General features: G+C 36.5%; 2 protein-coding genes and 1 non-coding gene across 5 annotated transcripts; 1 reads left to right on the forward strand and 2 right to left on the reverse strand.

Annotated features, from left to right (window-relative positions):
* Positions 1-25,821: 25,821 nt before the first annotated feature.
* On the reverse strand, positions 25,822-31,647 carry LOC108192540 (uncharacterized). Its single transcript, XR_010284702.1, has 5 exons — positions 31,452-31,647; positions 30,839-31,297; positions 30,511-30,763; positions 29,404-30,422; positions 25,822-27,464 (listed from the first exon to the last, which is right to left on the reverse strand). It is a non-coding gene; the product is annotated as an uncharacterized LOC108192540 (transcript).
* Positions 31,648-49,204: 17,557 nt separating this feature from the next.
* Positions 49,205-51,267, forward strand: LOC108225575 (high affinity nitrate transporter 2.4). The gene is made up of 3 exons (XM_017400473.2): positions 49,205-50,098; positions 50,192-50,307; positions 50,388-51,267. Exons 1-3 carry the CDS (start codon positions 49,298-49,300, stop codon positions 51,052-51,054), a joined length of 1,584 nt encoding a protein of 527 aa, XP_017255962.1. The 5' UTR covers positions 49,205-49,297; the 3' UTR covers positions 51,055-51,267.
* A 486-nt stretch (positions 51,268-51,753) lies between these two features.
* LOC108192782 (ABC transporter G family member 3) lies at positions 51,754-66,126 on the reverse strand. Of its 3 annotated transcripts, none has more exons than XM_064079412.1 (12): positions 66,012-66,126; positions 65,106-65,642; positions 64,934-65,013; positions 62,074-62,360; positions 58,883-59,054; positions 58,504-58,617; positions 58,080-58,208; positions 57,229-57,420; positions 56,296-56,382; positions 53,486-53,758; positions 53,110-53,217; positions 51,754-52,086 (listed from the first exon to the last, which is right to left on the reverse strand). In XM_064079412.1, the coding sequence occupies exons 2-12, from the start codon at positions 65,575-65,577 to the stop codon at positions 51,832-51,834; spliced, it is 2,169 nt and encodes a 722-aa protein (XP_063935482.1). In that variant the 5' UTR covers positions 65,578-65,642; positions 66,012-66,126; the 3' UTR covers positions 51,754-51,831. The 3 variants fall into 3 exon arrangements, with proteins under 3 accessions (XP_063935482.1, XP_063935481.1, XP_063935483.1); XM_064079411.1 differs by lacking the exon at positions 66,012-66,126 and adding an exon at positions 65,842-65,998; XM_064079413.1 differs by lacking the exon at positions 66,012-66,126 and adding an exon at positions 65,731-65,963 and having other exon boundaries at positions 65,106-65,638.
* Between the last annotated feature and the right edge of the window lie 78,053 nt (positions 66,127-144,179).

A 144,179-nucleotide genomic window follows, 5' to 3' on the forward strand; every position in this document is an offset into this window, starting at 1 on the left:
CTTAAATAATATAAAAAAGCAAAGAGTATCTTCTCGTAGGGCCTTAAAATAGTTAAAACTCACGCAGCGTCATATTAATTTATTCAATTATTTCCATTGTTTTGTGATAAGTTATTCGTGGCATCCTGATTATGGAATTGTAAGTCAACTTGGCTAAATGATATCCTACTCTGTATCTCAAATATTCAGAGGCTCCTTTGGTCGAGGCTATATTTTGAATTTATTTATAATAAATGTTTCATATTTATAGGTGATAAGTTATTTATGAGTGAAAAATTGTTTTTATTTTATATATTTTAAATTTTATTTGATAAATTTGAAATTTATGGAGTTACAAAATTAATATAATAATAGATATTCTAATATGGTCATTTACTTTTCTGACAAATTTCAAAAAAAAATTAAGTCAATGAAAAAAGATATGATTTTCGACTTCTTAGATTCTGACTTATAAGCTAAAAATTGATTCATAAATTATTTATACAAACACTACAAACAAACTGATTCTAACTTATACGTCTAAGCTTTCTTTCTTTAGCTCAAACTGCAATGGGTTATTATATATTTTTTATAGTTTAAAATCTAAATCAAAATACTAACTAAATAAAAATTTGTTTCGATTCAAAAAATTTTCCTTAAAAGACTGAATAATGCAAAATATACATTATTATAATCAATTATAAAAGATTATTGTCGTTGATGGAGAAATTTCATAATCAATTACGGTAAGGTTTGTAATCATACACCACCCCCTTTGAGGTATATGATTTTCTATTCTTATTGTCTTTTCATTTTCATTTATAAATTATTTAAAAAATTACTAAAAAAAAGTGAGATGAAAATGCTTTTTTTTAAATTAACATTAAAATTTATTTAACTTTTATAAATTAAAACAAATTTTGATATAACTTTTAAGTCAATTCATTTAAAAAATAATAATGTTTTTAAATCAAAAATAATATGAATTCATAAAAATAAAAATATATTATATTATTATAAACATGGATATGAAATTATATAGAATTTGGAAAAATCAAATATAAAAATAAATCAATTTCGAATCAAAATCAAGTAAGTAATACGAGTGGAAATTAGAGTCTGTCAGTCTTAATACGAGATTTCAAGATCATTTCAAAGAAATTATGTGATACTTTTCCATCCCGTTTTTTTTTTGAAAGGCAAGAATCATTGATATATAAATAATATTTGGGTACAAGAACCTATTAGTATCATAAACACTAGATATGAATGAGCCCAAGCAGATAATCTACCAATAAGCACACATCCACCAAAAAGACCTTCTCCTCTTTCTTCCTTGGAAATCCACTACAACCCCCAAAACACAATATTGTATACTTAATCATGAAAAATCTCCAACTACAACCCTATTAACCATTACCGAAGCTATGCATGCACGCCTTTCATTTCCAACTTAATCCTGAATTTCTACTACCTCGACTGGTTCTCCATCGGCATTCGCCATGGCAGCTTCACCTTGAACTGGCTCCTAAATCTGCTCTTGAACCTCGACCTCATCCATTTCCACCTCTTTGAGCTCGTCAGCATCATGAACAGCCCCCAACCTTATATCCTCCTCGTTTACTGCCATGAACGGGGTTCAGCTGGCCCTATACCCATGTCATTGTTCCATATCTCAAAAATTCTCCCAAACGGCTGTGCTATAACAACCATTACCTTAAGTTTCTTCACATGATCAGCCAAGTAAGCTACTAACTCGTTTACGTTTCTGTCACACAAATTAACTTCCACCTGAAAGTTGGGGTCAGCTCGACGCTGGTTGAGTTGCTGAACAATGTAGGAGTGATCAGGATGAACTCCCTCCAGAAGAATTCCTCCATTCCCAATAGGATTCTTCATGGTCAGTTTCAAGAGTGAAATTGTGCCAGTCTTTGACGTAAGCTCGTTTGTATCCCTCCAGCATAGCATAATATTCATTAATTCTGCGATTTTGGATCTCTAAAGACCCCGACAACAAGATCCTACCCTTAATGTTTCTCATTGCTAACCCAATACCAGTGACATTGCCGTCAGGCAATGTAGTAGCAAAGAAGCATCCGTGAGCGTTGATTTTCACAGAGCCCCTCCTGGGCATTCTCCACTTGGGATCAGCATCAACCATATCGACTTCGGCCATTTTTTGATGTTGCTTAACTGGAACTAAGAGAGGTTTAGGGAGTGCTAAGTGACTATTTGATTTTACTGATAGTAACTAATAGTGACAGCTGAGCTATATTTATAGCTGAACTTTGGGGTAAAATGAGTAAACTAGAGCCGACTCATCGCCTTCTGTACAGCCCATGGACTATTCGAGTGTGCGAGTATGGGCCTTGATACAGTCCAATGCTTTAGCTTTTGGACTGAACTCAACAATTGCTAATAGTAGCAGTTTTTGCTCCCTTTTTAGCCAGCTGATCTGCCACATAGTTTAAGTCACTATGAACAAACTTGACTCCCAGCTTTAATTTGTCAAGAATTTCCTTAATGTCGATGTCCTCCTCGAGAGAACTCGAAGTAATTATTTCTAAAACCTTGTAAACTAGCTCCATACAGTCTGAAAAATTGTAATTGCATGATTCTTCCAGGAAGAGTTGGCAAAAGACTGTACCAAATGACTAAAGGCATGCCATTCGACTTTTCGAATGCAGTTTTAGCATGGGAAGGCCCATAAAAGGAGAATATAATCGAATCTATATTGTTATAGATAATTCCTCCAATGCCAGCTTGCTTGTTGTTCCTTTTTTGCTTGCATAATCCATCTATGAAAGCCATTAACCCTGATGTATTCTCTTTAAGTTCTTTAAATTGAACCCTCTCTGAGCTGGTTATGGCTCCCATTGGATTTGCGATCCACCAAGATGCTGCTATTTTGTGTATAAGATGGAAAGCCAAGCACCATTCCTTGGCCTGCTGTTTTATTATAGCTACCATTGCATGGATGTTGGTCCTGTCATTCTGAAAGACCATTTTATTTCAGCCAGCCACAGAATCCATAAAACTGTACTTACAACTGATTTCCAGACTATTTTTGCTTGAGCTACCTCACATTCTATCAACAGATGGCTAGTTGTTTCCAACCCTATTGTGCATAAAGGGCAAAGGAAATTCTCCTCGTCTATGATATTTCTGCTCACCAGAAAAGATTTTGTAGGGAGGATATTCGGATGCACTTTCCACAAAAAAATCTTTAACTTATGAGGGATTCTCAGTTTCCAGATAAATTCCCAGTTTACAATGCAAGTTGAAGAACTCATTAGATTGGTAGTAGTCTTAACTGAATAATTTGAGCTGTTAAGAGCTCAAACTAATGAATCTTTGCTTGAAGAGAGAGTAATGTTCTGTAGAATGATATCAACCCTCATGACATCGTCCATCTCCCAGGAGAGACCTAGACCAATTGCTGGAATTTAATAACCCTTGTCCTTCTAACCTTGCTTCCAAGCCACTAAATACATTTAGCCCTTTGAGATTTGAAAATTTATATATTCTTTTGAAGATGTCCTTCAAAGGATCACTATCTAACCACTTATCCTCCCAGAACAGCACCGTCTTGCCATCTTGCAGTTTCCAGCTAAAATTGTTCTGGGAAACCTTGCCCATTAGGATATGATGGGCTGATACCTTTTTGAATGCTTTCAAACTCTCAGATGTAGACTTTGCAAAATGGACATCACCTAAACTAACATTATCTGAAAAGTTGTATTTTCTTCTTATCCAAACACTCCAGGATCGATGTCTCTCCTTTTCCCATTTAAAGTATCATTTACCTAATAAGGCCAAATTTTTAGCTCTTATAGGCACCAGGCCAAGTCCCCTTGGTTTTTTGGTCGATAAACTTTCTCCCAAGAGATTAGGTGAAGCTTATTAACCTTTTGCGTTTCTGATCTCACATCCCCCCATAGGAAGTCTCTTCTCATTTTCTCGAGCTTTTTTGTCACTGAAGTTGGAATGTAGTGCAGATTCATCCAATAAATAGGCAAGTTGTCCATCACTCATTTGATGAGGGTAAGTCTACCAGCTTGGTGACTCTGCTTTCGACTTTGCTAGCCTGAGGTTCACTTTCTTGATCATAGGCTCCCAAAAGGATACTTTTCTGGATGAAATCCTATGGGAAGTCCTAGATATTTCATTAGCCAGGATACTATATTGCATCCCATGATGTCTGCACATTCCTTTAATGTACCATCAGCTGAGCTTGAAAAAAATAATTCACTCTTGTTGTAATTTATTTTAAGGCCTGAGAGTATTTGAAAATATTGAAGGACCCTTTTCACACTTTTGATCGACTCAATTGTGCCATCTAAGAAAATTATTATGTCATCTGCAAATTGCAGATGTGTGATGTCCATAACACTCTTGTCCAGAGAGAAACACTTGAATACGCCTTCATCATAAGCTTTATTTAGCATAATATTCAAGACTTCTCCCACTAAGTTGAAGAGCATGAGAAATATGAGGTCACCTTTCCTGAGACCCTTTTCTGGGGAGAATTCTTTGGTGGGAGTACCATTGACTAGCACTGAGATTCTTGTTGACTCTAATAAAGCTTTTATCCATTTGACCCATTTCTGATCAAATTTCATCGCCAACATCACTTTATATAAGAAACACCAGTTAACCGAGTTAAAAGACTTTTCAAAATCCATCTTTAGGATTATACCTTGGTTTCTTCCTACCTTAATAGAATGTGCAACCTCTTTTGCTATGATAATGCCCTCTGAGGCCTGTCTGCCCTTAATGAAACTATTCTGAACATCTCCTATCAAGTCCTCCATATGATTTGCTAATCTTGTTGCGAAGATTTTCATCAGTATCTTCATTGAAGAGTTGATGAGGCTAATGTGGCGCCCTCCAAACCCGGGTCAGAAGTTTGGGGTCCACAACATAATATAAACCTGTAATTAACATAATATAAGCAATGACCCTTAAACATCCACGGATCGCAACAGGTTAAAGTATAAAACAAGCCACAACATAACTTAATTATTACAAACCCAAATCCCAAATATAAACTTAAATCTTACAAAGTATCGTTCTTACAAAGCTTACACGTCACGAGTGTCCCATTACTCAAACTAGTTTATATATATATAGCCAAGTGCTGCTGATAGCTCCCTCCGTCACTCAGCCTGGAATCCTGGCCTTACCACTAGTCTGAGGGTCATCATTACCAACCTTCTCTGCCTTCACTGGAAAGAACATAAAGTATCGCAAGAGTGAGCTAACTAGCTTAGCAAGTATAACAATAATAATTTAAATATGAACGATAAGCCGATGATAACCAGTGTTTAATAAGATCAAATCAAGGTATCAACTTCATTCTAGGATATCAGTTGGAATTGGATATTTAATTTTATTTTTTTAAAAAAAAGGTTAGGCTGCTGATCAGTCAGACACTAACCCCGAGCAGGCCCCGCCATGCTCTATCACTGGATCCAAGGCACACATTGGCCTAATGTGACCACTCATCTGGTCTGACCACTCATTTGGTCCAAGTTTAGAAAACTATCCAATTCTATCACAAATCAAGATGATCAACAATATTATTCAATAAAATAGAAACACCAACATCATAAATAAACTTTGAAGCAGAAGAAGAATGTTATTCAAAGTATCTCAAATGTATTTCAAAGAAGGAATGGGGAATAACTTCAGGGTTTATCAAAGAATTAGGTATCGCATAATTGGATGGCAAAGCATATCAAAGGTTATTGTTTATATGAAGAAGGGTTCTAGGTTCACAAAAGGATCCAAGTATAAATGAATGCCTTTAAGATCAAAGAAACTTGGGTTTATGGAAGGAAACAAACAACTGTAAGGTATATGTCATAACAGACGTTATTTGGTGTTGATCAACTGGTTAAGGTCTGAAGGATATGTAATTGATAAACTGGTTGAGGTATCGAGGGTATGTCAGTGAAATGAAATGAGGTTCAAATGGTAATCATTTAGAAGTTTCAAGAATTGAAGGTTTACAATTGAAATAGGTTTCATAGCAAGTATCAAAGAATCTGGTCAAAGGCTCAAGAATCAATAAAGTAAACAATCCATGCTATGGTTCAAAGAATCTGGTTGAAGGTTCAAGAATCAACAGGGTAAGCAATCCATGCCATGATTCAACGGATCACAAGGCTTAAACAAAAAGCTTACTAAATAAACACAACAGGTACAACATATATTCGAAGGAAAGTCTCAAGGAACTTGCCTTATATTGATGATCTCACGTTTTACTGCACTTGCTCGATATACTATTCTATTGCCACTTGCTTTCCTTTTCTACGTCTTGCTTCCTCTGCTAATCACAATAATTATCTATCAATATGTGATTTCATACTATTCTCATCATCACACACTCAAAACGAGCTTCAATCTACCCTTCGTTTTACCCAAATCCGATTTACGGATTGAAAGATATGTCCAAAACAATCATATAATATTCACATACACACGTAACACATAAATCAGATAGCACATAACACATATCACATAAAGTATTCAATAAAATTTATCTTTCAAAGAAGGTTTGAAGTCAAAAGGAGTTTTCTGGCATTTAATATGGATTTTTAAACATTTTTCGGAATTAAAACAGATAAGAGAATCATTTTATAAATCAATAATCAAATTTGCATACTCGAAATCAAGTCTGAAATCATTTGAAATCAATTAACGAGCGTCAAACATATTTTAGAAAAATATTTCAAAGCTCGAAACTATTTTTCGGAATTTTTAAATCAACTAAAATAATTAAATCTAATTAATAAATCAATTAAAATTAATTAATAAATAATTAAAACAATTAATCAATTAATATTTAAATTAATTGACCAATTATAATAATTAATTATTAATTAAAATTAATTAATAAATTAAATCAGATTTATTTCTGAAATAATTAATAATTAAAAACTATTTTTGAAATTAAAATAATTAATTTAAAAATGATTTTTGTAAATGAATTGAAAAGGTTTATTTTGTAAATAATTGAAAGTTTCCACAGGGGTGCAAACTATCAAGTTTCTAAAGGTGGATGCACTTGGTGAAAGTTTGAAAACCTCGGTGACTAAAAGTCACCATCTCCAAAAGTCGGGGGACCAGGTGGCAATTTGCCACCGGAGCCGCCTCTGACCGTCGGAGATGGCGACAACCACCTCCTCTCTGCACCAAAAGGTGCAGAATCCTTCTCTACGCCACCAGGAGTCTGTCCCTGGCCTTCAATCGCGCAGGAGGTCGGCGATTTGGCCGGAAATTCCGTCCAAACCTCCGCCGCCGCCGCTGAGTTTCCAAACTCCGGCGGGGACGACTCCAGCCTCCAACACCTACATTCGAGGTACCATTCAACTCCTCTCGACGCGCTCTACCAATTCCCAGCCTCAAAACACACCCAGATTCCCTCAAATGAAAACTCCCAAATTCAATTAAGAACATTCATATCAATACAAACCCTAGTTCGAGAATCAGACCTACAATTACCTATGTTATCGAGCTCCGTTTTTGATGTATGATATACCAAACTGACGAGCACAACATTATTACAACATAGCATCATCAAAACAATCAAAAAGCATCAACATCAAAAAGTCCTAATTTAAACTAATTAATCCGAATTTAAATTCTTAAATTCCTTCCTACCTGATGTTTCTGCAGAGATTTTGATGCCGTATTATGATTCTACACCTCAAAACCTTCGATTCGAGTACTTGAACGTCAAAATCCGAGTCCGATAACGCCTTCAAATCTTCGTTTGAATCCCAAGAACACGAAGAACACTCTCTGGATAAACCTGTATTTAACTGTTTATTATGGTATACCGAATGAAATAAAATACGGTTAAGGCTATTTATATATACGAATAATTAATACCCCTCTGGATCATATATGATACGAAGATACGATGTTTAATACCTTAATACTAATACAGCGGGTCCAATCGGTACCGGTTTTCGAGATAATTATCAAAACGGGGCTTTTTAAATCAATCATTAGTATGCGGGTCCCATTTGCACGTGTTACGATAAAGGAAATAATATAATAATCAAAATATCTGGTTTTCACATATATCGAGACAACCAGATAATTATCGGTAATTAAAATGCCCGAAAGGCTCCGTCGGACCGACTCCGGGGAAAACCGTACTCCGGATCGAAAAAGTCAAAACATGAAAAATGTTCGGAATATTCAAATTAGGCTAAAGGTGAGTTTTGTTGAAATTTTCGGGAAGTAAAATCTCGGTACCGTTACGGGTTGACGGTTTTCGAAAAATTACAATAATTAATAATTAAATTTAATATACGTAATTAAATCCATAAACCAAATATAAAATCATACGACAATACATAAATCAATATGAAAATATCTAAATAAACTATATTTTGTACTGAGCATATAAAAATTGATATTCCTCAAATTTGATCGTATACAAGCAGCCATATTAATAGGACAAGAAACAATTAATTCACAAAATTCATATATTATTCACGTAATATTCATTAATTATTAAAATAATTACACGGATAATCCCAGATGTTACAGCTAATAGGCCTAAAGTCTCTTACTGTAGTAGGATCAAGAATTTTTGGTATTAAGGCAATGGAGGAATTAATACCCCTAGGCAAGCTAGCCTCAGAATCAAACGACTTAATGAAGATCTCCATCTTATGCTTCAAAAATGGCCACAAATACTTGATGCTTATAATGTTGAAGCCATCAGGCCCAGGGGCCTTGTCCTCAGCTAGTGAATTCGGGGCCATCTCAATTTTCTGGCTACTAAAATCGCTGACCAATGCTTGCTTCCCTTTGGTAGACAGCTGAGGTAAAGATAATGTCCCCAATGACATGAATTTAATATGTGAGTTCTGAAAGAATTCTGAGAAATAAGAAAAGAAGGCCTCCTTTATCTGCATTTGATCGACTATCCATTCACCTTTCCAGAGCAGTCTAGCAATGCTATTTGAACATCTCCTTTTTTGAATAGCTTGATGAAAAAACTTAGTATTACCATCACCAAGAGAGAGCCATAACATTTTAGATTTTTGCCTAAGTATTAAGTCCTTAATCTGATATAGATCTTGAAGATTTTGATTCACTATCTGGTGCTTCTCGTCTCCCCAATTAGATTCTTCAAGCTCAGACATCCTGGTCTCAAATTGCTCTATGTCTTTTTCCATTTCATCTTTGTTGTCTTTAGACAGTACCTTGACATCTGCCTTGATTTCTTTCATGGCTTCCTGGATATTTAAGCCTACCCAGTTGTCCTCCAAACAACTCCTATGTCTTACTTGTTCCAACAACTTATCATTTAGGTAACAATTGAATATTTTAAATGGACTTGGCCCACTTTGGATTGCCATGCTAAACAACAGTAGAGCTTTGTGATCTGAATGTTTTTTGCTCAGGGCCTTAGCATTGCAAGTGACTAAATTGAACCAGTTTGCATTCTCCAGAACTCTATCCAATTTGCTTTTATTACCGTCATATCCAAAGCATGTAAATCTAGCATTTTCCAGCCCTATATCCAGCAAATTATGATCTTCTATCAAGGCATTAAATTCATCTATATCTTTTCTAGCATAAACACACTTCATCCTTTCTTGCTCTGATCTAATACAGTTGGAGTCACCCATGAAGCACACAAAGGTTCCTCCCTGATGCAGTCTAGGATCCCTCCCATATCTTGCTAGAGCTTCCTCTTCCTAATCATTTGCAGGGGGCTATAGATGTTAACCACATGTATTCTGCTGCCATCTTGCTTTATTCTAAAAGTAATCCAAATCCAGTGTGCAAATTGTGCTAGGGCTATGCATTCTAACATGTTAATGTCCCCAAAAGTAGCCAATCCTCTAGAGGATCCTTCAGATGGTTGATACTTCATTCCATATTTATCTTTCCTGAGAAAATGACGACCTGGGCTAATTGACCAATCTACACTCTTGGTTTACTGCAAACAAATTATCCCTACTTTATTCTTACCTACCATCTCTCCACAATTTCTTTTAGCAATACTATTATTTACTCCCCTAATATTCCAATTCATGAGTTTGATCGAATTCATTGATAATTTCCACCTAATTTCTAACTGCAAGACCAAACTAAATCACAACTCTTTCCTCTCTAGCCTTTTGGCTATCTCCTTGACTATAGTAGCCCTATCTCTATTGATACTCAATCCCATATTTTTTGCTGAGGCTAAAATCTCCAATGCCTCCTGGACTGAACTTCCCCTTACTTTAGCTGGTATAATAGGTAGACAAGTATTTAACGCCTTTCCATTTTTATTTTGATTCCTTCTTGTTCCCATATGGTTGACCTTTCTCATCCTGATCGACTTACCAATGTCGAAAGGGTTCCTAAGAGATGGCATCCTCTTCCTAAGCTTGCCTCTATTGCTTTTTACCTTTAGTTTTATTGATAATCCTGCACACATGGTGGACTGAGAGTTGCTCATATCTCCTAAATTGTTACCAGTGCACACCACTGACTTCTCCGAATCTCCTAAGCCTGCCTTGTCTTCTGATACTTTTTCGGAGCTAGTCTGCATCTGTATAATATCTTCACATGAATTCCCTTTAGGAAGGCATCTTTAGGTCCATCATCTACTACCTTTTCTGCTGACTTATCTTGCACAGGTATGTCTTCAACACTGGAGTTCACATTCTGATCTACCTGAGACCCTTCACCCTCCTCCTTGCCACTATTAATTCCTTTCTTCGTGAGCCTATCATCTTCTTTGGTTAGATTGACTGATTTGACAACCTCCTCTTGTGAAAGTTTCATAGGAAGAACCTTTCCATAAAGCTGCTTTTCATCCTTGATTTCTATGAATGTAATCTCATTCTTTAATCCTTTATACAGAATTTTTATATCATTACCTAGCCGATCCATAAAAGCTTTCAAGTTATCCTCCTTCCATGCTGGCATGGGCAGACCTCTACATTTCAACCACACTATATTATCCTCGTTATCAAATTGCCTGATTTGGCTAAACCAGACTGATAAATCCGAGTTATTCAGAGCATCCCAGCTGTCTTTTTTATCTTTTCGAATGATGAATTTCCTTATCGATATCTATATTGCCTTGTACTGACCTAGGCCCATATCATTTAGAGTCCCCAGCAGGTTGTTTACCTCTGTTTCAAACCAAGTGTAGCCTATCTTACAATTTTCTCCTTCCTCATCTATCTTTGTTTCAATAAATTCAAACATCGATTTCTTGAAAGCATCTTCCTCTTCTTCCTTCGCTTCCTTCTTTACTGGCGTTTGAGAATTTATTTTCCTAAATTTCTTGACCTCCACCCCGTGTTTGATATCTCCTCCATTTATGCTCATCTTGATCCTACTCCCCAATCTTTTCTCCATCTTCGCATTACTGATAATGGCCCTTGCTTCCTTCTCTGAATTCGTTTTCACAAAACCAAATCGTCTCCGATTTACATCTCTCTTTCTAGGTAATATAATATCTATTACCTCGCCACACGAGTTAAACAGTTGCCAGATTTCTCTTCCAAGCGCTTCTTCCGGAATATTGTGCAAGAAGATGGTAGTGGCCTCTGCTCGCTTAATCTCTGAGATAATTTTCCTCGTCTTTCTATATGAAACTTGTCTTCATGGACCCAGATACCCCATCCCATCATTCGTCGCAATTTTCCAAAATCGTCCAGGGATTCGAACTTGAGTGCATCCACTAACATCCACTTATTTCATACCACTAAGCTAACTTGACCGTTATTTTTATTTTTATGTGAAGTTGTCATTTAATATATTTTAAGATTTTTATGAAATATAGTTTTATAATTTATTTTAATATTTATATTCAGAGTAGGAAAAGAATTTAAAAATAATTTATGGACCTATACTTAATAAGAGTCTTAAAATGTGTTTCGAACTCTCAGTCACAAATGTATACAAATGAAGAGACATAATGAGTATGTTTTAATTAATACCCGTCTTAAATCTATTCTACACACAACAATATATAGTTCAAAATTTATTATTTATAATTTTATGTCAAACATTATTTTATCATTTTAGTAACTTATTATTGTTGGATGCACATAATTTGTTTCCATGGGGAATTATATGATAATGATTTTAAATTTGATTATATTATATTAACCGACAGTTTCTATTTTCTCTTTGAAATTAAATTTTTATGAATATTTTTTTAAATTGTAAATCGTTGGTTGAAACAATAAGCATTTCAATTATCTATCTGTAAATATTTTTTAAATATTAATATGTGACAAAATGTTTTTTGATTAATTTTAAGTCATATTTTATTAATTGTCGCTTCCTGCTTATCTTGCAGTGGATAACGCTAAAGTTACATTAATTATATAATGATTTTTGTTTATTCCGAAATTCGAAGTATATTAGAATTAAACTTAAGAAGAGTTATGTGATATTTCGTTTATTTTTTTGAGTAAATATATTACAAAAAAATATGTTGGCATGTCTATCATTATTTATAGATTTTATTTATATCTACTTTTTAAAAAGAATAATATAAAGTGATTGAATAAAAAAGATAAGTCATTGAAAACAATAAAATAATCTTAGAAACTCCCTCTAGTATTATTTATTCATCTATTGGTAAAGAGAATTGATTTGATCTCGGTTGAGTTAACGATGACGACAACTAAATAAAAGGGGTGTCTAACACGATGTGATTGTAGATGAAGCTTTTAAAGGGTTGAAGGATGGCGCCAAGTTACAGTCAATTGAGTTGTAGAGGCAATGAATAGGAAGATCGAGAGTTATGTATTGGGAAGGATGAGTGGCTGCAGTGGCGACAATATCGCGAGGTGGGAAGTCTGAATGTTTATGGCGGCTTTCTGAGAGTGATGTAGAGGAGAGAGAAGGATGGTTCAAAAACGTGAGGCGGTAGTGGTAGTTCTGTCGAGTAGGTGGCGGTGTCGTGGTTGTCTCAGGTGTTGGTGTGGGCTGCGAGAAATGTCGAAATTAATTAAATATTGTCATGATTGTCTAGGGGTTGGTGTAGGTTGTGAGAAATATCGAAATTAATTAAATATTTATATTACGACGGTTGTTAATTATACGACGGAGAAGAGCGAGAATGGTAGATTTGTTTTGGATGGATGATTTTTCGGTGGTGAAGTGGGATTATTGTGTCGATGGAGAACTGAGAAGATAATTCGATAATTGTATCTTAATAAACGGTCTTTCTAATGTGTGCCCAAGGGCGCACAATAAACACCAACTTTTATGAAAATGACTTGTTTTTATTGGTGAAATTTGTGTACATGCAGGGGGCCATCAACATTATTATTCGTCCACCAATCAAAATTTACCATTCTCATGAAAGTTATGGACTATTGTGTACCCACGGGCACACCTTAGAAAATCTCCTTAATAAAATGCTTTTTTGTACTATTTATAGAGACAATCAAATGCCATGTTGTTGGCTTATTTATATTTTTATTTTAGACTTGATACCTATTATTTATTTCTTTACAGTATCTCACTAAAAAAATTCTCTTGATTATATTTTATGTTATTTTTCAGTCAAATATATATAAACACGTCTTCAATATCATTTTATCACATATATTTTCCTTATTTTTATATAATATGTATAATTATACATATATTTACTCTTGTTTCCTTTATTTTTGTTTGATTTAATTTTCAAGATGTTTTTGAAAGATAATATTTTCAAAAAGGCTCGTGCACCTCGATATACAAGATTAGTTATAATTATGATGAAAGAGACTTCATATAGTTATGAGAAGATAATAATTTATTTTTAGTCTGCTTGTAAACGATGTATATCTTTTCTGAAGGCACTCTTTTTCCGCTTTTGAATTTTTTTCTCATAGAATTTTAACGAGGCGTTTTTTGGTGATCTTTTCGGATGTTGGAGGCGATATTATCCAAATGTCTAGGAGTCCTTGTTTACTTTCAGTTAAATAATATACTTCTTTGAATGAAGAAAACTCTACTATTTCAAACATTGTATTTTCAATTATTTCTATTAATGAAATTATCTTCCTTATGACAAAAAAAAAGACCAATTAGGAATGGCAACGGTTCAGATCCGTTCGGGTTTTTTAAGATCCAAATTCGATCTGTTATTTTCGGTTGGTTCGGGTTCGGGTCTGGATATCCAAATCTGATCCGTCCCTATTTTTGGATTTCGAGATTTGTATGTAATTCAGATTTTATAATAGTAATTAATTTAAAACTAATAAATCTATATTATTATAATATGATAGGTAACACGTTTTTTCTAATGTTAAGAATACAAAAGTAGTAGCTAACAAAAAATTGAGGTAGTGATTGAGATTTTGACTTTGTTAAATGTAGGTCAAGAATGCGACTAGTGGTGTGTACTTGTGATTAACTAAAAAAAATAGTACTCGATATATTTATATAGTTTAATATTAGCTTCAAATATATTAAATTTAACTATCAACAATCACCCAACTTACCTGATATACATTATATTTAATTATTTGATATACATATGAGTCATGTATTATTGTTATAGAACTATATAAAAATATTAATTTATTCAATAATTCATCATATATATATATATACTAGATTTTTTGCCCGCGTTGCTGGGCTTTTCAATTTAACAAAGAAACAATCTGATACTATTTATGCCATGTTTCATGAAAGCAGTTACGCGAAGCTGCACGTTAGGATACATATATTACTTTAGATTACACGGTGGAGTATATGTTGCAGAACATGCCGAGGAGACCGAATGCAAAGATAGCCAAAGTACCGAGTTACCATAGAATATTACAGAGTGGTAGCAAGTTCCCGTAAGTTATTACAAACAGTAGAATTCATTACAGAAATAAAATGACGAAATAACAGGGATTTCATCTTCTTGCTGAAAGATACTGAAGAAGCCTAGTCGAGACGCCAATTTGCCAACCTTAATGCATTCCTCAAATCCTCCACTGCCTCATGATTATGATTTAGGAAATATCTTGTTGCTTGCAAGTTGCTCAACTTTGGCTCACCTAAAACACAAATTTAACAATGTTTTACGAAGACATTAGAAAAGGATAATTTCCTATTTTGAGAAGTACCTTGAATGAATTTGGATTGACAGCTTGAAATGATAACAATTATGGGATGCTCGTCAGCTTGCTGGATTGCTTGATGAAAAGAATGAGCCAGTTCGTTGTAGAATGTAACCTCTGCTGAAGTACTGTTAAAAGATGGGAAAAGAAATTAAAATGTTGTACATTTAGTCTTTGTATAAAATTAGAGATGAAGATTCCAAGCACAAACTGCATGTCATTGATCGTAAATCGAATGCAGAATTGTTCTTGATTATATTTGTTCTTGAAGTTCCTTATTGGTTGGAATTGTCGCACTATACCAACAACATCTGTATAAGAGAGCAAACAGTTAGAAAGTGCTTCACTTGTGGTAAATGCGTGCACTTGAGAAATAGAGCTCACCAATGAGGAATATGTTTTGCAATGCAACATTGATTATAGCTGACAAATCAGTGAATTTAAATATATGAGCCGGGATGTAATCTACCCCTCCAGTAACGAAAACTTCAGTCATATGATACATTTGTATATATATATCGTTTTGAAAGCATCTTTCAGTTTGCATTACTGAATATGGCCGAACAACGAAATTATGCACGTTGTAGGTTTCTCCTTCATTAAGATGAATCTCTAGTTGATCGATGTTTTGTGGTGGAATCGATGCATGAATGCGGCCTCCCTGTAAGCGTGACAGTCAATTTAGTAACGTTCTAAGCTATGAGGATGTATAATTTCTATGTTGATAGATGTGTACTTACCAATTCATCAATGAGAATCAAGTTCAATGCTACTGTTTCCCCATGCCGATTTAAAGTTCGCCACATTCTTGATACTCGGACGTTAATCCTCCATGCAGTTGTAGTGTGAGGGCGTAGGTTTGCTATCATTTGATATGGGAAGTTGTCCATGTTATTGTGAATATTTGCTTTGAAGCAGACTGGTATTTAAACTGATATTTCTTTGAATGCTTTAATGGTGAGGACTGTTTCTTCCTTGGATGTTAGCTATTATCATAAGGAATCTTCGCACTTTAAATGAGTACTCCTCTGCTTGGTGCTCTATTATTTTGCTTTCACCACATATGGACTGTATGTTTTTGTCCAGAAAGTGTGCTTTTGCTTCTGGTATGTAGACATTGGATTCGTAGTTGAAAGTATATGTTGTCTGCAAGCCATAGTGCTCTGCAAAGGTCAAGCTTTTGCTTTCACTTTGTCTCTGCCAGTACTGTTTTACAAAAGTTTGAAAACCGCAGCACAATGGCTGGTTACATATATAAGTAGTTAGTGATACATATGGAAGTAGTAATTGAATCTATTTGCCATGGTTCATGAAAGTAGAAATGCAAAGCTGGGATTTGATTAAATATTTAATTAGTTCTGAATGCCTGTTGATGCCTGGCATCATTTTGTTCTACACAAGCCGAATTACATAAGGTAGCAGATAGCCAAATCATTACAACTTAGAAACATTCGATCTGGCTATAAACAAAAACACAAAATTCGATATGCTGCATCTGGTTTTAGTGCTAGGTGGATGCGAGGTCGAGATCAGAAATACCCTGTCCAGTGTATGTGGAGGTGGTAGTCTGTCCGGTGTTTGTGGAGGTGGTAGGCTGATTCTGAAAAAAAAAAATTGAAGTTAGAAAGATAGCAACTCCAAGCAATGAAAATGTTAGTATGTATGTACCATAAGATCTAACCTGTGTGGATGTTGTGTTCTCCTGATCAACAGTTCTATTCTTTTCTCCCCAGCGGATGAATCCATTGCATATGTTGCTTGCCCAGTAAACATGAAAGGACTTGGATATGTTCATTTCTTTAATGTTTAGTACAACACTATAGTCCTTTCCAGCTAGAGTCTTCAAGCACTGCGGCATATCCCCGCTTCCAGCATGCTGTATGTTATAGGAAATAAGATTTCCAATGGCAAATGTAAAATTATTATGTAGAACTAACTTTTCATTTACAACCGAAAGTAAGGTGTACCTCCTCCAGCAGTTGTCTAGCTCTCTTAAGGATGAGTGTCCTAACTTCTCTATCTCCGAGGATTACTTGTACCTCACCAGTGGCATCTTCTGCCTTAACAGAAATGCGATATCTGAAATCCATTTAGTGTGTAATTTTTTGTAAGCCTGATATTAAAAGTACTGATTAATATAAAATATAACTAATGCATTACATGGATTAATTACCTGATCTCTGGGTATGGGACGAACCTATTGCATGGTTCACAAACGGGGATTGAATTTTCCAATTTGATTTCTTTCCAGCATCCACTGCAAGCAGTATAACACCAATTTGTTGTGTGTTCCACAGACGTAATCCTGATATGTGTTAACACCTTGTTCTGGGACGGCGACAAAATATTAGCAAAACTAATTAAAAAGCAGTAGTCTCGTATTGTAGAATAAATGTTATGGACTGACATCAATGTATTCTTTTCCCAGCTTTTTGATATCTTCGATTTTCATTAGTAATATCTCCATTTTTTTCTTTTCGGCCAAAGTTTGTTTGACAAAATCTGGATTGGCTAACCTGTTCTTGCAACATTACAGCTAAGCAAATACGTAAGGAATATAGAATATGCTGACTGTAGTTGAGATGATAGTTAGAATTAATATAAGTGAACAGAGAACTGACATTTTCCTCAGTTGATCAACGACATGGTGTTTGTAGTTGAGGTATATTCTTGTTGCAGGAACATTAGAAATATCGATCTCCCCTAAATTATTTCATTTAAATTGTCATGTATTACATAAATTAAAAAAGTTGCTGATGAAAACAGAAGTATTATACCATCCCACTTTCCCACTCGGCAGCATGATATGATAATAATGACAGGCTTCTGAACAAATTGTTTCATATCTGTTTCAAACTTAATTCCAAATGAATCCCAGAAAGTGATATTGACGTTAGATCTGGAGATAAAAAACAGGTATGCTTTATATGCAAGAGGCATAACATAGCTCTGTGTCTAAACTAATATGTGAAGAGCCAAACCTTCCGTCCGTGATCACCAGTTTTGATTGCTTTTGTTTTTGACCATGTTTGTTTTCCAGATCTCTAAAATCCTCGTGTCTCTTGATAATACCTACAACATCTGAAAAAAGCGCACATGAAACTGTTTTTTATATTTTTAAAAATTACACATATAATTTAGTATTCATTTACCAGTTAAGTAGGTAGTTTGCTCTGATAGTTCTTTCAGCTGGCTGTGTTCATAGAAGTCAAAGTAGTCGAGAGGAATCATAACTTCATTCTCAGCCATATCTTGTACAGTGGTGTCTTTTGTGAAAACAATTTGTTTGTCATTACGTAGACATCTGAACTTGTCAGTTGGTTTGTGGAACTGTACAGTGAAGTTTCTGATCTTGTAGATTTTCCTTATGTGCATCACTCTTGCCATTTCATCGTTGCGTGAAGTAGGAATCCAAGCATGCATTCTCTGACTCTGCACAAAATTATAACATCCAATGAATTTAAGACTTGAAGATGAAAACTTGTTAAATATACAAAGTGATAACTTTTAAACTATAACAACTCAACCCTGACCTTGTTATCCAGCAGAATGACATTAAAGTTTTTGAATTGTTCTCCAGTCCTAGTAGCTCCACGCCATAATCGTATAACCCTTACTCTGATTTTGTAGTCGTAGCTTCCAATTTGGAGATCTTGAATGTTATCATATTTAGTAGCAGACATCTTCTCTACGCTTTGTTATGTCTTCTTTGTTTTAGTAATGTGCTGATGGTGTATATATGCTAGTGAAATTTTTTGTAGTGTAAATTTGCACAACACATCTAACTTCTGTAATATGCATTAAATAAATGAGACTTGCATGGTATAATAAATAATGATTACAACAATGTCTGTAAATCAAGTGACCAATAGCTGCAAATATCCTTAGGATTAAATTCAGGATTTGACAGAATTTTACTGAGCATAAAAAATGTTTCAAGATGTGATAAATATCCCAACAAACAAAAGTACGGAAAGCATTAGGCTGATAGAACATAAAGTTATATCTCCAACTGGTAATATGCAACTACGGTGGGAGATATGGCAAAAGATTGTCCAATCCCTTTCTGGTGTCATGGCTGCATAAATAAAAAAAAAATAAGTCAACGTCTTTATTCATTAGATTTGAACTTGATAATGAACATAATATAGTTCATTACATACTTTCTCCAATTTAATGTTCTTCACAGGTTTTATCTCCATTAAGCTTTCTGCATTGAACTCCAGTGGATCCATTTCTTTGCGTGCTCTGGTCTTCATGTTTGTAGATTTCCCTGTGTTCGGTGTCTCAGTGGCTCGGCCTTCCGGTGATGTATCCTAAAGTGTCATAAAAATGTATTAGTAAAAGTAAACTATTTAAATGAAAGCTAATAGTTCAGAATTTTACATGTAACATAGAGATTTCGTCCATTTCAGCCGCTTTCATTTCCGCATCTCGGACTTTAAGAGGATCATGCGTTTCCACTTTTTCCACTTCCTGAATGATTTCTTTAGCATCATAAACTGTTGATCCCTTTGTGATGTTTTCATCGGTAATCAGAAGATTGATTGTGTACTTCTGTTTTAACATAGTATTTAGGATTTCAGGAAATTTGTCTTCATCTTTTTCCTGTACAGAAAACATGAAAATATCAAATTGATTAACACATCCAGAAAATGTAGTAAGTTGATCAATTAAATTTACATCAGCACAATCTGCTTGCAGATCAATGACAGCTTTGTCTATGATGCGTTGGATTTCACAATCTGGAAACACAATCGGCAATGTCCCTGTTTGGTCTGAACAAAATATGCATAGTCTGAACCTGTAAAACAAATATTATGAAGATTAATATTGGATATCAAACCGGCAGAATCTCTTAAAAAATTTAAGATAGGACCTTTTATCCGGATATGGGATTGTTCTACCACATCCGTTTTTCTGTGAGCAGACAAACTTTCCACCTTCATTCTCAAGTTCCAGATTGCAACCTGTACATTTTCTAAAATACCAACTCTTTTGGTCTGTAAACCTTTTTGCTATAACTTGACAGTAAGCTGAATCCTGTATACATAAAGAGGCATAAGACAAAATAATTGTAATTTTTTCTTACAACCAATGTAACTTGAAGAACGGAAAGCAATAACCTGTTTCAATTCAGCCTTGATGTTCCTGATCTCCTTAACCGTAAGAATTTTTATAGTTGGTGGTGGAGTTGGTTCAGGTGTAGCCTCAATTTTTTTTCCTGGAACTTAAACTCGGCTCTTGTTTACCCAACTAAAGAAAATCCTATTGTTCAGCTGATGAAAATTGAGTAGTATAATGTTGAATGTAAATGTAAGTAACCTTTTTCTCAGCTCTTTGACACTGTAGTGATCTGGATTTATATAGATTCTTGTTGACTGGTAATTTGACAGATATGGCACTCCTGCAATTTGGTATGTGTTATATGATATATTACAAAATCATAGATAGATGTAAGCAACGAACTTAAATCCAATCACCTTCATACCGACCAACTTTTGCGCATGCTATGATAATGAAAGTATCGTTCTTATCATGTTTGCTGAGTTCGTTCTGAATGTGCTCTCCGAACAATTCAAACAGTGTCACTTTGACAACATTACTGTTAATACAAAAACAAAATAATTACGAAAATGCCGGATAACTAAGACTTCAAATAACTCAGTTACCCTTCCATCAGATATGTCAAATTTGAATCTTGACTTCTCTTCATTGTTTTTGTTGGATTTTATCAATTCTTCAACATTCTCCACCTTTCCTACCATATCTGACATAAAATTTATTGTTAAAATCTAAAAACTAGACATATCACTATCTAATTGTTACAGAAGTTACCAATCAAGAATCGATTGTCAGCAGCCAATTTCTCTACTGCAGTCATGTGGAAGAGATCAAAAACATACTTTTCAATCTGCATTCCTTGTGTTTCAGCTTTGTTAAATTCAGTGTAACTGGTGAAATAAACATGTTTCCCGGTCCTTACTGGACGATATGTCTCATCTCCTACATAGTCTTTCACTTTCAAATTCTTGATAATGTAAATGTCTCCCTCCTTTAGTGTTTTGAAACGATCATCGCAATGCTTTGAATTAGCAAAAGCATGCATTCTGTTGTTCTATTAGACACATAATTAACGTTAATTAGATGTTGCTCCAAAAATATGATGAACACAATGGCTAACAAAACAAATAAAGCCTGATGCAGTTATAATACCGAGTCATCAATTAGTATCATATTTATTCCCCAAAATGCCTGTGTTTCTCTGTTCATCCCTTTCCAGAAGGACTGAACACGTACTCTACAGTTCCAATCATAACTTGTTGTGTCAAGAGTTTCCAGCGGGTCGTAAACATTAAGTTCCATTGCAGCAAAACTGACATAAATGTAAAGCTAATCGTGTGACAAAGTGATAGCATACAAATAGGGTATTGAATTCAACTAACCATGTCTAAATCTGTATTAATGTAAAAGGAGAGTGTGGTTGAACTTACAGTCGTTTGTGGCGGCTTAGCTTTCAATTAAGGAGAAGGCAGCTGCTCTCTTAAATACAACTGAGATCTGTAATGCTATCGCATTTGAAGAAGATTATATTTCAGACAGTATTTTTGTTTTAACGGGTACGATGTGTTTATAGATCATCGTGCCGTAATCGAAGGTTGTGTTTAAGACAACGCATATGCAAGTTGTCTCTTTGTGACAGGCTGTCCCTCACTATTTGTAATTTTCAAAACTTATTTACATAGTACTCTCTTCGTCCCATTTTAACTGCTTTTGAAAAATCACATATAAACATAATAATTTTTTATAAAATTTATATCAAATAAAAGTTTAGAACCCAAACTTATATTTGATATAAGATTTGAATTATTTTATTAAGTGTAGATATTATCTTTTTACATCTCAATATAAGTCCTAGAAAGTCAAACACCAGTTAAAATGAGACAGAGGGAGTAACTCATATTTGATTTTAGATTTTTTTTTAAATAGGAATAAAATAAATGTGTAAATAAAGTTATTTCTATCAACAAAATATTTAACATACAGTTAATAAAAACTTATTAGCTTAATTGTAACAGTCTGTTGTGAAAAGGTAATTTAAAAACTTATTAGCTTAATTGTAACGGTTTGTTGTGAAAATTTTGCACATAATTCTTTGTTGAATATAGAAAATTTTGGAAAACATAATAAAATTAGAAGTAAATATTAAATTAATTCATTTGAGTATTTGAGAAAAAAAATATATATAAGAACACATGTTATAATATGTTGGAATTTTTATTTTTGGGAAGTAGTATTCATTTTTATTAAAATGAAATATAATTTTATATATTCCGAAATGAACACTGTGTTTGGTTAGTCGTTATTTGCTGCATGCTGCCGTATATATTTTAAAGTAAATTTATTTGAATTGTCATGATGTATTATGTAGATACTTCATTTAAAAAAGGTTATATTTCCAATGGCAGAAATCATGTTCTGGCCTATATTCTTAAAAGAAAATTTAAAAACTTATTTGCTTCTTTGTATTTGTTTGTTGATAAGAGTTTTGTACTATATCTGGTTAGTCGTCGTTATTTGGTGCATGCTCTCGTAGTTATTTTAAAGAGAATTTTTTTGAATTTTATACTATATTATTAGGAAGTTTTTAATTGTTTATAATTGTGTTATTGAGATATTTCATTCAAATATAAAATCAAATTTAGTAAGGGAAATAAATTCACAGAAAAGGATATAAATTATAAACAAAAGGATATAAATTAAAAATTAATAGATTAAATTTTGAGCTTATTTACTCGTAACATTTTGAAGTTCATATAATGCAAGAGTGTTTGATCTCACACAACCGAGACAAGTGCCAAAGCGTCACACATATGCCTAAATAAAATATTTAACTGTCCATTGACTTGATAACATTAAATGGTGTTAATGACATTAAACCACTGTACTTGCTCTGGTAAAAACCTCTCAGTTAACATCAGCTTATTTGCCAAAAAGGGGTTATTCTCCCTGTACAATAGAGGATGTCTTCGTCTTCTTCAAGAAGGTTTGAACATCCACTTTGTCTAACTGCATAACAGTTAACCTAAAAATTTTATTCTTACTTATTAATTTTTCTATTTTGACAGGATAGCAAGTGCATGTGCGATGGGTATGTAATGGCGCATCTTGTTTTCTCCCTCTGAGCTTTTATAACCATAACTCTAATTAAATTTTATATGTTTTAAATGTCAGGTAATCTGCAAATGGAAAAGAGCACAAATGATCTAAGTTTCGTCTGCAATACTAACAATTCAAAGCTAAAGAAGGGCATCTTGGTATAGTTTCCGTTTTACCTTTTGTTTTCAATAGAATGATTTTATTCTTGAGTAGGTCATCAGAACTCAGTAGCCTGTTTATACATTCTCTTTAAATCAGATTTTATCTAATGCCATGGCTGGGAATGTTGGTAAGTTCCTCTATGGTCCGGTTGGGCTGCACCTACCTGATGGTGCAGTTTGGCTTGGTCGGTATAACAGGGAGTTGAAAATAATAGAAGGACTGGAGGAACTAATCAAACAATATAATGTTAAGAATTTTCACCTTTTAGTTTTTAAGTATTACGGTGGGACAGAGTTTGTTTTAGAAATATTTAATCAGTATGCAGTTGAGATTTGTTATTCACCTAGAGGTGATAATTTGGGAGGCAATGTTGTTTGTGATAATGATTCGAGCTTGCACTATGAAACTACGATGGATGTGACTGAGTATGAGAAAGACAAAATGCATGCATGCTTTTCTTTGAACGCATACACGACCTTCACTGCAGAGTATGTACTTGTGATAAAGGATGAACATTTGATACAAACAGACTGGACAATGGTTAGTTTTTAACATTTTTTTATAATCTATATGTACTTGTGTTACGCAACAGACTAATAATAATATTGGATCAGGTTCTGAGTAGGGATGCATGTGCTGAGTTAGATTTAGATGCTAAGATTGAATGGCTGGAGTTTGGATTTAAAAAGTTCATGTGGAGAATTGATCTGAAATGGGAAGATGGTAATTTGTTCTTTGACCGACAGTGGAACACATTTGCAAAAGCTGGGAAGCTAGCAGTTGGGGACAAACTAATGCTGATGAGAGACAAACATTGGCAGATATTTGAGGTTGCAGTTTTTGAAAGGGATGCTTGTGCCTTGTTTAACAAATTCGGTAACAAATTTCTAAATTTTGTATTTGTTACTTATATGTTGTTGTCCTTAAATAACAATATTGTCTATTTTATTTCTCTCTTTAATTCAGTTGATAAACGAAAAGGACAACTGAAATGGTTTAAAATAATGAACTGGGAGAGTGCTGTTATTGGAGATGTGGTATATTTCCATACTTGACTCCACATTTCTGCGGACATAAAAAAGTAAAATTAATAAACTAATCCAAAATGTTTTTAATGCTTTCCATAGGAGGTACCTTTTTTATTTGCAGAACAATACAGTCACAAACTGAAAGAAGACGTAAACTTATTTCTCCCTGATGGTGGTAAATTTCATGCCTATTACTCTACTGAGGGAAATCTGCTATACGGCCTGAAAGATTTGATGAGGACATATGCCGTAAAAGAGCAATATGTTATGTTCTTTGAATTTGTTGGGCTGTCTTCTTTTTATGTAACAATATACAATGAAGAAGGTGAAGATCTTTTTAACAAACTGCCGGATAAGCTAATGTTAAGGACTTTACTGAAAGGTCTGCTTCTTCTTTTTATAATGATTGTATTTGTACATATGTTTTATTTTTCTCATGTATCAGTACTGTGTTCTTTCTTAGGAATAGAGGAAACGGAAAAACTTGATGGATTAAATCATGGGACTGCAGGACATTGTAATGCAGGTAGTATTGATATTAAGACAAAGCCTTTTTTCCTGTTGTTAACTTATGTTTGTGGGATTAAGGAGAAGTTTTATCAATTTCAGATGACTGTACCAATGAGCATAAGAGGAAGAAATGTAGAGCTGATTTGTTGACAGACTTTGAGGTGGATTTGCTAAAATCTCATGTTGATCAAAATGGACACGGCGTGGTGAGTATTTAATTGCATATCGTACAAAATGAATACAGTGTAATTTCACTTTAAAATGTATAAGAAGTAAACAACCATGACATATTTTTTTTGCAGTTCCTTCCGAGATATCTTACGCATATTTTCAGAAAGTGGAATAAAAGCACTCTGATCAATCTTGTTATGAAAGGGAAAACCTAGAGAGTTGCAGTGCTAAGGAGGAACAAAACATGTCGTTTTGGAGTTGGATGGAATTCGTTCACCTTAGATAACAAACTCCGAATTGGGCAGAAGTTAGTGTTCTCTTTTGTGGAAGACAACACTTTTCAAGTTAACATTGTTAGTTGAATTTGCTAGTCTATTATCAGTTAAATTATCATTTTGGCTGCAGAAGAATGTTTTATGCCATGTTCTTGTTTTGGCCTAAGAGCCATGAATATTATGGTCGCTGTATTTGGATTTTAATTCCCAAGTTGAAGTAGTATGGTTTCTGAAGAATGTAAGATATTTCTGCAATGAATGGTTATTAAAATTCGTTGAGCTGTTTATTTTCATTTCTGCTGCATAGAGTCCAATGTATGACTGGTGTATGTTGTTTCTGTATGACATGGTAAGATTGACAACAGGAATTAGCATATTTTGAAAATATAATAAAAAGGTGATTCCTAATGAGAGTGCAGATGAACATAAGTACAACTCTGTAATTTAAGTTTTTGGCAGAGCATAGAAAACCTCCTTATACACTACATTCTGTGTTAAATCTGTGGTGCAACCACTTTCATCATCAATAAAAACATTCAACCCAGATGGAGATGTTACCCGGCTTATGGCAACATAAAACTGGCCATGCGTAAAAACTGGTTTAGGAAGATAAAGGCCAACAGTTTGAAGTGATTGTCCTTGTGACTTGTTGATGGTCATCGCGTATCAAATCTGAAGCGGCATCTGCTTCCTAACCAACTTAAAAGGCATCCTAGTATCGCTAGGACATAATTCCATCCTTGGAATGAAGTGTTTAGTACCAACAAAAGATCCGCATATTACCGCACACTCAACGCAGAATTTGAGACACTTTGTGACAACCATCCTAGTTCTGTTGCAAAGTCCTAGAGTCTGATTAAGATTCCGCATCAGCATTACAACAGCACCAACCTTCAGTTTGAGGTCATGAAGCGGCATTCCAGGGAGATTCATTGAGTTTAGGTACTCTATAGGAAAAGCATAATGTAGATCACTGTCATTCCCAGCGAATTCTTCAGCACTGTCGACACTATAGTAAGTAACAGACTCGCCTGGAATCATATCAACTATTTGAGAATTAAGGTGACCTACTGTTTGGTTAGTAGGTGTCAATATTGCCCTCTCACTCAAATACTTTGCATTTCCACAATTGTTGACAAAATCTGGATATATTGTTTTGATCATATTTTCAACAGAATTCTCTCTATCCATATCACAGAATTGACCTGGGACTAAGATATCATCTTCTAACATGTCAGGACCTCCTGCGAGAGTTGACCCTGAAAATTTTCCATCACCAATGTCCAGAACCCATTGCGCAAAAGCATTTAGTTCGTCAATTTCTTGCTGGGAATTACCCTTGTTAAGCCGCATGTTTCTCTTCAGAAGAAAAATTGTACAAATATTCCACAATCGAGATCTAGTAATGCACGCAGACAGAATTTGACTTCGATCACCTTGTGGAATGACTGGGAGAATCTGTCTAAAATTGCCTCCCAAAAGTACTGTTATCCCTCCAAAAGGCTGTGAGGCATGTATTGGATCAACAACTTTCATTATATCTCGAAGTGACCGATCCAAACATTCAAATGCAAATCTATGTTGCATAGGGGCTTCGTCCCAGATAATAAGTCTTGTTTTTCTGATAAGCTCTGCAATGTCAGAATTCTGACCTATACCGCATAGTGAGAATTCATCAAGGACAATAGGAATCTTGAAACGTGAATGCGCGATGCGACCACCAGGCAATAACGTAGCTGCAATGCCAGAAGAGGCGACTGGAAGAACAATCTCTCCTTCTGACCTTAGCTTTGATATCAAAGACCTCCACAAATACGTCTTACCACATCCACCACTTCCATATACAAAAAAAAGTCCACCTTCTTTGTTATGAACAGAATGCAGTATAGCATTGTACACATGACTTTGTTCTTCATTCATTGTTTCCAACAATTTTTCATTCTCGGCTTTCATCTCAGCAATATTGTAACTGGTTTCTTCTATAATCAAGTTGTTGGAACCATGGTTTAAATATGAGCTTGGAGGTTGTGGTAATTGTGGGAAATTCTTCAATGACTTCCCTATTGATCTGAGCAAATCATCTATTTCTGAAAAAAATATATTAAGCAGGGTTAATGCTGAAATTTAGAAATAAAATACTATGCAGTGTTAATTTTGAGCTTTAACCTGGAAATTAAAAAAAAAATAAAAATATGCAAAACAATTGACCTGAGCAAATCATAACTCTTGCAAAATATATTATCCACTGTGAATGTTTAAAATGTAATTCATTTGTAACAAAGAGCTTAAATTATGCAAAAAAAAAAACAATCTGGTCAAAACTTATTTCTGAGAAATACTTTATGCAAAAGAATTGATCTGAGCAAATCAAACATTTCTGGGCAAATATATAATGCAGGTATAATGGCATAAAAAATGCAAATAAAATAAAAAACCAAAAATATTCAAAGCACTGATATTTTAGTACATGATTGCTAAATGCAAATCAGTTTTGCTTGATGCAATTCAGAGAAATTACTTTACTATCCCTTTTAATTTTACGTGCAACATTAAATGTGTACGGCGGTACAGCATCAACACTAATGAGAATCTGTTTATAGTTTTATCTTTCCTGCCATATATGTAGCATTTCCTTATTTTTGTAAGTAAACCAAAATAATATGTTTAAATAACATCGATATATATATTATTTCGTTTCAAAAAAAAGGTCAATATATTATTGTAAGATTAATTTTTTTAACATTTTCTAAATACTGTAAATGAGTTCTTTAATATTAGTTGATGTTTAGGTTTTTACCACACATTTTTAAATATTTCGACAGGATAGTTAAAATTATAATTGTTTTTTATTAAAAAACATATAATCAAAAGTTTCATTAAAAATATAATACAAATTAATTAAATTTGTCTTGCATTCAAAATATCTAAAATTAAATGTTGAAACTTAAAATGACAAATTAAAAATCTTATTTATATCATTTTTTTGAAAAAAATCTTATTTATATCTTATTTATACTTGAGTGGACATATTGTGATTATATTTACTTGCTATGCTCAAATTAGTATATACAACTTTTGAATAGAATATATAGTGGTAAAAGACATCAGCACGGTGTAATATTTATTTATATAAAATAATAATTATTCAATATCAAAATTATAACACGTGAAAAGTGAAAATTACAAGTAACTTAGATATCAAAGCATGATTTATATATAATATTTATTATTTTTTTTATTTACCTAATGTGTCCAAAGTTATCATTTTTTTTAAACATGTATTTTAAAATATAGACCAATTGCTCCACTAACTTTTACTTAAAATTATTGTTTTTAATAAATTAGATTTTAAAATTTTATTTGAGAGAAAAAAATTGGAAAAATATATGACGCTGTCTTTTTTTTCTTAAAATACATATAAACAATCAATATGAGAGACAAATAAAATATTATTTTTTATAAAATAAAAACAATATATATACTGCGATAAAAAGAGTTCAAGATAAATTGATTCTACTCATTTTCAGAATAACATAATTTTACTAAACATGATGATATATTAATTATACTGAGAATATGAAATAAGTATTGACAAAAATGAAATATCTTTCTAATAATTTCTAATTTAAAAATTTGAATTTAAAATTTTAACCAAAGACAATTTAAAGAATATTTAAAATAAGTAAAATATGATAAAATCTTAAAATTTTATAAAATATCTTTATGATAATTATTAATTGTGTGATGTCAATTTAAAATTTGATATATATTAAAGAATTGAATTTAAAAATTATCAAAGACAATTTTAATTATTAAAATCTTTCTTCTAAATAATAACACAGGAAAACACTAAAATGCAAATGCTCCTCGTAACCACCTAAGCGTATTTAATATACCCCCACTCACATTCAGCATTTAATACGTAGACTGTGCTAAAAGGCTAGAAGAGTAATTTGTGCGAATTGCATTAAGCAAAACTGATTTGCATTTAGCAACACCCTTTTAGTAATATTTGTAGTGATGTACCTGCAAGAGCATAAAATTGGACCTGCTTCTCACTAAGCATGAGGTTATCATCCTTGGCTAGTTGACGACGTTTAAGTAAAATGTCTTCAACCATGTGTTTCCAATGGGAATTCCACAGATGTAATAAATCTGTGACCTTGCAATTTACTATTATGTGCACAAATAGTTGTCTTATCTGTGGTGGTAAACCACCATTTGCACATTGCTGTATAACCTCATGCCACTCTTTGTCATCATCAAGCAAACCATAGTCCTTGCAGGCATCGCGAAAAGTCGCATGACATACACCATTAACTGTTCTCAGACTTTTAAATGATGTTGGACCACAAACCTTTGTGAGGAGCAAACGCATGAACCATACTTCACCACTACTATGATGCGTGTATGATAAACGTCCAATTTGAAAACCTCTCTTTCTTGGATTCCATCTCCTCTGACCATCATTCCAGACATAGTGCTCTGGGATTTGCTGGTATGTACATTTCCTGGCATTAGTATCGAAAGCACACAGCAGAAAAAAAGCTTCGAGCTTGCTTAGCTTGTCTTTTTCCTTCTCTGCAACTTTCTGTAAAGGCTGGCTGGAGGAGAAGGTACAATTCTTCTGTCCGGGCAAATGAAATGGTAAACGCTCCACAGAGATAGTGCGGTGGTGTATAGGGAACCCGAAAATCCTATAAGCAGACTCAGCACCACATATGTACCTCCCGTCAAAGTAAGCCTGAATTTCATCTACAGGCTCATTAGGATTTACATTGGATGATGTTCGCTTCCTACCAGTGACATGAACAGTTGCTGTATCATGCCCTTTCAAGCAATATTTGAATAAATATTTAAGGCTTCGAGCATGACAGCAGATTTCAATATTCATATGGCATTGGTACTTGACTAATAAATCTCTGTTATAAGGCACTACCCACTGGTTATCCAACTCCGCATTGCGAACTTTGACAGTGATGTTTTGTCGACGCCGTTTGTATAGTGGGAAACCGCTCTCATCAAACATAGTTCTTGGGCAGTACCTGAAGTTAGATTAATGAGTGCAATTGAAGCAGATGTACATAAATGACGTCGTGCGGTGCAGAATATAAAAAGCTAAAGAGAGTTTACTTTTTGGGAAAATGCCGGATACATTTCATGCCTTTCATGCAGGGAGATTTAGGATTTTGAAGGCCACATGGGCCATGTATCATAAAGGCTTTGACTGCTGCATAGCCAACGGGATCTTTAACCGGATCAGGTATTTCTGCTGACACAAATTTGTCCACGTTATTCTTAAGATATTTCTTCGATGCGCTGTCAAGCCATATGAGCATGTGAACGTGCGGAAGACCTCTCTTCTGGAACTCAACCACGTACATAACTGTGAGAAAATAGTAAGTTAAAATTTATACATAGACTGAACCAAATGCAATCATGCTGCTAAGATTAAGTTTACCTCCAACACAAACACCAAAATGGCCATTCTTCTTAATGTCAGTTGTTAGTTGATCAAGTTTCAATCGGAAAACTCGAGATATAATATCTGGTGAGTTTTCTGTCTCGCAACCAGGTACCAATTGCATCATCTTTTGAATTTCATCCCACAAAGGATTGCAAGTCATCGTTAGGAAAACATCTGGATGACCAACATGTCTACAAACCGCCAAAGCGTCTTGAAAATTCTGTTGCATGTACCTCTTTGATCCGACAAAGCCTGAAGGTAGAATTACTCCTTTTCCAACATCAGCTGGATTAGCATTTCCATTGCGTACAGAATCACAGATATGGCTATAAAGTTCATTCCTTAATATGGTCTGGTTTTTCCTGAACCACCATAACCGTGTTTGCTCAATGGAGGAGAATGCATCAACAATGTGTTGTTGAAAGAGCCTACCACCAAGCCTAGGTGTCAAAGCTGCACAGTAATATAACACAATACTATTACAGGTTTGTATTAGAACTTAATATGTAACTCAAGGTGTAAAATGACAGGGTTTCCATTTATACCTTCATTTTGTCGAATCTGAAACCTATAAACGTAGTAATCCTTCATTGATATAAGTAATCACGATCACTTAGATTATCAGGATCAGCGCTATTAAATGGAATTTTGTCATGGTAGCCATCTTCTCCATTCGGAAACAAAAGCGGATATTGGAGTGCCATAAACTTCGGATGAACATAGGATACTCGTTTCAGCTTACTCATCTTTGGCTCAATTATTATGTCACGGTCAGGAGTAGTATTAGAACTGGAACCAACCATTATCCATGCAACTTCGTCAGAGGGAGAAATGTTATTTTACACCAACTAAGAGAGAGATTGTAGAAGGGGGGGGGGGGGTTGAATACAATCTTTTACAAGTTTAAAAGATTCAAGAATAATATACTAAGAACATAGTAAACAGAAAAACACCAAGTATTAAAAATACGGGTGGATTGAATGATCCACCCGTGAGATTTATATCGAAGAATCTGTGGATTGTTTACAATTCGCACAGCTGCTGGTTCATCACTCAAAACAAGTTCTAACTCTCAGATTTTTCTCTCAAGTAATTTGAACAAGTTCAGCTGATGCTACTAACTTGGTTATATACTCCAAGTTTAACAAAGCTTTTAGCTAGATTACAAAATGCACTCTAATCTAAAAACAATGCTGCACAACTTTGTCTTATGCATGCTTTCTGAGATGTCTTCATCTTTGACCATCATCTTGATTTGATCCAGATTGCACTGCATGAGATAAGTATGTTTCTGCTTCTTCTTTATTTTCCTAATTAGGCTTCCATGTCTATTTTAGTGTAATTCGATCCATGTGATTTGTCAGACTTAAGCTCTAGTCACTTTCAACTGCTCTTTGCTTCATCAGTTGAAAGTTCTGGTTGTTTTCAACTGCTCTTTACTTTATCAGTTGAATGTCCGGCTCATCAGTTGAATGAATTACAGACTCCATCAGTTGAATGTTGTTCCAGTCTCATCAGTTGAATTCCTCAGCATTATCAGTTGAATACTTTGTCTTCAGTTGAATGCTTGATTTTCATCAGTTGAAACATCATCAGTTGAATAGTTACATCTCATCAGTTGAATATCCTTCACTTAGATAAAATTACATGGCATTGGATATTTACAATTAGCCATCCTATTCTACCCATCCGTTGATAATTCCCAAAGACAAGAAATGTAACAATTACAACTGAAATTTGATAAAGATTCTAAGTAAGACATGTTACAAAATGTTTATGTTATCATCAAAATTATTGATTCCTAACAATCTCCCCCAATTTATGACTGGAGAAGATGCAGACATAAATTCTACACTTGATGATAACAAAACATTAATAAAATAAAATGCAGAATTCAAATACAAGAGTTAGAAAAGTTTACAGATAATTATGCTCCTCTAGACTGAGCAGTTACTTGTTCCTAGAAGATCTTCTTCTTCTAGACTTAAGTTTTTCTTCAAGAATATTGATCTGTTTCTGAAAGATCCTGTAGAACCATTCTTCATCACTGTCTTGTCTGTTGAGCTTGGATTGGAGAGTCTTCAAAGGTATTCAAGCTAGCAACCTTGAGTTGATCTTTAGGTCTGAAAAATCTCCTAACACCTTGATTGTCCCTAAATTCCATGACTGGAGTAGGTTCATGATGAATTTTCTTTCCAGTGTAGGGAATTTTCAGCCTTCTTTGTAGACTAGCATCTGAGTTCCATTCCTTCCTGATCTCAAGGATTCTCTTTAGTACCATTTGCTTTGCAGGTGGTGTAAATCCTCCAGTCCTCTTCATAGATCCATATATTTTTGTTAGAGAACTGAATCCCTCAGAATTCAGAACTCTGTGAAGAGGCCAGATGACATCACCCTTGTTTTTGTAAGAGAATACCAATCTTTCAAGTAATTTTGAAGTTGCTTCTATTCCTCTTACTGCTTGAAGATCATCCAGCTCCAGCTCCAACTCAGAAATTTCTTCAATGTTAGCAATAATGAGATAGTCATCAGGGTTTTCAGGTTCTTTTGGAGGTTTAGGAGGATTAGCCATCCTCTTAGCCACAGACTTGACTTTCTTCTTAGGCTTGGAAGTTTCTTGAACAAGAAAGGCTGGAATTGGGATATCTTCCAAGTCAATTGGCTCCTCCTTTGGCATTATTGGCTCATCATGGAAGTTGACATCTGGATGTACCACTGTGGTGTCCTTGATTGGATAGGAAGGCTTTGAGATAGGCTTTTCTGGCACTTCTTCTCTTCTCTTGGCTGCCTCAGGCATCTTAGTTTTAGATTTGACTCTCTTTTTCTTTGGAGAAGATTCAAGAGGCAATCTTTTCTCATTTAGAAGCTCAGCTGCCAACTCCTCTTCCAGCTCAATAGCATACCCTTCATCAACCTCTATTTGGTTCAAAGAGAGTTGGGATTCAAACTCCTCTTTTTCACATTCTCTGGCCACCTCTTCAGCTTTTGCAAATGAGTAGTGAGGATGGCCAGTTCCAATAAACAACTTCTGGCCTTCTCTGTAGATGATGGCAAAATGAGCTTTTAGAGCCACATCTGCACAGTCTTTGTAACTTTTGATCTCTTGGCCCAAAAGCTTGTATTCATTCTTGTCAGGCCTAGCTAGTGGAAAGTAGATTGAGCTTGAGTCTTTTCCAGGCTTGGAGTAGCCACAATTGTTTGGAAACAGAATGGGCTTGAACTCATTCAAAAATGATGGCTCACCCTTTTCTGTCTTGGAAGGGATAACAATCTCAGGTGTAATCACCCTGAGAATTGTGGTTGTGATTGGAAAAGAGATTTGAGCTGTGGTGGCTGTAGAAGATGTAGAAGATTTCTTGCCCAGTTGAGCCACTCTCTTTGCAATAGAGTCCAATTCTTTCATCCTTTCTATCTTTAGCTTTTCCCTTTCAGTGTGGAAAGGAGGAGGAATTTGGCTGATCAATTCTGCAGGAGTTGGTAATTCTTTCTCCCCCTTTTTGTTAGCAGCAAGTGTAGGGGATGGACTGGGAAGAGAAACACCAGAGGCAAGAAGGAGATGTTGAAGAAGTCCAGTCTGAATTCTTTGATGCTGCAACATCTCATCCATTCTAGAGTTTAAGATATAGACATTTCCTTCCAGAGCTGCCACTTGCTTTTCCAATTGGAGTTGTTTTTGCTCAGATGCAGAAAGAGCTGATTTGACCTGAGCTGGAAGCTTTTCATCAATTTGTTTGGTCAGATCAGTCTTAACAGAGGCAATGAGAGAATTGAGATGCTCTATCTCATGCTGAAAATGGAGAGATTGATATTTGTGAAGCTTGAGATTGTCCAGAGCTTGACTGACAATGGTGGCAGAGATGGCTGGAGAGGAGGATGAGCTTCCAGATTGTGATTGAAGAATGGTGGAGGCTTGCCTTTCCAGCTCCATGCTAACAGCTATTGCATTGGCAGACGGCATGGAGAGCCATGAAGGTAGAGAAGTTGTAGGTTGTTCAACAAGGGATTCCTCAAGAGCATCATTGAGGTCTTCATCACTATCATCATAATGAAAATCATCTCCTGCATTGGCAGGCAGAGCTGTAAATGCCTCCTTTGCTCTAAGCATAGAAGATGTAGTGTGAATCAGATTGAGGTGCCTCTCAGCTGCTTGATTGTCCAATCTGGCAAAATCTTGAATGGAGGACATCCCATGAGTAAAAGTCTCAGGGTCTAGTGAAACACCATCCAATATGGATCTGTATTTAGCTTGAAACTCTTGTTCACTAAACCCTTCATTGACACCTGCATTTCTCTCAATTTCTCTCTTTTCTTGCATCAAGGGCTCCCCTTGGCTCACCACACCACTTACCTCTCCCTCACTTACCCTTACTAAAGGGTCACTCTTATCCTCTCCTTTTTCCTGGCTAGAAGAAAATGCCAGACTCTCCACACCCTCTCCTTTTGCCAGCTCACTAGGCTGCCTCTCCACTCCATAGCTCACTCCACTCAATCCTAGAAGTGTTTGTGCTACCATGTGATCAACTGCTGTAGAAAAAGGTAAATTAATTGAAGTAGCAGCAGTTGTCAACTGATGAGGGACATCAGTTGAAACATGAGTAGAGGATGCATTCAACTGATGAGAGCTGTTAAGCAGATCAGTTGAAGGACAAACACTGTTCAACTGATGAGGGAGATCAGTTGAAGAAAATGAAGAAATAGGTTTAGAAGCTGTGATAGTTGAGTCTGTGGTGATTGATTTTAAAGGAAAATCCACAGAACACACTGTCACAGAAGAAGGAAATGGAAGAGAAAGATCCAACAAATCATCAAAATGATGATGATCAATCTCAGATGGGGGCTTCTCCATGAAATCCAAAGATGGAGAATTTACAAGTGTGGTGTGAATTAATTCCACATCCACAGAAGAGGTTGGGGATTGTGTTTGAGTAGTAGAGATGGTGAGATCATAAATATGGGTGATTGGTTGAGATGAAGAAGGGGGCTGTGACTCCACATTTATTGGAGTCACATCAATCTGACTTTGAGAAGTTAAAGGCATAAAATCCAGAATGGATGCCTGTGTGTGTGCAGAGTGCTTAACTTTGTCACTTCTCATCTTCTTTCTCCCATAAGCTTTTATTGGTGAAGAAGTGGTGTCCCTCCCCCTTTTTAACTGTGTCCCTGGTTGAGGACTATTTTCAATAGCAACATCCTTTTGGGAGGATGCTGCTAGGGATGAGTTTAATTCCATATTAACATCTATAGTCTTTTGGGAGACTGCAGAGTGGCCAGGCTGGTCAGCACACACCTTTCCTTCCTTATTCTTAGGGCTTCTTTTATGTTCACCCTTTCCCTCCCCCTCACATCCTCCAATCACACTCCCCTCAGGTTTGTGTTTCTTGGATTTTACAACAGATGCCTTTTGGGAGGCATCTGAGGTTGGTTTAGAAGACTTGGTTTTAGAAGGTTTTGCCACTTGTGTGGACTGTTGATGGGCCTCTTCAACAGCCCTGATGGCAGAAAGCAAAGAAGTTGAGGGTTGAGAGAGAGTAGTAGGAAAGCCATGTACCTCCTTTTCTTTTCTAGCCTCCATTATTGGCAGGTACACCACCTCCAAGGAGGGGTATAAATTCATCCTAAAGAGGTCTTTAAAGACTCTCTTTTCCTGCACAAAACTGGGAAGCTTGGCTTCCTTGTTAGTAATAACTAGCTTTTTGTTGAGATGATTAGCTAGCATCATGAGAAATCTGACATAATAAATATTCCTAGGTCTACCAGTTTTATCACCTAGTTTCTCCCCAATTTCTTGGATCATCAAACCACCAAAGTTGAAATATTCATTAGTCAGGTACATGTAAAGCATTTGTAAAATCTGGGAAGTGAGTGCATTGAAATTACTAATTTTACCAGAAAATGCCTTAATAAAGGCATCACATAAATAGCTCCATTCTCTCCTAAGACCCCTTCTTTCTATTTTACCTAAGGCATCAGTTGGCAAAACATAATTCATGGCATAAAGTAAATTAACCAACTGATTATCACTAGGCAAAGATAAAACAGTATCTTCGGGAATCTTAAAGCATGCTTTCATAACATCAGCATTGACAGAATGAATTTCATTATTGACAGAGAAGGTTAGAGTTTCATGCTCACTATTAAACTCTGCAGAGGTCCACATCTCCTCCACTATTTCATGGTAGATGGTAGGAGCTTCAAGCATAGCATAAGAGAGCTGGCTTGACTTGATGAACTCCATCATCCTGTGGTACTCCTTCTCCTCTACTGCCTTGGTATCCACAAATGATGCGAAGTTGTTCTTCTCATAAATGAACCCACTTGGTGCAGTATACTTCTTCATTGGTGCCATTGCAGTTACAGAGAAAGCTTGAAGAGAAATTAGAACTTGCTTTTGCACAGAGAGAGAAGAGAGCTTTGAGAATTTGAAAGAGTGAGATGAAAAGAAGTGAAAATAAATTAAAACACTTAAATACTTTCTCAGAAAATTGCTGTGATTGGCTGAGAAATTACCGTTGAGAAGAAATTACTCTTATTGAACTCTACAAAAATTACACACACGATCGTGTGTATAAAGTAGGAGAGAGATAAAAGAAATTTCAACGGCTCAGATCTGATAATGCTTTCAACGGATGGAATAAGCGCCTCTTTAAACTTCCTATTCAACTGATGAAGATCAGTTGAAAGTGTCTTCAACTGGTGTCATCAGTTGAATGAAAAACAAAACAAGAGGATATTGTTTCAAACATCAGTTGAAACAATTTCACTAGTTCATCAGTTGAAATATTATAGACTTTATCCAGAATTATAACTAATTCAATTTTGATAAATCAAAATTAATCAAATTCTGGCTGCCAAATTACAGAAAAATTCACTCTAAATTAGGAGAAATTTAACATACCTAATTTACTTACCAACCTTGTGAATGTGGATTCATCAAGAGGCTTTGTGAAAATATCTGCAATCTGTTCTTCACTTGGAACAAAATGCATTTCAACAGTACCAGCCATCACATGTTCTCTTATGAAGTGGTATTTGATGTCAATGTGCTTGGTTCTTGAGTGTTGTACTGGATTTTCAGTTATAGCAATAGCACTGGTGTTGTCACAAAATATTGGGATTTTTGAGAGATTTAATCCATAATCAAGTAATTGATTTCTCATCCACAATAATTGTGCACAACAGCTTCCAGCTGCAATGTACTCAGCCTCAGCTGTAGAGGTTGATACAAATTTTTGCTTTTTGCTAAACCAAGAAATCAATCTGTCACCAAGAAATTGACAGGTGCCTGTTGTACTTTTTCTATCAATTTTACATCCTGCAAAATCAGCATCTGAATATCCAATTAGATCAAATCCAGAGTCTTTAGGGTACCAAATACCAAGATTTGGTGTTCCCTTAAGATATCTGAATATTCTTTTTATAGCAATAAGATGTGATTCTTTAGGATCAGATTGAAATCTAGCACAGAGGCATGTAGAAAACATAATATCTGGTCTACTAGCTGTCAAATATAAAAGAGAACCAACCATGCCTCTATAATTAGAGATGTCCACAGATTTCTCATTAGGACTTAACTCTAATTTGGTGGCTGTTGGCATGGGAGTCTTAGCTTCTTTGCAATCCAATAAATCAAACTTTTTAAGTAGATCATAAATGTACTTAGTTTGATTTATGAATATACCTTCCTTTACTTGTTTAACTTGTAAACCAAGAAAATAGGTGAGCTCTCCCATCATGCTCATTTCATACTGACTTTTCATAAGATTAGCAAACTTTTTGCAAAGTTTCTCATCTGTAGAACCAAAAATTATATCATCTACATAAATTTGAACCAGAATAAAGGCACCATTTATATTTCTGTAAAATAGTGTCTTATCCACAGTTCCTCTGGAAAAATGATTATCTAACAAGAATTGAGACAGAGTGTCATACCATGCCCTTGGTGCTTGCTTTAGTCCATAGAGTGCTTTTAATAAGAAGTAAACATACTCTGGAAATTCTGGATCTTCAAAACCAGGAGGCTGACTGACATATACCTCCTCTTCCAGTTCACCATTTAGAAAAGCACTCTTGACATCCATTTGATAAACTTTAAAGTTTGCATGAGCAGCATAGGCCAGGAAGATTCTTATTGCTTCTAGTCTTGCAACTGGTGCAAAGGTCTCATCAAAATCAATTCCTTCAGATTGAGAGTATCCTTTAGCAACAAGCCTTGCCTTGTTTCTGGTGACAACTCCATTCTCATCCACCTTGTTTCTGAATACCCACCTTGTTCCTACAATTGTTCTGTTTTTAGGTTTGGGTACCAGCTTCCATACATTGTTTCTCTCAAATTGATTTAATTCTTCTTGCATAGCAAGAACCCAATCAGCATCTTTGAGAGCATCTTCTATGACTTTGAGTTCATCCTGTGAAAGGAATGCACTGTATAAGCACTCATCTTGAGTTGCTCTTCTTGTTTGTACAGATGCATTTGCATCTCCAATAATTAGCTCAAAAGGGTGATCCCTTGTCCACTTTCTTTGTGGTGGAAGTGATTGTCTTGATGATGTGGCTTCATTATTGAAGTTCAGGTTTCCATGTTGGAAAGCTCCCCCTAAATTTGACATCTCATTATTTCTAGACTGATTGAAACTTTGAGACATTCTTTCAACTGATGATTCTTGAGGTGTTTCAACTGATCCCTCCAATGTAGTTTCAACTGATGCTTCAGTTGAATTTCCAATTGCAGTTGTTTCTTGCACCAGAGAGTCATCAGTTGGAATATTGATTCCAGGATTAAGTCCAACATTTTGAATAACATCATCATCATCATCATCACTATCATACAGATCACCTTCACCTTCATTTTCAAATCTGAGATTATCATGAAATCCTTCATCTGAGAATCCTTGAATCTTCTTATCATCAAAAACTACATGGATTGATTCCATAACAATGTTGGTTCTCAGATTATATACTCTAAATGATTTTCCATCAGAGTATCCAACAAAAATAGCTTCATCTGCCTTGGCCTCAAATTTTCCAAGATTTTCACCTTGATTTCTTAGAACATAACACTTGCATCCAAAAACATGAAGAAAGCTAATTGTTGGCTTCTTTCCTTTGAAGAGTTGGAAGGGAGTTAGATTATGAGGTTTGGTAATTAGTGAGATGTTTTGAGTGAAGCAAGCAGTGTTCACAGCTTCAGCCCAAAAATAGGTTGGAAGTTGAGCTTCATTAATCATGGTTCTTGCAGCTTCAATAAGAGTTCTATTCTTCCTTTCAACAACACCATTTTGTTGTGGAGTTCTTGGTGCAGAGAACTCATGAATAATTCCCTCTTCTTCACAAAATTCTTTCATCACAGAGTTCTTGAATTCTGTTCCATTGTCACTTCTTATCCTTCCAACTTTGACATCTGGATTGTTCTTCAATGCCTTGATATGATTGATGATGATTTTCCCAGCTTCATCCTTAGAATGCAGGAAGAAAGTCCAAGTAAATTTTGAAAAATCATCAACAATCACTAAGCAATATTTCTTCTTTGAAATGGACATTATGTTGACTGGTCCAAATAAATCCATATGCAAAAGCTGAAGGGGCTTCACAATTGATGAAAGAGACTTGCTTTTGAAGGATCTTCTCTTTTGCTTTCCTAGCTGACAGGCTCCACATAATCCATCTTTGGAGAATTCCAGCTTGGGTAGACCTCTTACCAAGTCCTTTTTTACTAACTCATTCAAGGTTTTGAAATTTAGATGAGACAATCTCTTATGCCATAGCCAACTGTCATCTGAGCTTGCTTTGCTGAGAAGGCAAGTGATAGATTCAGACTTTACAGAATTAAAGTCAGCTACATATACATTTCCTTTCCTTTGTCCAATCAGAACCACATTGTTGTCATCTCCTTTGGTGACAACACAGGCTGCAGGAGTGAAATTAACTTTGTAACCTTTGTCACAGAGCTGACTGATGCTAAGCAAGTTGTGCTTAAGACCAGACACCAATGCAACTTCATCAATGATAACATTCTCTTTTGCAATCAAGCCATATCCCATAGTATATCCTTTGCTGTCATCTCCAAAGGTAATGCTAGGGCCAGCTTTCTCCACAAACTTTGTGAGCAGGGAGGAATCACCAGTCATGTGCCTGGAGCATCCACTATCCAAGTACCACAAATTCTTCTTGTGGTTTCCCTGCACACATTTTACAAACAGATCAAGTTGATTTTGGTACCCAAATTGCTTTGGGTCCAGATTTGTTAGTCTTAGCAATCTTTTCCACTTTCTCAACCTTTACCTTGGATTGAATTGATTCAATCTTTGGTTTTGGTTGAGAAATTGGAATATCAACTCTGTTTTCAAACACAGGCCTTTGAGGCATGCATACATTGTTCATTCCATGCAAATTTGAATGAAATTGAGGCATGTTAAAGGCATTAAAATAGGGATTGAACATATATGGCATGTTAGGCTGAGAATAAGGATTGTGAGGCAATAAACCAGGCATCATATTCATAGCAGATAAATTCATGTGAGGAACAGATGTCATAGGAATAGGCAAAGATAAATTAGGAGCAATCACAGTTTTACAATTAGCAGATAAATGATTTACACTACCACACTTACTGCAGGTTTTCCTAAGAGCACTAGCATTGGGAGTGTAATTGGTGTGCTTGTTAACTCCTATTTTGCCATTTCTATTTCCTTTCTTCTTTTTAGTCTCCTCAGATTTATGCTCACTGGTATCCAACTTCTTCTTGTTCTTGTTACTGGAATTAAGAGTGTTATGAACACTATCACTGGTCTCAGAAGAACTATTCTCACCTTTAACAAAATTCTTTTTAACAGGACCATATTTCTTGTTAAGCTTCTTGAGAACACTCTTGTCAACTGATGAGTTTTTGTTCAACTGATGACTCTCATCAGTTGAGACTTTGTTTTTCAACTGATGATCATCATCAGTATTCTCATCACCTGAACTGTTCTCAGATATCTCAAGCACTTTCTTATTCCTCTTCCATTCATTCTCTACAAAGGTCTCTCTACCTTGCATGTTAATGATATTGGTGGAAACATCCCTACCAGATTTCCATTTGGCAATAATCTCTTGTTCCTTATCAAGCTTTCTTATGATCTCTTCTCTTTTCAGAACAACCAAGAGATCATCCTTGGCTGTCTGACACTCAATTTTCAGCTTCTCAAACTCAATAAATTGAGCTTCTAAGACACTGTTTGTATCACTAAGAAAGGTGTTAGCTTCCTTAATTCTACTATTTTCCTTAGTATGAGATTTTAAAGAAACATGCAAATGATACAATTCTGTAGACATTTCATTAATGGTAGCATTGCATTCATCTTTAGTTAACTCAACTAGATTTGTAGTGAATACCTGACTACTGCTTCCAGTGCTTTCTTCTTGATCTGTGGAGTTGGCCATTAGAGCTAGATTGACAAACTCCTCCTCTTCATCAGAATCATCTCCAGCTGCCCAATCATCCTTTGTGATGAATGCTCTTTCCTTTTGTTTGAGAAGTTCATAATATTTCTTTTTGTAGTCAATGTTTTCACTTGACTTCTTCTCAACTTTAGGCTTTCTGCACTCATTTGCAAAGTGACCTGCATTCCCACAGTTGAAGCACTTGAATTTTGATCTGTCTACCATGCTTCTATCAGACTTGGGGTTGCCTTTAAAAGATTTTGCAGAATTAAAATTCTTTTTGAATTTCAGTTTGGAGAATCTTCTTGACAGGAAGGCTAGATGCTCATCAATTCCATCACTTTCTTCACCAGAATCAGCTACTTCTTTCTCTTTTCTTCTTCCTTTGCTTGACTCTGAGCTCTCCTCTTTGACCAACTTCTCAGTTTCTTCAACTTGAGACTTTCCCTTGTCCTTGACAGTATCCTCTAGAGATGCAACTAGAGCCACAGATGAATGCCCTTTCTTTTGGCTTTTCTCAATCTCTTCATCTTGTTCCATTTCAAGCTCATAAGTTTTTAAGGTTCCATACAGTCTCTCTAGAGTGTAGTCTTTAAATTCTTGTGTATTTCTGAGAGAGACTGTCATGGGTTTCCATTCTTTGGGAAGAGCTCTTAAGAATTTCAAGTTTGAATCCTTAACTTGATATACTCTTCCAAAGAGCTTTAGACCATTTAACAGTTTTTGAAATCTGTTAAATGTATCACTCAAACTTTCACCAGCCTTGAAATGGAATGACTCATATTGTTGAATCAGAAGCTGCATTTTGTTCTCTCTCACTTGCTCATTCCCTTCACAGATGGTCCTGATGGTGTCCCAAACTTCTTTGGCACTTGTGCAGCTGATAACACTATCAATCATTTCTTGATCCAAACCATTGAACAGAAGATTCATGGTTTTCTTGTCCTTGTGCACTTCTTCAGTATCTTCTTGAGAATATTCATGGATAGGTTTTGGAATCATCTTACCTACCATGTCTTCACCATCAGCTCCCATACTTGTGCAGACCTTCATGGGGACATGAGGCCCTTTTTCAATGCAGTTCACATAGCTTTCATCAATGGACAACAGATGCAGATGCATTCTCACTTTCCAGTGAAAATAGTTGTCTTTGTCAAGAACAAGAATCTTCACTCCAGCATCCTTCTTTCCCATCTTTCTCTAGCAGTGTTGATCTTTTTCCCTGTTTGTTGGGAACCTAGCTCTGATACCAATTGTTATTTTACACCAACTAAGAGAGAGATTGTAGAAGGGGGGGGGGTGAATACAATCTTTTACAAGTTTAAAAGATTCAAGAATAATATACTAAGAACACAGTAAACAGAAAAACACCAAGTATTAAAAATACGGGTGGATTGAATGATCCACCCGTGAGATTTTATATCGAAGAATCTGTGGATTGTTTACAATTCGCACAGCTGCTGGTTCATCACTCAAAACAAGTTCTAACTCTCAGATTTTTCTCTCAAGTAATTTGAACAAGTTCAACTGATGCTACTAACTTGGTTATATACTCCAAGTTTAACAAAGCTTTTAGCTAGATTACAAAATGCACTCTAATCTAAAAACAATGTTGCACAACTTTGTCTTATGCATGCTTTCTGAGATGTCTTCATCTTTGACCATCATCTTGATTTGATCCAGATTGCACTGCATGAGATAAGTATGTTTCTGCTTCTTCTTTATTTTCCTAATTAGGCTTCCATGTCTATTTTAGTGTAATTCGATCCATGTGATTTGTCAGACTTAAGCTCTAGTCACTTTCAACTGCTCTTTGCTTCATCAGTTGAAAGTTCTGGTTGTTTTCAACTGCTCTTTACTTTATCAGTTGAATGTCCGGCTCATCAGTTGAATGAATTACAGACTCCATCAGTTGAATGTTGTTCCAGTCTCATCAGTTGAATTCCTCAGCATTATCAGTTGAATACTTTGTCTTCAGTTGAATGCTTGATTTTCATCAGTTGAAACATCATCCAGTCTTCATCAGTTGAATAGTTACATCTCATCAGTTGAATATCCTTCACTTAGATAAAATTACATGGCATTGGATATTTACAATTAGCCATCCTATTCTACCCATCCGTTGATAATTCCCAAAGACAAGAAATGTAACAATTACAACTGAAATTTGATAAAGATTCTAAGTAAGACATGTTACAAAATATTTATGTTATCATCAAAATTATTGATTCCTAACAAGAAATATGGTTCTCCCGACCCGACTGCGATCGACAAACCTTAAGCTCCACTTTCAAATCAACTAAATCATTATTCTCCCATCTATCACGTGCCATTCTAAATTTCTTCACTAATTCATTATTTTCATCCAGCATTTGGATCAGTCCATCAACAACTTCTGCATCTACAACCTGACCATCAGCAACATTTACCCAACGCAATCTGTTGTTAACCTCGTTATTAGTATCATATATGTAGAGTTGACAAAATTTCGGTGTGTCGCCGTCATCCGGAATTAGAGAACCAAACACATGATGATTTTGACCGTTGAGGCGGTAAACATATGGTCCTCTGCCCTTGTTTATAGAATGATCTACATTCCCCCCAGCAGATGTAAATGCAAACATTGCATTGTACAGTCTAATACTCCTTTTGAAATCGCGACCTTTTACTTCATCGTTGTACAGTGACAACAGGTAAGCAGGAGTTTGAGGTGTCGGAGGTAAACTGACCTCACCTTTTTTGCAACATATGGAGAAAATCGGAGTTCCTTTAGTAACACCTTTGTTCACACGTTCATCGTGCCAGAGCTGAGCATGGCAGTGAATACACTTGTACGAAGGAGCGCCAAGTGTTGCATACTCCTCGGGTATGTACTGATTAGCACGTGTCTTCTTCTTATTTCCAGAAGACCTGGCACTGTGTTCTTCACCTGTAACATAGTTGATTCGAAATCAATATTTATCGCATTACTACAAAATTCATAATTTACTATGAAGCAACATTCTGACTAACCATTTTCAGATTCTGATGAGCAATCCGGTTCAGAGTTTGTTGGGCCGTGCAAATCATCTGGAAAAAAAAATAATATTAGAATCATAATCTAATTAATCAGATGTAGCAGTGAGCAAATTGTAACAGAAGATTGACAGACCTTCACTGCACTCAGAATCAAACAAACCATCATCTGAGAAGTAGCCACCTTCAGCTGTGGTTTCATCTGTAATTCAAGAAATAATAGTTGGCTTAGTACACTGTCAATTTTTTTAAAACCATATGGAATTCAGAATGTAACCCAACCTTTATCATCGTACAGATTAGGAATGGTCTTCGTTCGGTTGCTGAACTCCTCCTCAAAAAGATTACGACTCCAATCTTTGAGAGGAACATCTTCCCAGTCTTTGTTAATTGCTTTTCCTTTACGTTTGTCTCTTCTGTTAGGCAGGTTTGTAAAAGAGGGTATGTTTGTGATATTCGATAGTGGAGTCCTAGTACATGGCTTCCTGGTACTTAGGGTTGCCGTGTTTGATCCTGCAGTTTTTCAGGAACGTGTAATTATTTTATGGTCAGAAACTGGTTTGCATTATTATTATCTATAATCTAGCCTAATATATGAAAAATCTAGGCTGAATTAGTGTTCCACGGTAATAAACTTGTCGATACCTTGTTCCATAGAACCATGGTCATCAGTCACCGTGCTAATGTTTGTTAAAACAGAAAAGGGACTGTTTTCATTATTCTCATCAAATCTGGTTGCACGTTTGAATACATGTTTTGATTTCCTATATATTAGCTGAAATTAGTGCCAAAACACATAACAATTAAGCATGAAATTAGAATTTGGGCTGAAATGAGACACTCTGCTCAGAAAAATTACAGGTATAAAAGATTACAAATAATGAAACAATATATGCATCAATAGTTTACAGCTAACATCTTATAAAAACACAAATCTCTTATATATGGCATAGTTGTTCAACATGGCCAGGCAACTTATATCAAACAATATACATTCAATACTGGAAATACAAAAGCAAGAGAGTTTTTTTAACATGTATGGCAGGGAGTAGCTGCTGAAGCCTCTGACGTGTCCTTGTTCGAGGATGATCGAACATCCTTATTCATCTTCGTGCATTTTTTTCGCCTTTTCAAAGCTTTATAACCTGCAAAAGATAAGGGAGATTAGAGAACCGTAGTGATGCGTAACAAAAACTAACAAAATCAGTATTCAATTTACGATACCATCTATCATGTCCTCCGAAGTGAAAAGGCGCCATGAACGATCATCATCTTCCTGAATAAAATATGATTAAATTAAAGATCAACATAGTAAGAAACATTTATGAATGTATATATGATCCTGAACAAACCTGGTTCATGGCTTGAACAGAGCTGGGTGCGATAATTTGCCGATTACAAAAGTGATCGTCTTAGCTACAGATTAGGAATGGAGGATGGAGTAAGCTAGTTTTCAAATTTGAAACTGTGTATATTATATGAAGTACAAAAGAAAATGATCCAAGCTTCTCATGTAAGCTCAAACAGCGTACACTTTAGTTAATATTAAATTATATAAGTGCACATGGGTGCAAGAAAGCAAGGTGGCAGTATGTCCAGATGTCAAGCAGTTTGGCAGTTTAGTCGGGCAGTTTAGGCGGTGGCATTTTTGTAATAAAGCAGAACTTCCAGGGCAATTGTATTGGCATGTTTACTGTAGTAATCACGCAGCAGCAACTATAATATAAAGAGATATGTGTGTGTGTGTGTCTATATATATAGTCTTATTCTACTACAAACCCCCTTATTCTACCAACCAAAAACCAAGCTGAAATGTCACTGAATTCTAAAGCACATACCACTAATTTCTCAAACAAACCCATCTTCATCTCCATCTTCACCAACCCCACCCCCGCCTCTGCCTCCATCTCCACCTCCTTCAGCTACGCTTTCGCCGTCACCTACATCATCACCACCTCCACTTCCATGACGCCTACCCCCTCCATAACTGCCGCCTCCGTGTCCATCTTTTTTTAACAACTTCATCTCCACCATCTTCACCAACCCCACCTCCGTCTCTGCCTCCACCTCTACCTCCTTCAGTTCCGTTTCTGTCGTACCTCCATCACCATGCCGCCCACCCCCTCCATAACCACCACTTTCATATCCACCTCCAATATTTCTATCACCACCAAATCCATCCGCTTCTCCACCGCCCCCTCCGTCTCCACTTCAACCTCCGTCACCTCTAGCCTCACCTCCGTCTCCCGAAATTACAAACCCATCCCGTTGTCACTGTCACCGGGTACTTGCTGTTTCACCAATTTCTAAGGCGATAATCACTAATTTATACATCACTAATCGCTAATTTGCATAGCGAAAATCAATAAATATATAGCAGAATATCCCGAATTCTGCAGTAACTTTGTTCACATATGGTTTAGAATGGATTTCGGGTTTCCGATCAAGTATCAATTCAATATAATTAATATTCAAACCAAAAAATCCAAACAAATCGTAACGGATCGGGTATCTATCACATCGGATAAAATTATCATTGTTGTGACCAGATTTTGCTACTAAAAATTATCACTATGATTGCATTCAAAAAATATTAAAAAATATCGCTATGATTAGAGCATCTCCAAAATACTCTTATATAGGCTCTTAACTCAAGATACATATAGGATGATCAAAAATTTAGCTCCAAGAGACTCTTAAAAAGCTTAAGAACTTCTTCTCTCTCCTCTATATTAGGAGCCATGAATAAAATATAGAGAGCATTGTGAGAGTTAACAGTCTTAAAATCACACTATATTACTAAGAGTCATATTTTTTATATTATATTTAAAAGCCTATTAGGAGATTTGCCGGAGATGCTCTTATATCTGTGTATGCATAAAGTTGATTCACTATTTTGAGGAACTCGACTGTTTGAAGAAACCTTTTTCGCGATTAAATGATAACCGTTCAAATGATCTATGAATAACACCGATTATTATGAGAAGGGCAACACTAACATGGTTACTCTATACCAATTTAAGAAATAAAAGTCAAAAGCTTATTATTAGAAGATCAAAAATGGTTATGTATGCATCCATAAATAATTCCCATAAACGGAACTGTCCTCTGCAAGCCCAACTCATTGTGAAATTTATTTAGCCCAACTCATTGTGAAATAATCAAATAAATTGTGGCCCGAATGAACTCCCGGACAATGTGAAAGGTTAAGTTTGACTTGTCTCGTATGATAATATATAATTTCTGTCTTGATCAACCTATGCATACTTTTATAGAAAAACAGCGTGTTTACAATTATTTGTGACTGCTCACAGCCATTTGATCTTCCAATGTTGTGGTGTCCGGTTGCAGAATTTGAAAGAACACCGCAGTTTAAAAATTACACCAGTTTAATATGATTTGGTGACAGTTAATTGCTTAACTTAATCCAGCACTGCATACCCGTGAGTATTACTGCTCCGTCCCAGCCATTTGTTTACAAATGGTTTGAACACGGAGGTCAATGAAATATGTATAAAATAGTGGAAAAGAGATAGAAAAGTGAGTGAAGTGGTGAGACACTGAGACTCGTTAATTTTTTTAATGTATAAAAGTTTAGATAGTAGAATAAAAGTAGTGTCAAAGAGGAACAAAATATGGGAAGTGATGAGCCCATTGACTATTTTTAGTAAGTTTTGAAATGTAAAAAATTAGATAATTTGGGTGAGACATCGAAAAAGGAAAGCGTAAAAGAAATGAAAATACAAGGACATTCTTATCCTTTGAGATGCATGATGAGGCTACTACTGTTTACAATTTGACTTGGCAAATTGGATTATCATTAGTTGTGATTCAAACTAAATGTTGCATATTGCAGATATGCAACCATTGGCAATCCCCACAAGACATTTTTAGAATGTCAACTCTTAAGCCCTATATAAACAACAGAGCCACAAGACATTGTCCAGACCATCCTCACTAACACTACTTAGTTGAGTTTAAGGCTCATCTTATTTGTATTAAGCATTTTTCTTTGGAATAATGGGTGATACTCCAGGAAGCTCAATGCATGGGGTGACAGGCAGAGAGCCTGTTCTGTCTTTCGCGGTCGCTTCACCCATGGTACCCACTGATACCACAGCAAAATTTGATCTACCAGTGGATTCTGAGCACAAGGCCAAAGTGTTCAAGCTTTTCTCCTTGGCCAATCCTCACATGAGGACTTTTCACCTGTCCTGGATCTCTTTTTTTACCTGTTTCGTGTCCACATTTGCTGCGGCTCCCCTAGTCCCAATCATTCGGGACAATCTCAACCTGACAAAAGGGGATGTTGGTAATGCTGGAGTGGCTTCAGTGTCTGGCAGCATTTTCTCTAGGCTTGTAATGGGAGCTGTTTGTGATCTTTTGGGGCCACGCTATGGCTGTGCATTTGTCATTATGCTGACAGCTCCCACTGTGTTTTGTATGTCATTCGTGTCAGATGCCAGCGGATACATAGCTGTGAGGTTCATGATTGGCTTCTCCCTCGCGACATTTGTGACGTGTCAGTACTGGATGAGCACCATGTTCAATGGTAAGATTATAGGCACTGTGAACGGGACTGCAGCTGGATGGGGGAACATGGGAGGAGGAGCTACGCAGTTGATCATGCCTGTGCTCTACAGCGTTATCCAGAATGTAGGAGCAACTCCATTCACTGCCTGGAGGATCGCGTTCTTTATCCCTGGCTGGCTTCATGTGATTATGGGGATCTTGGTGTTAACACTTGGTCAGGACTTGCCCGATGGCAACCTTGGCGCATTACAGAAGACGGGTAATGTTTCAAAAGATAAATTTTCCAAGGTTAGTTATCAAGTACCTTCTCTTCTTAAGCCTCAGTTTTGATACATGAGCTCGCTTTAAGGGAAATTTAATAAACCTGTGTTGTGCATTCAGGTGTTCTGGTATGCTGTCACCAATTACAGGACATGGATATTTGTGTTGCTCTATGGATATTCTATGGGTGTGGAACTGTCCACTGACAATGTCATTGCTGAGTACTTCTTTGACAGGTACTTGTTCTTTTTTTTTATAAAGATTTGTTCAATGTTTGAACAATAACTAACCATTTGGATGTTAAAATCTGTGGCAGATTTGACCTAAAGCTCCAAACTGCTGGCATTATTGCTGCTACATTTGGCATGGCTAATCTTGTGGCTCGCCCCTTTGGTGGATACGCTTCTGATATGGCAGCGCGAAGGTTTGGCATGAGGGGAAGGCTGTGGACTCTTTGGATCCTACAGACTTTAGGAGGCATTTTCTGCATCCTCCTTGGCCGTGCTAATTCCCTTCCCATTGCTGTAACAATGATGATTATCTTTTCCGTTGGAGCACAAGCTGCATGTGGAGCCACATTTGGCATCATTCCCTTCATATCACGTCGATCATTAGGCATCATCTCGGGCATGACAGGTGCTGGAGGGAACTTCGGGTCAGGATTGACACAGCTCTTGTTCTTTACAAGTTCATCGATATCAACAGCAACGGGTTTAACTTACATGGGGATTATGATTGTGGCCTGTACCATGCCTGTGACACTTGTTCATTTTCCGCAATGGGGTAGCATGTTCCTTCCACCTTCAAGAGATATTGTTAAAGGCAGTGAAGAAAATTACTATGTTTCTGAGTGGACTGAAGAGGAGAAGCAGAAGGGCATGCACCAGGGAAGTGTTAAATTTGCAGAGAACAGCCGGTCAGAGCGCGGCCGTCGTGTGGCTTCTGCACCAACTCCTCCTAATGCTACCCCAGACCATGTTTGATAGATATTACCACAGTGACTGTGATTTGCAAGTCGAGAGTTTGATTTATTAGTTTACTAGAGCCATTATGGCATTATAAGGCAAGAGTTTCTACACTCTGCAACCTTTCCCAGCTTCTGCTACTTGTTCTAACTTCTACCTGCCTGATTAGTGATAAGATATAGAAAAGTGTATCAAAAATGTTTTAATTCAGACTTGTTCGCCGGTTTTCAATTAATTGTCAAATTACTGAATCCGTTTTGCGTGGAGAAAATGTAAATCTAATTATATACTCCAAAAGTAAAAAAAAAAGAAAAAAAAGGTAAGTTAATGAAGATAAATACTCCCATTAATTTTTAATGTATGAAAGTGAGATAGCAGAATAAAAATATAAAAAAGTTGGTGAAGTGGTAACTCATTAATTTTTAATGTATGAAAATGAGATAGCGGAATAAAAATAGAATCAAAAGGAAGAAAAGTGGAAATGGTGCCGACTCATTGACTAATTTTGATAAATTTTGAAATGTAAAGAATGAATGGGATATCTCGAAAATGGAACAGTAAAGATTACACAAGGAGTATAAGATTAAATTTATTTGTGGTATACTTTCTGCAGTGACAACAGGTAAACACTGCATTGCATCTCCAGTTCCAACTAAAACTGGAAGGCTAGGTAGCTTTGAACCTTTTATTTTGTATCAAAGCAATGTATCTCCAATCTCATCAAAGTTCAAAAAAGATTATCATAAATATCAAAAATTAAATAGAATTCCAACCACAGCAATGACAAAGTTCCATTCATCTTGAGTTTACTTCCTGATTACATTGGAATATTCTCCAGAACGATAAGTTCTTCTTGACACGAAAATGTAGCAAAATAAAGACAAGGATGCGATAACCAATAACCATAGAAAACAAGACTAGTAGGTTTTCCCACTTGGATTTTCTCTCTGAAGAAGTATCATATACATTCTGAAGCGCTTGATACCCTGAAATGCTTCGTACCTGTCCAACTGCAAAAGAGGTATCAATGTACTCGTTCTCCAGGAGTCCCTGAAACATAAACACAGATAATAAATACTGAGATCAACTCTCTTACTGTCAAAGACAAATTGAAAGAATCCCTAGGAAACATAAGACTGGGGTACATTTGATTGTGAACAGTCGACCATTTTCCCATGTACCACTTCAAATGACAAGGTATTGATATTAATTCAAGTCCCAAATAGGTTATTTGCTTTTAAGTATCCAAAACATTCAGAATGTTTATCTGGTCCCAATTAGATCTTCCCACTCTCACCAAAGCATGGCACTGTGGTAGTATGTCAATTTTTGTAATTATATCTTATACATGATTAGTGTAGTGTGCAAGACACTTTAGAGGGTAGGTCATTAGCAATACTAAACAGAATATAAATATAAATATTTATATAAAGTAATTCTATCGAATAAAAATAAAAATAACAACAAAATATAAATAAATAGAAACTGTTTAATAGCATTATTCTAATATTTTATAATACGACTCTATCTAAAACCAAAATATAAGTAAACGAAACATCACTAAAGTAATATTCTAGTGTTTTCCTACTAATATGTATTTGTTTAAATTAAAAATACAGATATGGGATTAGTAAAATTGGAAATATATTAAAACGGTTAGTAAAAATATACATACATATATATATATAATTTCACATTCGCACATGATATTGAAGAGAATTTAAAAGATTATTAAAAGCAAATAAAAAGTTCAGAATAATACTATATTAAAAATGTAAATAATAATATAATTAAATTTGACTAGTGCTTTGTACTTATTATAATTCTCAAAGTATGTCCTCAAAAATCTATCTTGGAGTGGAGGGAGGACTTCAGAAAATTATAGAATAATTTTTTGAAAAAACTTTTATTTAGTTATACCTGGGCTATGTTGAAACTTAAAACAATTTTAAGTAAAACAATCCTAATTAGAGTTAAAAATATCAAGGGACTATAATAGTAGAATACAAATTATATATGCATTAATTGTACAGTGACAATGACTTGAGAAAAAGAATACAAACTTGTTCTTACCTGGATGGCGTAAGTATGGAATGCAATGTAGGATACTGGATACATCCACACTGGTCCAGGCAAAGCACTTCGAATTCTAAAATAACCGGCAGAAAGCATCATCACCACCTTGAAGACAGAAAAAAGTTAAACAAAATATTAGCACCTTTTAATTACAAAGACCAGATGAACTATCTTTAATTATTATAGTAACTATAGGCTACACAGTAGCACAAGAGAACAATATTTTTCGCAATACACCTACTCAATGTCAAAAAAGTAAAAGATGTGTAGATTCCATGTACAATGAAAATACTTTAGCGCGCACACACACACACACACACACATATATATATATACACACACACATATATATACATATATCACCACAACTCACATGTATGGAAACCAGTGTTAAGATACTCCAGAATATATCTTGCCAAATGGAAGTGATAACCAGTACTAATCCTTCATTTACTAAGAGGCACATGAAGAAATTCAGCACAAAGTACATCAACAATCTGAACTCATCTTGAAGTCCAATCAAAAAATAGAAAACCAAGCTGGATGAAATTGAGATCAGGAACATGAAAGGTATGCTGGAGAAGAGTTGCCCAAGTAAGAAAACTAATGCCCCTGAATGCTGGTTTGATTTCTCACAGGCATATATCTACATGACACATTAGGGCAAGCAATTAGTAAGTAGAAGTGTCAGTTTAGCTTCTTGTATTACAAGTATTTGGAATGAGTTTTACACAACAAATGAAGAAACAAATAAAGAGTTAAATGGCATTTTGGTTACTTAACTGACAAGAAACTCACAATTGGGTCATCCAACTCAAAAAACTTTCAGTCACATCATTATACTATTACTAATTTTCATTCTGGTCACGGACCGTTACACTCCGTTAAAATTTGACGGAAAGTTGATTAAGCTTGGTGACTTGGCTTGAATAAATCCACCGTGGCACGTAGTCACTTGAAATGACGCTTTAGTCACTCAACTGGCTCGAAACTTGCAATTTGGTCATCAAACTGATGAAACTTTCATTCAAGTCACTGACCATTACATTCATTAAAAACTGAAAAGAATCGGACGAAGAGCTCTCCTACAACAACGTCAAATGCTCTCCTACAACACCTCTTTACAATAATATACACACATTTTCCTCAATGATTTCACTCTCAAAAGTTTATCCTTATTAATCTATTGTCATTTTATATATCTTTTGGTTATTGCGGAAAAGTCCGTCAAAAATTTAATGAGTTTTTCCAAAATGGCCTTATGAGTTTGATGATCCGATTGCAAATTTGTAGTCAATTGAGTGATCAAAACGCCGCTTCAGTTGACTGTACATGCCACGATGGATGTATTTAAGTCAAGTCACCAAGCTTAGTAAAACTTTAAAGAGTACAATGATGTGACTAAAAGTTTTTTGAGTTGGATGATCCAATTGCAAGTTTCCGGTCAGTTGAGTGACCAAAACGTCATTTAACCCAACAAATAAATTATGAACGTGTCCAAAGCTACCTATGATCGAAACACATTTCTCCAAAAGTAATAACGGAATCAAATGCCTTGCAACAAATGTAGAAACCAAAACAGAGGGAACTAGGCACCAACTACTTTTAAGACATTTTGGTCTATTTGTTAGTATAGTGGTAACAATTTATTCGGTACACAGCAATAGGATGGATGGCCAGTGACGCACAACATAAGTAATGTGCGTACGACTGAAAATGTATCCTTTTATAATGTATTAAAAAATTATAACTCCGCCCTTCGCAATATAACTGAATTTGGTGACGCATACTTAGGATTGTAACAAAATAAATATTTTGCAAACTAATTGTATTATTATATATTCACAATAAAGATTTTCAACCATCTAAATGAATGCATGCAGGTCAAACTATTTTGCTTTATGTGATTTTGTACCAAATTTACTAAAGTGCAATTAGGTCCTATGGTACTCTGACACGGGTTCAAAGCATACTTGCTTTATAAACATACATTTATATGTTCAACCAAACAGAAAACCAGAGGTTATAGCACTGCAATATTATATACAAGATCCAAAACATGTGTATACTATACATATATGTACGTTAGTGTGTTTGTAAAGATTAATGGAGAAAAGAAGAATTAACATAATAACCTGATAGAATACTTTTGATTGAATTCATTGGCAGGAGATGATTCATTTCCCTTTAGATTGTTGTAGACTATTTCAATTAGTTTTTACAACATAACATTCTTTACAATTAACTTATGGCTAGACCAGGTCAAAAATATATTGTGCTGGATTGTAACAAAATTTGGCTTAAATTAGGCGAACTAGGCGGATTTAGGTGACCCTAGGCATTGGAAACTAAAGCGGTTCAGCCGCCTAGGCAATGCCTTAGCAACTATTGTACAGAGTGTTGGACACGACACATATCCGAGCCTCAGACTCAGAAAATCTAAAATTTGAGGACAAGGCAACACGGGTATGGGTATATGATAAAATATATTTATAATAAGTAAATCAATACACCCCAACAAAAAGAAACAATCGACTCGGATTACACATTAATTTGGAAATGAGTTTGCAAATCAGGCATCTTCTTTATTTTTTTCTCAATTTTCCTTCTTTGTTCTCATATATATATTCTGAATCATTACTTTGACTAATAAGTGTTTTTTGAAGTTAGTCACATATCAGTCAAAACTCAAAAGTAATAAATAAGAGAATAAATTGCAGAGTTTTTGGACAAAATTATACATTTTTAGGACTTTGGTGGTCTGAATCAGAATTACAAATATACAATATGGTTGCCATTATTTTTATATTTCAAAATATTGGATAAATGCCACTTTTTGAGGGAAAAAAAAAGCTACATTTTTTCCTCAGAAAAAGTGGCTCTTACCATCTTTTAAAAAATCAAAATAATGTGTGGCCACCCTATTGCAAATTTGAAATTCCGGCCACCAGAATACTAAAGGAGATAAAATTCAGCCACCATTTTGCAATTTACTCAAAATAAAATGAAATGTTGCAAAAAAATTATGTTATGTTGTATATGTCGGGCATTTTATGATATTTATATAAAGGTTTTGCAGGGACTACACAACTAGTAACATATAGTATCTGAACACATGAAAAATTCATCCTAACTGGCTAACTGTAACCTGTTACCTGATTTAAACATGAACAGAAGACTTACCTTGACTTCTTTCATCTGTGCAGGTGCTCCCGCTATGCTTAATAGCGAAGTAAATGAGATAAATACAAATATTGCCGCCACTCTGGTCTGCAATTTTAGAGATAGTAAATAGATACTCTAAAAACTTGTGAAAAAAACAACTATTTTTATGTATGACAGATGGCAGTCATGCTTTAATTGATATTGTACTGAAGTAAGGAACAAACAACTAATGTATAATATGCTTCCATTCCAAGTGCAATCACTGAACATAGAGCACTGGTAAAAGGAAGCATTTATTTTAGCCTTTAACGTTTTCAGGGCCAGAGATCGGCTAATTTGTCTCTTGCTTACACTTTTTTAATGTGTGGCCCAGTGTATTTGACATCAAATATCTTTGATTTTTCATACTTCTGTCCCTAACAGCCATTGAATTTGGGAGTTGGACACAGTTGACACATATTTCATCCCAATATATAATACTCCATTTTTTAAGCCAGATAGAAAGAAAAGAATATACTTCCAGAATTATGACCAGGACCACCGGGTCCATGCAGACTCATTGCCAAAACCGGTCCGTGTGGAACACAGCCTGTGTATGTCCTGGACTCGTGGTCACTTGCTGTCAGATTGGCCAGTTGTAATATATGAAATTTAAAGTATGGAAAGTGACTAGTGAGAAAGCAGCCCGTTCAGTTAAGGATATACACTTAATCCATACAATTGAACAGTGGAAATTTAAATGATTAAGATCAGGATTTCACAGTCCAACAAGCTCAATCAAGCAGGTGATTTTTACAATAACTTCAATTGGAAATATAAAGAAAAAATTTAGCATATGATTATCACAACTTCCGTTAGATCTACAAGTATCAACAATCAATATTTCGCATTTACTTTTTTTCCCACAAAATTTCATATATAGTAGTAAGTCCTTAGAAGGAACAAACTTACCACAACAGATGACAAGGAATGCCCAAGACCAGAAAAAACAGTACCAATGCAGAGTGTAAGAAGCATATAAAGAATCAGTCGAAGCCAATAATATTTCCACTCTCTTGACATTATTAACAGTGATCTCCAGGTCAAGACTAAAGTACGCATACCACTGCTAGCTTTTCCCTTGCTTTTCAGGGACGGCCCTTCCTGTGGCAATAAGTGCATGTTAAGTTTGTCTTTCAACTTCGGAGGATAATTATTTCTGATGAGCAACACAAAAAACATCAAGTTATTGACTTCATCATGAAGTAAGCTTGTTCAGGCTAAAGATTGCTCATTAGCTAGGTCGTTTTTAGTAAAGACGTTTAGTCTAAAGGGATACAATTTTAACAATATTCAAAGAATTTTTCAATCTGCCGCGTTTCTTGCTAAATGCTGTTCTTCCAAATATATATAAAGGAAATTTAATTGGGGGAAGAGATGAATACATCATACACTGATAAAGAATTGAACAGACATCACAAAAACCATTCAAGGACTGAAAAAAACAAAAATTAAGCATCAGGTTCTGATATTCGACTTCTAAATTCTCCTTCCAAACAATAATGGGGACTGGGAACAGGATTTTGGGTTTATTATTCCATTAACTACTTCATCTATGAAAGAAAGTGCGGAGAAGGAATAAAACCACAAATATATACAGAGAGATTATTGCAAGAGGCAGTGAACTGACAAACTTCAAAGGGGTAATGAAGTGTATGAGTGAAATGAATAACACGCAGGAAAATGATAACTACTTGAATAGATCCATGGTCACTTACCTAGTTGAGTATAACACAAACACATCAATTGTATAATAACGGTACCTTTTCTGTTAGATTCAGTATCATCGTCTCAACTGCAGCAGCATCTTCTGATGACTTATAAGTTGCTTCAAGAGTACGTATTGCAACAGCTGTGTCCATATTAACCGAGGAAAAATCTCCATTATCATCCTGTCAAGAAATAAAGTGCATCATGAAAATAAGAGACAGACAAAATAGAATTTAATTTTTAAAAAGAAAACTATGTTCTGGTTTGTAGTATGTTGAAGGGTCTTAAACATACATATAATGTCCACAAATCAGTAGCAATAGAACAAAGAAATATAAAACTACTGTTGAACTTATAATTGTAGTCTTTTGGTAGATACAGCAGATGATATGACAGAAGCAATTGTAGTGCTAAAGTTAATTAACTGTGAACATACAAGAGTTTAAGCTCAACAAGGATAATGCTGGGGGTAGATACCTGCCAATTTTTGCACATTGCAATGATTCTGTCAAAATCTGTGTTTATTGCGCGCAGAAAGTGATCAGAAGGACTTTGCATGATTGGGCAGGGAAATCCGGCATTTGAGAAGTGCTAAAAAGAACAAAGAGAAATTAACATCTACAACACGGAACACTGAAAACAAATCTGAATTGAAAGCATGTGATTATTGTTTTCTCATCAAATTTAAAAATACAGTATACAAATTAAAATAGTTGTAGAAACTAATAATGCTGTGCAGTAATTTGATGACATGATGACGTTTAGTATTAAAACAAGCATTATGTTTATAGATTGAAAGAAAGCCAAATTATGCATCAAGACAAGGATATGTGAATGACATGTACAGATACATTACCTGCAGACAAGCCAATGTTTCTCCAAAAAACAATGTATTTCCATTTGAAAGCAAACAAATTCGATCAAAGAGGCCAAACACTTCTGTGCTACTCTGGTTAAGGCTGAATAATAGTGTACATCCTGTACTGGCTAGCTTCTTCAATGTTACCATCATTAGAAGAGCAGAGACACTGTATAGATAGATATTCTAGGTTTAGTTTAAACTCAAAGAAAGTTCACAAAAACACATTAAGCAAGATGAAGCAATGCCCAACACAGTAGATCTTCTAAATATTTAGTTAACATACATGACATTAAAGTCCATCACAGTAAATTTAAGGATAAACCAATCTCCAACTCACTTCACATGCACAGTCCGTTTATCAAAAAAGAAAAACAGAGGGAGAGATCATAAGACCAAGGTAAAGCATAATTACACTAGGGAAAACATAAGACGGGAAATCCATGAGTTTGCTTTGTTAGCAGAAGGAAAAGAAGTGTAAGCATAAATATTAATAGATGTTCACTAAGACAACCGAAAAATTATTAAACGAGTATACAAAGAACGAGAGATTTAATTAATTTACGACAGAGGAAATATAGAGGGAAATATGGTTTAAGAGTTTGTTAGAGTGCAAGAGCGTAGAGGGAAACTGACTTAAGCTGATATGGGCATTTGAGACATTTCCATGTAATGATTCTGTTAGGTTTCTGTTGTATTTAATTCGTGATAGAAACGTAAAGAAATAGACCTGAGTCATTATGGTATTGGAGTATTTTTTCGAGTAAATTTAAACCTTTACATCATTGATTTTTGTGGTGTCAGAGCTTGATATCAACGTTAATCGCAACCGGAGGGAGATCTACATTTGCCGATATGTGGAATCATTGGTTCCTGCATCTATCTGACAGTCCTGCTTTGATTAGTGTATCAAAACTTTAAGGATCGAGTGATTATTGTACTTGGAGGCGATTAGTTGAGATTCAATTATCTGCAAAGAGAAAGCTAGGGTTTGTCTAGGGTACAGTTGCATGAGGCATTACCTATGAAACTGATGCAATTCAATGGGATACCTTTAACAATCTGATAATCTCCAAGAATCGCAACAATGTTTCTGATTAAATTTGTAATCTATACTATTTTCCAATTCTGCATTTGTGGTATGGGTTCACTTCGAGAGTAGTTCTCTCTTACGAATGGCTCATGAAACCACAAGTCAAAGGATCTATTTGCTATCAAGCAAAATAAAATGACTCTCTCTGAGTACAATTGTGCACCCTTTATCTCAGTTCATGCATCAGCCTAGCCACCACAGTTCCCAGGTATTTACTTGGTACATCTGGTTAAGGCATATTGCTGGCATCTTCCTCAGCTGCAGAGACCACAAGTCCACAACTTATGGTGATAGTGATTGGGTTCCCCAATAGGCGCTCAACAACTGGTTTCGTATTTTACTTGGAGCTCTCCTATTTCCTAGAAAAGTAAGAAGCAATCTCTTGTTGCTAGAAGCACTGTTGAAGCTGAATACGCGCAATGGCTCATGCAGCCTAGATGAATGCCTTACTCAAAGACATGGCCCTGTCTAATCTCCATCTTACTCTACTCAAATTTAATAATATTGTTGCATTGTCCATTGCTGTTAATCTAGTATTCAACATAAAAAGCACAATGAGTTAGACTATCATTACATTCGTGTCAAGGTCAAGGAGTGTTATATCACCACTAAGCACGTCTCTCCACACTCTCGGCTAACTGATATCTACTTTTTTATCAAATACCATAATGACTACAGTACTAATTAAATAGAAAAAAAATTATTTTCACTTGGAAATTGTAAAAAGTGATCTTTAGTTCATTACTTTATCACCCAAACACTTAGTAATATACAAATGTATATTCTGCCTTTGTGTCGAAAAATGGTTCACGAGGAGCCTATAATTTGGGTAATAGTTAACCTTAGTAAATTAATGGCGAGAGGAGTGGAACACGAACAGTTCCTATACTACAGTTGTCATAGACTAGTTATAATTCCTCTATAATAGTTGGACACCAGTGTTAACTTCTATGTTCTCCAGATGTAATATGTTTCTTTTTGACATTGTCCAACAAAGGTTAGAATTAACAGAACACTCTTGGTGATTGCAGATGTAGTGCATTATAGCTCTCTGTAGTTGCAAATGTACTGTATTATTGCACCAAAAAAATACATAACTATAAAAAAAATTGCCATAAATGGCACAAACCCTATCTAGTAACAAATCTAATACTTGTCTTTGGTCTTTGCTAGTACTTCCATTTTACCATCCCAGCCTATAAATTAAAGAATAATGCAGGATTAAAATACAAACATAAACCTTGTAAAGGCCAGAGTCTAATTGTTGAATAAGACGGCCTGAAGTACAAATCTAAAATTGCATGGTATAAAGGACAAGGACTGAGGGGCAGAGAGCAGTTTTTAACCCAAAATACATAATCTCCCAAAAATCAAGTAATTATTCGAGAAAGCCTGATGTGTTGATATTACTTTTTAGCTGTGAAATTTGTTGAAAAAGCTCCTATTATTTAGTAATTAAGTGAGCAAGTCAACTCAACGTATGGAAAATCAACCACGATTCACTACCTCTTGGATTCCCAGCTGGCAAAAGACCCCCAATCACACAGATATATGAAGAACTTACAGAGAGAAATTTTTCACCCAAAATACAAAATCTCCAAACAATCAAGTAACTGATGGAGTTTTAAGTTATTAACTAGTGAGCAATTAAACTCAATGTATGGCAAATCAACCACAATTCACTACCCCTTGGTTTCTCAGCTGGCAAAAGTCTTATAATTAATTGGTATATCCATGGTAGATATCAACATATATCGGAGTACTAGTTAGGGAGAATGCGCAAATGATCTAGGAATCATTTCAACAAAGAAACTTGAGGAAGATCCGAATATTACCACATTTCTGCACAAACATCAGTTAAGGGGCACTAGTCACTAGGTTCTATAGATATTTTAAGAAAGTAATAATCTCTGCAAAAGTTACGTATGCAGAAGCACAAAATGTAATTATGATGTAAGCTATTATGCAGCGAATTTGTTAAATATAAAGCTGGTTGATGAAAGCTTTAGGACTACAATTACATTATTTCCTTGGAGGTCTCACTAGATAACTTTTAACTAGTAAGCACATATGAAATCCATAGGGTAGGGCAAACCTGTCAAGATGGTAAAGAGGCTCATCAATAAATAAGACATGTGGTCTCATCACAAGTTCCCTGGCAATGCTGACACGCCTTCTCTCGCCACTAGGAAGACCCTTCATGAAACAATGGCCACCTATAAGTTTGTTTGCATAGTCTCCTAGAGACATTGCAAGGATGGCATCCTCAACCACGTTCTTTTTCTGAAAAAAGAATCCAGGAAGCTGAAGCAGTGCTGAATAGTAAAGGAATTCGCGCACAGTAAGGGACCCAATTAGTGTGGTTTGCCTTTCAACAAACCCCTGAGAAGTTTCAAAAGGAACAAGTTAAAAGAAAATTTCACTTGATGAAATAAAAATATTTATAATCCTTGAAAAAAGTAATATAGCATTGAATTATAGCTCCTGTCTGGACTACAGACGTAACCTTCCTCCTCAATATTAACATGAGTAGAATAAACTTATTAAATAATATCTGTTGTAGTGGACCTAGAATTTACTAAATATACGGTCATCATATTCCAAAAAGCGAGATGACTTGATTATATACTACAGTTAAGAGTAGCTTTGCTGACTGAACTATATATACAACACAATAACACCACCACTTCTTATCTGTTAGACAAAGAAAAGTAGCAGATGAGATGAATACTACTAACTAGACTCCAGTTATGCCTAAAGAAAAGGAAATATAAGAAAAATAGTATCCTTGAAGGATCTACTTTGTATTCAACTTACTCAAGTTACAACAAAATTGTAACAATAACAGTTTTATATTTTCAAGGGCAGTCCGACTTATCAACATCTGTTGAAATGGGAGGTAGTATTTAGCAGCGACTAAAGGTTATTGTTTGTTGGTGAAAGTATTGTAAATCCGTATACTAATCTATTAAGACCTTTCGGTATTTTCTTTTGTGAGAGGAAAAAGTGGAAAGGAAAACAAAATAGAATAAAATTTGTCGAGTCTTATGTCTAGATCAACATGGTTAGTTACTAATTCCAAAGTTTAAGTACCTTCACCTGTTATATTTTTGGGATTTTTTTGTTTTTGAAAATGTGTATTCAATTAGAATTTTATAATATGTATTAAAATCTTCAAATATTCAATTAGAATTTCAAATTATCCTAAAAATCTGATAATATTCAATCAGGATTTTAAATTATGCTTAAAAGTCAGGAGGTATTCAAGTATTCAGAAACTGATGGATTTTTTTGGACTTTATAAAATGGGAGATTTTGGCGGATTGTTCAGTACATTTATGTTTCTAGAAATCCCTCCGTAATCCATGAGATCTCGATTGATTATGCTTAAATTCTAAGGACTCTATATCAACTCACATTTTAGCTAATTTAGCAACAAAAAAAAAAACTCACATTTTAGCTCAAATTCGCTAGACTCCGCAAAATATCAAAATCATCTACAATAAATTGAAGTATTGTAATCAATACATTAAAATATACATGTAAGGAACTAAAAAAAACCGCAAATAAACTCAAACACCAATCGACTGAACAAATAAATATTTCAGCTTTAATAGAATAAGTAGCTTATAACCCACGCAATGCATGGATGACTTATAGTATTTTTTCTATTATTTATTTTAATATTTATTTTTATTTTATAGATACGTGTATGACATCTTAATATGCATTTTTTTTATTCAAATATATTCTTATATAATTAATAACGTGTTTGAGTCGATATATATTTTTAGTTGAGTATATGAAATAAATATAAACTTGTTTGATAAGTTTCTAAGAGTTAAATCCGTCTAGTCCTCTCATCCGACTGGCCAAACCTGGCCTTTGCAGTATTGAGATGACACATTCACAAATGTATCACCAACCTTCACTGCATAGACTGTATCATAGAAACATGCAGTAGTGCCATTGACATTTTGGCAAGAACAAGGTACAGGTCTAGGTAGTCTTGTTTGTTGCTATCTGTGATGTTGCATTCACGGAGTAATAAACTGCAAGTTGATCTTTCAGGATCATTTTTGAGTGGTAATTCTTTAGGGTTTTTGTACAAAACGTGAGTTGATGAGGTGATGGAGAAGATAGCTAGTGTTTAGAGATGAAAGACAAAGAGGGGTTTGATCCAGGACCAGGAGTTGGATACATTTTTTTGGAAAAATACGAAAGTTGCATTCAGTTGAAAGATATTTTCTCAAATATTTTCAAAAGATGGTAAAATTATAAAAAAAAAAAAAAAAAAAAAAACTAACTAAAAGTAGTATTTTTTTTTTTTATAAATACCCTAATAAATAAGATCCATTAAATTATGTTATAAACTAGAGAGGTCCGTGAATAGACCCAAATATTGAGGATGTTTATATGTATTTTAGTTCTAATGAAAAAGATAATTAAAACACGTTCAAAATTAAAATGGCCCAACCGACCAAAATTTTTAATGACCCAAATAACAACCAAAACTCTCAATGTTTCGGTTTTAATAATATATATATTATAGGCATATATACTTTCAGCATAGCTAGCATTCTGAAAAACCTCCGAGCAAATTGTAGCCTTTAGCAATGCTTAACTCAATATTTCCCACAAATCATTACTAAGAGATAAAAGCATCCATCTGTTGATTTTCTAAATATCTGAATCGAATATTCAGTTTTTACTAGATGTATGCAACAGCTTTCCCACACTTTATAGAGCAATGTTTGGTTGCTCAAGCCAAAGCCAATAGTTACCAAAGCCAAGCAGCTTCCAAGAGTTGGCCTTGCTTTAGTAGAAATTTTATATACAGATCATATATACCTACTAAACATAGAGAAGAGAGGCTCAACAGAACCTAATTATATATATATATATATATATATATATATATATATATAATTGACACGTATCAGATAAGAACTTACATAGGATCCATATGGAAGGTCTGACTTGGCACCATTCACAAAAACCTCACCATACATTTTGGCTGAATCTTCCAACCTTCCTAATTAGAAGGAAAACAGGTGTTTTTAGATTTGAGCAGGAAAATCTTATGCATAAATATGACAGCTAATATTGCTATTTCGTTCTTCAAACCTGCAAGAGCTCTTAAGAGCGTCGTTTTCCCAGACTTTGCAGGGCCCATGATTACAGTCATTGTCCCGGGCAAAGCATAACCGTTCGAACTTTTCACAACCCTATCAGAATACTTCCTTTTCCCCTTTACAGTAACTGTCAAATCCTTCCATGCTACTGACGCACCTGCGATCTTTCTTGCAATAACTGCCCCCTCGGGCAATGGAGGTGATGGCAATGACCCACTATTAAGCTTAGACAAAGCCGGGGATGCTGGTGTGGTTGCGGCATTAATGGAATCACCACCCTCCTCCAACCTAACCTCGATATCATTATCATCCCAGTCAGGCGAATCCTCAAACGATATTGGGTGTCCAAGAGCACCAGGTTTGCGTAAATAAAAGAAATTACTCGAAGGCACTCTGCTTGCAGGACTACTAGCAGAAGACGAGGAAGACCTATAGTTATCCGATTGAGACTGGATTTCTTCCATTCAACTTTCTACCCACATAAGATATCTTACCAAAAATTCCAATCTACAACCAGATTTGCTTCTTCCTGAGAAGAAAGAAAGTAAAGCTATGATAAATGTACCAGAGAATAAAACTGAACATTCAGCAACAAACATTTCAAAAAAAAAAAAGACTTTCCTCTGCATTATCATATTATTTACTCAAAGGGGCCCTATTCCCTTATGAATTTCTTCTCTTCCATACAGTAATGATTAATCAGCAAACTGAATTTTAAAACAAGTTACCTGAAACGGATTTAAGATTCAGCTGAAAATAAACAACACACTATGAAGGCAAGAAGCAGTGAAGCTTGAAGTAGAGTGAGCAAGACAAGAAATATAAAAAAGCAAGCATCAAACTGAAATGGGTAACCTAAGAAACTTGCACAGTGGAAGTGTGGAACAGAGAAACTAACCTGGATCTGAGTGGAGCAAGTAGACAGTGAAACCTAACATTTTTTCTCACCGTCTTTATTTATTACATTACACCTCTATTCTAAAAGTCGGTGACCGTAACTCGCTCAACTGATTAGATCTCTCATTAATCACTGATCAATCCGATTAATCCCCGATTAATTCTATTAATCTCCGATTAAATCTTGTTCCATAATTTCACCGATTAAGTCCGATTCTCGCTTTTTACGGGGCATTACACAGCAACTACGCTTTTCAGCGTTTAGATATTTATCTCCTTGGCATTCTTTTTTCAGAAGCAATACTACTTTTTTTATCGAAAAATATGTGAAGAAATATTTGATAAATTTATAACTTATTTGAAAAGTTTATAAATATTTTTCTCAATAGCAACTCCTCAGCAGTACTCTCTAATTTATTGTTTTATATATAGGTGATTTTTAATTTTTTAGCTCATAATTTTATTTACTTTGACTATATAATAAAAATATTTTTTAAAATGACTTTTTTTGAAATAATTATGTTTATTATATTTTTGTTAAAAAAATTTAAAGGATTTCTTTTACAAAATAATTACAAACATAAAAATTGTGCAAAATGTCTAATGAATTATAAAATAAAATACAGGGAGTATATTTTACCTGTATATTATTATTTTTTTATCTTTATGCGCTCCTTTCACTTTCAGTGTGGTAATCTTAATGGTAGTAATTAGGGGTGATCACGGTTCGGTTTGGTTCGGATTGGAGGTAGAACCGGAACCAAACCGTACATTAGCGGTTTTTTAAAATCTCAAACCAACCCGTGACCCGCAAACCAATTAACCCGGACCAAGCGGTGCGGTTTTTGATGGTTCGGTTAAGCGGATTGATCGGTTTATGACTAAGACTTATAATCAGATGAGGATTCATGAATTATACTAGAAAATAAAGTATCATTTTCTCTCCATTTGCACAATTTTATATAGTTAAATTAAAATACAAACTTTAGTCTAATAAAATGCATAAACTTGAATCGAAATCGAAGTCGTGGATCACTGAATTGATATGACTTGTAGAGTTGTAGTTGGTATTGACAAGATAAGTAACTAAACAACAAACCAACAAGTATAAATTAAAAAATTAATATATTTATATAAAATTAATATTATATATATATATATAATATTAAATATTTATATTGTATATATATAAATATGTGGTTCGGTTTTATAACGGGTTGGTTTAATATAAAACCGAAACCAACCCACAAACCACAGTTTTTTAAATTAGTCGAACCGAAACCGTAAACCTCATTTCAGTTTCGGTTTGGATCGGATTAACATCGGATTGGTTTATGCGGATTTTACGGTTTAAACCGGACCGTGATAACCCTAGACTAGTAATTATTCTTTTTCTTCTGAGACAAAGATTTTCCAACAAATGACCTCTATTATTTTAAGGAAAAAACGACTCCTGATAGAGACCCCTTTTGACCCGCTTTATGTGGTTCGGTCTAGTGTATTTGGCATCTTCTTTTTCTTTTTCTTTCTTTTCTTTTGTTTTCTTCTGCATTGTTTACTTATTTAAAAATTACCAGTTTTTTGTTCCTTTTGGCTAGGATATAATACACAGCTCTTTCTTTTCTGAAACCTAAATTACACAGCTCTTTTTATAATAATTCTTCTACTTTTTAAGTTTTATTTCTAAAAAAAATAGCCTCAGATCTCACAAATTTTGAGAGTAATACCCAAAATAATATAGTTGGAAAACATGGCCCAATACCAGTTAGTAATGCCTGATAATCGAACGTTTTAATGATTTACCCCAGCAAAACGCTACACGATATAACGTTCTATTAGGGTTAACCTAACATAACGGTATATAAACTTAGAGCTGTGAATGAGTCGAGCTGTTCGCGAACAAGCTCGACTCGACTCGTTTAAAACTCGACTCGGTTCGATTCGCTATCGAGCTCGAGTTCGAACAAAAAAATTTGTTCGTTAAGAAAATCGAGTCGAGTTTTACTGGTGTTCGACTCAAGCTCAACTCATAATCGACTCAAGCTCGACTCGACTCGTTAAACTCGACTCGACTTGTTCGCGAACAACTCGAACTCGCCTCGGTTCTTAACGAACTCGAGTTCGAACAACAAAAATTGTTCGATAAGCTTAACGATCAAACTCGACTCGTTAAGCAAAAACTGAGATATGGTATTATAAAATCACAAATCGAGAGAGACACCTGTAAGATAGGATTAGGTTGATCACAGCAACAGTACTCGATGAAAAGAATGGCATGTACCCAGTATACAAGTAACAAACGCCTGCAACAAAAACACGGTAGTATTAAATTTAGAGGAGAGAGAGACCTAGAGACAGAGGGGAGAGAGGTGTATTGGAAATACACGTAAGCGCCGAAAGTAGGGAAGATGTGCATGCGTTGAATGAAAGCACAATCGAAAATAGGCCATCGGCCATAGAGGAAAGAGACAACAATCAAAAGAGTGACTAATCCATGGCAGAGAAGAAGCCACTGCACGCCCATTTCAACACCAACAAAATGAAGCTCTTCGAGGTTTGCAAGTCTAACCTCTTCTTCTTTTTAATGAGGAGAGGATTGACCAGCTGATTCCTTTGCTGATAAATCATTCAAATTCACACACACTGAAGCGGGATATTGATGCACAAACAATAAAAATGAGCCCATTTAAATAATTCAGAATTGGTATGCAGAAAAACCGAACTTAGGAACAATCAAAAGGCACAAATGCAATCAATGGATACCTGAACTTTCATTAGTCAATTGCATTTTTGAATTTTTGAATTAAAAAAACATTGAAAAATTAAAAATGAGAGAATTTGATTTGAAGGGCTATGAGACATGCCACCTCACCTTACCAGAACCTCCTTTATATAGATATAATATAAAGATTTTTCTCCCTTCTATCATGCTTATGTATTGTTGTTTCATTCTATTTTTTCCCCTTTTGCAATTGCATGGCTTATTATTGGTTTCAGCAGTCTCGGTTTCTAAGGTTTCAGTTTCTTTTTTCAGGGTTGCTGATTGTTTTGTAAATATGTGTTCATTACTTCACTTAGTGTTGTTATGGTCTTTAGTATTGTCACTAATTAAATTGGATGACATGTTCACTATTCCTAGGTTTTTTCTTTTCCTGGATATATACAACATTTGTTATTATGAACTATTTCTATTGTCTTCTGAAGCCTCTGAGGATGAACATATGTGTATTAATGTATATACTATTTAGTTACAATAATATTTGATTTGAGCTATGATTTATGAAAGATGGTCAAATTGTGTTTCAGGTGGATGGCCAAGTGCACCAGATGATCCACATGCATAGGGATATGGCTTTATCGCAGAGAGAAACAATCCTGCACTTCCCACGGACCGGCCTTGTGCTCCCAGCAAACAATATTACGGCAGAGGGCCTATCCAAATCGCGCAGTAAGTCCATCAATCACTGATTCATCCTATATAAGTTAGTCTACGGGTAAACTGAAAATAATAAATTTTTGTTTTGACTAATTAATCAATAGGTACAACTATGGCCAAGCTGGAAAAGCAATCGGAGTAGACCTGGCAGATCTAGCAGCTACAGATGCAACCATATCATTCGAGACAGCTATATGATTTTGGATGACTCCACAAGGTAACAAGCCATCTGGTCACAATGTGATCACTGGAAGATGGCCTCCTGCTGCAGATAATGCAGCAAATTGTGTCCCCGGATTTCGTGTGATCACCAATATTATAAACGGTGGACTTATAGTTGATTCTGGGAATAATCTCAATTGTAACAATCAAAAGCCTTTTGTTGGATCTGTTTTGTTTCTAAATTACAACTACCTAGATCACCCGGTAAAGTGATTTTATACCAAAATGATATAAACAGCAGAACATTGTGGCATTAGAGAAGGCAGATAATTTTGGGAGTGGACAAACTGGTCTGAGCATAATGAGCGGACAAAATGTTCATGTATGCAATTTATTTATTAACACTAAAACTAACATGTTGAGAGGACCAAACTTTTGAAATTTGGACTGATGATGTACGTCATGACTATTTATAATATTTGTGAAAGACATATGTTCAGCCTATTTGTATTTAAGAGGTACAACTCAAACTCGGATAAGAAAGCTCAGTAAATAGCAAGTCACCGGAATCCGTACGAAGAACGTCAAATGATTTATGAGAATTATATGTCAGAAGAATTCCAGGATGCTGCTGCATACCACTGAAAGAAGTTCATTAATATGTTCAAGCCTCAGTGCACAAATAATCTTTTGTGGCACGTCCAGGAGTTCAGGATGTATAAAGTATCTATACTTTATTTATTCAAAAGATTTCATTTAATGAAGAAGAACTTACAAGACGAAGACTCCACGAACAAGCCAAATTTATATTGTTTATTTGACGAAGAATATTTGATTTAACTAGATACAGATGAACCAGACAATACATCTGTGTATCAGTTACTCAATTTAAATATTCGAAGTCAAGCAGAAGTGGTAGTTCGGTCGATCGACAAATCAAGACGAAATTAATAAAGTTTAAAGAAGACAGGAAGCAGTTCTACTGAAGATTGGGTGATTAAATATTTAATAGACTATTATTTCACTTCTCAAATAATTATATTAATTATGTAATTTATTTATTAAATTAATTCACTCTCGAATTAATTTAATTTATGAATTTATATGATTAACTTAATTAAGTGGATAATTTTCTATTTAATATAATCTACAAAATTACATTTAAATCATCAAAACAAGCTCAGTAAGACAATCCTAGATTGTCCTATCGAACCTGCCTTATGGAAACAAGAAGAAGTGCAAGACAATTTAAAGGAATTGTCCTGCCGAATGGTTGAAGGATCTGTAAGACAATTCCTATGAATTGTCCTACCGAAGGAAAGAAAGACTTGCAAGACATTTGGACAAGATTGTCCTGCCAAATTTAAGTGAACACAAGCAAGACAATTGGTGTAAATTGTCCTACCGAAATCTTTTAAGTGGACAAGACAATTTCCTTTGTCTTTCTACCTAATGGTGAAAGACTTGGTAGACAATCTCTTGAGATTGTCCTACCTTGTCCTTAATTGCATTGCCCCCTTTAGTTTTTTCTTGCCCTTCACTTAATTGTCTTACTGCCGTTTAAACAAAGCTTTGTAGGCAATATAATTGTCCTACCTTGTGTTAGTTTGTCTTGCCCTTCCTTATATTGTCTTTTCTACTTGTATTTGTCTTGTCTTTTGTTTGTCTTACAAGCTTATATGGTTGCCTATTTATATGGCTTTCCATTCTTCATTTCAAGTGTTCATCACTTTGTAAATCAAAGCACTTTGTAAAGCTTTCAAGTTGTTCGTAGCTTGCTTGTTATATCCACAGTTTTTAGTGCTTTGATAACCCAGTTGTTTTAATCACTAATCTAGTATATACCCTGTCGAATTTATTCTACGAACATTAGTGGACATTAAAACTGAACCTTATTAATTATATAACGACTTAAAACATTGTTATATTAATTAATTATAATCTGATTAACAAGTCATATTCCAATCAGATTCACTTCCGCGATTATTTGGTATCGATTGTATTCAACCCCCCCCCCCCTTTCTACAATCGTATATGGACCTAACAATTGGCATCAAGAGCGGTTAATACGAATACACCGTATTAGATCCTATACACACTCTATAACGTTTCAAATATTTTTTTATTCGAATTAATTTTATACCAAAAATTAATTCTGATTTAAAATATTTTTCTTTCAGTAATTCAAATCTCATCCAAACACTATTCACTTTAAATCCTTAAAACTGAGTACACAAAATATTAGTAGCATTAAAATCCCACCGTTCAGCAAAGAACACTTTGGCCTATGGAAGAGGCACATGTTACTATTCCTCCGCACTGCGAACAGAAAATACATCGAGATTTTGAACAAGGGTGTTTCTACTCCGATGAAACTCATCATAGCACACGAAGAGGATGGTGTGCTAATACCTCATCAAACTGTTCCGAAAGAACTTTCTGAGTGTTAGGTCCAGATATGATTGTAGAAGGGGGGGGGTTGAATACAATCAGTACCAAATCGTCGCGGAAGTGAATCTGATTGAATATGATTTGTTAATCAGATTTTAATTAATTAATATAACAATGTTTGAAGTCGTTATATAATTAAAATGGTTCAGTTTTAATGTCCACTAAAGTTCGTAGAATAAATTCGACAGGGTATATTCTAGATTTAGTGATTAAAACAACCGGGTTATCAAAGCACAGAAAACTGTGGATATAACGATCAAGCAAGTTACAAACAACTTGAAAGCTTTACAAATGCTTTGAATACAAAGTGAATGAACACTAAAAAATGAAGGATGCAATGCCATATTTATAGGCAAAGCATTTGTACTTGTAAGACAATTGAAAGACAAGACAATTGTAAGTAGGAAAGACAAAGTAGCAAGGGCAAGACAATCTCAGATTGCCTTGCAAGCACAAGACACAGCAGAAAGACAATTTTAAGGCTAGCAAGACAATTTAGAGTTCGGTCAGACAATTATATTGTCTTGGCAGTGTTGTTCTCTCGGCCAGACAATCCAATTGTCTTGGCAGTGCACCTTCGGTCAGACAATCAAAGATTGTCTTGAAAGACTCAGGAATTGTCTTGCAGGCATTCCCTCGGTCAGACAATCACAGATTGTCTTCCAGGCAATCACAAAACTTCGGTAGGACAATCCACTTTGTCTTGGCAGAGAACACACGGTCAGACAATTTGTCTGGCAGACTTCTAGAATTCTTCGGTAAGACAAAGACAGATTGTCTTGGCGTTTGCTCCATTCATCCTAGAAACAGATTCGGTAAGACAATCTTGGATTGTCTTACTGAGTTTGTTTTGATGATTTAAGGATGTAAATTAAGATATATATTAAATAGAAAATTATCCACTTAATTAAATTAATCATATAACTTCATAAATTAAATTAATTCATGAGTGAATTAATTTAATAAATAAATTACATAATTAATATAATTATTTGTGAAGTGAAATAATAATCTATTAAATATTAAATCACCCCTTCTTCAGTAGAATAGCTTCCCGTCTTCTTTAAACATTAATAACTCCGTCTTGATTAGTCGAACGAACGAACCACCAACTCTGCTTGACTTCAAATATTCAATTTGAATAACTGATACACAGATGTACTGTCTGGTTCATCTGTATCTAGTTAAATCAAATATTCTTTGTCAAATAAACATTTAAGAATTTGATTTGTTCGTCGAGTCTTCGTCTTGTAAGTACTTCTTCATTAAATGGAATCTTCTGATATAATAAAGTATAGAAACTTTATATCTTCTGAACTCCTGGACGTGCCACAAAAGATTATTTGTGCACTGAGGCTTGAACATATTAATGAACTTCTTTCAGTGGTGTGCAGCAGCATCCTGGAATTTATCTGACATATAATTCCCATAAATCATTTGACGTTCTTCGTACGGATTCCGTTGACTTGCTATTTACTGAGCTTTCTTATCTGAGTTGAGTTGTACCTCTTTAAATACAAATAGGCTGAACATATGCCTTTCAATCTCCCCCTATTTGTTTGTTAACATAACATGCAAATTTCCTAGAGGATAACTCAACTAACAGATAAGACAAAGATTTAAACAAAGGAATGTAAATAGCAAAAGTTTATGGCTTGCATTGAACATTAAACCATATTCATAATAGATTACAAAAGGATGTTCCTTGAACATATCTAACAAAATATCCTAATCAATCTATTCACTCAGAACGAGTGACTTCTCCTTCTTCAGCATCTGAACAGTGAATAATTGGAGTAGAAGGCTCATTCTGAGTAGGCTCTTCAGCTGCAGTGGATTCTCCACGCTTCTTTCTTTCACGAGCCAATGAAAGATAATATTGAACCTCTATATCCACAGGGTCTTCGATGAAATCTGCTGGCTGAGATTGGTTGATATACTTCATCTTCCTGAAGTATTGTTGAATATTTCTCCTTGTGCAGTAGTTCACAATCTCAGTATCAGCATCAGCTTTGGCCTTAGTAGCGAAGCCCTTGGTACGTAGAATTGTAGATACTAGAACCAACTGACTCACATCATACTTAAGAAGATGTTGGTGGTCTAGGTAGAAGGTTCCAAATTTTCTCTCGTGAATGAACTTGATACAGTAAGGCTTTCTGACAACTTGTGGACTGTTATGAATAGCACAATCCATAAGTCTGTCACGTAGGAGTTCATTCAGATTCGAGCTGCGTCTGATCTTGTTACGAATCACCCAGATTTCAGTTAGAGATAGAAACTTGAATAAATCAATTGAAACCCTGAATGTTCCGTTTCTCTGAGTAGAAATAATGATCTCCCATTCATTGAGAAGATTCTTGACACCAATAGTTATATATTCTAACTCGAGAGCAAGAGCACGCATAAATATATCTTCATTAGGGTTAGCCTCTCTCAGGTCATAAATGAAGGATTTGAATTTACCATCATTGAAAGGTTCCCTTTGAGGTCCAGAGAGGATTTGTCTTGCAATATCCCAGCTTTCACCAACTTTCCTGGAGATATCCTCTCTCTTTTCCTTGCACTTAGCATCCCACAGTTTCTGTTTCTCCAGCTTGACCAACTCATCAGTTGTCTTCTTTTCCATCTACCAGTTTCTGCAGTTCCTGAAGCTTTGCTTTGCTAGCTTCATGTTGAGCTTTGAACATCTTGACCTTTTCCATGTGCTCAGGATCTACAGACTGATCTTCATTGAAAAGAAAGCCTTCCTCGAAACGACCTTCTTCCTCAGCTTCAAAATAAGCAGAGTCAAATGCATCATCATCATCAACATCTTCAGGAATGTTGTCATAATCCTGATTAGTGAAGATGTTCTCAGTTTCAGGCATTTTGCCTTTAGATTTGCTAGCTGCAGAAGAATCCTTTTCAGTTGCTCCTTCTCCACCCTTATCACTCCTATCAGTATCACCACCCTTATCACCCCTGTCACCAGCACCAGCATTGCTGTTATCCTTATCTTTGTCATCCTTATCCTTCTCCCCCTTAGTTGAGGGATCCTCTGGAGTAGACTGAGATGTTGACGGATTGATCTTTAAGTGTTGAACAACTTGAGCCAAAGTTTGCTCCAAGTTGTCTAGCTTCGTCAGACAGAGCTCCTGAGTTGTATCAAATTTGTCCATCCGAGAGTGAATACCCTTGACATGAGCATCTAATTCCTGTTTGAGGGAAGAAAATGAAGGATCAACAACCTTTTCTTGTAGAGGAATCCTTTTCAGTTGCTCCTTCTCCACCCTTATCACTCCTATCAGTATCACCACCCTTATCACCCCTGTCACCAGCACCAGCATTGCTGTTATCCTTATCTTTGTCATCCTTATCCTTCTCCCCCTTAGTTGAGGGATCCTCTGGAGTAGACTGAGATGTTGACGGATTGATCTTTAAGTGTTGAACAACTTGAGCCAAAGTTTGCTCCAAGTTGTCTAGCTTCGTCAGACAGAGCTCCTGAGTTGTATCAAATTTGTCCATCCGAGAGTGAATACCCTTGACATGAGCATCTAATTCCTGTTTGAGGGAAGAAAATGAAGGATCAACAACCTTTTCTTGTAGAGTCACCAACTCTCCACTTCTGAATCTTGCATTCTCAGCATTCAACCTTTCTATCTCAGCCCTGAGAGCAGCCATTTGTTCCTGTAACAGATCTGTGTTGGTGTGTGCACTCACCTCACGAACACTCAAAGATTTCTCACTATCCTCTCGTGCATGTGTTTCGCTCGGTGTTTGCCTGATTTCACTCGTGTTTGTCACACCGTCACCAGTACCTGTATATACAACCATAGTTCCCTGAGATGGAACTGTAGGTTGTGAAGGAACAAATTGTCCTCCGAATGCCTGTGAAGGCGGATGTACTTGCAGGTTGCCAAGTAGATCCTGATCCAAAAAGAAAGAGTGATCAGAAAGATTTTCATATAACATGTTTTGAAATTCTGTGCTCTCTCTAAGTGAAGAATCAAAAGACACAGGTTCAGTGTTTACTAGCGTGAGTGCTAGTTGTGTGCTTGACTCTTTACAGGATACCGCGGTCGGACGGCCAATTTCAATAAATGCATTCTGTGGAGAGAATGAATCTAGAGACTGTATATTTACCGTTTCAGAGTCCAAATCCTTTTGGGAGGAAATGGATGCAGCTGCAGTTGTCTCTGGTTCTGCCACCCTTTGCTTCTTATGAGACAGAGCTGCGGGATCTCGTAAAAGTGCACTCCCACTCCGTTTCCGGGCTACCTTTCTAACAACAGGGGTTGAAGTAGTGTTGTTTGAAGTGTTTGAAGAAGAATCAGTAGTTGAAGCGGAAACATCAGCTTGGATATGAACCTGGGTGTTTTCAGGTTCAATGCTGGGAGTCTGGAAATCAAATCCAATATCACAATCAAAATCTGCAATATCAATATTAAAGGTATCAGTGAGATTAGAAAGTACCTGAGCTACCTGTAAATCTGTCCTGAAGTCCTGTAGCTCTGGATTGATAGCAGAATCAGCAGGCAGAGGCTGAGAAGTGGATTGTGGTGGAGGAATGGTATGTGTATGTGTAGGTGAAGGTATTGGTTCAGATTGAGAGGGAAGAATGGAGGCTTGTTGGTCTGGGAAGAAGTTGTATTGTGGAGGGGATTGATGTTGAGATTGGTGAGGAGAATTGTAATCTGATTGGTGAGGTGATTGTTGTGGTGAATTGTAAGGAGGGTTGTGGGGAGAGTAATGTGAGGATTGGCTGGATGATTGGTAGTCTTGGAGTAGTTGAAGTGGTTGATAGTTTTGAGGAGGTGATTGTTGTTGCGGTTGTTCTTGTGGTTGAGCTTGTTGTTGTGGTTGTGGTTGATATTGTTGTTGTTGTAGTGGTTCTGGAACTTGTACAGGCTGAAAAGGAACACTGAATTGCTCGAGCATGAATGGAGTCACCACAAGTGGTATATTGTCATGCTTTTTCTTGTTGACCAGCCTAGTTTGAATCTTGGCACAAGTCCTCTGAATAGGAACAACAGGAGAATCGACGTACATGTGCCTATCATCAGCATTCATCTTATCATTCATGAACAACATCAGGAATCTGGGGTAGAAGCATTCAACTTTGTCATTCTTTTGAATTGATCTCTGTGCAACAGACCCCATCTTCCTGATAATCTCCCTCAGCAATATCTTCCCAAAATTGATTCGACGGTTATAAGCTATGCTGAATCCAAAGATTTGTAGCATTGAAGATATATTCCCAAAGTTCTTTCGATTAGTGGGAGCAAACACCTTGGCAAGGGTGTCAAAGAACACATCCCATTCAGCTTTCAGATTTCCCTTTGACATCTTCGGGAGAAAAATCTGACCCTGATAGTGAATATCCTGAAAGAACTGTCTCAATTCATCCTCTGAGGGATCTGGCTCAAAATTATCTCTTGGAAGTCCTAAGATCCGGTTCACATCATCGACAGTGATTACAATACGTTTTCTATTAGGCAGATCCCCTATGATCTTGTAATTCTCCAGAGTTGTAGAATTGACAGCATTTGAGTAGAAGTCAAAAAGAGGTTGCAGCTTAATCGGAATATCTGCAGTCATTGCCGTACTGACTAAACTCTGTCTTGAAAGAAATCTAACCCAAGTCCGGAATCTATCAGAACAGTCATCGGGGTTAAGGCTGGCACAGTAGTTAGTCTCAGCAACCACAAATTCTCCGGCCATTTTTAATAATTAAAAATTGAATTAAGCGAGAATTTTTTTTTTCAAATTAAATGTGAATTCTCAAATGTCTCGCAAATTTCAACTAATAATTAAACTTGATTAATTAATTAATAATTCGAAATATTAAAATATTATCGAATTAAAAGTTAATTAACTTAAATGGCACTAAACAATTAAACTCCACAAGCTAGAATTCCAAACACGGCCTAAAGTCCCAGATAATTCAGATTAGCCAAACGCAGCCTTAAGATTAAACACCTCAAATTCAAATTAACACAAGCCAAACAAGCCCCTAAATTACTCCAAAAACCCTAATCCCAAATCGGGTCAATGCAAATCGAAGGTAACCGAGACAACACAGAGTAAACGATCCACACACAACCACAGCAGTCGATTGCGAGAAACTCCGAGCAAACTCAGTCGAAAAATTCGAAAATCCGACGAAAATCCGGCAGGGGTTTGGCCTAAAATCAGCGATTTAGAGTGACAAAGCAAGCCTTAAGCTTGAAAACGAGAACCACAGCAAGTTTTAGGAGTAAACTTGAAAACCGAAATCGGAGGTGTATATATATATGTGAAATGGGGAAGAAGAAGTATGCTAAGACAATAGGTTTTGTCTTAAAGGAAGTATGAATATATATACTAGAAAGACAAACGGGTTTTGTCTAACAGATATCTCGATATCTCAGTAAGACAATTTATAAAAATTGTCTTGCCGAGACTGAGATGAACAACCAGCAAACATCGAAATAGCGTTACTCGGGTAAGACAATTTAAATTGTCTTACCGAGCATCCAAGAGAGGAAAGACACGAAGTGTGTAAGACAAAATAAGTTGTCTTATGATTGACTCGCGTAAGACAATATAAATTGTCTTACCGAACAGTCAAAGCACCACAATCAGGAAGACAAAAGTATTGTCTTGCTGAAACAGAAATAATAATAATAAAAGTAATATGATTTTTGATTAATTAAAAAGATAGAACATATTGCAATTAACATCAAAAATCTATAATAAAAACTGATATGGGTCTGAAATTGGCCCTAAAAATTATTGGGTAATTTTGAGTCCGGGTCTGATTAAAGGCCAGAATATAAGGCCCGGATTCTGGGTTTATCACCCAAAATTCGTGGCTAGCAGATTGAGGTTATAAAAAGCCCGTTGGGCATTCATGTTTGAGAAACATGGGCTGCCCAAACTTAAGGCACGAGCCCCCAGCCCGGTTAGGGCCCAGAACTCGAATCCTAGTCCTACTAGGAGTCTGACTGACGAGTCCAGGACTTCGAGAGTCCTACAAGAACTCTGAATTTCGTGGATAACTATCTAGAGTCCTAGATAACCTCTAGTAGCTCAAGATAAGGATCAGAGATCAGTCCTATCCTATCTATGACTCAAAAACCTATTTCTACTAGGACTCTAACACCAGGGATCCTACTTCTAATCAGTCTCTAACCCTGAGACATCTATATAAAGGGCTCTACCCCTCCAAAATAGAACTACGTTTTTTGACTTGATTCTTCACCCCGCTGAAGATACGTAGGCACCTCGTGAGGACCCGTCTGAGTTCCGACTCGCGAGATCAGTCAAAAAGCACGAAGCTCACCCCTCGATTTTTGATCCATAACATTTGGCGCCGTCTGTGGGAAGAAGACAACAACCATGGTGTCCACCAGATTACGCTCAGAAATTCATGCACCTTCAAACGGAGACAACACCGCAACCCAGGATCCACCCTTGTCTCAGGTCACCGCTGGAACCTCAAATCCCATCACCACCACACCACCAGTCACGTTGACCCTTGCTAGCAGTGGCACAACCACCGCCGCTCAAACCTCGATTCCTATGATTTTTGGCACGCTGCCCCCTATGACTAATGTTGTGGCCACAGCCACTGATCATGGGACTCATTACTCAACCGTTGTGACGACCACAAGAGGACCAACAGATGAGTATGTAGTTTATACGGACGACTCTTCTGAAGATTCGGAGAGGGACTATGATATTCCTCTACGAAGGAGGAGAGACGGAAACCAGAGCCGAGGCTCCCAGCACAACACCGGGCCGAATAACCCCGAGTCCCGTCGACCCACGGACCAGGAGTACGAAGCCAGGATTCGAGCTTATGAACAGGAGATAGCTCAATTGAAAAGAGACAGGGCGGCACAACAGGCCAGGCAGCCACCGCCCGAACCTCGACAAAGGACTGAAAACCCTCAGAACTCAGGTATGAATAGAATTCACTTGTTGGCTGCAGGTGATCCAGAGAACCCAATCCCCCCATTCACCGAGGAAATCATGGCAGCAAGGATTTCTCGAAAGTTCAAATTGCCCACTATTAAGGCATATGATGGAACGGGTGACCCCGCGAATCATGTACGAACCTTCATGAATGCATTGCTGTTGCAACCAGTCACGGAGGCCATCAAGTGTCGAGCCTTCCCCCAAACCTTGAGCGGGATGGCTCAGCACTGGTATAGTCGACTACCCCCTAACTCTATATCCTCGTTCGGAGATTTGAGCCGAGCTTTCATAGGCCAGTTTATTGGGAGTAAGACCCACGCTAAGAGTTCAGCCTCGTTGATGAACCTTCACCAAGGCAGGAACGAATCCCTTCGAGACTATATGAATAGGTTCACCAAGGAGGCGCTCAAAGTCCCGGATTTGGACCAAAAGGTAGCGATGATCGCCCTTCAACAAGGAACCACGGATGATAATTTCCGCCGCTCACTAGCCAAGAGGGCCCCTGACAACATGAATGAGCTCCAAGAGAGAGCCGGGAAGTATATTAAGGCGGAGGAAAGCATGAGAAAATCCCAGAATAACCAGGGACCAACCACGGACTCTAAGAAGCGTGGGAACGATACTGAATATGATGCTGATAACAAGTATTTGAAATGGGAAGATGGTGAAAAGTCACCTACCAAGAAGCAATCAGGACCGAGGTTCACTGAGTATACAAGGCTGAATGCCCCCAGGAGTCAGATTCTGATGGAAATTGAGAAAGAGGGAGGAGTTCGATGGCCGAAGCCAATTAGGACTGACCCCGAAAAGAGAAACAAGGACTTGTATTGCAGGTTTCATAAGGATACAGGACATAAGACCGATGATTGTCGGCAGTTGAAGGATGAGATTGAGTTTTTGATCCGGAAAGGCAAGTTGTCCAGGTATACTAGGGATGCAGATAGGAATCCCCGTGACAATGATAGTCACGATAGGGACAATGATGATCATGATAGGAGAACCGAGCCTCGAGGGCCCGTGATCAATATGATCTCTGGAGGACCGACTGCAGCAGGCTTGTCTAGTAACTCACGAAAAGCTTATGCTCGTGAAGTGATGTGTATCATTGGAGAACCCCCGAAGAGGGCCAAGACCGAGATTGCGTTAACCTTTGATGATTCTGATCTAGAAGGGGTGAAGTTCCCCCATGACGACCCGTTGGTCATAACTCCCGTTATTGGAAACTCATCTATTAAGAGGGTTCTTGTTGATAATGGAGCTTCTGTAGACATCCTCTTCTATGATACTTATCAAAAGATGGGGTATGCTGATTCACAGTTGACACCGTCCAACATGCCGATCTATGGTTTCAACGGAGTAGAATCCAAGATTGAAGGAATGATCCAATTACCAGTAACCATGGGAGCAGAGCCACGACAGGCCACTTATATGTTGAACTTTATGTTCATTAAGGCCTCATCAACCTACAACGCTATCCTAGGAAGGACAGGGATGCATGCTTTTAAAGCCATAGCATCCACATATCACTTGAAAATCAAGTTCCCCACAAGAAACGGGGTAGGAGAAGAAAAAGGAGACCAGAAAATGGCCAGGAGTTGTTATGTTGCAGCCTTGAAACCCGGGGGAGTCGGGGGGCAGGTTTTATCAATTAAGGAATTGGTTCCCATCTCCTTGTTCCGAGGTAAACCAGAAAAGGTTATGGCGTTTGATCTTAAGAATGCAAGAGCCACGTATTGGCGCTTAGCTAATAAGATGTTTAAGCATCTAAATGAGAAGACCGTGGAGGTCTATATCAATGATATGATAGTGAAGAGCTTGAAGAAAGCTGATCACCTTGAGCGCCTGAGAGAGGCTTTCAGAGTCCTGAGGACAAATAAGATCGAAGTCTTGACTGACCAACCCCTTAGGATGATAATGCATAGCCCGAAGGCTAGTGGAAGATTGATTAAGTGGGCGGTAGAGCTTGAAAATTTCGACATTCGATACAAGCCACGGGTGGCAATCAAAGCTCAAGCTCTGGCTGACTTCCTAGTTAAATGCACCATTGACAACCAGGAAGTCGGGGGGCAGGAGAGTAGGGTAGAGGAACCCAAAGAAGAGGAGAAACTTAATGAGCTTTTTGACGAAGTTTCAAAAACAAATGGTGCAGGGCTTGTGCTCCAAACCCCTGATGGGTTCGTCATTGAGTTTTCTACAAAGCAAGATTTCCCGGCCACAAATAACGAGGCTGAATGTGAAGCCTTATTGGCGTGCCTTGGACTAGCTAGAACTCTGAGAATCAAGAACTTAAAAGTCTGTGGAGACTCAAGACTTGAAGTCTTTCAGTTAGCTTATGGAGCCAAAGCAGTGGTGTCACTAGTCGCGACTCGTACAACTTTCAGACCCTGGATGGAGTCAAGGTTCCAAGGAGTTGGCACGCCACCAACTTGAAGATTTATTATGTTTGATTGTCTTAGTAAGTAGATAACCATTGAATAAGGTCTGATAGACCATTGTCATTTAGTTTTAAACTTTGTTGATTTCAGTTATTTATCTCTTCTACTATAGTTTCAATAAAATTTCGCGAGGATTGTTCCATATCTAATGTTTCAATGTTTTCCTTGAGTATTTGTTTATCTACAACGAATTAATCAACTCGAAACAGGGGTTCTATGGTCTTTCTGTGGCCCTCAGCTTGATCCTTCCAAGCTTTAGCCTGAGAAAGCCTAATACAACCCCATTATAGAATAAGCCTAGAAATGGCCCCTAAAACACATGCCATGGCTCAGTCTTAGTTAAGAGATTGGCCTATGATATGCCTAAGGGATTATTGTTTGACTTAACAAATAAAAAACTAGTCTCGATTAGACAATAAGCTAACTAGACACAGCGAGTCTCAGCTTTAAAAGCCTTCTAAACTCTTAAATCAACCTGAACTGGGTCTATCATAATCAAACATGATTACGCTCGAGAGCGCCCTATGAGCGCCTTGGGAGCGCCCTATGAGCGCCCCAGGAGCGTTAAGAACGCCCGAGGAGTGCCTGATAACACTCACCATGGTCAACCTGGGCTCCCAACACGCCCTAAATCGACCTGGGTGAGGTCGACAATTAACTTGGGTGTCAAAAAACACCTAACGCCCGAGAGCGCCCGAGAAGCGCCCTGTGAGCGCCCTATGAGCGCCCCAGGAGCGCCAAGAGCGCCCGAGGTGCGCCTAAGGACCTCACCAGCGTCGACCTGGGCGCCAAGGATGCCCTAAATCGACCTGGGTGAGGTCGACAATTAACTTGGGTGTTAAAAAACCCCTAACGCCCGAGAGCGCCCGAGAAGCGCCCTGTGAGCGCCCTATAAGCGCCCCAGGAGCGACAAGAACGCCCGAGGTGCGCCTAAGGACCTCACCAGCGTCGACCTGGGCGCCAAGGATGCCCTAAATCGACCTGGGTGAGGTCGACAATTAACTTGGGTGTCAAAAAACACCTAACGCCCGAGAGCGCCCGAGAAGCGCCCTGTGAGCGCCCTATGAGCGCCCCAGGAGCGCCAAGAGCGCCCGAGGTGCGCCTAAGGACCTCACCAGCGTTGACCTGGGCGCCAAGGATGCCCTAAATCGACCTGGGTGAGGTCGACAATTAACTTAGGTGTTAAAAAACCCCCAACGCCAGGGAGCGCCCGAGAAGCGCCCTGGGAGCGCCCTATGAGCGCCCCAGGAGCGCCAAGAGCGCCCGAGGTGCGCCTGAGGACCTCACCAGCGTCGACCTGGGCGCCAAGAATGCCCTAAATCGACCTGGGTGAGGTCGACAATTAACTTGGGTGTTAAAAAACCCGTAACGCCCGAGAGCGCCCGAGAAGCGTCCAGGGAGCGCCCTATGAGCGCCCTTGGAGCGCCAAGAGCGCCCGAGGTGCGCCTGAGGACCTCACCAGCGTCGACCTGGGCACCAAGGATGCCTTAAATCGACCTGGGTGAGGTCGACAACTGACTTGGGTGTCAAAAAACACCTAACGCCCGAGAGCGCCCGAGAAGCGCCCTGTGAGCGCCCTATGAGCGCCCCAAGAGCGCCAAGAGCGCCCGAGGTGCGCCTAAGGACCTCACCAGCGTCGACCTGGGCGCCAAGGATGCCCTAAATCGACCTGGGTGAGGTCGACAATTAACTTGGGTGTTAAAAAACCCCCAACGCCCGAGAGCGCCCGAGAAGCGCCCAGGGAGCGCCCTATGAGCGCCCTTGGAGCGCCAAGAGCGCCCGAGGTGCGCCTGAGGACCTCACCAGCGTCGACTTGGGCACCAAGGATGCCTTAAATCGACCTGGGTGAGGTCGACAACTGACTTGGGTGTTAAAAAACCCCTAACGCCCGAGAGCGCCCGAGAAGCGCCCTGTGAGCGCCCTATGAGCGCCCCATGAGCGCCAATAGCGCCCGAGGTGCGCCTGAGGACCTCACCAGCGTCGACCTGGGCACCAAGGATGCCTTAAATCGACCTGGGTGAGGTCGACAACTGACTTGGGTGTCAAAAAACACCTAACGCCCGAGAGCGCTCGAGAAGCGCCCTGTGAGCGCCCTATGAGCGCCCCAAGAGCGCCAAGAGCGCCCGAGGTGCGCCTAAGGACCTCACCAGCGTCGACCTGGGCGCCAAGGATGCCCTAAATCGACCTGGGTGAGGTCGACAATTAACTTGGGTGTTAAAAAACCCCTAACGCCCGAGAGCGCCCGAGAAGCGCCCTGTGACCGCCCTATGAGCGCCCCAGGAGCGCCAAGAGCGCCCGAGGTGCGCCTGAGGACCTCACCAGCGTCGACCTGGGCGCCAAGAATGCCCTAAATCGACCTGGGTGAGGTCGACAATTAACTTGGGTGTTAAAAAACCCCTAACGCCCGAGAGCGCCCGAGAAGCGCCCGAGAAGCGCCCTATGAGCGCCCCAGGAGCGCCAAGAGCGCCCGAGGTGCGCCTGAGGACCTCACCAGCTTCGACTTGGGCACCAAGAATGCCTTAAATCGACCTGGGTGAGGTCGACAACTGACTTGGGTGTCAAAAAACACCTAACGCCCGAGAGCGCCCGAGAAGCGCCCTGTGAGCGCCCCAGGTGCGCCAAGAGCGCCCGAGGTGCGCCTGAGGACCTCACCAGCGTCGACCTGGGCACCAAGGATGCCTTAAATCGACCTGGGTGAGGTCGACAACTGACTTGGGTGTCAAAAAACACCTAACGCCCGAGAGAGACCGAGAAGCGCCCTGTGAGCGCCCTATGAGCGCCCCAAGAGCGCCAAGAGCGCCCGAGGTGCGCCTAAGGACCTCACCAGCGTCGACCTGGGCGCCAAGGATGCCCTAAATCGACCTGGGTGAGGTCGACAATTAACTTGGGTGTTAAAAAACCCCTAACGCCCGAGAGCGCCCGAGAAGCGCCCTGTGAGCGCCCTATGAGCGCCCCAGGAGCGCCAAGAGCGCCCGAGGTGCGCCTGAGGACCTCACCAGCGTCAACCTGGGCTCCAAGGATGCCCTAAATCGACCTGGGTGAGGTCGACAATTGACTTGAGTGTTAAAAAACCCCCAACGCCCGAGAGCGCCCAAGAAGCGCCCAGGGAGCGCCCTATGAGCGCCCTTGGAGCGCCAAGAGCGCCCGAGGTGCGCCTGAGGACCTCACCAGCGTCGACCTGGGCCCCAAGGATGCCCTAAATCGACCTGGGTGAGGTCGACAATTGACTTGGGTGTTAAAAAACCCCCAACGCCCGAGAGCGCCCGAGAAGCGCCCAGGGAGCGCCCTATGAGCGCCCTTGGAGCGCCAAGAGCGCCCGAGGTGCGCCTGAGGACCTCACCAGCGTCGACTTGGGCACCAAGGATGCCTTAAATCGACCTGGGTGAGGTCGACAACTGACTTGGGTGTCAAAAAACACTTAACGCCCTTGAGCGCCCATAAGCGCCTTAGGTGCGCCCACGGTGGGCGAGGTCGAGCGCCCATGAGCGCCCGAGCTGCGCGCCAGCATCGACCTGGGCGTCCAATCCGCCCTAAATCGACCTGGGCGAGGTCGAGCGCCCCTGAGCGCCCGAGGTGCGCCCGAGTTGCGCGCTAGTGTCGACCTGGACGCCCTGAGCGCCCTAAATCGACCTGGGCGAGGTCTAGCGCCCTGGAAGCGCCCGGAAAACGCACAAAAAGCACCGCAGAACACTTGATGTGCCTCGGATCGACTAAGGAAAGTCCAGAATCGGCCTAGACGGCTGACCTTACTCAGAATAGGCCCGAGAAGTGATTGAAAATGCTCTAAAACTTTAGAAAAGTTTCTACGAAACTTATCCAAAGTTGGGGGGCAAATGATATGGGTCTGAAATTGGCCCTAAAAATTATTGGGTAATTTTGAGTCCGGGTCTGATTAAAGGCCAGAATATAAGGCCCGGATTCTGGGTTTATCACCCAAAATTCGTGGCTAGCAGATTGAGGTTATAAAAAGCCCGTTGGGCATTCATGTTTGAGAAACATGGGCTGCCCAAACTTAAGGCACGAGCCCCCAGCCCGGTTAGGGCCCAGAACTCGAATCCTAGTCCTACTAGGAGTCTGACTGACGAGTCCAGGACTTCGAGAGTCCTACAAGAACTCTGAATTTCGTGGATAACTATCTAGAGTCCTAGATAACCTCCAGTAGCTCAAGATAAGGATCAGAGATCAGTCCTATCCTATCTCTGACTCAAAAACCTATTTCTACTAGGACTCTAACACCAGGGATCCTACTTCTAATCAGTCTCTAACCCTGAGACATCTATATAACGGGCTCTACCCCTCCAAAATAGAACTACGTTTTTTGACTTGATTCTTCACCCCGCTGAAGATACGTAGGCACCTCGTGAGGACCCGTCTGAGTTCCGACTCGCGAGATCAGTCAAAAAGCACGAAGCTCACCCCTCGATTTTTGATCCATAACAAAAACAATACTGTAAATTACACAAATATTTTGTAAGTTTCAACTTTAATTAAATATAAATACTTATGACTTTAACTTTAATTCAATAAAATGAATTAACTTAAAATCAAATATTTATGCTTAATTAATTTTGAAAAATACAAAATAATTACCAATATTTATCTAAATGCTTAGGGAGTAGAACAGGGGAGTGTATGAGCACTTAGAAAATTACAGACTAATATACAAACATTCATAATTACTCAGAATATTATCAGATAACATACAGAAAATCATATAAAATCTAATAGAATAGATATAATTATACAGAAAATTCACAAAAATATACAAAAACATATAATGCATATGAAAAATATATACAAGAGAACTATGTCATATTTAACATCCCTAATTCACAAACCAGCTTAGAGAAAGTGGATTCATCCAGTGGTTTCGTGAAGATGTCAGCAATTTGCTCAGTCGTGGGTACAAAATGTAACACCACTGTACCATTCATGACATGTTCTCGTATGAAATGATACCTGATATCAATGTGCTTGGTTCTTCAATGTTGAACCGGATTGTTGGAAATGGCTATGGCACTTGTATTATCACAAAATATGGGAATTTTGTTTACTACAACACCATAATCATTCAGTTGATTCTTGATCCACAAGATCTGAGCACAGCAGCTTCCAGCAGCTATATACTCAGCTTCAGCAGTAGAAGTAGACACGGAGTGCTGCTTCTTGCTATACCAGGAAACCAACCGACGTCCTAGAAATTGACAGCTTCCAGACGTACTCTTCCTATCAATCCTGCATCCTGCATAATCAGAATCTGTATAGCCGGTTAAGTCAAAACCAGTATTCTTAGGGTACCAAATACCTAAACCAGGTGTACCCTTAAGATATCTAAAGATTCTTTTGACGGCTATAAGATGTGATTCCTTAGGATCAGCTTGGAACCTAGCACACAAACATGTTGCAAACATGATATCTGGTCTACTTGCAGTAAGATAAAGTAGAGAGCCAATCATACCTCGATAGCTTGTGATATCAACTTTCTTACCAGATTTATCCTGGTCAAGCTTTGTGGCAGTGGCCATGGGTGTCTTTGCCGGTGAAGAGTCTTCTAGATTGAACTTTCGAAGAAGATCTCTGACATACTTGGATTGGCAAATAAATATCCCATCATCCTTTTGGCTTACTTGAAGACCAAGGAAGTAGGACAGCTCACCCATCATACTCATCTCATAGTTACTCTGCATCAACTTAGCAAATCTCTTGCACAAGTTATCGTTAGTAGAACCAAATATAATATCATCAACATATATTTGTACAAATATCATATCCTTATCATGCAATTTATAAAAGAGAGTTTTGTCTATGACACCTCTTGTAAAATTGTTTTCAATTAAAAACTCAGAGAGAGTGTCATACCATGTCCTTGGTGACTGCTTGAGCCCATAGACAGCTTTGAATAGGAAGTATACAAAATCAGCAAACTCTGGATTTTCAAAGCCAGGGGGCTGTTCCAGATATACTTCTTCTTCTAGCTTTCCATTCAGAAATGCACTTTTCACATCCATTTGATATACCTTGAAGTTGGAGTGTGCAGCAAATGCAAGAAATATTCTGATGGCTTCAAGACGAGCAACTGGAGCATAGGTTTCATCATAATCAATTCCTTCTTCCTGTGAATAACCTTTTGCAACCAGTCTGGCTTTGTTCCTTACAACAATGCCATCACCATCTAACTTGTTACGGAAGACCCATCTAGCTCCAATTGTAGATTTTCCTTTTGGTCTTGGAACCAGGGCCCAGACTTCTTGTCTCTCAAATTGATTGAGTTCTTCTTGCATGGCAAGAACCCAATCAGGATCAGCGAGTGCTTCTTCTATTTTCTTTGGTTCTTGTTGAGATAAAAACCCAGAGAATAGACATTCATTTGTCGTAGCACTTCTAGTCCTTACACCAACATCAGGATCACCAATAATCAGATCAAAGGGATGATCTCTGCTCCAAATCCTTTCCCTTGGAAGTTGTGTCCTTGATGATTCAGCCGTATTATCATTAAGCTGAAATGTGTGACTAGTTGATCCATCAGCTCCCCCTGAGTTGTTGCCAGGTTGACTTGATGATCCACCACTGGCATCAGTGGAATCTCCAGCATTATTGCCATTTCCTCCACCATTGCCTGGATCATTATCATTGTTGTCATCTCCTGTTGCAACCTCAGGTGGAATATCATCATCTGAATCAGAGTCTGGATAGTTGTCAAACTTCAGAGACTCAGATGGATCAGCAGATTGTATACTTGGAAGTTTAGTGTCATCAAATGTAACATTGACACTAACTTTCACTGACAGAGTATCAATTATAAAAACTCTATAAGCATTATTTGTATAACCAACAAAAATTGCTTCAGAAGCCTTTGGCTCAAACTTGTTCAAGTTCTCTTCACCATCCTTGAGAACATAACACTTGGCTCCAAAGACATGAAGATGTTTGACATAAGGTTTCTTGTTGTTATACAGATGAAATGGAGTTTTCATATGATCCTTGTTGATCAAAGTTCTATTCTGGGTATAGCAGGCAGTAGACACAGCTTCAGCCCAAAAGTACAGAGGAAGCTTTGCTTCAGCAATCATAGTCCTTGCAGCTTCGATCAGTGTACGATTCTTTCTTTCGACGACTCCATTCTGCTGAGGAGTTCTTGGTGCTGAATACTGCCTTATAATTCCCTTTTCAGAGAAAAAGTTGATTAGAGTTTGATTTTTGAACTCAGTTCCATTGTCTGATCTTACAGCTTTTACAGGAACACCTTTTTCCAACTCAACCAACTTGATATGATCAATTACTGTCAGGGGAGTTTCATCCTTAGAAGCCAGGAAGTAAACCCATGTAAATTTTGAGAAGTCATCCACAATAACCAAGGCATATCTTCCTCCATCAATGGATGCAACATTCACAGGGCCAAACAAATCCATATGCAACAAATGAAGTGGATCTGTAATGGTATTGATGGTTTTGCCTTTGTGAGATGCTCTCTTCGCTTTTCCTTTCTGACAAGCTTCACAAAGATCATCAGTTGAGAATTCCAGGGAAGGCAACCCTCTCACTAGATCTCTCTTGACTAGAGAGTTCATGGTTTTGAAGTTGAGGTGTGAGAGTTTCTTATGCCATAACCAACTATCTTCAGCAGATGCTTTGGCGTAGAAGCAGTGAACTTCGTTTCCAGGTCCTGAAGACAAATCAGCTACGAATATATTGCCTTTCCTTATGCCACATAGTGAAGGACGCTTATCCTTGATATGTTTAATGATACATATCTCCTTTTCAAAATGAACATAATATCCTTTGTCACAGAATTGACTGACACTCAGGAGATTATGTTGAAGTCCTTCAACTATTGCAATATCTTCTATGATAATCCTTCCAATTTTATACTTGCCATATCCCACAGTACGACCTTTGCTATTATCAGCAAAACTGACTGTAGGGCCAGCTCCTTCTCTTATGTCTTCCAGCAGGGATTTATTGCCAGTCATGTGCATTGACGCTCCACTGTCAAGCACCCAGGTAACACGAACAATTCCACTGGCACCCTGCAAAAGACAATTTGATTAAACATTCTTTGGGACCCACACTTGATTGGGTCCGGCAGTCTTAAAGAACTGATTTCTATTAGGTAATACAACAGAGCCTCTTGGACTGATACTTGGTTCAGACTTGACTGAACTTACTTCCTTAACAACAGCCTTATAAACCTTAGTTTTAGGCTTTGGAACATAAGTCTCCTTCCTAACATGAGTAGGACTAGCAGTCTTTGATCTTGCATGCTTGTTGTTTGTGTGTTGTCTAGGTGATGTGTTTTCATTTTTAGCATGCAAATTTTTAAAATAAGCAGACATCAAATTGAAAGCACAAGTCATACAATTATCAACACTACAAAATTTATGACATGCATCAAAAGCAGGAACAACAGGAGTATCAGTCACAATAATAGGAACATCAACAGATTCTACTCTACTATCGTTAACAGTTTTAAAATTCTCAGTAGAATGGCATCTATTGTTTCTGTTCTTACTATTCACAAAATTATTGGGCTTGTTGAATTTAGTTCTCTCAGAGTTGACACCTAAACCAGCTTTAGGCAACCTAACATTGCCTTTCACTTTAATTGGTTTCAGGTTTGTCAGAATCTCATCTCTCATCTCATTACTCTCTTTCATTTTAAGGTCTTCCTGTTTTAGTTCATATCTAATGACAACAGGAGTCTCTAAAAGAGGTTCAGCTTCTGAGGTTTTAAACAAAGGTTTAAGGGAATCTTTCAAAACAAAAGGAATCCCTCTCTCTTCAGCACTCTTCTTAAAAGGAGTAATGTTACTAGCCTTACCTACAGATTTGTTATAGTCAAAGCCTATTCCAACAGTTCTCTTGATCTCTTGTTTATCATTAAGTTCTTTGACTATCAAGGAGGCATCCTTAAAGGCTTTACATTTCACTTTCTCTTCGTCTAGCTAAAGTCTTAAAGCAATCTCACCTTTCTCTAGAACTTTGACTTTAGCATATTGAAATCCTAAATCCATAGTCAATTGTTCTATTTTAGGTTTTAATACTTTCATCTCATTCATTTTATAAGCATGAATATCTAAGACTAAAGTATCAATTTTAAGATTGGCAGCTTTCAACTTTTTAATAGCATCATCTCTTTCGAGTCCTAATTGCATAAAAAGTTTAGGGCATGTAGGATCTACCTGAAAGCTTCCAGCAGGATGAGGTGAAGATGATCCAGCATTAGCCATGAGAGCAACATTCCCAATCTGCTCTTCTTCATCACTATCTGTATCATCCCAGCTTTTCCCTTCTGCTAGATATGATTTGCTCTTGAAGCTTTGACTTCCAGAAGTACCATGATGCTTTCTAACCAGTGCATCATACTTCTGCTTCAGCTCATCATACGAATCTTTTCTTTTTCCTTGAACCTTGGGCTGTTTGCATTCAGTTGCAAAGTGTCCAGGTTCACCACAATTGAAGCATTTGAACTTGCTTCTGTCCACCATCCCAGTCTTGTATCCTCCTTTGCTTGTAGAAGACGAATAGCCTCCCTTCTGAAACTTACTAACAGTAGGTTTGTATTTATAGGAAGGGTTCTTCCGGAATCTCATGTTTCCAAACTTCTTGGCAAACAGGGATAGAGATTGATCTTCTAACAGTTCCAGCTCTTCCATTGTATAGAACTCATCATCACCACTGGAAGAAGCAGTCTGACCCATCTCAGGTACAACAAACTCCTGAGTGGTTTTAGAAGGAACAACAACATCCTTCTTCTTTTCTTCCAGTACAGGTGACTCAACAACTAGAGCTCTCGAATGGTTCTGTGTTTTACCCCAGCCATATCTCTGTTTACTCTGAACTTGCTCTAGTTCATAAGTCTTCAAAACTCCGTAGAGTCTTTCCAGAGAAATCTCATTCAGATCTCTGCTTTCCCTGATGGCAGTGATTCTGTGTTCCAGATGTTCAGGAAGGGTTAAGAGAAACTTCATGTTGACCTCTTTCTTGTCGTAGAATTTCCCATTCAGATTTAAATTATTTATCAAATTATTAAGTCTGATAAATACTTCTGAAATCCCTTCACCGGGATGGGAACCAAACTGTTCATACTGAGCCATCAGTATCTCTTTCTTGTTTTCCCTAACTTCCTCTGAGCCTTCATTGATAATCTCTAACGTATCCCAGATTTGCTTGGCGTTTTTACAATTTACAACAGCATTGTACATCACTGGATCTAGAGATTCAACCAAAATTAGTTGAAGAGCATCATCTAAATTCATCTGTTCACTCTCTTCATCTGTGTACTCAGAAAGTTCTTTCGGAATGACCTGATGAGGTATCAACACACCATCCTCTTCGTGTGCTAATATGACCTTCATAGGAGTAGTAACACCTTTGTCTAAAATCCCAATGTATTTTCTGTTCGCAGTTCGAAGGAATAGGAACATGTGCCTCTTCCATAGGCCAAAGTGTTCCTGGCTGAACGGTGGGATTTTGATGCTACTGATCTTTTGTGTACTCATGTTTAAGGATTTGAAATGAATAGTGTTTGGATGAGATTTGAATTTTTGAAACAAAAATATTTTAAATTAAAATTAATTTTTGGAATAAAATTAATTCGAATAAAAAATATTTGGACGTTACAGAGTGTGTATAGGATCTGATACGGAAAAATGGTATCAACCGCTCTGATACCAATTGTTAGGTCCAGATATGATTGTAGAAGGGGGGGGTTGAATACAATCAGTACCAAATCGTCGCGGAAGTGAATCTGATTGAATATGATTTGTTAATCAGATTTTAATTAATTAATATAACAATGTTTGAAGTCGTTATATAATTAAAATGGTTCAGTTTTAATGTCCACTAAAGTTCGTAGAATAAATTCGACAGGGTATATTCTAGATTTAGTGATTAAAACAACCGGGTTATCAAAGCACAGAAAACTGTGGATATAACGATCAAGCAAGTTACAAACAACTTGAAAGCTTTACAAATGCTTTGAATACAAAGTGAATGAACACTAAAAAATGAAGGATGCAATGCCATATTTATAGGCAAAGCATTTGTACTTGTAAGACAATTGAAAGACAAGACAATTGTAAGTAGGAAAGACAAAGTAGCAAGGGCAAGACAATCTCAGATTGCCTTGCAAGCACAAGACACAGCAGAAAGACAATTTTAAGGCTAGCAAGACAATTTAGAGTTCGGTCAGACAATTATATTGTCTTGGCAGTGTTGTTCTCTCGGCCAGACAATCCAATTGTCTTGGCAGTGCACCTTCGGTCAGACAATCAAAGATTGTCTTGAAAGACTCAGGAATTGTCTTGCAGGCATTCCCTCGGTCAGACAATCACAGATTGTCTTCCAGGCAATCACAAAACTTCGGTAGGACAATCCACTTTGTCTTGGCAGAGAACACACGGTCAGACAATTTGTCTGGCAGACTTCTAGAATTCTTCGGTAAGACAAAGACAGATTGTCTTGGCGTTTGCTCCATTCATCCTAGAAACAGATTCGGTAAGACAATCTTGGATTGTCTTACTGAGTTTGTTTTGATGATTTAAGGATGTAAATTAAGATATATATTAAATAGAAAATTATCCACTTAATTAAATTAATCATATAACTTCATAAATTAAATTAATTCATGAGTGAATTAATTTAATAAATAAATTACATAATTAATATAATTATTTGTGAAGTGAAATAATAATCTATTAAATATTAAATCACCCCTTCTTCAGTAGAATAGCTTCCCGTCTTCTTTAAACATTAATAACTCCGTCTTGATTAGTCGAACGAACGAACCACCAACTCTGCTTGACTTCAAATATTCAATTTGAATAACTGATACACAGATGTACTGTCTGGTTCATCTGTATCTAGTTAAATCAAATATTCTTTGTCAAATAAACATTTAAGAATTTGATTTGTTCGTCGAGTCTTCGTCTTGTAAGTACTTCTTCATTAAATGGAATCTTCTGATATAATAAAGTATAGAAACTTTATATCTTCTGAACTCCTGGACGTGCCACAAAAGATTATTTGTGCACTGAGGCTTGAACATATTAATGAACTTCTTTCAGTGGTGTGCAGCAGCATCCTGGAATTTATCTGACATATAATTCCCATAAATCATTTGACGTTCTTCGTACGGATTCCGTTGACTTGCTATTTACTGAGCTTTCTTATCTGAGTTGAGTTGTACCTCTTTAAATACAAATAGGCTGAACATATGCCTTTCACTGAGTACACTGATGAAGAGAGTGAACAGATAAACCTAGATGATGCTCTTCAACTGATCTTAGTTGAATCTCTAGATCTTGTCATGTACAATGCTGTTGTTAATTGTACGAACGCAAAGCAAATCTGGGATACTCTAGAAATCATAAACGAAGGCTCAGAAGAAGTCAGAGAAAACAAGAAAGAGATACTGATGGCTCAGTATGAACAGTTTGGTTCCAATCCCGGAGAAGGGATTTCAGAAGTGTTTATCAGACTTAATAACTTGATAAATAATTTAAATCTGAATGGAAAATACTACGACAAGAAAGAGGTCAACATGAAGTTTCTCCTAACACTTCCTGAACATCTGGAACACAGAATCACTGCAATCAGGGAAAGCAGATATCTGAATGAGATATCTCTGGAAAAACTCTACGGGTTCTGGAAACATATGAACTGGAAGAAGTTCAGTCTAAGTAGAGATATGGCTTGGGTAAAACACTGAATCACTCGAGAGCTCTAATTGTTGAATCACCTGCACCGGAAAAAAAAGAAGGATGTTGTTGTTCCTTCTAAAACCACTCAGGAATTAGTTGTACCTGAGATGGGTCAGACTGCCTCTTCCAGTGGTGATGATGAGTTCTATACAATGGAAGAGCTAGAATTTTTAGAAGATCAATCTCTATCACTGTTTGCCAAGAAGTTTGGAAACATGAGATTCCGGAAGAACCCTTCTTACAAATATAAACCTACTGCTAGTAAGTTTCAGAAGGGAGGTTATTCATCTTCTACGAGCAAAGGAGGATACAAGACTGGGATGGTGGATCGAAGCAAGTTTAAATGTTTCAACTGTGGTGAACCGGGACACTTTGCAACTGAATGCAAGCAGCCCAAGGTTTAAGGAAAGAGAAAGGATTCGTACGATGAGCTGAAGCAGAAGTATGATGCCTTAGTGAGAAAGCATCAGGGTACTTCTGGAGGTCAAAGCTTCAAAAGCAAATCATATTTGGCAGAAGGGAAAAGCTGGGATGATACATATAGTGATGAAGAGGAGCAGCTAGGGAATGTTGCTTTCATGGCTAATGCTGGATCATCTTCACCTCCTCCTGCTGGAAGTTTTCAGGTAGATCTTACATGCCCTAAAATGTTTATGCAATTAGGACTTGAAAGAGATGATGCTATAAGAAAATTGAAAGCTGCCACTCTTAAGAATAATGCTTTAGTCTTATATATTCATGATTATAAAATGAATGAGATGAAAGTATTGAAACCTAAAATTGAACAACTGACTATGGATTTAGAATTACAATATGCTAAGGTCAGAGTTCTAGAGAAGAGTGAGATTGCCTTAAAACTTCAGCTAGACGAAGAGAAAGTTAAGTCTAAAGCCTTTAAGGATGCTTGTACTATAGTCAAAGAATTGAATGATAAACAAGAGATCAAGAGAACTGTTGGAATAGGCTTTGACTATAACAAATCTGTAGGTAAGGCTAGTAACATTACTCCCTCTAAGAAGAGTGCTGAGGAGAGAGGGGTTCCTTTTGTTTTGAAAGATTCCCCTCAACCATTGTTTAAATCCTCAGAAGCTGAACCTCTTTTAGAAACTCCTGTTGTCATTAAATATGAACTCAAATATGAAGACCTTAAAATGAAAGAGAGAAGTGAGAAGAGAGATGAGATTTTGACAAATCTGAAACCAATCAAAGTAAAAGGCAATGTTAGGTTACCTAAAGCTGGTTTAGGTGTCAACTCAGAAAGAACTAAGTTCAACAAGGCTAATAACTTTGTGAATAGTAAGAACAGAGACAATAGATGCCATTCTACTGAGAACTTTAAAACTGTTAATAATGTTAGAGTAGAATCTGTTGATGTTCCTACTATTGTGACTGATATTCCTGTTGCTCCTATGTTTGATGCATGCCATAAATTTTGTGGTGTTGATAATTGTATGCTTTGTGCTTTCAATACTATGTCTGCTTATTTTAAAAATTTGCATGCTAAAAATGAAAACACGTCACCAAGACAACACACAAACAAAAAGTATGCTAGGGCAAAGACTGCTAGTCCTCCTCGTGTTAGGAAGGAGACTTATGTTCCAAAGCCTAAAACTAAGGTTTACAAGGCTATTGTTAAGGAAGTAAGTTCAGTCAAGTCTTAACCAAGTATCAGTCCAAAAGGCTCTATTGTTACACCTGATAGAAATCAGTTCTTTAAGTTTGCTGGACCTAATCAAGTATGGGTCCCAAAGAATTTTTAATCAAGTTGTCTTTTGCAGGGTGCCAGTGGAATTGTTCGAGTTGTTTGGGTGCATGATAGTGGAGCGTTAATGCACATGACTGTCACTAGATCCCTGCTGACAGAAGTAAGAGAGGCAACTGGACCTTCAGTTACTTTTGCTGATAATAACAAGGGTCGTACTGTTGGATATGGCAAGTACCAAGTTGGAAGGATCATCATAGAAGAAATTGCAATAGTTGAAGGACTTCAACATAATCTCCTTAGTGTCAGCCAGTTTTGTGACAAGAGTTATTATGTTCACTTTGAAAAGGAAATATGTATAATCAAACATATCAAAGATAAACGTCCTTCACTATGTGGCATCAGGAAAGGCAACATATTCGTAGCTGATTTATCTTCTGGACCAGGAAATGAATTTCACTGTTTCTATGCTAAAGCATCTGCTGAAGATAGTCGGTTATGGCATAAGAAACTCTCGCACTCAACTTCAAAACTATGAACTCTCTAGTCAAGAGAGATTTGGTGAGAGGTCTGTCTTCCATGGAATTTACATCTGATGATCTATTTGAAGCTTGTCAGAAAGGAAAAGCGAAGAGAGCATCTCACAAAAGCAAGACCATCAATAGTATCACTGACCCATTGCAGCTTTTGCATATGGATTTATTTGGCCCAGTGAATATTATGGCAATTGATGGTGGAAGATATGCTTTGGTTATTGTGGATGATTTCTCAAATTTACTTTGGTTTACTTCCTAGCTTCCAAGGATGAAACTCCCCTGACAGTAATTGATCATATTAAGAAAGTTGAATTGGAAAAGGGTGTTCCTGTAAAAGCAATAAGGTCAGATAATGGAACAGAGTTCAAGAATCAAACCTTAGTCAACTTTTACTCTGAAAAGGGAATTAATAGATAGTACTCAGCACCAAGGACTCCACAACAGAATGGAGTTGTCGAAAGAAAGAATCGTACACTGATTGAAGCTGCTAGAACAATGCTTGCTGAAGCAAAGCTTTCTCTGTACTTTTGGGCTGAAGCTGTGAGCACTGCTTGTTACACCCAGAATAGAACTTTGATCAATAAGGATCACATGAAAACTCCCTTTCATCTGTATAACAACAAGAAACCATATGTCAAACATCATCATGTCTTTGGAGCCAAATGCTTTGTTCTTAAAGATGGTGAAGAGAATTTGAGTAAGTTTGAACCAAAGCCATATGAAGCAATCTTTGTTGGTTATACCAATATGGCTTATAGAGTTTTCGTGATTGACACTCTGTTAGTAAAAGTTAGTGTCAATGTCACATTTGATGACACTAAACTTCTAAGTCTACAATCTGCTAATCCATCTGAGTCTCTGAAGTTGACAACTATCCAGATTCTAATTCAGATGATGATATGCCACCTGAGGTTGCAATAGGAGATGACAACAATGATGGTGATGATCCAGGCAATGGTGGAGGAAATGGTGGAAACACTAGAGATTCCACCAATGCAACAACTCAGGGGGAGCTGGTGGATCAACTAGTCCCACATTTCAGCACATTTTAGCTTACTGACAATACTGCTGAATTATCAAGGACACATCTTCCAAGGGAAAGGATTTGGAGCAGAGATCATCCCTTTGATTTAATTATTGGTTATCCTGATGCTGGTGTCAAGACTAGAAGTGCTACGTCTAACAAATGTTTATTTTCTGGTTTTCTATCTCAACTAGAACCAAAGAAAATAGATGAAGCACTTGCTGATCCTGATTGGGTTCTTGCCATGCAAGAAGAACTCAATCAATTTGAGAGACAAGAAGTCTGGGCCCTGGTTCCAAGGCCTAAGGGTAAATCAATTATTAGAACTAGATGGGTCTACCGGAACAAGTTAGAAATTCAAATATTTATGCTTAATTAATTTTGAAAAATGCAAAATAAATACAAATAATTATCTAAATGCTTAAAGAATGAAACAGGGGAGTATGCAGGCATTTAGAAAATTACAGATAAACATATAAACATGCATAATTACATAGATAATTATCAAATAATATACAGACAATCATAATAAATCTAATAAAATACCTATAATTATACAGAAAATCCACAAAATTATATAAAAATATATAAAGCATATGAAAAATATATACAAAGAGAATCATGTCATATTTAACATCCCTAGCTCACAAACCAACTTAGAGAAAGTGGATTCATCAAGTGGTTTAGTGAAGATGTCAGCGATTTGATCAGCCGTGGGTACAAAATGTAACACCACCGTACCATTCATGATATGTTCTCGAATAAAATGATACATGATATATATGTGCTTGGTTCTGGAATGTTGAACTGGATTATTGGAAATGGCTATGGCACTGGTGTTGTCACAAAATATTGGAATTTTGTCGACAGGAATACCATAATCATTTAATTTGTTTCTGATCCACAGTATCTGAGCACAGCAGCTGCCATCGGCTATATACTCAGCTTCAGCAGTACAGGTAGACACTGAGTGCTGCTTCTTGCTGTACTAGGAAACCAATCGACGTCCGAGAAATTGACAGCTTCCAAACGTACTTTTCCTATCAATCCTGCATCCTGCATAATCAGAATCTGTATAGCCGGTTAAGTCAAAACCAGTATTCTTAAGGTACCAAATACCTAAACCAGGTGTACCCTTAAGATATCTAAAGATTCTTTTGACGGCTATAGGATCATCTTGGAACCTAGCACACAAACATGTTGCAAACATAATATCTGGTCTACTAGCAGTGAGATAGAGTAATGAGCCAATCATACCTCTATAGTTTGATATATCAACTTTCTTACCAGATTTATCCTGGTCAAGCTTTGTGGCAGTGGCCATGGGTGTCTTTGCCGGAGAAGAGTATTCCAGATTGTACTTTCGCAGAAGATCTCTGACATACTTTGACTGGAAAATGAAGATGCCATCTTCCTTTTGGCTTACTTGAAGACCAAGAAAGTAAGACAGCTCACCCATCATACTCATTTCATAATTGCTTTGCATTAACTTAGCAAACCTCTTGCACAAGTTATCGTTAGTAGGATCAAATATAATATCATCAACATATATTTGTACAAATATCATATTTTTATCATGCAATTTATAAAAGAGAGTTTTGTCTATGACACCCCTAGTGAAATTGTTTTCAATTAAAAACTCAGAAAGAAAAGATTCCTACGACGAGCTGAAGCAGAAGTATGATGCCAACATGATTATCTATCTTCCTTTGATTTACAATACCTTCGGAGTGCAATGCATTTCTTATATCCTCATGAAAAGCAGACAAATATATTGTGGTCGGTGCATATTAATATCTTTTTATAATCACATGCAATTTTGAGGTAATAGCTAAAATTGAGGATTTTATATTTTTTAGATTAGATTGTATTTTGTTAGTTTTACATAGAATATATTTGCAGTTTATATATATATATATATATATATATATATATATATATATATATATATATATATATATATATATATTATTTACTCGTATTTTTTGTTTTGTATTGAAATTTGAACTTCCTATTTTTATACAAAACAGAAAACACTAAAAAATAATATCTAAAAGTATATTTTTTATAAGTTTGGAAATGCGTGAAGAAAACTTGAAAAACATTAGGACGTTTATTATGGGACGGAGGGAGTATATTTGAAGTCGTTGCAGTCCGCCCCACAAACTTCTAAACAATTTTAGTTGTAACCCTTCCGTTAAAAATATCCGTTAATGTTAAATATGAGGTGTTAGTTCATGAGCATTTTCATAATTGCCTAATATAATTTTTGATTTTTATCAAAATAATATCTAATACATTGATTTATCGCCTAAAATATTTTTTTTACTTTAATATTAATACTCCCAACTATCATTATTTACAAGAGATTAAATATAAGAATTTCAATTACACTAAAATTAACTAAAATATTTTTTTTGTCGAATAATAATTTCTTAAATTGTAAAAAAACTAAATCTCATATTTCGTTTGCATAATATTATTTTAAAAATACAATTAAATCCTCCTTTATTTAGTTAGAAAACTTTATTTTTTTTTAAAAAATAATTTTTAAATATTAAATCGGATTATTATATATGTGTTTTTCGTAAAAATCAAAGGTTATATTATGCAAGTATGAAAACACCCCTGAACTAACACCTCATATTTAGCATTAACGGAAATTTTTGACGGAAGGCTTACAAACTATTTTTTTTTTTAAGTTTGGGGGGCGGACTGCAAAGATTGAAAGTATGGGTACTTAACTGTTTTTTGGCCAAATTTATGGGTTATAAGCTGCAATATACTCTTTTCCATATAAATATAGTAAGATTTTAACTGACCTTTTTATTAATTAATTCTTAAGATTGGATGTGTAGCTAAATTTAGCGGTATATTTAATATTTAATATAAATGCTCTTTAATTTATATAATAATATGTATTTTATATTTATATAATCCGAATTCCTAACTACAAAGCATTTGCCACAAGACATGATACACCCTCTTTTTTTCTTTTACAATCACACACATCCAAAGGACACTATTGTCTTTTTCTGTCTAAACCGAGTAGACCCATTGAAGATGGATGTGACCCATACCTAGTTTCATTTATTTCCATGTTGTGTCATTTATAACCGAAGCTTAAATGTGTTATATAATGACCCGGATTTTTCAAACCTATTTATTAATATTATAAGTGATTTCTTAAAACGAAAGGAATAAAGTTTAATATTTTATCCCAGTTTAATGTGTTTTCAAAATATATATTTAAACTCCGGGTTATTGTGTTATCAATCCAGGTTGTCTTTCCAAAACTGAATTTCATATAATTATTTTTAAAAGATTGTTATGCGAGAGTATGCGTTAAGTGATTAAGTGTTACGTGTATAATAGTTGTTTAATTAATTATGATGATTTATGAATATTATGTGCTATTATATGAATATTTGTGAATTATGGGGTACCTGGTTTGTTGAATCGGCTTCTTATATGTGTTCGTATTTGAGAGATTTCAATTTCTATCTACTCAGGATAAAATATATTTTATTTAGATATTTTCATATTGATTTTTGAGTCGTTATATGATTTTATATGATAAAATTTCGCCATTAGGCTATTTGGGACACTTCGAGCACTTCACATGTTTTAACTTTTTCGATCCGGAGTACGGTTTCGCCCATAGTTGGTCCGGCACGATTTTATGGGTATTTTTATTGTTGATAATTATCTGATTGTCTCGAAATACGTGAAGCCTAGATATTTTCGTTATCCAAAAACATATTCAAGGAATATTCTATCCAAAAGTATATTTTAGGAATATTCCAAACCATATTCAAAGAATATTTATCCAAAAGCATATTCAAGGAATATTCTAAAGCATATTCAAGGAATATTCCAAAGCATATTCAAGGAATATTCACAAAACTTCCTCTATAAATAGCCCTTTCTGTAGTTTTATTTCACGCATATAATCATTTCACTAGTTTCTTATCACGATTATCGAGAGGAAACAAGTTGTGTTCTTCGCAATCAAACGAGGATTTGAAGACATTATTGGAATCCGATGGAGGCGTATGAATAGTCCAATCGAAGCTCTCGACGAGTAGAATCATGTTTATGCATCAGTACATATGCTGATTCAACAGATAAGTAGTTATTGATTTTCAAAGGTTTGAAATTATATGATTTTAGTTAGGAATTTTTGCAAGCGATCTTGTTCGATTGATTTGGTGATCCCATGTTATAGAGAATCTCCTGCCATTCGTTTTCATATATTATATGTTGAATTTGGAGTCCGATAACATATAGAAATAAGGGTTTGATTCTCAGAAATTGATGTTCTTCGTGTTCATTTCTGACATGATTTGGGAGACATAGCATCGTGTTTTGATTGATGTTGGATAAAAGCAAATGGTTGATAGAACTTTGATTTGATTGATTGGTTGTTGCTTAAAATAGGTTGACAGGTGGATAGTCTAATAAATAGACGAGATGATGTCAGATTTTCGATATGAGTTATATGATTATTGAGTTGTAATATATGTGGAATATGATTTGACTATATGTTAGAGTCAAACCATGACTATGTGTTAAGTGATATCTGATAGGTTTAAAGAGATTATATAGATCGATTGCTGATTATCTGTTAAGCGGGTATCGATATACGTGATATGTATATGCGACAGATTGTTTAGTGATTATAGTATTATCTTATTCTCGTAAAGGATTTGGACGAGACGTGTACGCTCGAAGACATTCAGAAAGTCAAAGAGTGTTGTAAAGCGAATAAGGAACGAGTCCAGGAAATGAAGCAATATTGCGAATAGAGTATAGCCAGAGACGGTCTAGAGATTATGATATGTATAGATTGTAAAAGTTGAAGGATAAGATTGAGCTGTGAGACTGGAGTTAGATTTAAGCTAAGGCTAGAGATGAATTACCTGCTTAGACTGCGCATGAGAGTAATGCTAAGCGGCAAGAATTCTAAGTGGTTAAGTTATACATCAGAGATCAGGTTGGTATATTCTAATTTCAATACTGTAACCTGTATGCGCTCCTGTTTTTAGGGGGTTCAAAATTGACTTTCTTCAAAACTTTATTTAAAAAAGAAGAAAAAATAATCAGGTTTTAATCATTTACTTTGACTTCATCTCAAAGTGCATGTTTTTTTTTAAAAAAAATTGACTTTTGTATTAGTGGCACCGGATGTAGACCCCAAGATCTGCGGGCTGTCACATGTTATCCACAGATACAATTAACAAACAACACCATGATTTTAGCGTGCATTAACTGCTTTCCATGCATAGCATTTCTTCTTATTCCGTTCAAATTTTAATGAGGGCCTGACCTAGAAAATTTCCTATAAACTGAATCATGCCCAACTATAACTTCTTTCAAACTTGTTTTCTCTCGACCCTGACTCAGAGGCCTTAAACCCGATCGGAAATTCGAATATTGGAGGTAGTTTCAATTTCCACAATTTCAGCCACCATTTCTGCTTTCCATATCCTTTGGAGAACAATTTAAAGGCATTGTTTCCTTTGTTTCAAACATTGTCATACGTTCATGTCTACACTTGTATTGATTTCATCCAAAGGTTGCAACTATAGAGAAAGAGATGTTCCATCTCTTATATCTCAACAATGTGGGACTTAGTCAAGTCTTTGCTACACCTTAAAGCCTCATCTTCTACTTGATTGCGAGAAATATATCTGTTATTTAGACAATGCAAACAATAAGTTAGATTATAGAAGGGGGGGTTGAATAGAATCTACAAAAACTTCAACAACTTTTGCAGAATAGATTATATTCAAACTACAAAATAACATAAAAGCTAAAACAGAGATTTAAAGAACAAGGATCTTAAAAGTTTCAGGTGGATTGTTTGATCCACCTGAGAGGTTTTTATATTAAGAACCTTCCAAGTAAAAATACGTGGCTGCTTACAAAAGAATGAAGAGCAGAAGCTTATAATTTCTTGCTAACTTTCTCTAGTGCTTTGCTCTTCAGTTCTTGGTGTTTGGATACATTGAAATGTAAACTACAAAGTGAATATATACTACTACAAACAAAACTAGTCTGTAAAAGTATTTTTCTACTCACTTTCTAGCTAATACAAATATAGAATTTCTTGGACTTGATATTGCATTTGGCAGCTTGAAATTCTTGTTGCTTTGCCCAGAAATGGTAGGCTTAGAGGTTCTCAATATTTGACTAAACTGCTTTTGTTTGGCTTCCAAAACTGGTGCAGCATCTGTGACATCAACCCATGTGCTCTTTGTCTTTATCTTGACTTGTAGCTGTCAACTGTTAATCATCAACTGCTAATATTACCAGTTAATACTATTCTGAATTAGCAGTTGATAGTCTTCCTTGAATTATGGGATAATGGAGTTGATGTAGCGGTTGATAGTCTCCTCCAAATTAGCCATTGATACTTCATAATTAGCGATCGATCTTCACTTCACTTGGATAGATTACATGACTTCTCATATTTACAATTATGTCACCCTATCTAAACATCCATTGGTAGATCAACTGCTAATCTAAAAGTACTCATTATTATTACATCAACTGCTAAGATACTCCAGCTTTGTTATAGTACCTCATCATCCGTTGATGGGTTAATCTGATCAATTGATACTGTCTTGGCATGCCATCAATTGATCAGCTACATGCAATTTTATTTTTAAGTAAGAATAAAATACTTTATATCATCAAGCATCACATATTCCTAACAATCTCCCCCTATTTATATCTGTAAGAATTTTAGATATAAATTTGAGGTGCTTGATGATTACAAAACACACAATACAGAAAAACAAATATCTTTGCATTAAGAAAGAAATTTTAATTGCTGAAAAGATAAGAGTTTTACAATGATTGGATTTTGCTCCTCTAGACTGAGCAGATGTTCATGTTTTCCTTTTCTTCTGTCTGGCTAGTTTCTTGTTTATCTCTCTCTCTAGGTCTTCGATGAACTTGGCCTCTTCTGTGATTTTAGAATTGAGCTTTTTCTGCATTGCCCTCAAGATGTCTACATCAGCATTTCTAGCATGATCCTTCAATCTGAAAAATCTCTCAATGCCTTGATCATCTCTGAAAGTCACCAATCTTGAGGGATGATTGTGAATGCAACTATCAGTGTCAGGAAGAGACAACCTTAAAGGGAGATCAGAAAGTTCATTCCATTTCTTCCATATATCTTCAATCCTTTTGAGAATTTCACTCCTGATTCCTTGTGAATATGAGGTCCTATTGTCTAATTTCAAGTACACTGTCTTCAAATCGTTGTAGTCTTGATCCAAGATCCTTTCTAGTGGCCATGTAATTCTTACTTGAGATGAGTAGTGGAATTCCAACCTTTCTGGAAGTTTCTTAGTCCTTGTCAAGGCCTTTACACTTAGCAATTCATTCAGATACAGCTCAATTGGAGGCTGTTCACTGATGTGAAATGCATAAGCATAAGTAGATTTAGGGACCTTGACAATTTCTGGCACAGGAGGAACCACTACTTCTCTGGAGGGAGACTTGACCTGAACAGGTCCAACTGGATCATGCCTTTTTGGATTTCCTCCTTTCTTCTTGATGTTGCCAGGCATATGTTTGGCCTTGCTTCCAGTTTTGCTTTTCTTTGGCCTCAAAGAATCTGCCAGCTCATCCTCTTTAGTCACAAAGATTTTTGGAAAGTTCATGGATGAGATGTCAAACTCTACTGGTTCTTCTTTTAGCTCTTCTGGATTTATGATTGGTTCTGGTTGAACAGTAGAAGTAGGGGGTGGATCTTGTCTTGGAGACTTGACTTTTTCTTCTTCATGCATCACAGTCAGATTTGGTACATATTTCTTCACGCCAGCCCTAGACTTCTTTCTAGCTTTCTTCTCCAGATTCTTCTTGGCTTCATCCAGAATTTGTTGCTGAATAGTAATGTTGGACTCATCATCAGCCAAATCACCCAACTCCTCATCAAGTTCTTCTAGGAGTTGTGCAGCAAACTTCTCAATTTCTGTATCTTCATTTGCAGAAGGCCCTTGGGATCTTTCTTGTTCTTCTTTGGCCTTAGCATACAAGGGGTGTCCAGGAGGCACACTGTGGCGCCCTCCAAACCCGGTTCAGAAGTTTAGGGTCCACAACATAATATAAACCTGTAATTAACATAGTTTATGCAATGACCCTTAACCATCCACGGATCACAACAGGTTAAAGTATAAAACAAGCCACAACATAACTTAATTATTACAAACCCAAATCCGAAATATAAACTTAAATCTTACAAATTATCGTTCTTACAAAGCTTACACGTCATAAGTGTCCCACTACTTAAACTAGTTTATATATATATAGCCAAGTGCTGCTGATAGTTCCCTCCGTCTCTCAGCCTGGAATCTTGGCCTTACCACTAGTCTGAGGGTCATCATCACCAATCTTCTCTGCCTTCACTGGAAAGAACATAAAGTATCGCAAGAGTGAGCTAACTAGCTCAGCAAGTATAACAATAACAATTTAAATACGAACGATAAGCTGATGGTAACCAGTGTTTAATAGGATCAAGCCAAGGTATCAACTTCATTCTGAGATATCAGTTAGAACTGGATATTTAATTTTATTTTTAAAAAGAAAAGGTTAGGCTGCTGATCAGTTAGACACTAACCCCGAGCAGGCCCCGCCATGCTCTATCACTGGATCCAAGGCACACATTGGCCTAACGCGACCACTCATCTGGTCTGACCACTCATTTGGTCCATATTTAGAAGAATATCCAATTCTATAACAATTCAGATGATTAGCAATAAAAATCTATAAAACAGAATCATTAACATCATAAATAAACTTTGAAGCAGAAGAAGAATGCTATTCAAGAGTATCTCCAAGATATTCTGAAAAGAGAATGAGGAATAACTTCACGAGTTATCAAAGAATCAGATATAGCATGATTGGATTGTAAAATATATCAAAGGTCATTGTTTATATGGAAAAGGGTTCTACTTTTACAAAATGATTCAAGTATAAATGGTTATCTTCAAGACCAAAGAAATTTTAGGTTACTGGAAGGAAACAAACAATTATAAGGTATATGTCATATCAGGTATCACTGGGTCTTGATCAACTGGTTGAGGTATCGAGGGTATGTCATTGAAATGAAATGAGGTTCAAATGGTAATCATATAGAAGTTTTAAGAATTGAAGGTTTACAATTGAAATAGGTTGCGTATCAAGTATCAACGAATCTGGTCGAAGGCTCGAGAATCAATAGAGTAAACAATTCATGCCATAGTTCAAATAATTTGGTTGAAGGTTCAAGAATCAATAGGGTAAACGATCCATGCTATAACTCAATGGGTCTCAGGGAACTTGCCTTATATTGATGATCTCAAGTTTCAACTACACTTGCTCGATATACTATTCAATTGCCACTTGCTTTCCCTTTCTACGTCTTGCTTCCTCTGCTAATCACAACAATTATCTATCAATATGTGATCTCATAATATTCTCATCATCACATACTCGAAACGAGCTTCAATCTACCCATCATTTTACCCAAATCCCATTTACGGATTGAAAAATATGTCCAAAGCAATCATATAATATTCACATAGACACGTAACACATTAATCAAATAGCACATAACACATATCACATTAGGTATTCAATAAAATTTATCTTTCAAAGAAGGTTTGAAGTCAAAAGGAGTTTTCTGGCATTTAATATGGATTTTTAAACATTTTTTGGAATTTAAACGGATAAAAGAATCATTTTATAAATAAATAATCAAGTTCGAATGCTCGAAATTAGGTCCAAAATCATTTGAAATCAATTAATGAGCCTCGAACATATTTTACAAAAATATTTCAAAGCTCGAAACTATTTTTCAGAATTTTTAAATCAATTGAAATAATTAAATCTAATTAATAAATCAATTAAAATTAATTAATAAATAATTAAAACAATTAATCAATTAATAATTAAATTAATTGACTAATTATAATAATTAATTATTAATTAAAATTAATTAATAAATTAAATTAGATTTATTTTTGAATTAATAAAACTATTTTTGAAATTAAACAAATGATTTTCGAAATTAAAATTTAATAAATAAAACTTTTTAAATGATTTTGAAAGTCCAGGGTTTAAAACATAAGTTTGGAAACTTGGGGCGGGGGTCCAATTGTAAAATTGAAAACTAGGGTGACTAAACTTCACAGTTCTGAAAAGTCGGGGTACCAAACTGTAGTTTGGCACCGCCGGACTTCCACAGGCCACGAAAACGTGCAGATCAGTCCCTTGTTGTACCAGGAACATTAATCTAGCTTCACAATCACTCAAACCCGCGTGTTTTGACCGGAAATGCACGAAGAAGGCGAGTTCTTTTTTCCTCCGATTTGCTCGAAATCGGCGTCCTCCGCTTGTTGTGAAACCCTTAAACGATTCACTACAACACACTGAGTATGCCCATAACCTTCGATTATTCCCAGAATCATTAGAACTCAAAATCCCAATTTCAATTAAGAACATTCAAGAACACATATAAACCCTAATTCGAGAATTAAGCTTTAATTCGAACATGTTATCGAACTCCAAATCAAGCATATGATATATGAAAATGATCAGGAGAATGTTATCTACCATATGAAAGCATCAAAACACATAAAGGACATCAAAATCAAAAAGCCCTAAATTAATCTTATTTAATTCGAATTTAAATCCTCAAATCCCTTCCTACCTGTTGTTTCTGCACTGATTTCGACGATGGATTATGATTCTACACCTCACAACCTTCGATTCGAGTACTTGAACACCAAAATCCGAGTCCGATAACGCTTCCGAATCTTCGTTTGAATCCCAAGAACACGAAGAACACTCTCTGGATAAACCCGTATTTAATTATTTATTATGATTTCCCGAATGAAATAAAATACGGTTAAGACTATTTATAGTTACGAAAAATTAATACCCCTTTGGATCATATATGACGCGAAAATACGATGTTTAATAGCTTAATACTAATAAAGCGGGTCCAATCGGTACCGGTTTTCGAGATAATTATTAAAACGGGGCTTTTTAAATCAATCATTAGTATGCGGGTCTCATTTGCACGTATTACGATAAAAGAAATAATATAATAATCAAAATATATGGTTTTCGTGTATGTCGAGACAACCAGATAATTATCCGTAATTAAAATGCCCGAAAAGCTCCGCCGGACCGACTCCGGGGAAAACCGTACTCCGGATCAAAAAAGTCAAAACATGGAAAGTGTCCGGAATATTCAAATTAGGCTAAAGGTGAGTTTTGTCGAAATTTTCGGGAAGTAAAATCTCGGTACCGTTGCGGGTTGACAGTTTTCGAAAAATCAAAATAATTAATAATTAAATATAACATACGTAATTAAATCCATAAACCAAATATAAAATCATACGACAATACATAAATCAATATGAAAATATCTAAATAAACTATATTTTGCACTGAGCATATAAAAATTAATATTCCTCAAATTTGATCGTATACAAGAAGCCATATTAATAGGACAAGAAACAATTAATTCACAAAATTCATATAATATTCACATAATATTCATTAATCACTAAAATAAATACACGGATAATCCCAGATGTTACACACAGAGATAACTTCATTATTCCTTGTAATGTAAGCAAATTCAGATCTCCATACAGAGTCTTGATCTAATTTGCCAACAACCAGCTTTGGCTTGACAGGTTTCCTTTCTGCAATGTCCTTGGCTTCTTGTTCAACTCTTTCCTTCTCAGCCTTCTCTCTTTCTTTCTTTTCTTCCTCAGTTTCATCCCACTTCTTGCCATATTTACCCATATGAATGGCAAGACCAAGTAGCTTGGATTTGTCTGATTTTGGCATAGGAAAATCTTCAGCTAACTTGTTCTTACCATGTGGCTTTCTTGGAGATGGAGGATCAATCAAACAAGGTCTAAACTCATTAACTTCAGATGACTCACCTTGACATCTTATACTTTTGACTATGACAGTCTTGGCTTTCTTAGGTGGCATATTCTTCTTTGGAGCTGGAGGAGCCTTAGATTTTGGGACTAGAGCAAGTTGCTCCCCCTTAGTTGGTGACTCCCCCTCAGTTGTAGGCACTTGATCAATAGAGAGTAGAGGAAGAGTTGTAGAATTTTCAGGAATGGTTGATGGTAGAGCTGTAGAGGTGGCAATGACAAGTGTAGATGGAGTTGTAGATGATGATGGTGTAGTAGAGACTTGTGGCAGAACAGAGGTTGTAGCAGTAGTAGAGATAGTAGCTCTTATAGACTTCTCTCCCTTTTTGGAATCAGCAAGCACATCACTGGGAATGGGAATGTTCTGAGCTTGGAGGAGAGTGAGAAGTAACTTCTGTTGAGTGTGTTGATTGATGAGCACTTGATTAAGCTGACACTCAACATCTGAGACTCTCTTGTCTAGAGCATCAATGGAAGCAGCCATGGGAGACTCTTGATGCAGCTTGGATCTGATGTTGGCCATGGTGTCATAAGACATCTTGGCTTCCAGATTTTTCTTGTTATCTTCTTTGACATCAGACACAGCATTGTGAAGATCACCAATCTCTTGCCTGAGCTGAGTAAGATGAGATTTATGAAGTCTCAAGTTGTCCTTCACAAACATAGACAGTTTTCTTGATGGGATCTTCATCTTCTGCCCACTCCATGGCTCTTTTGTACTGCCTTAGGATCTCCATCTTGGTGTCACCAAAATTAAAGATTTGACTGAACACCCAATCTGGCATCTCAGAAGGACCAGCTACTTCATCTTCTTCAATATCTTCCTCATCATCAAGAGAATCATCATATTTGGAATCACCTTGAGTAGAGAGCATACCCTTAGGAACAACAGCATGTGCAAGTTGTGCTCTCTCCAGTGCTTCAGATGTGTGAAGCAACCCCAAAGTCTCCTCTGCTTGGACATTGGATTGGCCAGCCATAACTTGATAGGCTGACACTGGATGAACAAAGTGAGAAGCATCCAAGTGGTCCACAGCAGGTTCCAGCCTTATGTCTCTTGTACCTGCATTTCTCTCATTTTCTCTATTTTCTTGCATCAGGGTCTCACCCTGGCTCACCACATGTTCACCTTCACCTTCTAAGGTGGAACTCACAAGCTCTCATTTTGCCTGGGAGGAAAAAATTCCCAGCCTCTCACTCAAATCCTCTCCTTTTGCATGTCCACAAGACAGCCTCTCCTCTAACTCACCATCTCTCAATCCTAGAAGTGCAGTAACAATGATGAGTTCTTCACTAGCAACTCTTGTTACAACAATATGCTCAAGTTGGGAGTTGTCTGCTAGTGGAACTACTTCTATCAATGGCTGAGAAAGAGCCATTGATGGGATATTGTCACTCATCAATGGATGATTGCTGTTAGGCACATCCATTGATAGAACTGCACTTATCGATCGATGAGGGATATCGATCGATGATGTAGAAGGATTAGCAGTTGATACATTTGTGGTGACTACTAGAGAATCTGTGAAGAGTGAGGGATTTGGTAATTCCACAACTTCACTAGTTGTTATTGAAGAAATAGATTCATGACCCAACAAATCCTGTGAAGGATGATCATCAATTTCAGAGTTGGACTTCTCCAAGTGCAGAGTTGGAAAATTTGGATGGGGGAAGTTGTACAGTAAATCAACTTCCTCCATTTGGAAGTCTGTGCTTGGAAAAATTGTTTCAAATTGAGGGGGCTGTGACTCCACATTTGCTGGAGTCACATCAAACTGAATTTGAGAAGAAGTTTGTACTGTCACAAAATCTGTGATTTTGGACTGTACAGTAGTGTGTGCATCAAGTGCCTTTTCTTGGTTCTCCTGAAAAAGATTTTGGGAGGTGTTTGGTTAGTGTCCCTTTCTCTTTTGTTCTGTGCTCTTGGAGGAGAGCTCTTTTCAATAGTGACATCTTTTTGGGAAGATGTCACCAGAGATGTGTTTATTTCCAAATTAATCACCACATCTTTTTGAGAAGATGTGGGATGGCTTGGCTGGATCTCACTTACCTCTCCTTCCTTATCCTGGGGGCTTCTTTGATGTTCAACCCTCCCATCACCACTTACCTCCTTCACACTCCCCTCAGGTTGTGTGGTACGTAGTTGTTACAACTGGTGTCTTTTGGGAGACACCAGAGGTGGGTTTCTTAGATTTAGATTTAGAATTTTTTTTTGGTTTGGCAGCTTGGGCAGGTAGTTGGGGGTGTTCAACTTCCATTGCTGCACTAGAGGTAGAAGAAATTTGAGGATTGGAAGAAGTAGTAGGAACAGAAGATACCTGCATGAGTGATGGCAATGACAAGGGTACGTATTATCTGGCTGTGCAATTGCTAAGTTCTCAACAAGATGGTTAGCAATAATCATCAAGAATCTAGCAAAATAAATATTTCTGGGCCTGTCCTCATGAGGAGCTAATTTAGAAACTATTTCATACAGAACTATGTCACCAATATTAAAGTATTCATCAGTTAAGAGCATATGAAACATAGTCTGCATAGACGTTGTAAAAGCATCATAATTAGACACTTTACCAGAGAATACCTTAATAAAAGAATCACACAAGAAACTCCATTCCTTGCGCATATGGCGCCTAAGAATCTGTCCTAAGTTAGACAAGTCGCCATTATAATGCATATCTCTAAGCATACTAACAATCTCATTATCAGTAGGCACTCTATCAGTAGAATTCCTAGGGAGTCTAAGAGCAGCCCAACAGTGTCACCATTTATGTTATAACTAACATTGTTAATCATAACAGAGAGAGTTTTGGTTCCAGAGTCATACCTGGCAGAAGCCCACATCTGCTCGACAATCTCACAGAAGATTGTTGGAGCATGGAGCATAGCATACGAAAACTTGCACTCCTTAATAAAATCCATTCGGGTATGAAAAGCCTCAGTCTTGTTGCCCTCCTTGTCGACATATGCCACATGGTTGTTCTACTCATAAATGAACCCAGTTGTGCTCGTGATTTTCACTATAGGCGCCATTGATGAAAAAGCTCGAAGAGAAATTAGGGCTTTAGAGAATATTTAGTATAAGAGAGAGAGTTAAGAGTTTGCAAATGCAGGTGAGAAATGAAATGAATTGAAGGCAAACTATATATACTCTCAGTAAAAGTAAATGAAGTAACCGTTCAAAAAGTAGCCAAGCGTCAACAAACGATATATATATATATATATATATATATATATATATATATATATATATATATATATATATATATATATATATATATATATATATATATATATATATATCGATCGATAAACTTACTGAGCACTAGCGGTTAAAACATCAGTGTATCAATGGGTAATTATTTAAGACAAGAATATCCAGTGATATGTAACACACTATCAATTGCTAAAATAGCAATCAACAATAGTAATTTTGACTATGTCAAAATTGAACCCAAAATGTCAAATATCACAGGCTGCATTACATAAAATAAAAATTAACTAGAGAAATTCAACATACCAAGTTCACTTACTAATCTTGAGAATGTGGATTCATCAAGTGGTTTGGTAAAAATATCTGCTAGCTGCTTTTCACTGGGAACAAAGTGGAGCTCAATTGTTCCATTCATCACATGTTCCCTAATGAAATGATACCTGATGTCAATGTGCTTTGTTCTTGAGTGCTGCACTGGATTTTCAATTATGGCAATAGCACTTGTGTTGTCACAGAAAATAGGAATTTTGGAGATTTTCAATCCATAATCCACTAATTGATTTTTCATCCACAAAATCTGTGCACAACAACTTCCAGCTGCAATATATTCAGCTTCTGCAGTTGATGTAGAAATTGAGTTTTGCTTTTTGTTGAACCAAGAAACCAGCTTATTTCCTAGAAATTGACAAGTACTAGTGGTGCTTTTTCTGTCAATTCTACATCCTGCATAATCAGCATCTGAAAAACCAATTAAGTCAAAACAAGAATCTCTAGGATACCAAATGCCAAGATTTGGAGTACCCTTGAGATATCTGAAAATCCTTTTAATTGCTATCAAATGAGATTCCCTAGGATCAGCTTGGAATCTAGCACAAAGACAAGTGGCAAACATTATATCAGGTCTACTAGCTGTTAAATATAAAAGTGAGCCAACTATGCCTCTATAACTTGAAATGTCCACTTTCTTTTCCTTAGTATTCAATTCAAGTTTAGTGGCAGTGGCCATGGGAGTATTAGCAGTTGAGCAATTTATGAGATCAAACTTTTTCAATAAGTCATAGACATATTTAGTTTGACTAATAAATATACCATCACTAACTTGTTTGACTTGCAAACCAAGAAAGTAGGTCAATTCTCCCATCATGCTCATTTCATATTTACTTTGCATTTGCTTGGCAAACTTTTTGCAAAGTTTCTCATCTGTAGACCCAAATATTATGTCATCCACATAAATATGAACAAGTATACTAGAGCCATTAACATTTCTATAAAATAAAGTTTTATCTACATAGACTTCTTCTTCAAGCTCACCATTCAGAAAGGCACTCTTGACATCCATTTGATAGACTTTGAAATTTGCATGAGCAGCATAAGCAATAAAAATTCTGATTGCTTCAAGTCTAGCTATAGCAGCAAATGTCTCATCATAATCTATTCCTTCTTCTTGACAATAGCCCTTAGCAACCAGTCTTGCTTTGTTCCTTGTTACCACACCATTTTCATCCATCTTGTTTCTGAATACCCATCTTGTACCAACAATTGCTCTATCTTTTGGCTAGGGTACCAGCTTCCACACTTTGTTCCTTTCAAACTGATTAGGCTCCACTTGCGTAGCTAGAATCCAGTCAAGATCAAGAAGGACTTCTTCAACCTATTTAGGTTCTTCCTGTGATAGAAAGCTGCTGTATAGACATTCATCCATAGTTGCTCTTCTTGTTTTGACACCAGCAGCTGCATCTCCAATTATAAGCTCAAAGGGATGATCCCTTGTCCATTTTCTTTGTGGGGGAAGATTTGATCTGGATGAACTGGCTTCATTTGTAAAGTCAGTTTCATTTTGAGAAGCTCACCCTAAGTGTATGGTCCTAGAACTACTGGCCATTGATGGACTAGTATTGGATAAATCATTAGCCATTGATGTAGACTGAGTTACATCAACTGTTGTTCTAGTATTGGGTAAATTATTACCAGTTGATGAAGGAACTGCACCAGAATTTATGTTTTCATCACAATCATCATCACTTTCCAGTTCTATTACTCCTTCAGTTTCATTTTTAAATTGAAGAACATCATGAAATCCTTCATCATCTAAGCCTTGAATTTTCTTGTCATCAAACATCACATGGACAGATTCCATAAAATTGTTTAATCTTAGGTTATAAACTCTATAGGCTTTTCCAACAGCATATCCAACAAATATTCTTTCATCTGCCTTTGCTTCAAATTTACCAAGATTCTCACCTTGATTTCTTAACACAAAACACTTGCATCCAAAGACATGCAAAAAGTTCAATGTTGGCTTCTTTCCTTTAAACAATTGATAGGGAGTCATTCCTTGTGCTTGATTTATCAGAGAGATATTTTGAGTGTAACATGCTGTGTTAACAGCTTCATCCCAAAAGTAAGTTGGTAATTTTGATTCTTCAAGCATTGTTCTAGCAGCTTCAGTAAGAGTTATGTTCTTCCTTTCAACTACACCATTTTTGTTGAGGATTTCTTGCAGCAGAGAACTCATGGTGAATGCCCTTATCTTCACAGAAACTCTTCATAATAGAATTTTTGAACTCAGTTCCATTATCACTTCTGATCCTTGAGACTTTTCTTCCTGGATCAATGTTGTCAACTATCTTAATATGATTGATGATGATTTCACTTGCTTCATCCTTGGTATGAAGAAAATAAGTCCAAGTAAATCTTGTAAAATCATCCACAATCACAAGACAGTATTTCTTCTTTGAAATGGACATGATGTTGACTGGTCCAAACAAATCCATATGAAGAAGCTGTAGAGGTCTATCAATTGAGGATTTCAGTTTGCTTTTGAAAGAGGACTTTCTTTGCTTTCCAATTTGACAAGCATCACAGAGGCCATCCTTGGAAAATTCCAACTTTGGCAGTCCTCTAATAAGATCTTTTCTTACAAGATCATTCATGGCCTTGAAATTCAAATGAGACAATTTCTTATGCCATAGCCAACTGTCATCCAAACTTGCTTTACTGAACAAGCAAGTGAGAGAATCTGCACTGGTGGAGTTGAAATCAGCTATGTATACATTTCCCTTCCTATTTCCAGTTAAAACCACTTTGTTATCTTTCTTATCAGAGATAACACAGGCTTTTGTTGAGAACCAAACTTGCTGTCCTCTGTCACATAGTTGATTGATGCTAAGCAAATTGTGCTTAAGCCCTTTTACTAATGCAACATTGTCAATGATGACATTCCCTTTTGAAATTATGCCATATCCCAGAGTAAACCATTTGCTGTCATCTCCAAAGGTTATACTTGGGCCAGCTCTTTCCTCAAACTTGCTGAGCAGGGTAGAATCTCCAGTCATGTGCCTTGAGCAACCACTATCAAGATACCAAAGATTCTTTCTTCCTCCCTGCATAGATTCAAAACAATTTAAGTTGATTTTGGTACCCAAGCAGTCTTGGGTCCAGTTTTGTTAGACACAACCTTTGGTTTAGAAGAATTAATTTCTTTGGATTTAGAGGGTTTGGAAACAACTTCATCCTCAGAATTAATCTTCTTAACTTTAGGCATCACAGTAGAGTTAAAGGAACCAACATTTGTAGAGTTCACAGAAAATTGATTTACATAAGCATGATTCATGTTATCATGAGGATTGGGCATATCAGACATGTTAAATGTACTAAAATATGGATTACGCATGAAAGACATATTAGCATATTGAATGGGAGCATGTGGAAACATGGGTATATAAGACAAGTGAGCATTCATCATAGGATTAGGCATGCAATGATCAGATAGAGCATTTTTGCAGTTAACAGCAAGATGATTAACACTACAACATTTAGAACAAGTTTTTCTAACAGCAATTTTGTCAGGTGTGTAATCATTCTTTTTGTTGATCCCAACTTTGTCATTCCTAGAGCTCTTCTTCTTTCCTTTTCCAGCTTCCAATCTTTCTTCACTGTGACCAATTCCTACTCTTTCAATTTTCTTGGAACTACCAGATTCCTTCACAAAGTTCTTATTGATGGGCCCATATTTCTTATCCAACTTCTTGAGTTTGTTGTCATCAACTGCTGTTTGATTCTTTAATGGATAGCTTTCATCCGTTGATTGAGTATCTATCAATGGATGATCACTATCCACTAAGAGATCAGATTCATCTAACAACTTTTTGTCCTTTTTCCAGGAATTTGTGTGGAACACATGTTCTCAAGAACATTCCTAGAATCTTTCCATTTAGCAATTATCTCTTGTTCCCTTTCCAATTGCTTCTTGAGAATTTTTTCTCTTTTCAGAACAACCAGCAACTCATCTTTGGCAAGCTCAGAAGACTTTTTGACTTTAACCATTTGGATTAATTCAGTCTCAAGCTTTCCATTTCTTTCAACAAGCAAATCATTAGTCCCTTTAATTCTAACATTTTCTTTTGTTAGAGATTCAAGAGAGACTCTAAGATTATAGATTTCATTAGACATGTCATCAATGATTTGTTTGCATTCAGACTTAGTGAGATCAGATGTGTTGGTGGTTTTTACCTATCCATTGCTGGTGGTGGAAGAATCAGCTTCATCTCCAATTACCATCAAGGCAAGATTGACATGTTCCTCATTGTCAGAATCTCCTTCATCAGCAGCCCAGTCACCATCCTCAGTTATGAGTGCCTTCTCCTTGCTTTGCTTGAGTAGATCAAAATACTTTCTTCTATAATCCACATTTTCTGAGGAAGATCCTTTCTTTTCAGTAGAAGGTCTTCTGCACTCATTAGAAAAGTGTCCAGGTAGACCACAGTTGAAACACTTGAATTTTGATCTATCTACCATACCAGATGGTTTGGATTGATTTCTTCTGTTGAATGGTCTAGAGCTGACAGCATTTCTTTTAAACTTGAGCTTGGAGATTTTTTTGGCAAGAAATGCTAGATGCTCATCAAGGTCATCTAGCTCATCTTGAGCTGAAGATTCTTCATCTTCTTCAATGATTTTGCTTTATTCTTTCCATCATCCTTCTTTCCTTCACAAGAAGAGCTGCTTGAGGCCTTTCCAGCAATCACAGACTTTAATGCCTTCTCCTCTTCCTCTTCCTTTTCTGCTACCAGAGCCACAGTTTTCTCCCTCTTGGAGTTCTTTTCCAGTTCTTCATCTTGCTGTATTTCAAGCTCATAAGTCTTAAGAATACCATAGAGTTTGTCAAGAGAGTATTCATTAAAATTCTGAGCTTGTCTTAAAGCAACAGTCTTAGGTTTCCAATCTCTAGGCAAGGCATTCAAGAATATGAGATTTGAGTCCTTGACCATATAGATTCTACCATACAACTTTAATCCATTTAACAGTTTTTGAAATCTGTTAAATAAATCATTTAGAGATTCTCCAGATTTAGAATGAAAGCTCTCATATTGTTGAACAAACAGTTGCATCTTGTTTTCCCTAACTTGATCATGCCTTCACATAGAGTTTGAATAGTGTCCCATACTTCTTTTGCAGTAGGGCAGTTGATAACACTATCAAACATATCATCATCAATACCATTGAAAAGAATGTTCATGCCCTTGTTATCCTTGTGCACTTCTTTCTCATCTTCTTCAGTAAACTCAGAAGGATTTTCAGGCACTTCAACATCTTCTGCTTCACGTCCATCAAGTCTCAGGACAGTATTGACTTTGAATGGAACATGTGGTCCTTTCTCAATACAGTTGATGTAGCTCGGATCTAAGGAGTGAAGATGCATCCTCATCTTTACTTTCCAATGAAAGTAGTGTTCTTTGACCAGCATTGGAATCTTGACTCCTTCATCTCTTCTTCCCATTGTTGATTGTCTTTAGGATCTGAAACTTCTTGTATGTTAGAAGCCTGGCTCTGATACCAATTGTTATTTAGACAATGCAAACAATAAGTTAGATTGTAGAAGGGGGGGGGGGGTTGAATACAATCTACAAAAACTTCAACAACTTTTGCAGAACAGATTATATTCAAACTACAACAGAACATAAAAGCTAAAACAGAAATTTAAAGAACACGGATCTTAAAAATTTCAGGTGGATTGTTTGATCCACATGAGAGATTTTTATATTAAGAACCTTCCAAGTAAAAATACTTGGCTGCTTACAAAAGAATGAAGAGTAGAACCTTACAATTTCTTGCTAACTTTCTCTAGTGCTTTGCTCTTCAGTTCTTGGTGTTTGGATACTTTGAAATGTAAATTACAAAGTGCATATATACTACTACAAACAAAACTAGTCTGTAAATGTATTTTCTTACTCACTTTCTAGCTAATACAAATATAGAATTTCTTGGACTTGATATTGCATTTGGCAGCTTGAAATTCTTGTTGCTTTGCCAGAAATGGTAGGCTTCGAGGTTCTCAATATTTGACTAAACTGCTTTTGTTTAGCTTCCAAAACTGATGCAGCATCTGTCACATCAACCCATGTGCTCTCTGTCTTTATCTTGACTTGTAGCTGTCAACTGTTAATCATCAACTGCTAATATTACCAGTTGATACTATTCTGAATTAGCAGTTGATAGTCTTCCTTGAATTATGGGATAATGGAGTTGATGTAGCGGTTGATAGTCTCCTCCAAATTAGCCATTGATACTTCATAATTAGCGATCGATCTTCACTTCACTTGGATAGATTACATGACTTCTCATATTTACAATTATGTCACCCTATCTAAACATCCATTGATAGATCAACTGCTAATCTAAAAGTACTCATTATTATTACATCAACTGCTAAGATACTCCAGCTTTGTTACAGTACCTCATCATCCATTGATGGGTTAATCTGATCAATTGATACTGTCTTGGCATGTCATCAATTGATCAGCTACATGCAATTTTATTCTAAGTTCATAAAATACTTTGTATCATCAAGCATCACATATTTCTAACAATATCTATTTCTCTTTATATTAAAACTTTAAACTGAATTTAAATAGCTATATTGAAGCCAAGAGAAAGTTCTAAATTTTCGTAAGTATAAACTAAAGCTAAGTTGGGTTTATATAGACATTGGAGGGAAGTTGGTTTCAATATCTAATCATTGTGTGATATATGCATCTTATATCATAAAAAGGAGAACTCACAACCCAAATTGGCAAGAGAAAAGAAGAAGACTGAGAATATATTGCAAGAGGCAAAACTATGATTAAAAAAAAATTGTTGATCTTATCAAGGTATGCATCTCTTGTGAATCCTTTGACACCCGGACGTCTTGCTACCTTCCTAAGAATTCTTTTCTTTCATTCTTTATCTTTGTACCATATTGATGACAATACATTATATTCTTAAAAATACAAGCAGTGGTCTAGTTATTAAGTCAACAAAATATATGAGCCAAGGCTAGCGCTACCTTGTCGCTCAGGTGCAATCGCCGCCCTGTCGCCCATCCCAAAAGCTATTTTCTTAAAACCATATTCACTGTACCACATCGAGAAGATGTAAAAGGAAAATCATTCCTAGCCTTATATAAACACAACACATTCTGACTTACTAAAATTAGAAAGCATATTTTGCTAATCTGATAAGTCTCTTAACCTACTTCTACTTCGTGATTTTTTTTATTCTTCAATTTGTTTGTTTTTGATTGAATTTAATTATTTTAATTAAGTTTATTAGATTATTAGATTAGTAATAATTATAGACTTAATATAAGCATGACTTAATAATAATAAAATAAATTTGTTAATATTTTAGGGAATGAAGTTGTTGGACTCAAGATTTAGTTTTGACTTGAGCATTGTGCACTATAAGTATATACTATACCCTTCACTATTGATATTTTATGATGTTTTGATGAATATTTTTTTGATGATTTACTGATAAGAAATGAGTATTCTTTACATTGATTCTGTGAATTAGTAGCACTTGTGAGCTTGTGAATCGAACGTATTTGAATACTCATACTCATTTTTAATGTGAGAAAATATTTTCATGAATCTGATGATATATTGATTTTGTTCATTAAGTTTTGATAATAAAACTCTGTTGAACCGTACGATATAGGCTTATCGAGCTTTGTGAGCTCATCCCTTTTTATGTTACTAACTCTACAGGAAAGACATCTAGAAAAATATATTCATGCAAGGGTAAAAATGTGATGAACTGAAGTACTAGACATGGTTGGATTTGTAAGTCAAAGTTTAGTAGAAGTATTATGTAATCGAAAGAAGTGTTTTAACGTGTATTCATATTAGACTTGTATTCTGAACATTTTAGAGGCGTGTGATGTAAAACTTTTGATGTGAGGTTAAACATGTCTTTAAGTTATGTTGTAATGTTAATTTTGAGATTATAGAGATATATTTTGGTTTGTTTAGTAGAACGATGTCCCCGAGTCGGGTTTTTGAGTTCATCCCCGAACTGGGGCGTCACATATATGCCATATCAAATTAATTCTTTGGATGCGATTCAATTTGTGTAATTTTTATGACGCCATTGATAAACTGAAGATTGATTTGATTGCGTTGATGTACCTGCCTCGAAAGTGAAAAGCAAAACGTCTAGGCAAGGACATTAAATAAAAGTGCTTCTTAGGATGCAACCCAAACTTGTTGTAAGTATGTATTATTATTATTGTAGAGAAATATTTTTTATCTCCTTCATGGTGTCTTGATAATTTTTGTAAAGTGTTTCCGGAGTAAAAAACATCTAGAATATTCAGTGTGGAAGAGTAAAAAAAAAATAGAATGTTGTGAAAAGAAAGCAAATCATATTAAAAACAACAATTACTGCAATACCATTTTATCTTGCCCCAGCTCTAATAACTGCTGCTGCATATTTTGGCGGTACAGGTAGCTAGGCATGCTAAAAACATTGCTTGTAGAGGGGCTGGAACCATTGAACTTCAGGTTTGAAGACCCTGCTGAAGACCACTCTGCCCGGCCTGCTGATTTGGTGGAAAGATGTTACAGAGAAAGTTAAAATTAACTGCCCGCATGACACTTCATGTTAGGTCCTGAAACGATTATAGAAGGGGGGGTTGAATACAATCGTCACAAAAAATCATGGCGGACTAATCTGATTTGATTTTAACTTGTTAATCAGATTTTAATTAATTAATATAACAATGTGTAAGTCGTTATATAATTAATTTGTTTCAGTTTTAAAGTCCACTAGTTCTTTGAATAAATTCGACAAGAAGTATTCTAACTTAGCGGTTTAAAACAACCAAGTGATCAAAGTACAGTAAACTGTGGATTTAACGAATAGCAAGTTTAGCACAACTTGAAAGCTTACAAATGCAATGAACATTTATAAATGAAGATGGATGGCCATATTTATAGGCAAATCCAAAAGAACAAGGCAAGACAATGATAGACAAGACAATGCAAAGCTTGCTAAGACAATTAAACACATTGTCTTGTTGAAATAAACAAGGCAAGACAATTATAACACAAGGTAAGACAATCTGAGAGATTGTCTATAGCTTAGCAAGACAATCAAGAAAAGGGCAAGACAATTGATCCTTCGGTAAGACAATTGAAGGACACGGTAAGACAATCTTCAAGATTGTCTTGCAAGTCATTCGGCAAGACAATCTTGAAGATTGTCTTGTGGGGAACAAGGCAAGACAATTGAAGAAATGGTGTCTTACCGTGTGATGGAAGAGGGAAATGCACGGTAAGACAATCCTTTAGATTGTCTTACCTTGTTAATTCAACAAGACAACTCATTTTCCCTTTAATTAATTAACCAATTATTATTCACTTAATTATATTAGATGCACAAATTCATAAATTAAATTAATTCGAGATAGAATTAATTTAATAAATAAATTACAAATCCTATATAATTATTTTGAGAAGTGAAATAAATAATTAGATAATCAATTATCCCTTTTCTTCTACAGCAGAGTCTTCAATCTTCTTTAAACAGTTACGATCTTCGACTTGATTGAACGACCACCTTCTTTTGAAGTAGAATATTTAATCTGATAAGCTGATACACAAATGTACTGTTTGGTTCATCTGTAACTAGCTGAATCAAATATTCCTTGTCAATTAAACAATTAAGTTGTGGCTTGTTCGTCGATTCTTCATCTTCTGAGTTCTTCTTCATTTGTAGACACAATATGGAATCTTCTGAATAATTAAAGTATTTAAACTTTATACCTTCTGATCTTCAGAACGTGCTACAAAAGATTATTTGTACACTAAGGCTTGAACATATTAATGAACTTCTTCCAGTGGTTTGCAGCAGCATCCTGAAATTTTTCTGACATAAAATCTTCAATAAATCATTTGACGTTCTTCATACGGATTCCGATTAACAGTACTTGCTATTTACTTGCTTTCTTATCAGAGTTGAGTTGATACCTCTTAATTACAAATAGGCTTGACATATGCCTTTCACTTCACACAATTACATTTTTTTATAACTTTCCTCTACATGTTAATTATTATATTATATTATATTTATATATTATCTGTTATTCATTGCGGATAATGAACCATCCAAGTGTGGGGAGGTGTTCTTAGGAATAATATTATTAAAAAAAATTACAAAGAAGAATATTTTTTTTAAAAATCCAGAAATATTTGAAATTTTAAAATTTTTTGTATATAATTACTTTGTCTCGTAGCATGTTTAGTGATTACATTTACACATCATGTAGACTAATTTTGCATGATTAATTCTAAATATCATATCAATGATACAAATCACTTAATGCATGGTAATCTCTTGTATGTGTGCTTGCGAAAAATTTAAAATTTGAGATGTATCTTAGTCAATTTCTATGAGTAAAGCATTGCTATTCACCTTGTGAGATTTTGAGCTTAATTTATTGTTAGGAATCAATAATTTTTGATGATAACATAAACATTTTGTAACATGTCTTACTTAGAACCTTTATCAAATTTCAGTTGTAATTGTTATGTTTCTTGTCTTTGGGAATTATCAACGGATGGGTAGAATAGGATGGCTAATTGTAAATATCCAATGCCATGTAATTTTATCTAAGTGAAGGATATTCAACTGATGAGATGTAACTATTCAACTGATGAAGACTGGATGATGTTTCAACTGATGAAAATCAAGCATTCAACTGAAGACAAAGTGTTCAACTGATGATGCTGAGGAATTCAACTGATGAGACTGGAACAGCATTCAACTGATGAAGTTTGTAATTCATTCAACTGATGAGCCGGGCATTCAACTGATGAAGTCAAGAGCAGTTGAAAGTAACCAGAACTTTCAACTGATGAAGCAAAGAGCAGTTGAAAGTGACTAGAGCTTAAGTCTGACAAATCACATGGATCGAATTACACTAAAATAGACATGGAAGCCTAATTAGGAAAATAAAGAAGAAGCAGAAACATACTTATCTCATGCAGTGCAATCTGGATCAAATCAAGATGATGGTCAAAGATGAAGACATCTCAGAAAGCATGCATAAGACAAAGTTGTGCAGCATTGTTTTTAGATTAGAGTGCATTTTGTATTCTAGCTAGAAGCTTTGTAAAACTTGGAGTATATAACCAAGTTAGTAGCATCAGTTGAACTTGTTCAAATTACTTGAGAGAAAAATCTGAGAGTTAGAACTTGTTGAGTGATGAACCAGCAGCTGTGCGAATTGTAAACAATCCACAGATTCTTCTATATAAAATCTCACGGGTGGATCATTCAATCCACCCGTATTTTTAATACTTGGTGTTTTTCTGTTTACTGTGTTTTAGTGTATCATCCTTGAATCTTTTAAATTTGTAAAAGATTGTATTCAACCCCCCCCTTCTACAATCTTTCTCATAGTTGGTGTAAAATAACAATTGGTATCAGAGCGAGGTTCCCAACAAACAGGGAAAAAGATCAACACTGCTAGAGAAAGATGGGAAAGAAGGATGCTGGAGTGAAGATTCCTGTTCTTGACAAAGACAACTATTTTCACTGGAAAGTGAGAATGCATCTGCATCTGTTGTCCATTGATGAAAGCTATGTGAACTGCATTGAAAAAGGACCTCATGTCCCCATGAAGGTCTGCACAAGCATGGGAGCTGATGGTGAAGACATGGTAGGTAAGATGATTCCAAAACCTGTCCATGAATATTCTCAAGAAGATACTGAGGAGGTGCACAAGGACAAGAAAACCATGAACCTTCTGTTCAATGGTTTGGATCAAGAAATGATTGATAGTGTTATTAGCTGCACAAGTGCCAAAGAAGTTTGGGACACCATCAGGACCATCTGTGAAGGGAATGAGCAAGTAAGAGAGAACAAAATGCAGCTTCTGATTCAACAATATGAGTCATTCCATTTCAAGGCTGGTGAAAGTTTGAGTGATACATTTAACAGATTTCAAAAACTGTTAAATGGTCTAAAGCTCTTTGGAAGAGTATATCAAGTTAAGGATTCAAACCTGAAATTCTTAAGAGCTCTTCCCAAAGAATGGAAACCCATGACAGTCTCTCTCAGAAACACACAAGAGTTTAAAGACTATACTCTAGAGAGACTGTATGGAACCTTAAAGACTTATGAGCTTGAAATGGAACAAGATGAAGAGATTGAGAAAAGCCAAAAGAAAGGGCATTCATCTGTGGCTCTAGTTGCATCTCTGGAGGACACTGTCAAGGACAAGGGAAAGTCTCAAGTTGAAGAAACTGAGAAGTTGGTCAAAGAGGAGAGCTCAGAGTCAAGCAAAGGAAGAAGAAAGGAGAAAGAAGTAGCTGACTCTGGTGAAGAAAGTGATGGAATTGATGAGCATCTAGCCTTCTTGTCAAGAAGATTCTCCAAACTGAAATTCAAAAAGAATTTTAATTCTGCAAAATCTTTTAAAGGCAATCCCAAGTCTGATAGAAGCATGGTAGACAGATCAAAATTCAAGTGCTTCAACTGTGGGAATGCAGGTCACTTTGCAAATGAGTGCAGAAAGCCTAAAGTTGAGAAGAAGTCAAGTGAAAACATTGACTACAAAAAGAAATATTATGAACTTCTCAAACAAAAGGAAAGAGCATTCATCACAAAGGATGATTGGGCAGCTGGAGATGATTCTGATGAAGAGGAGGAGTTTGTCAATCTAGCTCTAATGGCCAACTCCACAGATCAAGAAGAAAACACTGGAAGCAGTAGTCAGGTATTCACTACAAACCTAGTTGAGTTAACTAAAGATGAATGCAATGCTACCATTAATGAAATGTCTACTGAACTGTATCATTTGCATGTTTCTTTAAAATCTCTTACTAAGGAAAACAGTAGAATTAAGGAAGCTAACACCTTTCTTAGTGATAGAAACAGTGCCTTAGAAGCTCAATTTATTGAATTTGAGAAGCTGAAGATTGAGTGTCAGACAGCCAAGGATGATCTCTTGGTTGTTCTGAAGAGAGAAGAGGTCATAAGAAAGCAGCTTGATAAGGAACAAGAGATCATTGCCAAATGGAAATCTGGTAGAGATGTTTCCACCAATATCATTAACATGCAAGGCAGAGAAACCTTTGTGGAGAATGAATGGAAGAGGAATAAGAAAGTGCTTAAGATATCTGAGAACAGTTCAGGTGATGAGAATACTGATGATGATCATCAGTTGAAGAACAAAGTCTCAACTGATGAGAGTCATCAGTTGAACAAAAACTCATCAGTTGACAAGAATGTTCTCAAGAAGCTTAACAAGAAATATGGTCCTGTTAAAAAGAATTTTGTTAAAGGTGAGAATAGTTCTTCTGAGACCAGTGATAGTGTTAATAACACTCTTCATTCTAGTAACAAGAACAAGAAGAAGTTGGATACTAGTGAGCATAAATCTGAGGAGACTAAAAAGAAGAAAGGAAATAGAAATGGCAAAATAGGAGTTAACAAGCACACCAATTACACTCCCCATGCTAGTGCTCTTAGGAAAACCTGCAGTAAGTGTGGTAGTGTAAATCATTTATCTGCTAATTGTAAAACTGTGATTGCTCCTAATTTGTCTTTGCCTATTCCTATGACATCTGTTCCTCACATGAATTTATCTGCTATGAATATGATGCCTGGTTTATTGCCTCACAATCCTTATTCTCAGCCTAACATGCCATATATGTTCAATCCTTATTTCAATGCCTTTAACATGCCTCAATTTCATTCAAACTTGCATGGAATGAACAATGTATGCATGCCTCAAAGGCCTGTGTTTGAAAACAAAGTTGATATTCCAGTTTCTCAACCAAAACCAAAGATTGAACCTATTCAATCCAAGGAAAAGGTTGAGAAGGTGGAAAAGGTTGCTAAGACTAACAAATCTGGACCCAAAGCAATTTGGGTACCAAAATCAACTTGATCTGTTTGTGAAATGTGTGCAGGGAAACCACAAGAAGAATTTGTGGTACTTGGATAGTGGATGCTCCAGGCACATGACTGGTGATTCCTCCCTGCTCACAAAGTTTGTGGAGAAAGCTGGCCCTAGCATTACCTTTGGAGATGACAGCAAAGGATATACTATGGGATATGGCTTGATTGCTAAAGAGAATGTCATCATTGATGAAGTTGCATTGGTGTCTGGTCTTAAGCACAACTTGCTTAGCATCAGTCAGCTCTGTGACAAAGGTTACAAAGTCAATTTCACTCCTGCAGCCTGTGTTGTCACCAAAGGAGATGACAACAATGTGGTTCTGATTGGACAAAGAAAAGGAAATGTGTATGTAGCTGACTTCAATTCTGTCAAGTCTGAATCTATCACTTGCCTTCTCAGCAAAGCAAGCTCAGATGACAGTTGGCTATGGCATAAGAGATTGTCTCATCTAAATTTCAAAACCTTGAATGAGTTAGTAAAGAAGGACTTGGTAAGAGGTCTACCAAAGCTGGAATTCTCAAAAGATGGACTTTGTGGAGCCTGTCAGCTAGGAAAGCAAAAGAGAAGCTCTTTCAAAAGCAAGACTCTTTCATCAATTGTGAAGCCCCTTCAGCTCTTGCATATGGATTTGTTTGGACCAGTCAACATCATGTCTATTTCAAAGAAGAAATATTGCCTAGTGATTGTTGATGATTTTTCAAAATTCACTTGGACTTTCTTCTTGCATTCTAAGGATGAAGCTGGGAAAATCATCATCAATCATATCAAGGCATTAAACAACAATCCAGATGTCAAAGTTGGAAGGATAAGAAGTGACAATGGGACAGAATTCAAGAATTCTGTGATGAAAGAATTTTGTGAAGGAGAAGGAATTATTCATGAGTTCTCTGCACCAAGAACTCCACAACAAAATGGTGTTGTTGAAAGGAAGAATAGAACTCTTATTGAGGCTGCAAGAACCATGATTAATGAAGCTCAACTTCCAACCTATTTTTGGGCTGAAGCTGTGAACACTGCTTGCTTCACTCAAAACATTTCACTAATTACCAAACCTCATAATCTAACTCCCTTTCAACTCTTCAAAGGAAAGAAGCCAACAACTAGCTTTCTTCATGTATTTGGATGCAAGTGTTATGTTCTAAGAAATCAAGGTGAAAATCTTGGAAAATTTGAGGCCAAGGCAGATGAAGCTATTTTTGTTGGATACTCTGATGGAAAATCATTTAGAGTATATAATCTGAGAACCAACATTGTTATGGAATCAATCCATGTGGTTTTTGATGATAAGAAGATTCAAGGATTCTCAGATGAAGGATTTCATGATAATCTCAGATTTGAAAATGAAGGTGAAGGTGATCTGTATGACAGTGATGATGATGATGACATTATTCAAAATGTTGGAATTAATCCTGGAATTAATATTCCAACTGATGACTCTCTAGTGCAAGGAACAACTGCAACTGGAAATTCAACTGAAGCATCAGTTGAAACTACATTGGAGGGATCAGTTGAAACACCTCAAGGATCATCAGTTGAAAGAATGTCTCAAAGTTTCAATCAGTCTAGAAATAATGAGATGTCAAATTTAGGGGGAGCTTTCCAACATGGAAACCTGAACTTCAACAATGAAGCCACATCATCAAGACAATCACTTCCACCACAAAGAAAGTGGACAAGGGATCATCCTTTTGAGCTAATTATTGGAGATGCAAATGCATCTGTACAAACAAGAAGAGCAACTCAAGATGAGTGTTTGTACAGTGCATTCCTTTCACAGGATGAACCTAAAGTCATAGAAGATGCTCTCAAAGATGCTGATTGGGTTCTTGCTATGCAAGAAGAATTAAATCAATTTGAGAGAAACAATGTTTGGAAGCTGGTGCCTAAGCCTAAAAATAAAACAATTGTAGGAGTAAGGTGGGTATTCAGAAACAAGGTGGATGAGAATGGAGTTGTCACCAGGAACAAGGCCAGACTTGTTGCTAAAGGATACTCTCAATCTGAAGGAATTGATTTTGATGAGACCTTTGCACCAGTTGCAAGACTGGAAGCAATAAGAATGTTCCTAGCTTATGCTGCTCATGCCAACTTTAAAGTTTATCAAATGGATGTCAAGAGTGCTTTTCTAAATGGTGAACTGGAAGAGGAGGTATATGTCAGTCAGCCTCCTGGTTTTGAAGATCCAGAATTTCCAGAGTATGTTTACTTTTTATTAAAAGCACTCTATGGACTAAAGCAAGCACCAAGGGCATGGTATGACACTCTGTCTCAATTCTTATTAGATAATCATTTTTCCAGAGGAACTGTGGATAAAACACTATTTTACAGAAATGTAAATGGTGCCTTTATTCTGGTTCAAATTTATGTAGATGATATAATTTTTGGTTCTACAGATGAGAAACTTTGCAAGAAGTTTGCTAATCTTATGAAGAGTCAGTATGAAATGAGCATGATGGGAGAGCTCACCTACTTTCTTGGTTTACAAGTTAAACAAGTAAAGGAAGGTATATTCATAAATCAAACTAAGTACATCTATGATCTACTTAAAAAGTTTGATTTATTGGATTGCAAAGAAGCTAAGACTCCCATGCCAACAGCCACCAAATTAGAGTTAAGTCCTAATGAGAAATCTGTGGACATCTCTAATTATAGAGGCATGGTTGGTTCTCTTTTATATCTGACAGCTAGTAGACCAGATATTATGTTTTCTACATGCCTCTGTGCTAGATTTCAATCTGATCCTAAAGAATCACATCTTATTGCTATAAAAAGAATATTCAGATATCTTAAGGGAACACCAAATCTTGGCATTTGGTACCCTAAAGACTCTGGATTTGATCTAATTGGATATTCAGATGCTGATTTTGCAGGATGCAAAATTGATAGAAAAAGTACAACAGGCACATGTCAATTTCTTGGTGACAGACTGATTTCTTGGTTTAGCAAAAAGCAAAATTCTGTATCAACCTCTACAGCTGAGGCTGAGTACATTGCAGCTGGAAGCTGTTGTGCACAATTATTGTGGATGAGAAATCAATTACTTGATTATGGATTAAACCTCTCAAAAATCCCAATATTTTGTGACAACACCAGTGCTATTGCTATAACTGAAAATCCAGTACAACACTCAAGAACCAAGCACATTGACATCAAATACCACTTCATAAGGGAACATGTGATGGCTGGTACTGTTGAAATGCATTTTGTTCCAAGTGAAGAACAAATTGCAGATATCTTCACAAAGCCTCTTGATGAATCCACATTCACAAGGTTGGTGAGTAAATTAGGTATGTTAAATTTCTCCTAATTTAGAGTGAATTTTTCTGTAATTTGGCAGCCAGAATTTGATTAATTTTGATTTATCAAAATTGAATTAATTATAATTCTGGATAAAATCTATAATATTTCAACTGATGAACTAGTGAAATTGTTTCAACTGATGTTTGACACAATATCCTCCTGCGCTGTTTTTCATTCAACTGATGACACCAGTTGAAGACGCCTTCAACTGATCTTCATCAGTTGAATAGGAAGTTTAAAGAGGCGCTTATTTCATCCGTTGAAAGTATTATCAGATCTGAGCCGTTGAAATTTCTTTTGTCTCTCACCTACTTTATACACACGATCGTGTGTGTAATTTTTGTAGAGTTCAATAAGAGTAATTTCTTCTCAACGGTAATTTCTCAGCCAATCACAGCAATTTTCTGAGAAAGTATTTAAGTGTTTTAATCTATTTTCATTTCTTTTCATCTTACTCTTTCGAATTCTCAAAGCTCTCTTCTCTCTCTGTGCAAAAACAAGTTCTAATTCTTCTTCAAGCTTTCTCTGTAACTGCAATGGCACCAATGAAGAAGTACACTGCACCAAGTGGGTTTATCTATGAGAAGAACAACTTTGCGTCATTTGTGGATACCAAGGCTGTGGAGGAGAAAGAGTATCACAGGATGATGGAGTTCATCAAGTCAAGCCAGCTCTCTTATGCTATGACTGAAGCTCCCATCATCTACCATGAAATAGTTGAGGAAATGTGGACCTCTGCAGAGTTTAATAGTGAGCATGAAACTCTAACTTTCTCTGTCAATAATAAATCTTACTCTGTTAATGCTGATGTTATGAAAGCATGCTTTAAGATTCCTGAAAATACTGTTTTATCTTTGCCTAGTGATAATCAGTTGGTTAATTTACTTTATGCCATGAATTATGTTTTGCCAACTGATGCCTTAGGTAAAATAGAAAGAAGGGGTCTTAGGAGAGAATGGAGTTATTTATGTGATGCTTTTATTAAGGCATTTTCTGGTAAGATTAGTAATTTCAATGCTCTTACTTCCCAGATCTTACAAATGCTTTACATGTACCTGACTAATGAATATTTCAACTTTGGTGGTTTGATGATCCAAGAAATTGGGGAGAAACTAGGTGATAAAACTGATAGACCTAGGAATATATATTATGTCAGATTTCTTATGATGCTAGCTAATCATCTCAATGATAAGCTAGTTATTACTAACAAGGAAGCCAAGCTTCCCAGTTTTGTGCAGGAAAAGAGAGTCTTTAAAGACCTCTTTAGGATGAATTTATACCCCTCCTTGGAGGTGGTGTACCTGCCAACAATGGAGGCTGGAAAGCACAAAGAGGTACATGGCTTTCCTACTACTCTCTCTCAACCCTCAACTTCTTTGCTTTCTGCTATCAGGGCTGTTGAAGAGGCCCATCAACAGCCTACACAAGTAGCAAAACCCTCTAAAACCAAGTCTTCTAAACCAACCTCAGATGCCTCCCAAAAGGCATCTGTTGTAAAAACTAAGAAACACAAGCCTGAGGGGAGTGTGATTGGAGGAAGTAAGGGGGAGGGAAAGGGTGATCATCAAAGAAACCCTAAGGATAAGGATGGAGAGGTGAGTGCTAACCAGCCTAGCCACTCTGCAGTCTCCCAAAAGACTGTAGATGTTAATATGGATTTAAGCACATCCCTAGCAGCATCCTCCCAAAAGGATGTTGTTATTGAAAACAGTCCTCAGCCAAGGACACAGTCAAAAAGGGGGAGGGACACCACTTCTTCACCTGTTAAAGCCTATGGGAGAAAGAAGAAAAGAAGTGATGAATCAAAGCACTCTGCACACACACAGGAATGTATTCCTGTCATTTCTCAAATTCAGATTGATGTGACTCCAATAAATGTGGAGTCACAGCCCCCTTCTTCAGTAAATCCAATTACCCATATTCATGATCTTACTATTTCTACAACTCAAACACAATCCCCAACCTCTTCTGTGGATGTGGAATTGATTCACACCACACTTGTAAATTCTCCATCTTTAGATTTCATGGAGAAGTCCCCCTCTGAGATTGATCATCATCACTTTGATGATTTGTTGGATCTTTCTCTTCCAATTCCTTCTTTTGTGAAAGTGTGCTCTGTGGATATACCATTAAAATCAATCACCACAGACTCAACTATCACAGCCTCTAAACCTATTTCTTCATTTTCTTCAACTGATCTTTCTCATCAGTTGACAAGTGTTTGTCCTTCAACTGATCTGCTTAACAGCTCTCATCAGTTGAATGCCTCCTTTACTCATGTTTCAACTGATGTCTCTCATCAGTTGACAACTGCTACTACTTCAATTACTTTACCTTCTTCTACAGCAGTTGATCACATGGTAGCACAAACACTTTTAGGATTGAGTGGAGTGAGCTATGGAGTGGAGAGGCAGCCTAGTGAGCTGGCAAAAGGAGAGGGTGTGGAGAGTCTGGCATTTTCTTCTAGCCAGGAAAAAGGAGAGGATATGAGTGACCCTTTAGTAAGGGTAAGTGAGGGAGAGGTGAGTTGTGTGGTGAGCCAAGGGGAGCCCTTGATGCAAGAAAAGAGAGATAATGAGAGAAATGCAGGTGTCAATGAAGGGTTTAGTGAACAAGAGATTCAAGCTGAATATAGATCCATATTGGATAGTGTTTCACTAGACCCTGAGACTTTTACTCATGGAATGTCTTCCATTCAAGATTTTGCAAGATTGGATAATCAAGCAGCTGAGAGGCACCTTAATCTGATTCACACTACATCTTCCATGCTTAGAGCAAAGGAGGCATTTACAGCTCTGCCTGCCAATGCTGGAGATGATTTTCAGTATGATGATAGTGATGAAGACCTCAATGATGCTCTTGAGGAATCTCTTGGTGAACAACCTACAACTTCTCTGCCTTCATGGCTCTCCATGCAGTCTGCCAATGCAATTGTTGTTAGCATGGAGCTGGAAAGGCAAGCCTCCACTCTTCTTCAATCACAACCTGGAAGCTCATCCTCCTCTCAAGCCATCTCTGCCACCATTGCCAGTCAAGCTCTGGAAAACCTCAAGCTTCACAAATATCAATCTCTCCACTTTCAGAAAGAGATAGAGCATCTCAATTGTCTCATTGCCTCTGTTAAGACTGATCTGACCAAACAAATTGATGAAAAGCTTCCAGCTCAGGTCAAATCAGCTATTTCTGGTTCTGAGCAAAAACAACTGCAATTGGAAAAGCAAGTAGAAGCTCTGGAAGGCAATGTCTATATCTTAAACTCTAGAATGGATGAGATGTTGCAGCATCAAAGAATTCAGACTGGACTCCTTCAACATCTTCTTCTTGCCTCTGGTGCTTCTCTTCCCAGTCCATCCCTTACACTTGCTGCTAACAAAAAGGGGGAGAAAGAATTACCAACTCCTGCAGAATTGATCAGTCAAATTCCTCCTCCTTTCCACACTGAAAGGGAAAAGCAAAAGATTGAAAGGATGAAAGAATTGGACTCCATTGCAAAGAGAGTGGCTCAATTGGGCAAGAAATCATCTACATCTTCTACAGCCACCACAGCTCAAATCTCTTTTCCAACCACAACCACAATTCTCAGGGTAATCACACCTGAGATTGTTATTCCCTCCAAGACAGAAAAGGGTGAGCCATCATTTTTGAATGAGTTCAAGCCAATTCTGTTTCCAAACAATTGTGGTTACTCCAGGCCTGGAAAAGACTCAAGCTCAATCTACTTTCCACTAGCCAGGCCTGACAAAAATGAATACAAGCTTTTGGGCCAAGAAATCAAAAGTTATAAAGACTGTGCAGATGTGGCCTTAAAGGCTCATTTTGCCATCATCCATAGAGAAGGCCAGAAGCTGTTTATTGGAACTGGCCATCCTCACTACTCATTTGCAAAAGCTGAAGAGGTGGCCAGAGAATGTGAAAAAGAGGAGTTTGAATCCCAACTCACTTTAAATCAAATAGAGGTTGATGAAAGGTATGCTATTGAGCTGGAAGAGGAGTTGGCAGCTGAGCTTTTAAATGAGGAAAGATTGCCTCTTGAATCTTCTCCAAAGAAAAAGAGAGTCAAATCTAAGACTAAGATGCCTGAGGCAGCCAAAAGAAGAGAAGAAGTGCCAGAAAAGCCTATCTCAAAGCCTTCTTCTCCAATCAAGGACACCACAGTGGTACATCCAGATGTCAACTTCCATGATGAGCCAATAATGCCAAAGGAGGAGCCAGTTGACTTGGAAGATATCCCAATTCCAGCTTTTCTTGTTCAAGAACCTTCCAAGCCAAAGAAGAAAGTCAAATCTGTGGCTAAAAGGATGGCTAACCCTCCTAAACCTCCAAAAGAACCTGAGAACCCTGATGACTATCTCATCATTGCTAACATTGAAGAAATTTCTGAGTTGGATCTGGAGCTGGATGATCTTCAAGAAGTAAGAGGAATAGAAGCAACTTCAAAGTTACCTGAAAGATTGGTATTCTCTTACAAAAACAAGGGTGATGTCATCTGGCCTCTTCACAGAGTTCTGAATTCTGAGGGATTCAGTTCTCTAACAAAAATATATGGATCTATGAAGAGGACTGGAGGATTTACACCACCTGCAAAGCAAATGGTACTAAAGAGAATCCTTGAGATCAGGAAGGAATGGAACTCAGATGCTAGTCTACAAAGAAGGCTGAAAATTCCCTACACTGGAAAGAAAATTCATCATGAACCTACTCCAGTTATGGAATTTAGGGACAATCAAGGTGTTAGGAGATTTTTCAGACCTAAAGATCAACTCAAGGTTGCTAGCTTGAATACTCTGAAGACTCTCCAATCCAAGCTCAACAGACAAGATAGTGATGAAGAATGGTTCTACAGGATCTTTCAGAAGCAAATTAATATTCTTGAAGAAAAACTTAAGTCCAGAAGAAGAAGATCTTCTAGGAACAAGTAACTGCTCAGTCTAGAGGAGCATAATCATCTGTAATCTTTTCTAACTCTTGTATTTAAATTCTGCATTTTATTTTATTAATGTTTTTGTTATCATCAAGTGTAGAATTTATGTCTGCATCTTCTCCAGTCATAAATTGGGGGAGATTGTTAGGAATCAATAATTTTTGATGATAACATAAACATTTTGTAACATGTCTTACTTAGAACCTTTATCAAATTTCAGTTGTAATTGTTATGTTTCTTGTCTTTGGGAATTATCAACGGATGGGTAGAATAGGATGGCTAATTGTAAATATCCAATGCCATGTAATTTTATCTAAGTGAAGGATATTCAACTGATGAGATGTAACTATTCAACTGATGAAGACTGGATGATGTTTCAACTGATGAAAATCAAGCATTCAACTGAAGACAAAGTGTTCAACTGATGATGCTGAGGAATTCAACTGATGAGACTGGAACAGCATTCAACTGATGAAGTTTGTAATTCATTCAACTGATGAGCCGGGCATTCAACTGATGAAGTCAAGAGCAGTTGAAAGTAACCAGAACTTTCAACTGATGAAGCAAAGAGCAGTTGAAAGTGACTAGAGCTTAAGTCTGACAAATCACATGGATCGAATTACACTAAAATAGACATGGAAGCCTAATTAGGAAAATAAAGAAGAAGCAGAAACATACTTATCTCATGCAGTGCAATCTGGATCAAATCAAGATGATGGTCAAAGATGAAGACATCTCAGAAAGCATGCATAAGACAAAGTTGTGCAGCATTGTTTTTAGATTAGAGTGCATTTTGTATTCTAGCTAGAAGCTTTGTAAAACTTGGAGTATATAACCAAGTTAGTAGCATCAGTTGAACTTGTTCAAATTACTTGAGAGAAAAATCTGAGAGTTAGAACTTGTTGAGTGATGAACCAGCAGCTGTGCGAATTGTAAACAATCCACAGATTCTTCTATATAAAATCTCACGGGTGGATCATTCAATCCACCCGTATTTTTAATACTTGGTGTTTTTCTGTTTACTGTGTTTTAGTGTATCATCCTTGAATCTTTTAAATTTGTAAAAGATTGTATTCAACCCCCCCCTTCTACAATCTTTCTCATAGTTGGTGTAAAATAACATTTATGATTGATACAATTTATATCAATCTAATTCTTTTGTTTTGTAATGTTCGTCATTCGGCTTGTTACTCTTGAACTTGGTTTAAACCTTATTGAGATGACATGTTATGTGTATGCATGAAAATGATAGAGGCACTGGGATTAATCTCATTTATCCAGAATATACCCGAGAATTATATCCTTCGTGAACCCCCTTGAGTTTATATCCTCTTTTCTGTTTATCACAAATCTATGAATTTTGAGCCTACTTGTTTATTTTTGTCTTGATGACTAGTAGAGCATTTTTTGATTCATTGAAATAGTTTTGAACATTCAAGTGTGGGGATTTCTTTGTCAAAGGATGAAAGTTTGGTGGAAATTAAGGGGGAAAAAAACAAAGTATCAAGTACTCCTCAATGGGTGGCAATTGAAATTTTATATGTGAGGGACAATCCATGTGCATGTGTTGGTGTTAAGCATAATTGTACAGAAATTAAGGATATTAACTTAATTTCCCTTATTTTTCTTGTTGACTTTTCATAGTCCTTGGTTACTAGAGAATAACTTGACTTTGGGAAAAAAATGAAAAGAAAAAAAATATCAAGTGGAGAATGCGTTTGTTGGTGTTACAATATGAAAAGAGGGGAGGTACATAAGTATGTGATTGGGCTTTAATGCTTGTGAAAGATTGATCACATTTTACAAGATTAAAATCTCATGTTGAGTGCTTAATTTGAATTGAACACTATGCTCTATTAGTTATCATGTTAGCCACTTGTTAGCCTATTTCTTTAATATCTTACCCTTACCTAAACCTTGTTACAACCCTTAACAAATTTCTTTTGATTTTTGCATGCATATATATATATAGTAGTGGAGGTTTGATGGACAATCAAGCTTATGGTAGTGCATGTCCATATTGGTTGAATTTGAGTGAAACACTTACACCCAAACACTTGTATGAATTGAGAGTACAATGAGATTTTCTATACATAACATGCTTGCTAATTGAATGCGACTTTGATGTCTAATTCATAATTTTTTTTTTACTTAGACATTGTGTGCATACTTTAATTGTTGTGTATGTATAGTACATAAGTGATGGTACTTGTATATTCACATATGTTCAAAATGTTATGTAATTGATGTTTGCACATGTCTGCTTGAGACTTGGTGATTTAAAATATTTGATTTTGTGGGTACATCTTCTATAAACCCTCACGAGACAACACTCTTCTTACTAGGGCTGCCTAGGGGTTTAACTCTTGTTGCATATGCTCAATGCAATCGTTTCATCTACGAAAGTGGTGTTATTAGTTAGTTAGTAATATGTTTATTTGCCCGAAGAAGTGATATATGCTAAATGTGGGGATATTTGGTAGTATATATTTATATATAGTTTAGATGATTTGAATTTATTTGGATATTTACTGATTAGATTCTAATATTTTATTGTAGGGAGTAAGAAATATTAAATTGGAAAGGATTAGAATTAAATTAGAAGAAAATAAAGATTTATTGGCTCCCCGCACAAAAAATATTGTTTGGTCCATATCTGGAGTTTTAGAAGTCGGATTTGGGTGATTTAGCTGTCCACACGAAGATAATTTAATTTTTTTATCATTCTAGATGGGCCCGAGTACCAAAAGCCTGCTAACAGGCCATTTGAAAAACTTCTAAATGCTGCTGAACTGATTGAAAGTTGAATCGCTCGGTGGTTAAGTTCATTTGATAAAATATTGTACTATCTGATTGATTCTTGAAACCTGTTGAAACATTCATGTTTAAAATCTTAACTACATCATTCAGATGATAAAATTTACGATAGACTAGTGCGCACCTATAGAATATATTGTTTTTTCCTCTGCCTATTATTTTAAATCATTAACCATCAAATGAATTTAATATTTTTTTAATCCCCAGTATAAAATTATATTATATAATTACTTCTTACACAATACAATTTTTTTTCAAAATTTAAATTTAGTATATTTTTTGAATTATATAGTGTTATTTGTTCATATAATTTTGTTGATATTTTTGTGACTATATTTTTATTAGCTAAAATTTATCTAATAGGTATCATAACCTACAATTAGGTATATTTTTAGAAGAGAAAATCAAATAAAATTAAATTGCAGACCATTCAGAAAAATTACGTATCAAATAATATTATTCATTCAGTTGTCAGATAAATGATTCATTCATATCATTCAGATATCTTAATTAATCAGATAAATAACGTTCAGATTTACCATATGACCCCTAAAACAACCCAGGAGCAGAGGAGGAAGTGAACTACTATTTTTTACTTGGGAAACCTATTCAGTTTTGGAATTTCCTTATATATTCCTATTAGAATTAAAACACTTTGTTTTAGGTATTATACAGGATATTACATAAATATTATTGGGGAGATAGCCACCACGAAGAGAAGCCAGGAGGAGGAGGAGAAGGAACTTGTGCTTGGAGATTATAAGAAATTCTTCTACCCCTATGCTTTGTATTGTATGTTAATCTCCTTATGAATTTTTATGTATTTTACGTGTTTTATGCTGACTATGGTTGGCTAAACCTCTATTGTTGGCAGGGATGGAATCAGGAATTTGGATTGGGGTGGGCTTGACAAATTACTAACGAAGTTTTACACGCCGATCACCCATATCATCAAATTCATCAATCATCGACTCTATACTAATTTTCTTAGCAAATTGCCTCTCTATATAGATGACCATAACATCTGCAAGAAACGCATCATCCATCTTGCTACACAGGTCAGTCTTGAGAATTTTCATAGCAGAAAATGCTCTCTCAGTGAGAACCGTTGAAATAGGCAGTGTTAAAACCAGGCGAATTAGCTTGTCAACCATAATGAAAACTTTTGACTTTCTCGTCTTAACCAATGTTTCACATAGCTGTGAAATAGTTGTTATATTATGGAACTGAGCACCAACAACAACATCAAGCTCATAATGTTCCAACTCACTTCTTAACCCATCTACATCATTTCCAGTAAAATCATGAGGACAGAATACCTCTGCAAGACGACAAATATTGTCGATATCAAATGATTTGAAATGATTGTGAGGATCCAATGCAGAAGTAAGAGTAAGGAGCTCCATTGCCTCATCATTAAATCTACTTTCCAACTCATTTACTTGATATTCAATCACTTTGACAAATACATCAAAGTGGTAATGATGTTCAAGGGTAACATCATCTTTTTGTGAGCAGGATCTGCCACTACCAACACTGTAAGGAGCAGAGAAATCTGGAACATCCTCTAAATGCGCATCCTTGTAATGCAAGCCATCGAACACATCTAATTGTTTCCTCAACATGCAAACGGTTTCTTAAAACTTCTTCTTGAGATCTTACTCGCATGATATTGTCAATTCTTTGAGAAGGCTTCATCAAATTTTCACAACTCACTGCAGTATTATGTTGTGAGCAAGGAACTCCTACATGTTGTGAAAAACAACATTCTTTTGCAGACGAAATTCTTTTCCAACTTTTAAATCCATTCACAGTATATGTTGGACATTTTGGTGAATTCTTTTCAAACAAAAAACATGGTAAACAAAAAGCCCGGTCCTTTTTTGGAGAATATTTGAGCCAGTGAAACTTTTCATACCATGAAGGATTAAATCGTCGATTTTGCTTAACTCTTTCGGCTTGGGTAAGCGGACAATCATCACGTTTAAGACTCCATTGATATGGCCCAAGCTTAAGATACTCTCGACGAATTTCATTCCATTTTTCCTTTGGATATTCATATATTTGGCTACGTACACCCGGATCACGTATAAAGAGTATCACCTGCCCCAAGTTCCACCTCCATACCCTATGAGATTCTACAACTTGACTAATTTGAGGCACAACACTGTCATCTTCATTATTATTAACCTTCTGAGCTTTTTTCGGATGAAAAAAGTTTGAAATTTTTTGTGAAGATGGATCATTTCGTTTTGCCATATTGACAACCTAATCCCCAAATAAAAATTAATCAATCACATTCTGGAAATATAATTACTCAACCACAAGCTTAAGTGCTTAACAGACCTGATAAGAACTCTAGTTATCTCTAATTCAAGATGCATAATCCACAATCACAATCTCAACAAATATAAGCATAGCGGCAACAATTGAAAATGATTTATTATCTAGAAGACAAGAAAGGAAGAGGTATTATACCTGAGAAAGAGAGTGAATCAACAAAATAGGCAAGTAATTAATCACTCCCCTACTGCGGTGCAAGAATGAAGAAGCGACTCCCTCACCCACTCTTCAGTTTTTAAGGCTCTAACTCTTTATTCCGTAGTCATTATTCATTTATTCTCTGGTCTATGCTCTATGAATCTTTGATATTAGACTTATAGTTATGTGCTGGACCTATTTGTCAATGGGCTTGGGCTATCATAATACATAATATACATAACTACTGATTTTTTTTGAAAAATAATCTCGGGCTTAAGCCCAGGGAATCCCCCTCATACTTCCGTCTCTGATTGTTGGAAGGCTGTTTTGAAGCCCAGAATCTTATGACGATTATACAATTCTGAGTAATGGATGTGTTTTGATTGTGCTTATGCATGCGCCAATGCTTGTAAAAATGTTTAAATTATCTAGGGTATGCGAACATCCTAATATGTTACCTGAGTATTATCTCTACGAAGTTAATTAATTTTTCTATGCGGTCATGAGATTAATTGTATTAGTTTGTAATCGTTTTAGCCTTTCTATGCAGTCTATGGGGTTATACAAATAGCAAAGCTTATTTCTATGCGGTCCATGGCAAGTTTTCTATAAGTATCAAAGGAATTTAGAATTGTGTCATAAATTTAGTGGTTGATATTCATGCTTTCCGATATATTTATTTCATTGCTTCTAAACAATATTATTTATTAATATCTAGATTAATTATAAAATCAAATCAAACTCCACTCATTTTTTTGTATATAAAAATAAAAGAGAATTGAGTCCTTGTTCTCCGACGTCGAGTGATACACATATCTAGATTTAAATTGAGTCACACCAGAACCAGACGTATATGAATAAAATATGACGGGACAAATAGGAACGAGTTCCGCATTTCATTCCGTTGTATAGGCTACTCTCTCCATCCCAATGAATTATATACCGTTTACATTTTGGGATGTCCCATTAATTGTATACATTTCAAAAATATTAAACTTTTATAATATAAAACATCATTACACCAACTACTGTTTTCCCCTATCTCCATTCTATAATAATATAAACACTATTAAACACACTACTATCCTCCACCATCTCAAATCTATTATTAAATATAAATGAGTCTCATCATTATACTCACTTTTTATCTAACTTTACTCATTTCTTGGTCTCCGTGTTTCAACCATTTGTATACAAATGATTGGGACGGAGGGAGTATTTTTTTTTTTTTCTTGATCATAGAATCATTACTAACCATCATAATAGACAAACGCTTTCTTCTTCTGGCTTGCACAATTTCCCTTTAATTGCTTGAATGCAGTTTCTCATGTTCTTTCGGATATTAGGAGGCGTAGACACATGATGATGAAGTCTAAGCTTGAGCTAGAAAGAAGGGGGTTTAAAGTCTAGTCGTCTTTTACGGTGCAGAGACTTTCCCAAGTCTCCTCTCCCACATGGGAGTGTTACACTTTGGAGTAAATTACAAGGACAAGAAGCCCCTCACCTTCACATGATTTTGGAATCAAATATCACATATCCCTGCATTTCCTCTTTTCAAATGAACATAAAGTACATGTATCCATTGGCATGCAGTGCTAGTGAGTACTCCCTCTGTCCCATTTAATTGTATACGTTTTTTTTCAACTGCTCGACACGCATTTCAATGCTCTTATAAAATATAGTTCCGTAACTTATTTTTGAGATTTTCTTTTTCTGAATAAAAATATAACATCCAAATTTTAATTTAGAAAAAGAAAATTTTAAAAATAAATTACACAACTACACTTTACAGGAGCATTAAAGTCCGTGCCGCGTCCCCGTCCCCCAATGTATACAACTCGGGGGGACGGAGGAAGTATGTATTTTTGTGTTACTGTTGTGTTTGAGGAAGTTGACTAGCGAAGAGACCGGAGGGGTAACAGATCACTTTTGAACGTGACAAGGATATTCTAGGCTGGCTTTGTTTCTCGATTTATAAATTGAGTAATCGAATGCGCTACGTACTCCCAACTTGTGTTTTTTTAATAACGTAGCAGACATATTATTAATTTAAATTGAATTAATCTATGTGTATATAGGATTTTCATTATTATTAGCACGAGTCAACTATATTTAAGAAAAGATTTGAAAACAATATTTGAATATCTAACATTTTCTATTAGATTATATTATATATATTGAATTCGGTACAAAATTTCTACCAAAAGGGGTGCGAAGTTCAGATAATTTGACTCAAAGTATTTATATACATACAAAAATTATTATGACGATTATACCATTTGTAAACATGACACTGAGTCATTTTCTATCCATATTTATTATTCCCTCTGTCCCTCTCATTTCTTTACAGTTATTATTTTGGGATGTCCCTCTCATTTATTTACGTTACTATAAATAGTAATTTTTTTCCATTATTACACCCACTATCTCCCCCTATTATCTCATATTTAACAATAAAAACTACTATTACACCCACTACTTTCCTCCACTATCTCAAATCTATTATTAAATATTGATAGGTCCCACCACTTTACCCACTTTTCATCTAACTTCAATCATTTTTTATACATTGTCTTGGTCTCCGTGTCCCCTTCCAATAGACGGAGGGAGTACCATACAAAGTTATTTGCTTTTGCCTGCTTGCACGTTCCGCAGCTGCAGGCAAAAACAAATAACTTTGTATGGAAATAAAAAGCCACCTAATCTATATTAAAAAAATTAATCAAGGAGAAAGAAAATAACTGGTGAGGAAGTTTCCTTTTTAACTTTACAGAAAGAGAGAGGGGGACATAGAGATAGAGGCAAATGATTATTATGTCATGTGCCTTGCATCAATCAACTATAAACACATTGATTTTAAA

This window comes from Daucus carota, chromosome 6 (assembly GCF_001625215.2).
Source record: "Daucus carota subsp. sativus chromosome 6, DH1 v3.0, whole genome shotgun sequence".
Classification (NCBI taxonomy): Eukaryota; Viridiplantae; Streptophyta; class Magnoliopsida; order Apiales; family Apiaceae; genus Daucus; species Daucus carota.

Coding starts and splice junctions, on each gene's coding strand:
- LOC108192782 (XM_064079412.1), bottom strand. CDS start 65,577: ATGGAAGAAATCCAGTCTCAATCGGATAACTATAGGTCTTCCTCGTCT. Junction 53,218..53,485: donor TAACACTGGTTTCCATACAT/GTGAGTTGTGGT, acceptor TCTGTCTTCAAG/GTGGTGATGATGCTTTCTGC. Junction 52,087..53,109: donor TCCATACTTACGCCATCCAG/GTAAGAACAAGT, acceptor TTTATGTTTCAG/GGACTCCTGGAGAACGAGTA.
- LOC108225575 (XM_017400473.2), top strand. CDS start 49,298: ATGGGTGATACTCCAGGAAGCTCAATGCATGGGGTGACAGGCAGAGAG. Junction 50,099..50,191: donor CAAAAGATAAATTTTCCAAG/GTTAGTTATCAA, acceptor TTGTGCATTCAG/GTGTTCTGGTATGCTGTCAC. Junction 50,308..50,387: donor GCTGAGTACTTCTTTGACAG/GTACTTGTTCTT, acceptor AATCTGTGGCAG/ATTTGACCTAAAGCTCCAAA.